The sequence below is a fragment of the Cuculus canorus genome, chromosome 1 (genome assembly GCF_017976375.1).
Source record: "Cuculus canorus isolate bCucCan1 chromosome 1, bCucCan1.pri, whole genome shotgun sequence".
Classification (NCBI taxonomy): Eukaryota; Metazoa; Chordata; class Aves; order Cuculiformes; family Cuculidae; genus Cuculus; species Cuculus canorus.
The window spans coordinates 122,146,125-122,289,687 of record NC_071401.1 but is presented as its reverse complement, the minus strand read 5'-3'; the positions used below and the strand labels follow the sequence as shown (position 1 = coordinate 122,289,687).

The window sequence follows — 143,563 nt, the reverse complement described above, 5'->3', positions numbered from 1 at the left end:
TATAGTGGCACTGTTCCTTTCTTAGGATCTGACACAATTTTCTCCTTGCCCCCTTCACATCCTGACTCCAAAATCTCCCACTTACTGCTGGATCACTCCATGCTATCCACCATAGAAGCCACCCACACAAGTGAAATGAAGTAGAGAGAGCTGCTATCCCTGCCCAGAGGAAACTCTTCCATGACCTGGTGCAACTTTGGCCCTTTAACTTTCCTGACACCAAGTCAGAAACATCTTTTGCTTCTACTTAGGCCAGCTTGTCTCCTTGCCTCCTTAGCAGCCTTGCCCTTTAGCTATTGATGAATAGCTGTGTTCACTTTTGCTCATCTATTATACCACAGATATAGATTTAACTTCTGTAATACTCGCTGTAAATTTGACCTTCTAGCCCTCTGACTGATCTCATAATTTTTCTCTAATCTCCAGTTCCAGAAATTGCCAGAAGTGCTACAAGTAAACAGTGATGTAAACTCTTGCCAGAGTCAGATTGTTCCCTATCTTTGTTAGGTGCCCAAAGCAACAAGGACCACTTCCAGTACATTTTTAAATTAAAACCTTCTGTTTAGTTGTTGCTTCTTCTCCCTAGGACCTATGCTGTTACCAGAAACATTTCACATATTTTCTATTTGCTGAGTATGTGCTTGCAATATTTAAGCCTTGGCTTTTTAAAATGAATCCCATCTGGACATTTCTTGCTGAGGTTTCCAATCTCTCTTGCTCTGTTCCTTGTTTGCTTTGGTCTTCATTATTTCATCCCCAAGGATCCAAGAAATGATTCTATACTCCTCCTTTGATGTCTATCCTTGTCTCCACTGCTTGTATGCTCTCTTTCTGCATTTAAATTCATTGAGAAGTTCCTTGCTTACCCAAGTGAGCCTTATGCTGAAATACCCAGTTTTGCTGTCCAATAAGATTATTTGTTCTTAAGCTGTCAATAATTTTACTTTAAGAATTGGTCAGTCCTCCTGGGTATCTCAGTCCCTCAGGGTGGTTTCTCAGGTGATTCTGCCTAGGAAATCTCTAGAAAAAAAAAAGCAAAGTTTGGTCTGTGAAAGTCCAGACTATTAAGTGCTGTTTACCTTCTCAGTCACCCTGTAGAACTTAAACTCAATTATTACATGGTCATTGTGGTCCAAACTACTCTCTGTGGCCACATTCACCACCATTTTTCCCTGTTTGTGAGCAGGAAGAAGAGCATTGCTTTGTCTCTATAGCATTTTTATCTTCCTAGGGAACTCCTGAATTTCCTCTTGTCCTCCCAGCAGATGTCTGGATGGTTGATAACACCTGTGAGGATGAGGGCTTGTTAGCTGTTTGTAGAAAGCTTCATTTGCTTTCTCCTCTTGGTCAGGTGATTTGTGATGGAATCCCAATGCAACATCCCTATGTTTCTTTCTCTGCTCACCTTGATTCAGAGACTGACATTTCATTTCAGTTCTGTGCAGTCAAGGAGCACTTTTACATGAGACTGAACTCCCTATCCTCTTCTCTCCTGCCTGTCCTGCCTAAACAATCTGCAACTCATCCGTGACCATGGGTCCAGTTGTAACATCCCACCATGTCTCTGTTATCCCACATGATCCTTCCTTGCTCACTGCAGTCTGAAAGACACAGAAGAAGCTGGATGCAGGCCCACCCCGTTCCTCTATGTGACTTTCCTTTGAGCAAAAATTCTCTTGTGCTCTCAGTTGGTTCCTGACTCATATTTTCATACCTTACAATTATCTGTACTGTGGTACTCTAATTCTTTTCCTGCTGCAGTCTGAAAAAGTCTGGTGTTACTGAGCAGAGTGAAGTGTTTTCTGATGCATAATGGTGAAAAAAACCTAAAACAAACCCAGAAATATAGATTTGGAGTTGTTCAAATTCAGAATAAAGATAAAAAGAATAGAGAGGCCTTAGCCATAATGCATTTTACAGCTATAACCTGATGTTCACTGTTGCCCTGTAGGACAGGTACTACATGTTATATGCTGTGACAGGGTGGTCTTGCTGAAAGCAAAATGATGTGTGATGTGAGTGAGACATTCATGGTGCATTGGAGACTATCTTGTCTTACTTGTCTGGCTGAGCTTTGTGTGAAACTGATACTCTCTGATTATCTGTGATAATATGACCTGATGGCCAGAGGGAGCTCCATTACACAGAACTACACCGGAAAATGCTCTGCAAGATTTGGTTAAACATTTCTGAGTAGGCTGAGAAACTCTGATGGAATAGAGGAGTACTTCCAGACTTTCTTTCCACACTGCCTCCCTCTCCTCCCCAATCCATTTGAATATCTTTTGATCATCACTGGATGAGTGAATTAGTAGAGAGCATGAATCAGGCCCTAAGAAGAAATGGAGACAGGTGAATGGATCTCAGGTGATTTTTGTCCTACATTTTGTTTGTCCCATGGGAAGTTGTACAGGATGCAGCAGGACCTTCTCCATTTGATGTGTTGGGTGGCTGACAGCCTCAGTCCAAAGCTTTGGACCTCAGTCCAAAGCTAAACCCCAATCATTTCCACCACAGCTTAGAGATAAAAGAGAGAAGCTTGAAGGGGAAAATCTCAGACAAAAGCAGCAAGGCACTGCTGATAAAACTAATCAGTCTGGCAATGAGGAAGAACTCTGTTGTTACTACCTGCAACAGAAGATAAAACTACTGGGAAACTGGCAAGAGCTGTTTGGGCTAAGTGGGGAAGGGGGGGATGTGAGGATTATGGGATGAAGCAGCCTGAGGAGAATCTTTGAAGTTGATTTACTATGACTCTGGTCTGAATGAAATCCCAGGAAGCTCTGAACTGTACTTCAGAAGTGGAGGAAAAAAAAAGAAAGGACCGACCTCTGTTTTTAAATTTCTGTAGGTGGAAGCATAAAGGCACGGGGGAAAAGGAAGGTATGCAGCCAACGGGACCTCTAGCATGAAGAAGTCACAGCCTTAATAGGTCTGGCAAAGTGTTTGTATGTAAACAAAGGCACACTAATGCATGGTATCAAAAAGATATGCCATCCTCAAAACCACCGGTGAAGAAAGCAAGCAGCATAAGAGTTGGTGTCCACAGCTAACAGAATCACTGCCTTTGCTGTCTGTTCATATCAATCCCTTCTTTCCAAGAACTAACTTCTGCATTGAAGCACAGCTACCCTCTGCTTCACCTAGATGATCAGCCACATGCATTACCATACTAGACCTTGCCAATGCGTATGGCTGGTTGTCCTAGGGGAAGGATGCAAATGCAAACCTGCTTTGTCACCTCTAAAAAGTCACATGTTCTGTGGGCACTGGGGTCCCCAGGTGGCCTTCCAGCATCTCATGGATTTATTTCTACAGCCCCAAGCAGAGAACACAATAACCTAGTTAGGGAACTGATTGAAGCACTGTTCAACCTCAGTGAAATGGGTTAAAAAAATAAGAAGTCAAGGTAGGGATGACTCCCAGCCTTCTTATTCTTTACCTTCCCTGCTAAACATACAATGGCTGGTTAAAAGAGTCAACACTGAAAGTGTCTGATGAGCACTGGGAAAATCAAACTCTAGTAGTTTCTGAAATTGGAGTTGTAGGGGAAGTGCAGAATTCCTAGCTCCGAAAGTCAAGACAGTTTTAGGGATAGACCGTTATTATCAGAGTCTATTTTTGAATTTTTGCTTATTACTGTGTCCCTCTGACCAATTTGCTGGAAAAAAGCCAAGATGGAAGAATGTCAATGCACCTTTGATGCAATAAAAGAAGCTCTGTGCGCAGAGCCAATGTTGATAAGGTCTGATTTTAGGAGACCATTAATAGCACAAATGTATATGACCGAAATAGGACTGGGAGCAGTAGCCAAGAGAAGGACATGAAGAAGAGTGTATTTTATATCAAGAAGAAAATGTGCCCTTGGGAGCCACAGTACAGTGCTGTAGTGAGCTGTATGGCAGTAACACAGTTCTGCAGAGCCTTCAGGTCTGTGCTTGTAGCGAGAGACTCTGGCTTGCCTAAATACACGGAGTGACAAGGAGGCACATATAGCAAGGGGCCACTCAGTATTGCAGCCCTGAGGTGAAAAAAAATGAACAAGAAACCATGGAAAAATGGTTAATCATGGGGAAGATTAAATCTGTGTATATGGGGAGCAACTGTGCATGTGCACTGCACAGACCAAGGGAGGCAGGGCTGTCTGTCTGTGCTGGCAGTGTGTTTTTACTTCCCCAAACGTGTAATGGTTCTGCTGAGGAACTGGTAGGTTAACCATGCTGGCAGGCAGCCTGACAAGAGAAAGCTAATTGCCCATCAGCTCCTATGTGGCCAGCAGTGAATGAGAGAGAGAAGGAAGTGCTAGCTCTGGGGTGGGAAAATATTTGTGTTGCTTCCATGAGGCAATTAGAAGAACCGGAAAGTTATTCTGATTTATTATTAATAAAAAGTAGATCACTACTCCTCAAGAAAATAAAGAATCCCCTGATTGTATGAAGCCAGATCTAACACCAGACTCTGCCAAACACTACACACAAACATACACCATATTACTCAACATCAACAATGACATTTTGCACACAATAGTAAGTTTAGAACCCACATCTTGCACCTAGCTATGCCACTACTATCAACACTAACACACATGCAGGAATACAAACTCAGCAAAGGGAGGTGGTTTGCCTGAAAGGGTCACGTAGTGAGTCAGCCTCAGAGTTTAATGAAAGAATGTGTGACTTTCTGGAATGGGTGTCTGACTCTACCTCCTTTCCAAACCTGTCCCCAAGCCCTAGGTGGGATTTCTTTCCTCAGCCAAGGCAATGCACTGTATATGAGCAGAGAGGGGCCACAGAGAGTCATTTTATTGACAGAACACTGCTTCACCTGAAGGATGCCAGAATTTCCCCTTTCTTGCACTGATCTTCTCCTTAATGACTCAGGAAAGAAACAACCATGGAGGAAATGTAGACTACCAGGCTAACAGCCTTGATGTAAATGTCCAAAGCAGCCAGGTCTCTGTCATTAATCCTTTCAATGAAATATTGCAGCAATAAATCTATGTAAGGAGTGGTGAGGTCTGATGTATGAAGACAGTTTAAAACAACTAAATATGTGTACTGTAGCTTGCCTGAACAATTCACACCTGCCAAGTGACACCCACACATTTTGTTGTACCTGTCAGTCTGCCCAAGCCCAGAAGGAAAAAAAAAAGAAAAAAAGTGTATTTTTTATCTTACTACTCCTGTTACTTCCCTCTAGGTGTTTGCAGGGCAAGTGACCTCCCTTCTCCTGTTGCCCCATTTGCTGAGGTAGCTCTCATGTGGAGATACTACATCCTCAAGAGAGGTGGGTGCCCTGTCAGGTGGGGTGTTTTTGGAAGGTGCCTAGATGGAGGGTAGTAAGCATGCAGTGAGGAGCCGTTGTACTACAGCTCCTTGAGGGTAGAGTAGATGACAATGATAGCTTCAAGAAGTGGTACATAGCTTCTTATAGCTCTGACCTCCTGAGACCAAAACTTCAGGCCAGAGAAATAATTTTTTTCCCAAGCCTTGTGATTCTTGTCTGATTACAAGTTCTGTAGCACTGATACTTGTCTGAAAACAAGGCATGCCAGTGGCATGAAGGGCTGATCTTTCTCAATCTTGCCAGCCTCCTGGAGCAGAAAAGGCAATGAGGGCTCCAGTGAGAGACAGGCTTTGTCTCTGCCCCGTTTCTTTCTCCCTCCCACACCACCATCTTCTCTCAGGAAAGGAGTTATTTTTCAAGGTAGGGGTAGAAGAGAGACATTCATCCACCTTCCCTCCCACCCTTCCAAGCACAGAAAAATGCAATAAGACTAAAACATGCCCAGAGCTACTCCCCTTTTTGGGCTTTGGAAGGTAAAGAGGCTATTGCTAGTGCTGGCTTGAGGTGCAAGGTTTCAGAAAGGGGAGACGAGTTCAGTAGGAGCTGCAGGAGCAGACCTGGAAAAATGAGATTGATCTGCAGCTTAAGCTTTCCAAACAATACGCAGGAAAGGCAAGTGGTGTACATACATGTTTTGTGGGTAACATGAGGAAGGCTACAAGCATTACTTGGATGAAGCTTTGAGGGGAAAGCTGGGAACTTTTCATCTTTAACAGAGGTCAAATCCCTTTGGCTTTATGCATTTTGGGAGAATGAGTGGCAGGTGTTTTCTCTTAATCTACCCTGTATATGGATGCAGAGAGAGGGTGAAATCCCTCTGTATGCGTGTGCATGTGTGTGTGTGTGAGAAAGAGAGTGAAAAAAACCACAACCATCTTCTTTGCTTGATCTAAGGTATGTTAAAAGGAATCTGACTCAGCATTTCGGGTTAATCACTCCACTAGAAAAACAAATAACTCAAGACAGAAGTTGGGAGATGGTGCAGTTTCAACAAATTTTAACCTAAGCAATATAGGGGCTTCATAAATAATATTCCCCTGGTTCTCAGATTGACAGCAGGTTGAGCTCCATCTAAAACCAGAGCAGCTCAGAGAGGTCTGGCTAGAAAACAAGAGGGGGTGGTCCGGTAGCCTGGCTTAGCACTATATCATTTAAACAGAACTCTGCATTCAGTTCTTCCCGAGAGATTTCATGCAACTGATTTAGCATCCTAAATAAGATATCAAATATTAATACAAAATATTACCTCTACCTCAGGGACTCACAAGTTGTTCTCACCATATACTCAAGGCTTTCATTAAATAGGCCGGGGCTGCAGCTGCAATATTTTTACAGGAACAGAACACTTTTTCTGTGTCAGGGCAGTACTGTTGTACAGCTATGGGAGGGAATATGAGAGAAAATAGTATGGAGCAAAAGAGGTGACGGAAAAGAAGGAGAAACAGGGAATAGAAGCTGAAAAATAGGAGTTGGGGAAAGAAAGATCAGATAAAAGAATGAAGATGTGTGATGTTGGACGGGGATAAAGAGGCAAAAGAATGGAAAAAGCTGTGGCAAAAGCAAGAGAAAGAGAAAACCTTATTTCTGATTCATAAGGCTAAGGCATAGTCCTAAGGGGACCAAGGAACTGCCGTGGAAATGCTTGGCAACCGCATATGATTAATAATTAGCTGCAAGATGGAGCTGAGGTTTTTTTCCCTTTGGCTTTTTCCATTCTTTTCTCTTCACACAGACTGAAGGGAGAAGTTAGCCAGTTTGACCTGCAGGAGCCAGCCCCTTGGCTGGCTGGCAGAGAAAGAGTACGCAAGCATTCATTCCTCAAATAGGAAGTGAGGTGCAGTATCCTCTGGCTAGTGGGCACTAGTACATGGTCTGCCAGTGGTGGAGATACCCCATAAATCTAGACAATTCTTACCCTCCTGAGGTCTGTGCAATGCAGCCACTCTTACTCAACAACTAAAACAGCCCCAAACTATTTTGGAAGCATTGTCTTGGACTGCAGTGCTGGTTTGTCCTGGGAATTAAAGATTTTTCGTGGCCCTGTGGCTGCCCTTAGCTGGTCCTGCATTGTACAAATTCTTTCCCTGCTACACTACAGTACAACACAATACCACTGAGTAATACCAAAAGGTTTTGGTTAAAGACAATCTTCCAGATGAGAGAAATGAGTTCAACACTCCACAGTGCTATGCCACAGATAATCTTGTACTCATGTTTTGCTGAATTTTAGGGACTGCTACTCAAACCTCTAAAATCACCAAGGAAGACAGATGAAGGAGCAGCATAGTGTTAGTTGTGCTTCTCCAAGCTCTCCATCTGCTTCCACGGAGGATGGTTAATAGAGGGGAATAACACATTTGCAGGTGGCAGGAGCAGACCTTCTCTGTATTTCTTGGAGATCACATTTTTACAGCATGGCTCATTTGGCCAAGTGAATGCAAATGCAATTCCTGAGCCTGCCGAGTTTCAGGCTAAAAGGAATCACAGTTTGATCAAGCAGCCTGACCTTTTGTGCACCACAGGTCTTTTGCATTCTTACTCCGTTGCCACTGTAAATGACAGGAAGAACTTGTGTTTGACGAAAACATCTCTTTTTCAGATGAGTATTTAGTTTTGATTTAAGGACAGCAGGAGATAGGACATCCATATTTTATGCCAGTGGCTGTTTCCTGGTTAACCACCCTCCGTGCTGAAATTAATCTCCAGCAGAAATTTGTCCAGCTTCAGCTTCCAGTTAGTGACTTCTACTCTGTTTTCTTTTTCTGCTAGATTAGAGACCCCTTTAGTAGCTGGCGTTTTCTCCCCATGAAAATACTTGTGCACTGCATTTCAAGTCACAACTAAACACCAATATTCCTATTGTAAGACACTTTCTACAGCCCTATAAACTTCTTTAGAGGCTATTTTCTTTAAGTTTTCAGCATCCTTTAAGGGATGGATATCACAATTGAACATATTTTAGACTTGGTCTCACTAATACTGTTATACAAACACAAAATAACCTTTCTCCACAAGATAAGCTAGGAACATTTTTTTTCTTTTGCATTCAAGGGTCTTATTAGCCCCTTTTATCATATGATTGTATAAGATGATCAGCTCTCGTCTGGCATAGCCACTGGATCCTATTTGGAGTTAAGATGCATGGAGGCACTTCTGGTAGGAATGGCTTGTGCTCTTTCTTCTTAGCTTTGCATTGAACCACATCAAAATGGATTTAGTCCATAGGCACTCGCTACTGAACACAATTCAGAGTCCATGACTGTCTCTTGTCTTGTATTTACTACTCTGCCAAACTTTATGTCTCTATTAACTTTACTGGCTGCAATTTTTTATTTACTTCCAGATCATTAGGCATCAGGCCCAGTTCTGATTGTGGACCTGTGTAAAACACCATCCCCATTTGAAGAGTTGTTCTTTCTGACAACTCTTTTTAGAGGTCTTACAGCTGTTTATTCTTAATCCATTTATGATGCGCTTTATGGATGTTGTAAAATCATCACAGGCCTGTTTTTTAATCAGAATATCATGTGCTACTAAGTGAACAGAAATCTGTGAGGTTATCTTCATCAGCTGAACTGATGTATCCAAGAAAATCACAAAAGAACAAAGACATGTTCTCTTTCAGTAAGAACATGTTGATTGGCATTAACTATATTTCTGCTCATTACTTTGTCAGCAGCTGACGTCTGCCTACCTGACCTACCATTACCTGGAAAAAGCTGCTTGCATCTTTTGTTACATTAGTATTCTTCCAGTCTTCTGAGATTTTCTCTCCATGCCAAGACTTGTTTACAGTAGGTTGCTGTCTCTAATCAACAGGTAAAACAGCAGACTGTTTAGGGCTCTTGGGTACAAGTCATTCAGATCTGGAAACATTAAAATACCTAACCTTAGCAGGTGATGTTTAACATCTTCAGATACTAATGGACTGGAAAGTATTTCTTCATCCTCTTATGATTTTTTTTTTAATACAGACCAGACAGGGTACTTAAGTCAGTCTCCCTTTTCCAATGTATGAAAAAATATCATCTCCACTAGTCACAAACTCATGCAACTGGCAGTATTTATTTAGAACCTAACACACTTAAAATTCCCCTTATTGTCCTTAGCTTTACCAGTCACTTATTTTCAACTTGTCTTTAGTTTCCTTTATCAATTTTCTATATTCAAAACTTCTAATTCATAGACTGCCATCTATTTCTTGAAACAGTATAACGATTTATCAGACATGTCTTTCTAGTTCCTGATTGCTGCTTTGACTTTGCAGCTGAATGATGATGATGAGCTCTCAGCCAAAGCATGTCTTTTGTTGATTGCAAAGCCATACTTTTCTAACAAACTCTTCTGTAAGACCTGCCAATTTTCCTTCATCTTTCATGCCTAATTTTCCCCCATTAATTTCACTTGTATTTTTCTTATACTGTTGAGAAATTAGCTCTTTGCAACTGCCCTCTGTTTGCCCACATTTAGAGTAATCATCTCATAGTCATTATCATCTGCAGTTTTAGAAACCTTTAAACCCTGTCAGCTCCAGCATATATCTTTACAATCAAAGGTCCTTAAAAAAGTGCTTTCATTTTTTCCTTCTGCAGTAGGTACGAAGGAGAGACAGGTGCTTAAGTAATAACTCACTTTATTTTCTGGGTTGATTTAGCAGTCTGGAACATCCCTGTACCAGCATGCCTCCTGGGTTTTATTAGGTTAGACATTAATTCGTATGCATTCAACATCCTTTGGTTCTGGACTATCAATAACTCTGAATAAACTAATGATGTCTTTAATGCAGACTGCCACCTCTTTTATCTACTCACTTATCCCAAAACTGATTAAACCCATGCATTTTAACATTCTGGCCATGTGAGTTGTCCCAACAAGTTTCAGCAATGCCAATTATATCAATGAGAATGTTTAATTTCTTTTGCTTGTTACAGAGCCTCTTTGCACTGCGACATGAGCAGCTGAAACATTTCTTCCCATATATTGCTGCTGCATCAGTGCAGTTTATCTGTGATGAGCTGAGTTCAATATCAGTTTTTTGCTCTTGCACACTGTGGCTAGACTCTCAGTGTGTGGAGCATGTGATCTGCTATCAGGATTGTATCAGCATCCTTGTTTTATAACAGTGCTAGAGGCTAGCTTTGAAGATGGCTCGCCTATTTTGCCCACAAGAACCACAAAAACCACTGCATTGGAACTTGGCACCTGTCAAGTCTGTCTGTCTTCAGTAAGCTCATGATATGATATTTAATGGCAAGACATACTAAATAAAGGAAGGCAAAAATGTCTTTGCTTCTCATATTTATGGCTGTAGGGACTTTTGCAGGGAGTTAGTGGAAAAGTTACTTCTTGTACTTTGGTCCAAAGATGAGGAGATAAACAGTTCAGGACACAGCTGAATCTGTGCAACCGCTCTGGAGGGCAGGGAGTCCCTTAGCTAATAGCCATAAAGCAAGTCAGATTATTTCCCTTTATGCTCCAGCTAAATGTCTTCCTTGCCTGAGTTGCTCTCCCTCTAGTTAAATATTGCAGGGTTCATTGAAATTGGGCCAGTGGTGCTGGCCATGTTGCATGCATAGTTATTTAGCAACAGACTGAGAATCAGTGACATCTCTCTATCTTCTCCAGGGTTTTCAAAGGGTGGTGTACTAAATTGTGCAGGCAGGAGCTTCCAAGGCAGATGAGCAACTGCCCATTTTAACAGGGTGGCTCCTCTGTAGCCTTCCTGCAGTGCGTGTTACAAGGACTGTTTGATGAGCAGGGAACAAACGGTTAGATGGGAGAAAAATCTTTGCAGCAGAGGACATAAAATACCAAACAATATATTAGAGATGGGAGATCTTGCAGTGCTGATAGTTGCATACATACAGATAGAGTGATAGCGTAGATTAAAATTTCGGTATAATCCCTTGAAAAATTTCTTGTTTTTATAAAGACCCAGTCCCACAGATGTTCAGTTCTCACTCCTTGGTTTCAAATCACCAGAAAAGAGAAGCTGACTCAACCGATGAGTGGTTTCCCAGTCCCATAGAAGGCTTGTTGGGTTCTCCTGGAGCAGGCTGCAGGGGGAGAGCTGACACTGGTTCCTCCTGGAACAAGACAGGCATCTATCCAATCAGCATCCTCACCTCCTCTATAAGGGAAAGATTCATTGGTTACACTGCTTAGTGTTCCTCCAGCAGTGGCTAATAAGGAACAAACCAAAGCAAAAAAAAACCTCAGATCTCCCTAGCACAACACATACCTTTATCAGAAACTTGTTCTTGGTCCATGCTTATCACCAGTTTAGTCTCTTAGCCACAATCTTTGATGCTTTTATCACTAAGTGCAACACCAGACAGAATATCAGAGATCTTGTTAGCTCATGTGCCTCAGCTTGCTCTTGTACAGCATCAACAAACAGGGAACACCCATGAGGTCAATGAGCAGTTTATCTGGGAAATGCAGTGTGTAAAACGGCAGTTATTCTAAAATCTGATTCCAGTATACATTTCCAACACAGTCTCTCTGCAAAAACACGAGATATTGTTGTCCATAATTTCCATTTGCACTTAACATAAGTCACGATAGGTACCTTATTCCTTTGCTCCAGATCGCAACTACCTGCCTATGATTCACCTCTTCCCCTGTCACATTCAATGCATTGTGAGCATCAAGTCACCAAGTACCAGCACTTATGTCACTCTGGGCTGAGGAAAAGCTCAAGTGCCTGCTCCAATGCAAATAATTGAGGAGGTGCTTGGTTACCTCTCAGGTGAGACAAGGATTTAAAAGAGAATGAATCGGAGCAAGGAGCACATGAGCTTTTTTCCTCAGCCTTTCATATTGCTGCCTATATGATAAAATGAAAGAGGAACTCAGCTCCATCTAAACAGTATTGATCATGGCTGGATTGTCAGCAGCACTACAGACAAAAAGGTTTAGAAGTAGTGTGGAGAAACATTCGTCACAAAAGCTTGGGGTTCCCCAATAGTGGCAGGTGGTTCTGGAGTGAAACCTTGGGCTGATGGGGCTATGGTGTCAGGTGGCTGTTGCCTTTCCTAGTCCTCAGAGTCATGGGGTCCTGATATCCCAGTGAAGACTACAGACAAAAAGCCCCATAAGACACTGCAGTGCAGCATGTCTCGGTGGTGCTTAAAGATCGATCTTGCAGGGAGCCACCTCAGGACATGGGCTCAAAAGTTCATACTGCCTTAAGCTCTGAGCAAAGCGTGATTTACAACCCGTGCTTCCCCGTGCAAATGTGCTGCATGCCTTCAGGACTCAAATGTCAAGATTTATTCTGCCAGACTCTGAGATAATACAACAGATTTGCATTTTCAACTAGGTCTTACAAATTCCACTACAGCATGTAACTGTACTTTGCTCCATCACTAGTGACTTCCTCTGTTTCAGCCGGATAGCTGGAGGAATAAGATATTATTAATAATGAAGAAAAGAAATAGCAGAAAACACTTAAGGAAACTAAGATGAGTAAATCGTCCTACAGGTCAGATGCTCAGTTTGTGGCAGAGAGAACCAGGAGTGTGACCAGAAGTTTAGCTTTCAACGGGGTAAAGTACTGCAGGATTTCATATAAGACACACTTTATTAATTAGAAAGTTGGAAATTTCTGCAGCTAGATGTGCAGTTATTTAGGAACATATGAATGCAAGGGTTCTCTAAGGTGACTGAATCTAGCCCTTGCTAACAAGAGCAACTGTACCTCAATGCTTCTTATAAGCTGATCAAGCCCTAAGCAGCAATGTGGTTTGCCCCTCGCCTCCTTGGACTCCCTACACCGTAAGACCGAAGACTATGAAAGACGTCAAAGCATCTGAACAAAAAGAGGCAAAACCTGCCATGCTGTCAGAGAAAGTTCAGCTTCTGAACACCAACACATCCAAATGAATTATCTCACCACCCCTAAGAATTACAGGACCTAAATTAGCTGTCCTTAATGATATGGTTATTACTGAAAACTTCTGCTTCATTGTAATGTTAGTCAAAAAGAGAGAGAGAGAGAGGGAGGGAGAAGGGTACAGCACTTCTATATATGTTATAGAAATATTTATAGAAACACGTGTTTGTGGTTGCAGGATTTTCATTCTAGGGTGGCAGAATCCAGGATGGTGAATCTGAATGCTGATTAGGTGCCTGTTGTCCTTAAGTTTGTCTATAAAGCACACAATTTTAAATGATGACGTATTAAATAGTAGTTAATAATATATAATAAATGACTTACAGAAAATATCCAGGTCGGGAATGTGCACAGTGTTTGCCTTAATGGAGAGAGTCCCAAGAAATGGTATTTCTACTTTTCCTGTTCTGTTCGCTGTTTTATATTTCCTTAACCTAACTATTCTTACTTGTCTCTTCTTTAAAATAAAGGATTGCATCCTTCTCAGTCTTTCTTTAGCAGCAGCCTCACAAGCAAATAATCACTCATGTCACTGGTCTCTGAACTTCTTCCATTTCTACTGCAGCCACTTGATGGCTAGTGACTAGGACTGAACACAATATTCCAAGTGAAAGCACACTATTGATTTATTGAATGGCTTTATATTTTCAGTAATCACTTTCACACACACTTTCTTGCTACTGATGCTAGAAGAGTAAATGGATAAAAAATGCCTCTCAAATGCACTAAAATGGAAAATCTCAAATACAATCCCTTCCTTCTCCGTGGAAAAGTAACACATCTGACACTTGCTGTGCTGCTGGAAGTCTGTGTCCATTTTGGCTTTTCAGAGAGGTGAACTTCTGACTCTCGATGAGGCTTTCAGGAAAGCTGGCATTTATTGCGTTAGTGCACATTTTCAAAGCAACTCTCTCCTATTTATAGAGTTTGGATTCAGTTAGCTGAAAATGTGAATGTTTTTTATTGGGTTGAGATACATTGAAGAAGGGGATGCTAAGAGATTTTTCTTTGCCAGTAACCATTTCTCGAGGTGGATTTTTGCATTAGGCATCCATAACTGTTTTAACAAAGGATTCTTTTTTTTCTTATAAAATATATGGATCATCCATAATATAATGTCTTAAAAATATGATGGCAAAAAAACCAATAAACCAAACCGGATTTCTGAAATCAGGCCTAGAACATGTACAGAAGCACTCCTATAAGGTATTAGAAACCTCTTTTCTTTCAGAGACTTTGTTCTGAAATTTCTGTCTGTGTAAGAATGACCCCTATGAATACACTAGCCCTGGGGACAAAACACATTAGCAGACTAAAAGGTTGTTATGCCCTAAAAAAATAATTTTAAGGGAGGGAGAAACAAACACTATATCGTGTGGAAAATAAAAAGCAAAAACTTCTAGGAAGTCAGGAGTTACTTATTCCTTTTGGCCACCTCTTGCCATACTCTTTGCCAGCTCCTGGATCCCTAAATGGTGCAGCTGGACTTTAGGAGCAGAGGGAGCAGGCTCCTTGTCCCTAAAGCAGCAGTGCAGATACCCTCACAGTCAGCTCTGGATTGAGGGCTGGCAGCCTTCCTGCTGACTCTGAGGTTTTTCTGCTCCTGTAAGGACTTAAGGATGAAGCTTCTAGACATAGAGGCACTTAGACTCTATCTATCTTGGCATATGACAGCGTAGATAAAAGCCTATATGTGCTGAAGCCGTCTGCTAGAGCCAATTGACAAAAATAAGTTACCACCAAGTGTCTTCTAGACAATGAGGATCACCCTCACTGATCAGGAGCTCAGTCTCACAGAGTGCATCATGAAACAGGCAGTAAAATGACTTTGCATCCATCATTCCATCTTTTGTCTTCTCCGGTGTCCAATACTACAGTTTCTCAGTGTACAGCTGTACTGCATGGTCCACTTATTAATTTGGGAGTTAGTTCTACTAAAAATAGGAAGCTGTTTGAAAAATGACACACTTAACATTTCTTTTTTTGGCTATTGAAAGCCACCTGAAGTTATTTGCATTGATTGAACACCAATCCAGTCCTGGAGAGTAACCCCAGCTTCAATTACAGCCATGACTACAGAAATGAACATTATGAACTTGCAGAACTTTACCATGTACTTGCAACAACACATGAGTTCGATGGGTATCCCATAAACAAAGACTTTGCTCAGGTGCCTAGAACAAACATTGAGCTATTATAGTGGACTTGCAAGTATGAAATACAAACCTTTAACAGTGAATGTATCTCTGGGATTAAGAACAGTTGTACCTCTGAATTCTAGACTGCTCACAGCACATATTTGATGTCAGCCTGCCTATCAGCAAGCAGCATGGGTGATTAACAAACATGGATCTAAAGAAGTCATGTGTAAGGAGGTTAGGACTTCATGCAAATACCTGTGGATTAAACAGCATCTTAGGGAGTTTGCTAGACATGATGCTTTTTGAAGTGACACGGAGAGCTGCTCAGGCTGTTATTTGATCTTACTTGTGTTTATCACCAAAGAATCTGAATATTTAACAGTGAATGCAAGCAAATCCTGCAGTGAGACAGCAGGGAAGTCATGGGCAGTCAGGGCAGTTATCTGTTAGAGACATTTCCTCTCTGAACAGCTCTTTTAGTGTCCCTTTCTCCTGCTATGATCAGATATATTGCTGTGGTGGGAAGATAAGCAGATAAACAGATGCATAAAATGGATGATACAGTTTGGGATAATATAGTTCAGATCATTAACTATTAGTTTGATGGGTCAAGTGCAGTCTCCATCCTCAGGGATTTTCGAGATCAGGCTGGACAAAGCCCTGAGCAACTTGGTCTGATCTCATAGCTGACCCTACTTTGAGTAGGATATTGGACCAGATCCAGATGACCTCCTGAGGTCCCTTTCAACCCGAATTGAATTAAAACGTATGATTTTTTTTTTTTTTTAAAAAAAAAAAACAAACAAGAGTAATCTGCACTACCTAAGAGCTTGCATCTCAGTAAAAGCCACCTGATAGATCCTGTTGCCAGGGTCCCAGATCAGTGCTGTGATGCCAGAACATCTTCAAAGTCTGGCATGCTTTCTTAGCTGACTGCAATCTTCCTATTAGTTTCACTTCTTGCAATCTACACTTTGAAAGCATTCTGCGTTCAATGAAGGCAAAGGTCTAGAAAAAGAATATCAACAGGGAGTATGTGGCTGTGAAATGCACAGCCAGAGGTCAAACTAAAATTGATGAACAGTAACTATAAACTCCCATCACTTTACCCAAACACATTTACCTTTCATTAGTACTAGTAAAATATGATCACTCGTTTTCCACGCATGACATCCACACACAAATACACTGCTTTCATTTTTTTCCAAAGTTTCCCCCATCCTCAACTTTGTTTCATTTAGGAATAAATACTAAATCACAATTTCTGTTTCATTTCAGGTGGACCATCCTTCTTCAGTCATATCAAGCAATTTCATCCTGTTTTGATTCTAATACAAAAATGTTTATTTTAATCCCCATTCCTCAGCATAAACAAACAAAAAAATTGAAGAAGAGTCAAATGCTTTTTTTATTCTGAAGAAGTAAAATCTCTAAGGGAACAAACATTTCTCATGAGCATACATTCCTTTGAAAATTCAGGTTTAGTCCAGGAAAAAATAAAAAAAAGAAAAGCAAGCCTTTGATGGACATATTGCTGGCTCACTCTAACCACAACAATAAATGAAACCCTCTGAAATCAAAATTAACCAAATAGCCTCTTAAAACAGATAGCTGCCTGTGAGTTTTTTTATGGACTGATGAACTTGGCACAGCAAGCTCCTACACTGCTTCCGCAACATATTCTCCCATCTCCAGCTCAGGGCTACTGTGCAACAGAAATCCCTGTGCCATGGAAGGAATCTCTCTGTGAATGGCTGCAATGCATATAGGGGCTATATATAGTCTGAAATCAGGTTAATTGTCTATAATAGTACCCTTCGCTCTCTTCGTTGAGTTTATTGTTGCTGAAAGATGTCAACCTGACAGCTGCTGAGACTGAAATTCCCCATTTTCCACGGAAGAGTGGAATAGTCTGAATGTAGGACAGGCTCCAGAAACTTTTCATCCCTTCTGATGAGACAGAGTATAAGGGAGATATTTGTGGTGACAGTTTTGTGACCTGAACAGTTCATCGAGAGCAGCAGGACAGGATCATCTAGGAGAGATAGTCACTGTTAGATGGTAGCCAAGCCATGGTTACTTTTGAGTGGAAGAGATTTGAGTTAGATTACTTATTTTGAAGTCAGAGGCTTCACGCATTTTGATATATATATGGGTTTCTCTATCTTTTCAGGTCTCTGAACTCCTGGTGCAATACTGAGAGTAGATGACAACCCCTTGGAGTATACTGTTCACGGCATTAAGCAACTCGGGGGAACAACACAAGGAAGGACGAGTGGGTAAACAAAGGTGATCACATCACCCTCACCAAACAGACACAGCCCCACAGCATCTGGCAGGGTGTTGATAGAGACAAGGTCCACTGACAGCCCCCAGGCAAGGCAAGGTGATGAGTCCCTCCAGGGAACAAGATAAGGCTTTCTACAAGGCACAGCCAGCATCTCTCTGGAAAAACAATTAATTAAGCTCAGACCTGAGCACAGGTACACTGGCAACTTAGCTCAGGAGCTTTATTTAAGCTCAGGGCTGGGCTAATGGGAGAGGGTGTATAGATAAGCCAGTCAGGGCAGCTAAGGTCCCTTAGTGACTTCAAGGCATGGCAGAGAGAAGGTTGTAAATAAAGGGGAGTGTCATTATAAAGAGAATGTGAATACAGAATCACAGGGAGTTGGCTCACAGCATTTTGTGAACAATTATCTTAAGGCTAAGTGTTAATTGATTATTCCTTTTTTTTTTTTTTTTTTTTGTAAAGGGCAGAAAGCATCTTTTTTTTATTGCACTGGACTACAAACAGTAATACATGGGCACAAGGGATACACACTGCTTATCAGGACAGCTCTGGATTCAACACAGAACAGCAAGGTATATTAGAGAGATATAAAGGGCAGGGGAAGAAGCAAAGGTTAGCCCATACAAAAGAACAGAATTTGCAGTGCTACCTAGAAGGCCAAAACAACTATGGCTGCCAGCTGTCATGTGTCAAGGTCTAAGTAAATCACTGGCAGGAAGGTACTTCTTTCCAAGGTATACCCCTGCATTTTAGAACACATCTGTCTGATGAGTTTTCAGGAGAGGGTACAGTGATAGGTGACAAACAGAGGGGCTCTGTCATGAAAACTTCTGCTATTCCTCTGGCTCCTTTTGGATATGCCAAGCCCAAGGAGATGGTGCTGGTAGAGCCCCAGAAAACAGAATGTTTTTCCTAAAACATGAGGTGTGAAGATAAGGCAGCAAGGGGGATTCTGATAATCAGAAGGATCTTTATTTCTGTCTGGAAACATCATTAGGACTTATTAACTTCCATGGGCCAGCCTCTAGAAAAATGTAGCATATCACTGCTCCCTGCGCACACTTCATGTGTTATTTGGACATAAGGAGGAGACTTAGACAGCAGATGATGCAGAAAAAAGGGCACCAGTGAATATTTATTCAAATTCTGCACAGCTGCTCATCTCCACTCCTCCCCCAACTCTCTTTCATTTTTTATTCATGCGAACTGGTGTGAATGGGGTTCTTCCTGGCATGTAATGTTTGGGACACAGCTGTGGCAGGGGTATTTTCTGCATGAGGAAGGAGAAATCTTGTAATTAAAAGCATTCTGACATGCACTTCAAGAGCAGTAAAACACAGTGCATCAGTGAGAGAGCCACTTATGCAGCCTGAACAGGAGAGTGGAGCAAGCTGCAGACACCTTCCATGGAGTGAAGTTTATTTGCATGAACCATTCATGAAATAATTACCAAGAGCAACAAAAACCAAAGTCTGTTTGCTAATGATTCATGAGCTGCATATAAAGGATTGAATTAGTTAGATAATTTATTTGTAAAAATAATCTAGCCAGCCCTAATTAGAAGGCTGGATAGAGTAATCTAGAAAGAGAAGAGAAAGCACACGACCCAGCAGCACATGACCTTCCAGACAGTATTGTTGCTTTTGAATGGAAGCATTCCCATGAGCCTGTGAATTTGCCCGGGTGCAGGGTATCTGGCGGAGGACTAGGAATCCGGATGGCTTTTTTTTTTAGTGGAAGGATCTTTCCCTTTCTTGGCTTTGGCCTGTTTGAGCAGTTGGTGCTATTCCCAGTGGCTTTTGGGTGTAGATCAAAGCGTTGCTGAAATCACTTTCAAGTCAAGCAAAGAGCATTTGGAATTAGCAAGTAGCTTCATTTTAAAAGAGTTAGAGATATTCTGTTGAGAAGAAAAGTGTTGTTTTTTAAATATAGTAGGGCATTAACTCTCCTGGAAGTCTCTCCTTACTGTTCAAGTCTTCTCCCAAACATCAGCTCTTCAGCTGCAGAGACTGAGACAGGGATGCACCTCACATGAAACACCATCTTCTGCCAACAGTGCATCTATCCTATGGTGAATATCTACAGGCCTGTGTGTGATCAATCCCAGCACTGCTCATTTAGCTTGCCAAAGAGCTGAGCTGAAACGACTCCTTGTCTGTCAGCTGACCTGACTCTGACACCAGCAGTGAAGGCTGACAGCTCTGTGTTGTCCTCAGCCTCACTGCAGGGCTATTTTCTTCTCAGCCAACAGGGAGTGTGGAGGACAAAGAACTTGGCTGAGGAACAGGAGGAGGGGAAGGGGGGCACAGGCAGGTAGGAAGCTTTTAGTGGTATCATGAAATGGGGAGATGAGGAGGTTTATTGCTTTATTGCTTTGTACAAAGCATTGCCATGTCTTCTTTACACAACCAGCATTGGCTACAAACCTTCGCATGAGCGCTCACCTCCAGCCACGTATGCACACTAACAGCCATGACAATGGTGGAACAGCCCCTTTGGATGTTATCTGCCTTGCCTGGGCCACGGAGAAGTTCCTTTCTGAGTACTCTCTCCTGTTTCAGCCTAGCAAGCTGTGTGACCTGAGGACCCTCCTCTGTCAAAGGGAAAATCCTCTGGACAGAAGACAAGCACTAGCTGACCTGAACATGAATAGTTGTGTCAAGCTCACCTCAGCTGGTCTGTAGTTTAATCATCCCTGTCTGTTTTTGTTGGCCTGCTCTGAAGCCTTTGGAACAACACTTAAAGGGGCCTTTCCTTGAAGCTGTACTGAAATGTTAAAAGGACCACTGCAGCTCTCCATTGCATGATGAAGCAACAAGAGAAGATAATATGTTAACTGTGGCACTGGCTTTCTAACAAAGGGCTCTCATAAGCGTTCTCCCTCTAAACTATGCCAAGTCCTCCCTTCCAGCAGGACAGGCGACAAAACTCTCTTTCATACTCATGGGATGCCTCAGCTCAAGCAGAGTCCTTCCTGACCTGCCCTTGCTGGAAGGAGCTGCCTTCAGCTGCCAGGGAGGGCGAAGACCCTCTTGGTGTCAGCCAAAGCAGGGTGAAAGCTTCATACAGGGGTAAAAATGACCTCACATGGAGTAGCCTGGTTTTGAACAGCTATGCAAACTGGTGCAATCATTTTAAGGGTATTGGAGATTGCTCTTCTAAGGTATATCTAGGAGCCACAGGGGATTTTTCATCTCTCCCAGGAGGAAAATCAGTAACTTTCAAAGAGAAGCAAATCCCTTATATACTGAAAAGGAACTGCTTCTTGCCAGTTATATAACAGGCCTGTATATAGGGACTTAAGAAAAGGATAGGTGAGAAGGGTTTCCACTGTGAATCATCAACATCACACTGTTGTGAAAATGTCTAAGACCATACTAAGAAGTATGGCTAAACCCCTGTTAAAACTTGGGAAGTAATCCTTCAGCCCTGGTATAGCTCAACAACTGGCATCAAACTTGAAAATACTTGTTAATCAACTGGGCAGAGTCTAGGAGGAGGGTGCCAAACAAAGTCAATAGTCAAGAAAAAACAAGATCTATGGGAAAAGACAGAAGGCACTGGGCTAGCTTAATCTAGAGAAGATTACATTGACTATGGAGGAGGATGTAATGTGCAGTTTTCAACACTTAAAAGACCACTGTAAAAAGGATGGAAGTAATTCTTTTTTCATATTTATGCTGGGAAAGGACACATAATGAACTGCAGCAGGACAAATCCAAGCCGGACATTCAAGTTTTATAGGTAAGGCTTGAAACACACTGAAGCAGATTGTCTGGGAATGGTGAATTTCCACCAACATAAACTTAGACAAATATCTGTCAGGAATGGCCCAGATATAGATAATTTCCATTTGCGCAGAAGGTGGATAAGATTAATACTTGAGGTCCCTTTTAACGCATATTTTTTGATTAGTTATTGATTGATTAGAATCAATGTGATAAAGCCTCACACTAGCCATACACAGGGGATAGAATTTTGGCACTATAGTGTGGGGAGAAAGACTGGGCATTTGTTCCAAAGGCTGCTGAGCCTTGAGAAGGGAATCAGACTTTCAAAGTCAGAATATAAGATCTGAAAGGATTAATTTCATGCATTAGTATGCCAAGCAGAACGCCGTCCACACATCATTAGGAGTCAGGGCCTTTAAAGCCTGCTCTACACTGGCACAGAAACAAAAAAAATTGTCCCAGTAGCCTGTGTTAAAAAAAAAAAATAACTCCCTAATGTCCAGCTCCAAAGCACCGACTGCTGAACGCCATTCATTTGTCACCCTCCAGCCTGGTGATGGTTGCCTTCCAGCAACGCTGCAAGTATAGCAGAAAGGTGTGCAGAATACTTCAGGATGGAAGTTTTTCCATACAGAACCATATGGCCACAAGCAGATAACGCTGTGAGCAGCATTCATTAACAATTTCCAAATCTGCAGCAGCTGGAGCGTGGGATCATTTAAAACATGACTGATTTACTTCCTGCAGCCTTGAAAAGGAGGGATCGGTTGGAACCCAAATGCACAACACATTTCTCTGGACTTATCAAACGAAGCCACATGCCTCTCATTACCATGATACACACACGCTCACTGAAGTTACCTCTTGGGAAGGGTGCTGGAGAAGCACACAGGACAGATGCTTGATGGTGCATTGGCAGGAGACCAGGTATCCCAGTTGCTGGGGTAGGTCCAGAAACTGAGCGGAATGGAGTAAGAGGAAAAAATATCTGTAATAATCCTGATGGAAACAAAGTGTTGGTCCACTAGTGTATTTTACCCACAGTAAGAACAATAAAAGCGGTCAGAAGCAAGGACCTTTCTTTCAGCAAAATTGTCCTGTGAAGTCTTGTAATGAACTGTACTCACCTAAAAATAGTATTCAACTTAACACAGTGTACCTTCATTTGTGGGATGGTGATCCATCTCTGCACCCACCAGATGTTACTGCATTAATTATTGACAACAACATAGCATTTCCATAGCACTTCTTAGTGTTAAAAGAGCTTTATAAATAGACAGATAAAAAATTAATCAATCAATTTTGTTAGACAATTAACTAGCATCTACCATTTTAGTCTGAGATGATGCCAAGATGATTATTTTTTTTTTTTTAAAGCGTGCTAGAAGGGAGAGACTGAGCTTGCCAGAAAAAAAGAGAAGTGCTTCCAACCTAAAAAATGTGGGATAATTTCTGAATGTTAAGCAGTAGGGTTAAATGCTTAAGGCCTCCAAAAATTTTGGGCACTGGGACGGAATTCATCTCCTTCAGCTTGATTGAATGCAGACGTTTGCAGCTATGCTCATCATCATGAACTCCCTTTATAGTCAGCAAAAAGAAATGAAGCGTGCCCTTCAAGTGCCTGTTCCTTTCTGTTGATCATAAAAAGAGATATTGTAGATGACAAGCTCTGACGTAGGCATCATACAGCTGGGGGAGAAGAATCCTCCCCTGACAGCTCCTCTGAAAAATCTGTCAGGAAAACATCTCAAGCTCCAGCCCTGGAGCTGCTGCAGTTTAGTTTCTTAAAGATGAGGTGAGATGGTACCTCAGAGGAAGGATTGCTGGGCACATGGTGGGCATAGGCTCTGGCCAGTGCAATAACAACACTTCCTCTGCGAAGGTGTTGCATGACGTGAGCACTCATCACAAGTCGCGGAACGGTTCTGAAGTACTGCTCCTCCTGTACCTCAGCATGGGCTTTGCCCGTGAGCTGCACTGCCTCAGAGAATAAGTATTTGAGGTCCAGTTTATGAAGAAAACTGTTCTTCAGAAAAACACAGACTAGCTTAACCTAGTTGTTTGTTTTGTGTTTAAATTGTGGTGATGTTAGAGCTCTTGCCGGGATTGCACGGGGGATGCTGGAAACACAATGGATAGTGGTCACTGACTGCTACATACCCTGCCATCCCGGTTCTGTGTTTTGCATTGCCTCTGTTGGCTCAGGGGGCTAAGCAAGTCATCACAACTGTAAGCTCACTGGGCATCGCTGATAAATAGGAAAAATATCCAGAAATGGATTGCAAAAGCCCCCGCTCTATTGTCCCTGCAAAGACATCAGAGCTGCTGATACACTGCAATACCTGCTTTTTTTCAGCATTTCTCCACTGCAAGTAAACTGTTGCATGTTTTTCTGTGCTTTTTAGGATGTAAGAGGTCAGCTGGAGAACGGGAACATAGAGAGCTGATATTGTGCAAGCAATGCAGCATGCCCTTAAGGCTAAGAGACTTGCAGTGTAAAATACCAGGATGAGGATCCCTTCTTTAGACAGCAGAAGCCAGCATTTATCTGATTATTCAGGATTTCACCTTCCCAGTTGGAAAGGATTGCAGGATCTGGCTGCTACGGGAGACATGATGGGAGGAGAAAGGGAAAAGGAGAACTTCTGTAAGCAGGGATGAGAATCCTATTTCTTCCTCCTGTGTTGAAGACCAAGACCAGGGCAATTTTCACCTTGGGGACAGCAGCATCCAGCCCCATCAATATTTTATAAATTTCACTAAAATATTTCCTTTTCATTTTGATTTAACACAATGTACAGTTGCAGCACAATGCAACAGGTATCTAAGATACCAATATTGTGAAAAGCAAGAACGGCACCGGTTATCATTATCAAGATAATACTAGCAAGACAAGAACATTTTGCTGTGACGTGTTGGAAGACAGAAGACATAGCTGTTACCTTGTAAAGGACTAACCTTTATGACTTTCTCCTGTGCAGGGTTTTTTGGGCTCATCTGAGTTGCCACTCTCAAAACGTTCAAGTGCTACTTAAAAAAATATATCCATGGAAACTTGTTAAGAGTATTCATAATGAGTTCCCATAGATTTAAATATTTTCTAAATAATGCTTTGACATGTTAGACTTCTTCTACATTTGTGCTCCTTTGCAGTAGTCCTCTGTGGGGATTTCATGGGCTGTTCCCAGGCTTAGAGATGGCTATGCAGCAACACAGGCTGATTGCAAAGATGGGACATGTAGGAGAAGGGTACAAAGTCTTTTATGAATTAATGGCCGTTTTTTTTTTTCTGTTGTTCATGCCCTAAAGAACCCTATACACTTTCACCTTGATAGTAACATCTTGATTATGAATAACCTGTCACTATTCTTGCCTGTTATTCTTCCTTTAAACCTCTATCACATCATATATATATATATACACACATGCATATATATATATATATATATATATTTGCATATTTACTACAAAATTTTCTTTCAAGATCCCTGCCAGCTAGAAAATTCTAGAGCTGCCAATGGCCAGGATGGTGATTCTTTTGCCCTGGATGTGCTGGACTTTCTCCTTTTTCTATACTAGTGCCTGGTTTCTAGTGGCAACATCACTACGTTGTTTGTCTTGTGCCTAAAATGTTTGCATCACCCTCCCAGCACATAGACAGACACAGTTCTACCCTGAAAGCTCTTGACTGCAGCTAGGTTGAAAAAACACAAAACCAACCAAACCCAAAAACCTGATGATAGAAAGAAAAAAAGTGAAATGCAAGGCTTTTAAGGAATTGCTTGTGAAGATTTTCTCTGCTCCAAGCTAGGAGGTGATGCTCCATATCTCTCCTCAGAATTAAAGATCTCACAGAATCACAGAATCACAAGGTTGGAAAGGACCCATTGGATCATCGAGTCCAACCATTCCTAACACTCCCTAAACCATGTCCCTCAGCACTTCATCCACCCGTTCCTTAAACACCTCCAGGGAAGGCGACTCGACCACCTCCCTGGGCAGCCTGTTCCAGTGCCCAATGACTCTTACTGTGAAGAATTTTTTTCTGATATCCAACCTGAACCTCCCCTGACAGAGCTTCAGGCCATTCCCTCTTGTCCTGTCCTCTGTCACTTGGGAGCAGAGGCCAGCTCCCTCCTCTCCACAACCTCCTTTCAGGTAGTTGTAGAGAGTAATAAGGTCTCCCCTCAGCCTCCTCTTCTCCAGGCTAAACAACCCCAGCTCTCTCAGCCGCTCCTCGTAAGACTTGTTCTCCAGCCCCCTCACCAGCTTTGTTGCTCTTCTCTGGACACGCTCCAGAGCCTCAACATCCTTCTTGTGGTGAGGGCTCCAGAACTGAACACAGTATTCAAGGTGCGGTCTCACCAGTGCTGAGTACAGAGGGAGAATAACCTCCCTGGACCTGCTGGTGACCCCATTTCTGATACAAGCCAAGATGCCATTGGCCTTCTTGGCCACCTGGGCACACTGCTGGCTCATGTTCAGTCGGCTGTCAACCAGCACCCCCAGGTCCTTCTCTTCTGTGCAGCTCTCCAGACATTCTTCCCCCAGTCTGTAGCGCTGCATAGGGTTGTTGTGCCCCAAGTGCAGGACCCGGCATTTGGCCTTCTTAAACCTCATCCCATTGGTCTCGGCCCAGCAGTCCAGCCTGTTAAGATCTCTTTGCAGAGCCTCCCTACCCTCCAGCAGATCGACACTTCCTCCCAGCTTAGTGTCATCTGCAAACTTGCTGAGGGTGCACTCAATGCCTTCATCCAGGTCATTGATAAAGACAGTGAACAGGGCTGGACCCAGTACTGAGCCCTGAGGAACCCCACTTGTGACTGGCCTCCAGCTGGAGTTAACTCCATTGACCACCACTCTCTGGGCCCAGCCATCCAACCAGTTTTCAACCCAGGAGAGTGTGCGCCTGTCCAGGCCAGAGGCTGACAGTTTCTGAAGCAGAATGCTGTGAGAAACTGTGTCAAAGGCTTTACTGAAGTCCAAGAAGACTACATCCACAGCCTTTCCCCCATCCAGTAATCGAGTGATTTTGTCATAGAAGGTGATCAGGTTAGTTTGGCAAGATCTGCCTTTTGTAAACCCATGTTGACTGGGCCTGATCACCCGGTTCTCTTGCATGTGCTTCATGATAGCACTCAAGATTACCTGTTCCATGACTTTCCCTGGCACTGAGGTGAGACTGACAGGCCTGTAGTTCCCCGGATCCTCTCTGCAACCCTTCTTGTATATGGGCACAACATCAGCCAGCCTCCAGTCTAGTGGAACTTCCCCAGTCAGCCAGGACCTCTGGAAGATGATGGATAGGGGTTTGGAAAGGACATCCGCCAGCTCCTTCAATACTCTTGGGTGGATCCCATCTGGCCCCATAGACTTGTGGGCGTCTAGCTGGGCAAGCAAGTCTCTAACCCCCTCCTCTTGGATCACGGGAGGCTCAATCTGCCCCTCTAACTCTTGGGTTTGTAAACAGAAGGAACAACTTTCTTTGCTATTAAAGACTGAGGTGAAGAAGGCATTAAGTACCTCAGCCTTGTCCTTATCCCCTGTCACTGTTATTCCTTCTTTATCCAATAGAGACTGGATATTCTCCCTCGTCCTCCTTTTCCTGTTAATGTACTTGTAGAAAGACTTTTTGTTGTCTTTCACAGACTTAGCGAGAGGATTTCATTTTTCAAGAGCCCCCAACCCTCGTGGGCTCCCTTGCCCTGAAGGACTGTTTCCCACGGGACTTTGCTAATCAACCTTCTGAACAGGCCAAAGTCTGCCCTCTGGAAGTACCAGCTCATTTGACTGGGGAAGCAAGCAGCTGTAAAGTGCTTAACAAGGCTGTAAACAGAATCTGAAGCCTTGACTGAGATACACTCAGACCTTCTGGCTGTTTATAATGTGTGAATGGGCCACATGTGTGAATGGGTCAATAGGAGATTTCCCTTAGCACAAACCAGCCTACTAATGCTTCCTACTCTTTTCCACCTCTTGCGCCTGGATACTTTTGCAAATTGGAGGAGAAGACCTGATTTCCACCCACCTGCCAGGGGAAACCAACCCATCCTGCCTCTTGAGCCAGCAAGGTCTTTTGCCTGACTTACTAAACAGATGAATACTTCAAAGCTAGTAGGTTGATAGAGGGCCAAATATTTTGGCCTTTCAGCTGAATATATCCATTTTTATCTGTTGGACACTCACAAATCTTGGGGTTGTTTCTGCCAGGGAAAGGCTGAAAAGGCAGTTTTCAGGTGACTAACTGAAACTGCACACTTCTACACACTCTAGAGACTGAGAAATTGCTCCCCAGGGAGCAAAAATCATTTTACTGCATCAGAGAGTGGTCTTCAAATGTGGTTTGTATGGTAGCACATAGGGTTCACAAAATGATAGTGCAGACACTGGTACTACACCCTGCCTTAATGCACACAAAAATGGATTTAATTCCCGGAGGGAGAATGGAATCATTCTACTCTGCTACATCTGGAGGACAGAGTATGTCATTTCATCAGCTCTAACCCATAATTGCTATTCTGATTTAAGCATTATTTCTTTTCTCTCTCTAAAAATAAATAGAAAGAAAACAACTGTCCCAAATGCTCCAAAATTCTTAATATAATTTCTAATTAATGTTATACTTTTTCTTTTGGCAGTTATACATAGTGGGCCAAATTAATCCCTGGTAAATTGTTACTAATCCCTGTACATCAACTTCATGTAATGTTTCCAGGCAGATAAATTATTGCCAGACCACTATCTATCTGCACAGGTTGGTAAGAAGCAGACCTTGCAAATTCACAGGATCTGCTCACGCTTGCAGTCCAAGCCAGGTTTCTTTCAGGTAAAAATGAACCAAGTGTTTTGAAAGCATACTGTGTCCCTGTGAGATTCTGAGTGTAAGCTGGGGTAAAATAATTTTTCTGAAGGGTTAACAATACTTTCCCATTCAGATTGCAGGAAATGTGGAGAAGTACAAAACTAAGGAATATTTCAATCTCTTTGTAACCTTCCAGAATCGTTAGGCTGGGCTGCATCTCACGTCACATGAATAATTTTACTCTTCCCTATGTTTTCTTTCAATAAGGATGTCACTATCTATGCATTCATTATTCAGTTCCTAGCAGCAGATCAGCTCCACATGAGTCTCCTGGTTGCAATCATAAACGGCACCAATCAAACCTGAAGATGAAATATCCCAAATTTCTTTAAACTCAGCCTCCTAGCAGAATTCAAAATTAACTATTTGGACATCTCCTGTGGCTTCACTTGGCTTAAGATCCTCCTGCTGTCACTGCATTGGCATGGTAAAAACATGCATAGCGATCCAAGAGATCATAAGCAAAGAGATCAAAACACAAATCTTAAAAGATGTTGCTTTTCTGGATAAAGCACGACCTGAACTTACCTGTCAGCTGTTTTTCTCCCTTAATCAAACGTCGCTGCAGGATAAGAAGGTGCATAACAGTAAAGTGTGTGGCTGTACATGCAGCATCGAGATGCATGCTTGGCTGACGGAGGAGGGATCCTCTCCTGATCCTTGGCTGATCCAGGACCATGACCTTTGCACTTTCTAGTGTGAGCTCTGTGATTATACCACACGTTACCACTAGATGTCAAACTGTGTCCCGAATCCCACAGATGCCTCCAGCGTCAAGCGTGGAGGGTTCTGCATGCTGCTCCTGCTGCAGCCATCTTAGCAACAGTGTCTGGGTAAACTTCAATTTTCCCTCAGAGGAAAATGATTGTCATGTTTTAAGGGCTTTAGCTACTGTAGACACAGGGATTTCTAAAGGGGTACTTTACCCAGAGAGGCAGCTTCACAGCTACTAACTGTGATCTTGTTATCTTATATCTACCTGCTGACACCATTCTAGAAAGAAGCGATTAATGTAGGTCCATAGAGAAAACGTTAACTTATCAGCAACAGAGGCTGTATTACTTCTATGTTCCCTCTTGGCAACCTGAGTTGCTTTCAAACCAAAATTAGTAAGAGAAAAAGCTGAGGAGCCTTTAGCTTAGGACTGCTGCTCTAGCAACATGGGTAGGCAAAGCACAGAAATCATTACCAGTTGATTCGAGTAGCTCTGTTTGAAAGCAGTAGAGGTCCTTCCTTTTAGAAGAGCTGAACACTGAAGCCCCTAATGAAGGGTGTTTATTAGAAGTCCTGTGTTTCCTTCCTCAGGAAAGTTCTGTGGTAGTGTTTCTATGTTACTAGGTTTGAACTCACTACCTTCTGTGTGTTTGATTTCTCAAATGTGTGCTTCTTTTCATCACCTTTGTGGTTAAATGACAGCTCTTTTGCTGCCCGGATAGGGTTGCTTCTCAGCAGAAAGTGAAGACATTTCCATCTAATTAAATGCCTCTTCCACAAAAGCTGTTACGTAAAGGCTGAAATTTTGCTTTTACTATGTGTAGGAAAACATAGTTTGTTATAGGTGTAGGCTTCTGAAAGGACACCGCTTGGGTTCTTTTTAGCCTCACCAGCATCCTTCCTGTTTCTTCCAAAAATAAGCATTCCAAAACTTTTCTTCTCTAGCATTTTTAAACTTCCTTGGCTTTGTCACAAGTTGTGTCACAGGATGTCCCACATCACCACAGCATGACACAGGCTGAGATCAGCTCAGACCTCTTGTGTGGGGAAGTGGCTGGGCTCCTCCTCCTGCAGTTCCTCCTCATCATCTCCCATTGGATCAAGCATGACCAGGTACGCTGAGTGCAGAGCCAGCACAGGCATATCCTCCCTCCACAGCAAGACTGAGAGGATTTAATCGCCTTGTTTTTACCTTTTTGTTAAGCAATGGTGCCTTACACCTCTGAAAGATGTAAAGCACCCAAGCTCTCTCCCTGCATACAGCCACAACCCTTTCCCAATCCATCTCTGTAGACACTCAGTGTGCAAAGTTTAGTCATGGCTCAAGCCCCTTATCAGTTCCTCTCCAGTTCCTTTCTCTGTGATCCTCTTCCATTACTAACAAGCTGGTAAGAAGCCTAGAGGCACAGCTCTGTAATGAGAGTGGGTCTGTCAGACATGTCAACGGAGGCTTTATCTGTAGCTGACAAAGAGCTGTGTAGGAAAGAAAGGTTGTCTTAACCTGAAGTCCTTCAGTCAGACCTGTGGCATTATCTGATGGCCACAGCAGATCCTCTTTGGCAGTCCTGCCTTTGTGTCTGAGAGGAGGGTCTCCTTAATCAAACAGGCTGCTGAATAAGCATGGATAGAAAAGCTGCTAGATCTGGTTACTCATCCCCAGAGCTATTTTATCAGCCAGAAAATTTCATCTTGACACACAAGGAGGGCCTCCTCAGCAAGTGTGATCTGTCAAAACTAAGGAAGAAAGGGCCTTGTGCCAATAAAACCAGGCCAAAACTATGTAACCAGACCTCCAGCACATTTAAAAATATCTGAGATCCTGCACATCCAAATTCTCCTGGCTCCCTTTCCGGCCTGCTTCTCAATGCAAGGAAGGACTCTGTAGCTAGCTGGGGTTTGGGATGTGGTTGCAATGCTTCTGTGGTAAAAGGGTGGAGCTCCCTTGTTTTCTTCTTTTTCCCCAAAGTATTCTGGCTCTCAGTCTGTTCAAAGAAACTATCACTATTCCTCACCATTCCCTGACTCACTGGAAAGGTAAATTAAGACGTTCAGGGATGATGGGTACCTACAGCAAACCTGCACATTCCACCAACCCTCTCATTACAGCAAGGTGGGGACAGAACACAACCCAGGAAGTCAGCCAAGATAAGCAATTCCCTTCAAAGGCTCTCCTTCATACCATACCAATGTTAGGACACCCTTTCATGGGATTTCCTTACTATGGTAACCCATAGGCACGTGGTGTTTAGAGGAAGGATGGTTTTGTTTTTGTTTTTTTTTTTCCCCTGTGTGACTACCTGATCTACTTGCCTTCAGAGTGGCCTCCTGCAACTGAACAACAGATTGGCAGGGGCTGGGATGGGGACATGGAAAACACCAGTGTACCCCAGGACAGCAATGAAATGAAGCAACTATTGGCAGCTTGACAATATAATTTCTCAGTCATCATTTCTTTCTCTGAATTTTATATCTGAGGCTATATCCTGCCCTGAATGCAATGAAAAAGTTATTCCCCTTTGTTGACATGCAGTCCTATACTTAAATGATTCTCCCTTCAGCATCCTTCCTTCATGTTCACTTTCCTTAAGTGAAAGATACAGGTGGAAAAGTTAATAGCAACTTAAAGTAATAATGAGGAACTTTTTGCAGTCAAACATTGGCATGTGACTATGCTCTCGATTTGTCTCAAGTCATTCAGTCTCACTCATCACAACATTCCTGAAACTACGACTAGTCAAATACCTCCCTCAAAGTTCACAGCCAATCCATGGTTGAGAATAAGAAACTGCAGAAAACTTGCCAGATAACATAAGATAATAAAGAATCTGAGGTGATTGCTCTGGGACACTTCAAAAATTGAAAAAGAAGTGAAATTTGCTGAATAAACAATTCATTGCAAAATTATTCACTGTGATCTACGAACCAAATAAATGGAGGGAGAGGGATCCAGAATATGTTGCAGTAATAGAGGGCATTATAGTATTGGCACAGGAGAATTATACTTCCCAGGAGCAATGACAAAGAGGATATGTCTCCTTATTGGCATTTTGAAGAAGCAGAACAAGAGGTAAGACTCTAGAAGAAAAATAGAAGCAGTTTTTGTCCACATCTCATAGATCCTGGGGCCCCAGAGCTGAGCTGTCACTTCTTATTTTTATATCCTACTCCCAGTGTGTGAGTGTTTTACCAAGATATTTTCTTTTCTCCCATTTCATACTTTCAGCAATTGCTATTGTTCTGCAGCTTACAGACTGGCTCTGGGAACCCAAGGACGACATGAAAAGCTGAAGTACGGGAAACGTTCTACCAGGAAAGGGCAGAGTAAGAGGACTGATAGGGGTGACAGAGACTCCACCTAACTATCCCTGATGCAAGAGCTGTATTCAGATGAGTGGCACTTCAAGGCATAGGCGTAGTTCAAAAAAGTTTTATAACCCTCAGGTATTGAGTGACTGTGGCTGCACAAGGCTGTAATAAGCAATAGGTAGTGTTAGATTGCAGTGAACAGAGGAAGTGTTGGTTTCTATTCTTTTATTAGGAGGCTGTTAAGCACATACTGCGTTGTGGGTCTCCACTGCAATCCACTTCTGCTCTGGCCATCGAGAATGCACGAAAACAACAAACACAGAAGAAACTGTGTTACTTATTTCAGAGGTTAACCTGAAAAGAGATGATCTGGCTAAAACTCCTTCGTCAGTAGCCCAAATAGTTTAAAAGGAAGACAACTCTGAGTTGACACGAACTGGGGTATCTTAGAAAAGCATTTGCAAAGCTTCCACATGACTTATGTTGATAATGTCTGTTCAAGATGGTGTGATTTAAAAATATCAGATCGCAAAAAAGGATGATTAGAGCAATCTATTTTAATTAGGCTTCATATTTGTAGTTATTTCCAAAACCCCATAAAAATTACCAGAAAACAAAACTCAACTAAACTAAAAAGGTTGCTTCCTGTTAGCTGGCAATTAAAGCATCCTGATTTGAAACTAAATATAGCCTTTCCACTAAATTTGGTAACTTTTTGCTATCCTGGGCTCTCTGCGCTTGTAAATAGAACAATGTAATCGCTCACATTTATTCAGATCCCTAATTTGCATTTAGTTGTGTTAGAAAATAGTGAATGGCTTTGCTTATTTACATGATAATTATTTTTTAACTTTGATTTGTGTCAAGCTATTTTTGGATGAGAATTGGAATTTAATTAAGATGCAGAAAGCCAGCATTTTAATTCTGCTTTTTATTAGATAATGAACCTACACAGTAGTTGTGCATGATATACAAGACAAGTTGATCAAAACTGATTAAGCGAGAAAAGGACATATTATTTGCAGGCAGTGAATTCAATGGGGTTTTTTTTGGTCAATATGTCTTACAAGGTTTTAGAGCTAATACATCTCAGCCTTTCAAGCCTCATTTATACTGAGACCAGAAAAGAAAACCTAGTCTTCCTTGGTTTTCAAACTTGCTATGAACTTCTTAGTGCCGATTAGAACATTAGTTATGGAATAATAATAATAATAATAATAATAAAAAAGAATAAATTTATGAAAACCTCTTACAACTTCCAATAAAGGCTGCAGTTTCCTTAAGGAAAAGAGCTATTTGACTTCAGCAAACTTCTCCTAGACTTTGCGTTTCTGACTTGCCTCACTTTGCTGGTGTGAGATTAGGCCTTTAATACACTGTGTCAAAATTTCACATAAATTTTTCAAACAGCTTCACTTTCTAAAAAGATCTATTTAATTTAAAGGTTAAAAACATAATAATAATAATAATAATAAAAATAATCATCATCATCATCGCAGCTGTGATTTCTGCCCAGCAGTCCACCCATTGCTCCTAGTCCATTACACACCTAAACAAAAGTATCTGCAAGAGACTCCTCCTACAAGAGGGCCCACCATGCAACTACCAAACACAGAGTTTTGCTGTAGGTTCCTCAGAATTAGCACCACCTCAGCAGCCATTTGCTTGCTGTCCCTCAGCTTTTCAGAGTGTCATCAATCCACCTTCTTCCTTTAATCCTCCCTGCTGGTAAGTTTTCTGTTTCCTGTTCAGTTGGAGTTCAGGACTTCCTCCACCTGACCTTGCTGCCACAACAGGTCACAAAAGGAGCCCATGTTTAAAATCTCCTCGGCTGTTCAAGCAGTCGCCCAGTGGCTTTCTTGTAGGTAAGAGGCTGCAGTGCTATGTTAGGGAAAGTCAGGAGAGGGAAGTGGCTGCAGTCCAGTCCTTCTCGCATCTCCTAAGCAACCACTAAAATAGATGAACAGTCTTTGCATAATGGCATAGTGATAAAGTGATTTGGCAAAACGAGAATATAATTTCCTGTTGACTATTAAGGCTCCACAAATGATCTTTAGTCACTGAGCACAGTGGATCTGTGTTCTGAAATAAACAGCAAGTATGCAATAATCCCCATTACTATTGCAACATAATCCAAGAGGATACCAGATTTCATGGCCAGCCTGTGTGCACCAAGTCAGAAACTGGTATATAGACAGGCTTTTGTTTTTTATCCTGCCATCCAAAATTTTCTGAGCTTTTAGGGTTTGCATCTTTAAAATTTCTCTATGTGCTACTGAAAGCTGTAGCTTTTTTTGGTACTGGTTTATACTGAAAGCTGAGATTCTTACAAGAAATCCCTTGACCCCAGGAGCCGGGACTTGAAGACTGTTGCAATGTATGACAATAGTATTACAACCCAGAAAACCCTACGCATATGAAACTGCCTTATTTCCTATGATGAGGGCCATCTCCAGTTGACTCCTTCAGTTTTGTTAGTGACATTCGAGGTATTCAAGCTGTCTTCTGTGTTATGTTGAAGTGCAACAGTGCAGAGTCCTGCTTTCTGTATCCTACAGAACCTGCTAGGGGTCAGTTTGAAATACAGCCTTTCCTTGTTGCATTAATTTGTCCCATTTACCTAATTTGCCTGCTGTAATACTTGAACTGCTCCCTGTACTCTCCACTCATCTACAAGACTGCTGTCCTACAATGCATGTGAATCAGTGCTGTGTGCCTGTGGTGTCAAAATATTATATACTTATTTGTCCTTCAGGTGCATTTTACCTGCCAGCATGCATTCTCCTAAGCTGTTCTTAAAAGTTAGTTCCATTTTAATAGAGTCATAGAATTGTTTGGTTGGAAAAGGCCTTTGAGAGCATTAAGTCCAGGCATACCTGTCCACTACTAAACCATATCCCTGAGCACTTCATCTACCTATCTTTTAAATACCTCCAGGGATGGTGACTCAACCATGTCCATGGGCAGCCCATTCCAGTGCCTGGTAACCCTTCCAGTGACAAAATTTTTCTTAATATCCAATCTGAACCTCCCCTAATGCAACCTGAGGCCATTTCCTCTCGTTCTTTCACTTTTTACCTGGGAGAAGAAACCAACACCCACCTTGCTACAAGCTCCTTTTAGGTAGTTGTAGACAGTGATAAGGTCTCCCCTCAGCATCCTTTTCTCAAGACTAAACAACCCTAGTTCCCTCAGACGCTCCTCACAAGACTTGTGCTCCAGACCCTTCACCAGCTTCATTGCCTTTCTGTGGACAAGCTCCAGGACCTCAATGTCCTTCTTGTAGTGAGGGGTCAAAAACTGAACACAGTATATGAGGTGTGGCCTCACCAGTGCTGAGTAGAGGGGAAGGATGACTTCCCTGGTCCTGTTGGCCACACTGTTTCTGATACTAAGCAGGATGCCATTGGCCTTCTTGGGCACCTGAGCACACTGCTGACTTATGTTCAGTTGGCTGCCAACCAGCACACCCAGATCCTTTTCCATTGGACGTCTTTCCAGCCACTCTACCCAAGCCTCTAGCGCTGCATGGGGTTGTTGTGTCCCAAGTGCGGGACTCAGGACTTGGCCTTGTTGAACCTCATAGCATTGGTCTCAGCCCACTGATACAGGCTGTCCAGACTGAACAAGTTGCAAATACTTGATATCATTACAGAAAAGATGCTACATAACTGTAACTCAAACCACTGGATTTGTCTCAGCATCTCTTAAATTTACCAGAGAACAGGTCACATGCAGTAATCAGTGGAATGACAGTATGATACTAGCACCGGGAGCACCACACCTGAGGCACACATGCTCCTGCTTTTCCCCAGAGGAGATTTTTCACCCCTTTTCTCAGGCAGGACCTGCAGATACTTGTGCAATTTAAGCAGATACCTTTTTAGCTGATTTTTTTCTTGCCCTAAGTTTTTGCTATTATTCTGGTAATTCTGGTACTCTGCACCTTTTTCCATTACTGGAAATATTGATTTTTTTTTTACTTTTTAAAATTTTTTAAATTTTTTTTTGCAAGCTTTGACCTCTCCAATGCTTATGGGCCTAAAGGAAAACCCAAAACAAATCCAACTGAAGGATGTTCCTGGAACCTCCCTCAGGGATATACATGTCCTTTTCTGGCGAGAGAGAGTTTGGCTCAGGAGGCTGAAAGAAGCAGCAAAGTTGGAACCTAAGGTAGAGGAATAAAATCCATTTTGGATACAAATCTGCAGTTTCCAGTCTCTCATCATTTAGGCTGCTGTGGATCAGGCAGATCCCTCTGTGTTAAAGAAATCTCTGTTCATTCTCTCCTCTCCTTGTCTGGCTTTTTTTCCCCTTCCCCTTTGTGTTTTTCCTTTGGCTCCATTTGTTTAAAACAAGCAGAAGCAATATTAACATGGTTCTTGCTCTGCTCACTATTAGGGCTGGAGCTGCTTTTTTTTTTTTCTCACTCTACAGTGCTGAGGTTGTAGAAAATGATTAGCCAGGCACCGTGAGAGCACAGAAAAGAAAGACAAGGTGAGTGAGAAGTGCATCTGACTGCACCTGTAACCCTATATGTACATGAGCAGCTCCTGCTTACAATCAGGGCAGATAGCAAAGGCTTTCCAGGAACAACCTGCTACACACACTGGCAGGAATACAGGATTAGGGGTGAGGGAGAACAGAGAGCAGATCTTTCATTGCCCCTTGCCACCCTGATTTTTTTGCCTCCAGGCATCCTCCTCCATTCCTTGTGTCTTCTGACACCTCCTCAGAGACAGTCCGTGGGGCAGGGCCACACCATGGAGCTCTCAGCATGGGGAAAAAGCCCGTGCTGGAGGTTGAAGCAAGAGGGACAATTGCCTCCCATTTCCCAGTACAGCACGTTACAAAGGGCTGTTGCAAAGCTTGGCTGCCTGACAGAGAGCACTGGCCCCTTTCCAAGTAATTCTTTCAGGTCTCATTGTTTGGTAGGAAACAAACAAGGGAACAGCACTGGGTGGGCACACCAGAAGAGGGTCTAAATATAGCAGGGCAGCATTAGGGAGCCAGGCTTCTTAGCCAAACCTTACTCTAAAGATAACAAAACCCCTCTGCTAGTCTGCAGAAAAGACACCAGTCCTGCTATAACCACCACAGTTACACAGGAGAGGGCTCCCCGAATGTCCCATCGTTGGTCAGCTACAGCTATGATAAAAGTTGAAAGTAGCCTGTTAAGCTGTGTAAGTAAATTGGAATATTATTGGTTCCAGCCTGAAGTCTTCTGACTACTTTCTGCTGTAATTTGCACCCAGTATAACTTCAGCATGAGTCAGGAAATAATCTGAACTTCAGATTTAGACAATGAGGTGTTAGAGTGAAGGCAAGCCAAGCCCTTTTGGCCTGTGATGGAAAGAAGATAACTTTGTGCCACCTTTGCTGGGAGATGTTGATATTCAGTATATTCGAACTAAATAATGTTGCTGTCAGCACTGCAGGGTTGGTGATATTTCTGAAATCAGGGGAAAACAGAAAGCAAGTGTCCCAAAGAAGTGTAAAAACACCCTCCACAACCTGGCACATCCCCACAGAAAACACTTCCTGCTAGAACAGCCAGGGTACAGGTAAGGAAATGTTAAAGGAGAAATGTGGCTTTCCCTGAGGGAGTATATGGAGAGCTTTAATATTATACATCTTGAGAGAGGGGCACTCTGGTCTCATGCAGAAGGAATCTCCCCACATATCTGAATTCCCTGTTTGGTACCTTCAGCATCTGAGACCACAGTAGAAAGACGAGGTATTTTTCCACTTAACCTAGACACATGCCTGACCATGAAGAGGGATGTGGTGCAAGGCAGGAAGAGAACGTGTAGAAGGAAGAGGTGATATGTTCAGCCTTGCAAAGAAAACAATAGGAGATCATTTGTGCAGACCCACCAGTGCTTTCCCCACAGGGATTTAACTCAGTGAGTAGAAATAAGAAACAACAAATGTGCAGCACGCTGCCACTTGCAAGAACACCTGGCCTTGCCTGCCACAGCTGCTAGCACTCTACCCATCACAGCTGACAGCCCTGTCATAGAGGTGTTTGCGAAGGGGACATGTGGCTTTTGCAAGCTTGTATTTCCTCTCTTCCCTCTCCTGTCACCAAATTATGCTTTGCCTTGCTCGAGACAGAGCGAAGAGGTGAAGTAGCAGTTTGTCTTAGTAGTTTGTCTTAGCTGGAGACCAGCATCATAGCTGACCATTCTTTACAGGAACTCTTTCTTGTGGTGCTAGACATTCAGACATAATAAAAGGAGTCTTGGTGGAAAGCTTGTGATAAAACAATACATAACTCTCTCATGGAAAAGATGATTCCTGCAAGTGATCAAGAGAAGACCCCAGAATAAAAGAAATCAAGTTTTAAGTGTCTTCTAAAAATAGCATGAAACAGGCTGGCTTTTATCCCTAAAATAGTGAGTATCCCCTGAGCTATTTGTTGTTTTTTTTTTTTTGGTCGTTATTTAAATAATAAAACAAATAAGATATTGTTACAAAACAGCCCTCATCTTCTACAGAAAGTGACCACTGCTTGACTGAATCTCTAAAGTAATTCCTTTCCTTCCTTCCACCTTGATCCTTACAACAGAGATTCTCGGTCCTGAACCTTGCATCACCACTAAAATAATGCAAGTTCAACGGACTGCAGTTTTTATGCAGTTAGGTTAACCCACAAATTCCTTCTCCCATGGCAACATGATTAGCAGAACAGATAATGAAAGAAGGACATCTGAAGGTGGTAATACAGGCAGTGAAGTGGGTGTTGATGTCAGTGACCTCTGAGTGGGAACAAGCTGGGCTAATCAGAAATGATACAGGATAGGATAGGATAGGATAGGATAGGATAGGATAGGATAGGATAGGATAGGATAGGATAGGATAGGATAGGATGGGATAGATTTATAGTATACTAACGATGCTGGTGTTTGGCAGAATTGAGAACAGAGGAGACTAAATAGTTCCTCTTTCTGCATGACAGGCCTCTGGCTCAATGGTTTTCTCTTTTCTGCTAGAGTAGTGTTTATAGATAAAGGGAGAGGGAAACTGTTCAAAACCAGTGGTGTGCAAATGTGGAGGAACAGATACTGAAAGTTTTCTAGTCTCCCTTAGCCTGTGGTAATATAGCTCCTGGACATAGGGACTAAGCAACAGGTGTCTGAAGTGATAGCTATATCTCCTCAGGATTTTCTTCCCCAGTTAAGTTTTTTCTGCTCCTAGAGATCCCAGCTGTGCTTGAGAATCTGGTTATTGCTTGTGTTCACAGGCTGGTGGGACATAAGAAGCAGTGGGCTTACGGTTAAGGCATTTCCCAAGTTCATAGGTGCTATTGATTTGGCTTTTTGCTTTGCTATAGAGTCACAACACAATTTTAAGCAAGTTGTTTAATTTCCATATGTCTCTTTGGTTACCTGATTGGGGGCGAAAAAGAGGCAAAACCATTTCCTAGTTTGGTGGGAATCCTTGTTGTTGTTACAGTGAGGCAATGTGCTGAGGAAATCATCTTTCTCTTTATGACATGCTGTCTTGCTTGTACTCAGCACAGGGCTGCCAGCTGCCTCTTCCATGTTATCCAAAAAGCTACTGGCAAGATACTCTTGAAAAGGCCTGTGTGAGTTTGGAATGGCTCCATGGTGTGAGGTTTGTGACCTTTCTGCCTCACCAAATCGGTCTTCTCATTGGGAAGATGTTTGGAGGAGGTTCAGAACATGCCTCTGAGATAAAGGAAGATTTTGCTAACAGTGTGGTTTGTCTGGTAGAGTTTTTCCTCTGAAAGTTTGTTTTATAATGCTATCATATATTATTGCGCTATCAATAAAGTTTTAGACTGGGAGACATAAAGCCTTTCTATAATGGTCTTCATGTTGTTTAAATAAAGAACAATTGGAGTCCTCAACCAAGAATTAGAGCTCCTGTGTGCTAGATGTTGTACAAATTCAGGATTAAGAAACTGTTGCTGTTCAAACAAGTTGCTGCTTTGAGTAAGGGAAGGGAAATACGTTCCTCATCTGTTTTTCTGTATGCAAGACACTTCTGAAGTGACTAAACAGTGGGAGAAGACAGTCTGGCTGAAATGTGGTCGTATGTTTTGTCATTGTGGTGTGTACAGTCAGTATCTGAATATCATGTTGTATTAGGCTATTATGTACTTTAGACTTCAGTGCATCTGGGATGATACTCAAGGAGGTTGAATAGACCTCAAGGACAAGGTTGGATGGGGCCTTGAGCAGCTTGATCTAGTGGGAAGTGTCCCTGCCCATGGCAGGGGGGATGGAAATAGATGATCTTTAACATACCTTCCAACCAGAGCCATTCTATGATTCTATGATAGAAAGGAGTATACGCCTGCTCCTAAAATGTCAGTGACTACACCTGGTGCTCTGGCTGTAGATCCTTGCCCTATGCCCTAACGAGCGAAGTGACAGAAAAGTACCTTCCTGGTATAAAGGATGTGCCATTTGTTCTCTACTGGTTGACATCACTGTGATGACATCACATCATCATGCAGGCTCCTAACTAGAAACTACTGGGCATAGGTCTTTTGTACCTCCTAGTTACACTGTTGTGTCATGGGTATGAAGGCAGCAGTAAGGAGGCTCGGTATTTTGCAAGTGTGAGATGCCTCCTTCATTTATAGCTGGGATCTGTGAAGTAGCTAACAAAAAGCTTGCATGGAGTAGACAGGCATACAGAAGAAGGTGTGTCATGACACTGGGCAAGAGGGTCCTCTCTAAGGCAGAAAGGGAGGTGAGAACTGGGGGAGACAGAGCGTGCGGCTGGGAGTAAGGTGAAATTAGGAACTGAGAGTGGTGGGTGCCCTGTGACAAGTGAAGCTGGAGGGTAGCCCCATTGTCTGCCATCTGATGTGTACTCATGGGAACAAAGGCCTCCACGTCAGGCTTTAGGTTTCACAATATGCTCCAGCATCAGCCATGGGGATAAGAGTAGACAGGAAATTGGGCTGGAGAGGGACAGGAGAGGAAAGAGAGTATGTCACGGGGTGGGGAGGGTGGGTGAACTGGCGTGTCAGGGTCTAACAATGAACTGTCTGTGTCAGGAAAACAATCATACTCAGCAGAGCTATTTTCAGGGGTTCAGATCCCCTCCTCCCAGAGTCTTCCACTCCCTTTCCCCCCTGCTCTTTTGTGCTGAGTGGCGCCTGGCAGATCAGTGGAGATTTTAAAGCCATGGATAGGAAAGAGCTCAAACACAATGAAGGAAACACAGCAGAGAGGGCAGAGATGGGTGCTCAGAAATAGCATGTGTGATGCCTCCACTGTGGCCCCCAGCTCTTAGGAGGGGAAGAAATACTTAGGCATAGTGGCCAAAGCCATTCCCCAGGCTCTCTGACTGCTTCTGGAGTCAATGATACATTGTGAGAATAGAGAGAACCGTAAAGTCATTATCAGTCCTGCTTTAATTCACACACAGACAATGGTTTTCCATATCCACTCTCAAGCCAAAAAGCGAGGTATAGCAGATGAACAGCAAAGTGCGATGGGAAGGTGCCTCACCTTCCTGCATGAGCCTGTGACACTCTCTGACAGGGAAGCCTTTGTGACTGTCTTCAAATCCTGACCTATTTTTACGGGTTCAAAGGGAAGGAATTAAAGCAAGTGTCGTGGGCAAGGACTTCCTGATTTGGGCTGTGGTATTGTGGGGCAGCTGGCCGTACTGTTGTTTGGAAGGCGGTGAGGACTAGGAAGTAATCTCTATGTAGAGACTGCTTCTGTGAGAGCTCTGGCTTGGCTTGGGATTTCTCCTATTCTGCAGACTCCATTTTTTCTTCTTCTACTATTTTTTTCAGAAGAGAGGGAAATTACCCCTTCTTTTCCAGCTGTTTCAGCTTTGAATTCTTTTTTGATTTTCATACCTCTGGCCCAAGCTCTTTTCCTCTCTGGCTTTGCCTGTTTTCATGTGTGAAAGCTTTTCCAGGCGGGACACTGGCTTACTCCTTACCCCTGCCACTCACCCGAACTATTACAGAGACCTCCCCTGCCTCCTCTGCTGTGCAAATCCAGACTTCTGATTTTTTTCCTTAGAAAAATCCCCTGGCTCAGCACTGATTTCAGGCTCTGATATGAAGCACTTTGCAAAGCCTCCCTTGTTTGGTTCCCACTCACCTTGCCTGACCTCCTCCTCCTTCCGGCCCTGGGCTCCCTGGACAATCCTGCAGCGACCTCCGCCCTGTCCTCTCACTGAACCTCATCCTGGCATAGGGAAAGCCACCCTGGTAGCCCAGCCTGTCTGGCAAGAGCTCTCCTCGAACTCCTTGCAACTTCTTTCATTCCCCATGGTGCACACCTCTTTCACCTCACTTGCCATGCCTTTTCCTTCCTCCGACTCCCTCTTCCCTCCATGGGTTACCTGGCAGCAGGGCAGAAAACTGGAATGCCCAAGAGAGACATTATGAACAAAGTCAAAATCCTCTTCCCCCCCCTCCCCTAGCTCCTCTTCCCTAGATTTGCGCTTCAAATACTGTTTTTTCGTGGCATGGGGGGATGTCAGTCTCTCCCCCACAACAGTCCTCCAGAGGCAATAGCTGATAGCTTGAAAATACCTACCAAGAAATGCCAAAAGGTGAGGGTGATGGCCTGACCTATTAGGCTGGACCACAGGCCACTGAAGCCCCTTAGAGCAGGGAAGGGGTCCCATGCTGCGTGTTGACCACATCAGGGTGCTCCCTGCTGTGCCTGAGGCTGTAGCTCCCTCACTGGTGACCTGAGGAAAGCAATATGCATGCAGGAGTTGATTTTATTTGTTTATTTATTTATTTTAAAAGAAGTCATCCTCTATTGAAGACATCCTGTTTGGGTAGGCTTGCAAAGGAAGAGGAGGGGGAAACCGTATTTCAGATGAGGAAGGGCATGGAGGTGAGGACAAGAAGGTGGTGCGGTGGGTCACTATGCAGAGGGGACAGGTGAAAGCTGGGGACACAGACCCTGTTAGTGATGCCATCTGATGAAGGGTAATGGAGGAGACCAGCACAAAGAGTCTTAATGTCCTGTTTGGTTCAGGGAGGGATGGAGGTGTCTTGCAGAGAGGGATTCAGGAGTTCGAAGAAGATAGTGTGGCTGCTTGTAGTGGTGAAGCAAATCACCCCCAATGGCTCAGCGCTGGGACTCAGCCCTACGGAATAGGGCTGGCATGTGCAAGAGGATGTTCTTCCTCCCTGAGGAGGCAAGGAGAAGGCTTTTCTTCCTACAGAAGGCAGACAGCTGCCTGGGCATTGGGAGGATGGCCTGGTGAGACATCCAGGGCTGAGCATCCTGTTGTCTCTCCAACCAGTTTGAAGCCTGCCCCTTGGCAGGCAAGCAGGATGCACTGCGGCACGCGATGGGTTTGGCAGTATGCTGGTACAGGGAGGGATCCCATGTGCTGACTTGACATCAAGGTGCTGTAAGAAGCCCAGAATAAATTCAACGATGTTTCAAGTTTCTCATGAGCTCTGAGGGTCTCCAAGAACAGCCATTGGTCTGGTGACAAGAGCTCAGTTTCCCCCTTAGCCTGGGAGCAGGAGGGTGGAAGCTGACACGCCAGACATCTCTCTGACACCCTTCTGCAAATCATCTTCCCCTCAACCTGTCAGCCAGTAAGCTGTAAAACCGGGCTAATGATGATAATTATGGTGATAAACTGCACAATAGGAGTTCTAATTGTTCAGGGTCCTTCACTAGGGCTCTTGGTATTTTTTTCTTGTATGTGAAGCGGTAACATCCAACACTGTTGAGGGGAAAAAATGTTACCATACCAACAGACAGAACCGGAGTGGCTTTTGGCAGCTGTTGGAACACAGCTTGATTTCTCTGAAAACCAGCACTGTCAAAATAAAGGGGCAGGGTGGTAAGTTTGCAGAGATCTGTAGGACGAGACAAAGTTTCTCTGAAGGTACTGACCCCAGGGCTGAGTGAGGAGTTGGGTTAAGGAAGTCCTTTGCTCTGTTTCCTCACCAGTTTTCCTCCAGATCAAAACTACTCTCCCCATCTTTGGTCTGATTTTTGGTGAAAAGCTGCAATTTTCTGTTTTTCATTTGTTTGTTTATTTTTCACCCAGGCCATACAGTTATATTTGTCGTGGAGCAAGAGGGGCAGTGAAGCCTTAGCAGAGTTAAGTTTGCTTCCCTAGGTCAAACATACGGCCCACCAGCATACCCAGCCCTGAAAAGTATGAAATTCTGGGATAAAAAGATGTGGAGTAGGTGCAAGTGACTGCTCTTACAAGCAGAGCTGTGTGTGTACTGAAGGTTACATTAGGAAGGTGTTGTAGGGAGGGGAGCAGGACTCAGAGCAGACTCATCCCATTTTCCTTCTTGTTGCTACTGGGTGATTTCTGGTCCTTATCTCTAAACCCCTTCGTTGGTCAAGGTAAGCCTTTTTTGAGAGCTGACTCAAAAGTACACAATCTTATATGCCCGGATGGCATCTGTTACTGATTGCCTGGGAGGAGGGAGCTAAACCATTCCCTCCTCCCCTCTCTTTAATTTCCCAATTTTCTGCCCTCTTCTTGCACTTCAGTAGCTCCAGCCTGCACCTCTGTAGAGGAAAGCAAATCCTGAAGTGACAAAGTCATGTTAGAAGGCGGGAAGGCGCCTTGCGATGAAGGACTTGATGAACAGAGGCAGAGTTTTACTGGAGTTTTACACCAGCCTCTCCTTGGGCCTTTCCAGAGCCGAGCGTTGGTAGCGCAGGAAGCGCCTGACCGCGCTGCGGGCTGTGGCTCAGCTCGGCTTGCAGTGATTTCCTCTCAGGCAGTCCGTTATCTGTTGACTGTCAGGACAGGCTTTCCCTCTTCCTCCCCCTCATCCCCAACCCAGTCCCCCAACTCCTCTCCCCGCCTTTCCTCAGCCTCTCGCACACACACATGCACTTTACTGCCAAAAAACCGTCCTCCGCCTCCCTTCTCAGCTAACTTCCTTTCAGCATTTTTTTGAGCTGGATAATCCTAGGATTTGTAAAACGGGGGAAAGGAGAGAGCGAGCGAGCGAGAGTCAGGACAGGAAGCTGGTTTCTCATTCCACTAACTGTCCAAAGGCAGGAGGAGGGGAAGGGGGGGAGCCAAAGAGGAGCCTTGTGTAGAGTCTTCCCCGGTCCTTTTTCATTAGTCCGTTTGAACTTCCAGTCTCCTCTGAAAGCTGAGAGAAGGACGACCAGACTGGGACGCTTTCTGCTGGAAGTGGCGACAGTGCAGCTGACAAAACCCAGAAGGTGGCTGTGGAGAGTCCTGGGACTGTGCTGAGGGAAAGACGTTCTCCCCATCATCGCCTGCCCCCAATTTGCCAGCTCTGATGTGGGCACCCGTCCACCACCCACTTCCCTCTGATGAGAACCCTTCCGGGCTCGGGCTATGATCACTGCTGCTGCTGGCTGGGGAGCCTCCTCTTGTGCTGACTTTCCTTTGCCACAGGAGCAGCCCAACATCTGGTGGGGATTAATGTTTACTTCTCCAGCTGGACGCTGTACAAGACCCCCGATGTTACTCCCTGGGAGCGGGACACGGGTGGTGGTCTGAGAAGAGCAAGATTTTTGTCACCCAGCGTGAGGCTGGGGGGAGGGGGGCAAGGTAGGAGGGGGGTAAACCTCTTTTGGGACTAACCTCATGAAGAACAAGGGAGCCAAGCAGAAACTCAAGAGGAAGGGAGCTGCGAGCGCATTCGGCTGTGACCTGACGGAATATCTGGAGAGCTCTGGGCAGGATGGTAAATGCCTCTTTATTCTCACTTTGGTAGCGGACAAGCAGAGCGCGAGTCCCCCTCTTTTCTTAGCAGTAGGACTGCAAACTGGACCTTTCCCAAGGCTGAGGGCTAGACAACCTGGAGCTGGTTTATTCCCAGGAAGTGGAGTCACTGCCCTGTTGCTCACAATGAATGAACAATCGGAAGATTGCTTTGCTGATGCATCTGCATGACTATTGCATGAGTAGAGCTGCATATGGGGAAAGGACTGTGCTAGAGCTCTCAGGCTGCCTAAGTGTGGACAGAGGTGATCAGCTGTATGTTGTGTTGCCCTCTCCCATCTGCATGGCTGTGGAAGGAGGTGGCAGGCTTATAGGGAACTAGGCTCAGAAATCAGAACTGCACTTAGTGTTGCCTCCTTCTGCACTTGGAAATCCTCCCGAAATCCACAAGACCAAAGTGTTGCAGGGCTGTAGGAAGGAACTGGGAACATCTGACCCTCCTAGGCTCCACTACAGTTCCCATATTGTCCTTTCACTACTGGATGGAGACAGGATAGAGACTGGGGTGTGGGGTGGAGTAGGGATGAGTGTGAGGGGCAGCTGAGCTAATATTTTTACTACCCTGCCTGTTACCTTTTCTCTCCTCTTCCACCTGACCTTCACGCCCCAGATATTGGATGAGGATATGGTAACTCAGGCAAGAGGTAACTACAATAAGATCAGAGAGTCCTGAGCTTGAAATGATCAGTGCTGGATGAGAATAAAGGAGCATAAAAATATTTCTAAAAGAGGGTTGGATGACAAGAGAAGCGGTTGAGAGTTTGGCATACAGAAAGACCTGCAGTTTAGCAAGAGGAAAATTAAATATGTGCCTGTTACTGTTCCTGATGTGAGCATTATGTTCCAGGTTTAGTATTATGTTCCAGTTTGAATTAACGTTTACCAGTGTCAGGCTACTCCAAGCAAAAAACTTCTAGCAGCAATGTCAGCTTTGTATGGGTAGGGCTGTACAATCAGGTCTTTCATTTGCTGATGAGCGTGGCTGATGAAGTACAGTGTAGAACTGCACTGGCAGAGGGCTGAACTACATAACTGTAGTCTTTTCCATTGCACAGTGAAGAGGGTAGTACATATATACCTAAGCCTAAATGTTTTGTATGTGCATTTATTTAGCTATGGGGGGAAAGCAGTCATTCATTTTCATTGTGAGTCATCCATAACAATTACTGTATCTTTTAACTTCCATAGCCCTTAACAGCAATTGAATTGAAATAACAAAAATAACAGACTTAATGAACTGATACCACTTTGCCAGTGCAAGGTACAGAGAGATAAATTCCATCCTGTGCTAATATGAGCTGCTGCAGTGGAGGAACAATTTACAGCTGTTTACAGGAACACTGAAAAACAACACAGGGAAGGTAGGCACAGACAGTATATTCAGTTGAAGTAGCAGTGGGGGTTTAAAGGGAGAAATGTAGTTACTGCAGTTGAAATTAGGCCAGAACAGCACAATTTATTACCTCAAATACCATATTTTTTTAAAATAGGTTTTTGGGCACAAGAAAGAAAGACATTGTCTCAAGTCTCGGTTGTGGGATGATTCACAGTTCCAGCCTACTTATTGCTCTGTACTGAGGAGCAGTGGGGGAGAATATGAAGTTCCTTTCCCTTTATGCAGTACTGCTGTATGCTGAATAGTACATCCCATTGCCCAGTGCCGTGGGATCTAGGAATGAAAGACTGAATTGTTGCAGGTTTATTGGGAAGGATGTAAGTTAGATTGGTACAATTCAATTCCTTGGGACAGAGAGAGAAGGAGTGAGAGAATTAGAGATGGTGGTTTTTTTGCTGGTAGGGCTCTCAGGATGAAGAAGAAAGTGATCAAGTATGTAAAAGTAAGGTCTTGGGAAGAAATTAGGGTTCAGATGTCACCAGGACATCACAAACTTGCAACTTGTAAATATGAAACAAAATTCGAAGAGCATTTAGGTTATGAGAGATGGTAGATTTGAGGATACTTGAATCGTCCTGCTAAGAATTACTTCCAGTGACAAGCTGACACTTCTGCAAACAGGGGCTCTGGTAGAGATGTAAAGCAAGAACTTTTTACTTTAGGTAGTACTATGTGTTTAACTGATAGGATGCAGGTTCTGGTTGGTCCCTGCTTGCAAGCCATAAGGATGCAAGGCTGTTCATATTATCTAGGAGTGATGAAGAGTGGGAGAGCACTTTGGCTGCTGTCCAGAAAATGTTTTGTGTTAAATCTTTGTGAAAGCAGGTTTTAAAGAGAAGAAGCTGTAAGACAGGCAGGACACAAGTCCAATTGGTTATGCTTTCATGCTCAGGTCTGCCTTGCACCGTCCTGCAATGCTGCTTTGTGTGACTGGTCCTGTGCACTCACACAAACGAAGGGAAACAGAGATCTGCTTTGTTGGTGCTAGGGCTGGGGCTGGCCAAGGGATCCCAAGGAATGGCCAAGGCTAGTGTGGACAATTCAATTTTTGGCTTTTTTTCCCCTCTGGATGGGTACATGACTGTTACAGTTAGGGGGTGCTATACTACCTGTGTGGTGCTTTGTTAAGGAGGTATACAACTTGAGTCCTTACATCCTTTCTGTTTTTGAAGAGCAGCTCGTGCTTTCTGCAAGGCCCTTAGTCCTGACGTTGTTGCCAAATTCCAGTGGAGAGAATTATATTCTGCTTAAGGTATCAGCATTTCCTCTCCTGTCATTTAACTGTTTAATAACTTCCTATGGTCTGCTTCAGAGCTGGTTGTGTTTCAGTGAAGGGTGAAAAGATCCTGCTGTCTCTTAGCAGACAGATATACCGAAGGCTCTGTTACAAAGAGCTTTATGAAAATACAGTAAAAGCTATGGCAGAACTACAAAGTGTTTAAGAGTGGTGTAGATGAAAAGACTTTATCAGGTACAGTGAGGTAGCTCGGTAGACTAAAAATGTCATACAAAGACATTAGTCCTAAGTTAAATCTTCAGATCTGACCCAGGTCAGTGGCGATGGAGAGATGTTGCTATCTGGTGGCTGGTTTGAAGGTCAGATGTGCTGAATTTACTGTATTTCAGCTCAGTTCCTGTCACTACCACTTTTGACCGTACTTGGCCTTTTCTTGCTGGCAGTCTTTACACAGAGACTGGAAATGCTCTTTATGGGGGCAGACTGCTATCGGTGCTCCCAAACATTTAAAATCATGACTCAGTCCACAAAAATCATGAGATAAAATAAAAATCGGTGCTGGATCCTTTTTCTGCTTTGTGTTTTTTGAAACTTTGGTGTGTATCTGGGTTATGTTTTCAAGTCTTTCTACTTGTAAGAGAGCTAGAAACTTGAGGGAGAATTAGCGTTTCTTCCTTTCCACTAAAATTCTCAAACAATGACCAGTGGATTTGAGGAAAAGCTCACATAAGGTATAAAAGAATGGTGGCTGGCAATACTAATGAGTTAAAGTGGTCTGATTTTGCATAGTCCCTCTTCTGTCGCTGCCAGCAGTGAAACTACACATAGAGGCAAACAATATTTTGGAGTATCAGAGCTTCACTAGAAAGCAGTGTCAGGCTTTGGGCATGGATAGACAGCCATTCAGGAGGAAGTTAATGCTTATTTCTTGTAGTGAAACATATCCTTGTGTCAAACTTTAATAAAGTGTAGTATGGGTGCAATGGAGCTAACAGATAATATCCCCAAAGGATTAACATTAGAGACATATTTTGGCCTCTCAATAACCAGCCTGCTTTCCAGAAGAGAAAGGCATATAGTAGCTCTACTGAAGTCAATGGGAGCTTCACGTCAGGCCCCCAGTTCCTGTAATAACACCGTTATCATTTTCTAGTTACGGATAGGCCAGCAGAGAAGATGTAACTCAAGGTTGTTCACAAACCTTAGTTGGGGCAGGATGGTCTGAACTGCCTAAGAAAAGTCACAGAGTAGTCTTTATTCTAGTTATATTGCAGAAGTATTGGAAGAGGGTGCTGAAAATGTCAAAGCTGTTAACATGAGAGAGACTAAGCTAAAATGGAGTTTAATATTTTCAGAACTTCTAACTGTGGGAGATTCTTACTAGGATTTCAGGCACACAGCCAGGTACTACTTCCATTTTTTTTTAAAATGGAAATAGACACAGCATGTATAAAAAACTGATTATGTTGGTAAAAGATAATCCATCCTTTTGCTAGGAACTGCTACTGATTCAGACCTACTTTGGATTCATTTGTTCAGAGCCAGGCAGAGCTTGGAGAAAGGCTGAATAATTTCCTTAATTTTTAGTATGGTGGCACTTAGATGTTGGGATAGAAGATGCTACCATGACTGCAAAAACTCAAATCTCAGACTAGACACCTTATTCTCAAGGTTCAGGTCAGCACTGTGTGTCTTAGCTTCCCCTGTTGCTGGAGAGCTAATTCTGCTGTTGCTGTACCCCTCTGTGGTTTCTTGCACGTGTTTCCTGCCTGATGTTGTCTGGTTGGGATGCAATGAGATCAGCTTTTTCCCTTAGCCCCCTCCCATACTCGCCACAGCTCCCTCAATGCCTCTTATCCTTACCCTGCAGCACTCCAGGCACTTTCTCTCTCTTTGTCTAATGCTGCTTACCAGCTTTGTTTGTTATTTGTTGTGGAAATAGAGCTGCTTTATTTGAAGAGCTTTGAAACTACCAACCCCCTCGTGCTCTCCACTTGAGGCTCCCTTTTGCCATGGCAGAGAGCAGGGCTGGCCAGCAGCGCTCCCTGAGGCCGGGAAGGGAAAGGGAGGTGTTGTCTGCAAACACAGCACAGGGAGACGGGCGAGGAAATCCTTACAACCACCTGGATTCTAATATACGTAAAGAGACAACACTATACGTAGCCCACATGATATTCTTCTACACTGTGCGGCTGTGCAACCACTGCTTCTGCCTTGTCACAACTACATCTGAATGAAAGAGTAAGGAAAGTTTTCATTCAACGTTAGTGGTCTCATAAAAACATGGGAGCTCTGCTTGCACTGGTTCCCCAAACAGGATCTTAACCACTTTTGAGAGCTACATTAGGTGAAGACTTTATTGCAGCATAGACAAGTAGTTCTAAGGGAAAGCAGTAACAATAATTCAGCAGTAATATGCTTTTTACAAAAGAAAGGCTCTTGTGCCGTTTTGTTACAGGTCTCTAGCATGCTACCTTCTGCCCGATTTTGATGCTATGTGTTTCATTGTGAAACTGCCTTGTCTGTGTTCAAATGGATGAGGGGACCTGTCATGCAGGAAGGAAGTAGTTTACTTCAAGACAGGCTCCCTTTGGAGCCAATCGTTAGACCTGCTACCCTGATGTGAAAGAGTTTTTCTGGGTCACGTGGCTTTCCTTCCTCACACTTACATGTACAGCTGCATGTGTTTGTGGGATAAGAGCAAGGATGTGTGTGTGACTGCATGAAAGTCTGTAAGTAAGGCGTATAGGTATGTACCACACAAAGATGTATTTGCATCCACTTGGTATGTATTTTAAGTTGCTCTTCCTGCATTGATATTTTGAAACCAATGCATGCCCATGCTTTTGTGTAGGTGCTTTTGGTTAGCTATGCATGCAGAAGGTCCTGGGAAAATTGCTGAAGAATTATTAACAGCCATGTGGAGGAAAAAGACGAGGGCTTTTTTTTTTTTTTTAAAGTCCCCATTGGAAAAATGAAAATGCCACACGCTTATTTAATCTGCTGCAGAAGAATGAAGAGCTGCATTCATCCTGCTCTTAAAATTAGAAACTGTAGCACTGGGGGTTTCTGTCTCAAGAACTGATTCAGCTGAAAAGAAACCTTTTTCTCTCTTTGTGGCCAGCTTGCTTTCAATCCAGATCTCTCCCCTGACCCCTACCTTTCTCTGAGGCTATGCAAACACTTGCCTTCCTGCAAGGAAGGAAGTAGCAGGGACCTGGAGGAGAAGGGGACAAGAACAGCCTCTTGGGCTGGCTTGAAATGCGGTACTCTGTTCTGCATTTTCACACTGCTGATATAGTAACCAGCCCCATGACCTGCACTGTGGGGTCTGTACCTGGCTGTAGTCAAGCAGCCTGTGTGGATGCTTGAGGCTGCATCCCCTCATCCTTGTGACAGGAGCAAAAAGGGTAGTTGAGCTCTGAAGTTCAGAGTCAAAAGAAAGGGGGACTGTGTTGCTGTACACTGGAGGAAATCTCTGGCAGAGTAGCCCTGAGGGCTGAGTACATGAATTGGCAGATGGAGCAACTGTGCTGGGCTTGAGGGGAAAACCAACTTCTTGGACTCTCAGAGTCTGCCAAAGCATGTCCAGCAGACAAGGGAGTGAGAAACTCTGCTTCCAAAATGGATAGTGTGGGGGAAATTATTAATAACGTAAAGGTTGCTTTTTCTCCACCTGCTCTCACAAGTGGAGCATCATGTTATGAGTCCCAGATACCAGCCTCTATGGCAACAAAGTGAGAGCAACAAGACGTTGGGTACAACAGGAACAGAAGCCATCTGTCTGCTTCTGTTACTCTGCTGTTCCTCTTTGTTTCGGATGATGTTTGTGTTACTTTCCCAATCTGTTTCTGGTTCCTGGGAGCTGGAGTTCTGTGTCTTTGTGGCAGTGTTACGGCAGTTAAACATTCATGTTGCCAGCTCAGCGTCTTGTTCTGTATTGACTTCCATTGTTAGTGCTATGCGATTAGGGCAGAGCTCTTCTATGCTGCCTCCTGCTTTACATTTCCCTTACCAAGCACCGCAGGAGGAACACGTGTTTGCATGCACTAAGCTCCACTTTGATCCTACCTTCTCCCTATCCCCTGAGAACAGCATGAATCACATGTCTTGCCGGAAGATTCTAGATTGGAAAATGTATCTTGATTTAGCAGAAGTTTTCTCTTTGTTGCTAACAGCTGATTTCATCTGGACTTGGCAAACCAAGGAGCAAGGACTTTTTTGCTTGTGGTAATACTTCTTTCAAAGATTCAAGAAAAAAACTGCAGTGGGCGAAATGCTGCCACGGCACAGGGTGGTTGTACAGTGTAGACTGATGTAGACATGGTGAACAAGTAGTCTGGAGGATCCCCAGTTTTCTTCAGTGCTTGGATCCAAAGTTTTGGTGTATGTCTGGTTCTGGTTTGGAGAGCTTGCGACACAAACAAAATGCTAGAAGGCCTGCATCTGTAACTTGAGCTTTGTGTATATGATGCTGTTCTACAGCAGCGACATTTGCTGGCAGTCAGTGTTGTGTCAAAGATTTATGTTCCAGTGCTTCTCTTTTAGGGGCAATAGGGGAAATGAAAACAGGCTGTCAGTAATGATATAACGAGTCCTGCTCTGAAGGGCCTGGAGTGGGGTGGCTTTCAAATTGACTGCCCACATCGCTGCTTCAACTACATCTCTTATCCGTTATGGATGCTGTTTCCTTAAGTGTGAAATACAAACTGGAGGGTGATTAAAGAATGGAGAGCTACCAGAATCTGCCTCAAGTCCTGAATCACAGAATTTGGGTGCCAGATGCACTTAGAATTTTGACACAGAAACCTACAGATGTCTTATTACAATAGAAAGGCTACTAACTGGCTTCTTTACTGGTTGTTTTAAGGGCAACTAGTGTTGCTAGTTGCCTACTAGCATCTACTTTCCATACATTCCCACAGCCTAAAGCCCCAGCTGTCCTTTGTTCATATGCCAGACCCTTCAGCTTCTCTGCCGATAACCTCAGTGAATGTGTTTTGAATTGTCAACAACAACAAAAAAATCTACAGCGTATTTACAATGGACAGAGAACAGTGCAACATAAATTGAATTTAATGACAAATTAGATAATGTGGGGCAATGGTGCTGACTGTATTATTAACTTTCACACTTGATTAAATAATGTAACCCTCTGTTTTCTGTGTTTATCTTTCTGGTCTTCTGCACCAGTGTGACTGCAGATATGGAAGTACTTACCATGGGCTTGAGACCTAGCTTGCTGTCAGATGCCTAGGCCCTTGCAGATAATGAAATTATAGACACCAATACTAAACTTCACCCTCAATCAAGGGCCAAATCACTGCTATTTTTATATGTGAGAGTTTAGCTCCTATCACACCAGTCTTTTCGCACACCTCACTTTAAGAGGACTGGGGAGTCCCAGTCCTCTTCTGTCTTACTCTACTGCCTTGAACGCAACTCTGTAGCTGGTTTAGATTCCTGTTTTGCCCGGTGGAGGCACTTTTGATCTTAACCGTGCACCAAAAGGGATTATAGAATCATAGAATCACTAGGTTGGAAGGGACCCACTGGGTCATCAAGTGCAACCATTCCTAACACTCCCTAAACCATGCCCCTCAGCACCTCGTCCACCCATCCCTTAAATGCCTCCAGGGTAGGTGACTCAACCACCTTCCTGGGCAGCCTGTTCTAGTGCCCAATGACCGTTTCTGTGAAAAATTTTTTCCTGATGTCCAGCTTGAACCTCCCCTGGCGGAGCTTGAGGCCATTCCCCCATGTCCTGTCCCCTGTCACTTGGGAGAAAAGGCCAGCTCCCTCCTCTCCACAACGTCCTTTCAGGTAGTTGTAGAGAGCAATAAGGTCTCCCCTCAGATAAAGCAAAACCCTTGCTTTTCGCACTTGTGTTCAGTTCCTCTGCCTCAGCTGCTGTCCACCCATTTGGGAGCAGCTGACTGACCTAGTTTCAAACCAGCCTACCTCCAGTCCTAGTGCCAGCAGCTGATGCTTTGTGTGACAGCTTCAGTTCTGAGAAACGTTGCGTTGACTGGATAGTCTATTGGACTCAGGTAGTTTAAAGTGCGTATGGGAAGAGCTACCTTGACAGCAACAGAAAATGTTACAGAATCACAGAATTATTGATATGAGCAAGGACCTCATGAGATTATCTAGACCAACTCCCTGATCAAGCAAGGCAAGCAAGAGCTGGTTGCCCAGGATTATGTACATCTGAGTTTTGAACATGTCCACAGATGGAGATTCCACAGCCTCTCTGGGCAATCCGATTCAGTTTTTGACTACTGTCACAGTAAAAAAAAAGTTGCGTTCAGATGGAATCTCAAGTTTTTTAATTTGTGCCTCTCATCATGCCAATGGACACCCCTGAGAAGATCCTGGCTCCTTTTTTCTTTTCCTTCCCGTTGGGTATTTGTACACATTGATAAGATCCCTAATGATCCATCTCTTACCGAGGATAAACAGTCCTTGCTCTCTCAGCCTCTCCCCATACAATAGGTGCTCCAATCTTTAGTTGTTGTGGCTTGGAGCTGGCTTGCTCCAGTAAGTCTATGTCGTGCTTTTACTGGGTAGCCTTGAGCTGGACACAGGATTCAACGTGTGGGCTCACCAGTGCTGAGCAGAGGGAAATGATCACATCACTTGACCTGCTAGCAATGATCTTCCTCATTCTTCTGATATTCCCAGTAATTCATACAGTTTATATCAGAAATTGGCCTTGCTCTCCCAGCCCAGGCTGGCAATATCAATCAACAACTAACATGCAATTGGGGCAGAGTTAAGGATTCTTTCTGCCCTGGTTAATGCTGAAAATAAGTTGTCTTCATAAAGGACCACAGTTCTGTAACGGTTTCTGCAGTCTTGCTGCTGGCCAGCTCAAACAAATTAATGTATGCTTTTTAGAATACGCTGATATGCTGCATTTGATGAAAGCTTTGCAGAACCTTGTCTTCATAGAAAGCCTACAAATAATGCTGTAAAGCAACACACCTTTCTTAGGTGGTGGTTGTACAGCCCCCGCAAAGGGACTGTGCACAAAACTGGGGGCTTTGACCAGAATTCTTCCTTTCACAGTGGCTGTGTTACATGACCTTCTTCACCACAGGGACTGGGCAAGGGGAGGGGAAATGTGTATCCCCATGCAGGATTCTCAGCTGTGGCTGCTGCTCTCAGAAATATGCCCTGAGCAGCTGAGCTGGGTTCATAGCCATTTATCTCCAGCTCCTCTCTCTGCCCTCTTCTACACTCAAGGCTCAGCTAAGTAAATGCCTTTGGAAATGCTATTATCTCCCGTATTCTCTGGGGTGAGGAGCAGCTTGAAGATTTATCATCTGGAACAGGAGGCTTTGTTTAGTTCTGTAAAGCACAGAACTGTTAAAGAAAGAACAAAAACTAAAGCCCAAACCAAATGCAAAGCTCTCTTTACATCTCACATCTTTTCTTTGCTTTCTCCCATCTGGGAATGTGTGTGCATTTGGTTTTGTAATGTGATTAAATGCTGTCACGTGGCAAAATGGTTAGAGGAGATATACCTGTATCTCTAAAATGGAAATTGAATATCCAAAGGGACAGGAGACATTCTTGTTTTGACCAAGTTGTGTAACTTGTTTCCTACAGAGTGTTAGACAAGAGAACAAGTCAGATGCTCCGGTACAAACTTCTTTTAAAGGATACCGCTGTGGTTTTCACCGAACACAGCAGTGTTGGTACTGCCTTTTTTTTTCTGAAAGGTGCTGACATGCTTACAAACCTTCTCTATGTGTGGAATGCAGAGATGAGAATCTAGGCTAGAGCTGTGCCTGATCTCACCATCTATATCCAGTGGCTCATAAAAAAAATGCTGATTTAGCAAACCCAGAACAGTGGAAGAAAAAGAAAAAGAGGGGTTTGTTTATCTAGATCTGAATAGTTCAGCCAGGATATTTTTAATACTGTTAAGTATTCTGTATATGCCACCTCTAGCAGTGAATATGACTGTCAGTCCTGTTGTAGACAGTCAGCTTGGCAGCACAACAGGGCCAGTCAGCCTGTGGAAAACCCTTTGCTCCATGTTCAACTAGTGCTTCTTCTTCTATTCATCTCTCATTATGGTGCTGCTGGTAGTGATGACAGTCACACCTCAGGAGGTTCAGAGGTGTGATCAGGCAGGGTGAGCCTCCTTCTGGATCCCTTGCGTCTGTGCTGCAATTTGTGTGAAATAAATAAGCTGTTGGTGGGACCGAATTTCTTTCTTTCCTTATGCTAACCCAGAGAGGGAAACAATTTCACCATTTTGCTCTTTCTCCTTTTGTCTTCCTCATATGCTCCACTTGGTATTGCATTTTCCTTACCCTTGCTCTGGTCAGGTAGTTTCAAATACATGAGGGGCTAAATAAGAACAAACTCTTGGAGTTTTATTGCATCTTCTGCTTCTAATTAAGCCAGAAAAAGAGAGCAACAGACTTCCTTCTATAATTCTGTTCTCTCCTTTCCAGCCCCAGCTGGAAACCAGAAGTACAACAAGGTAGAGGAATGCAGCAAAAAAAAAAAGTTAAAACAAATGTCCTGGAATCTCTTAAAGGAGAGTGGGGTTTGGCCTGAGGCAGTGGCTCAGGGTTACAGAAGGGGTGTGAGGGATTCTCCCTTCTCTGAAGTGTTTTCAGTTCCCCTTAGTTATTTGGGGGTTTTGTTTGTTGTTTTTTTCCCCCTTCGTCCTCCATTTCAATAACTTTATTGCCAGGATGGCAGTATGCACATGTTGCCAAAGTCAATATATCAAGCATCAGTGCCTAAGGCAGGCTTAAGAGCGGTAAATGGGAAGAGCTGGTTTTGATCTATTGAGTCCATTATTCTTCCTTCCTGGCTTGATAGCAAGTGCCAGTCACATACTGCTGCCCAAAGTTTGCTGTGTAACGCCAAAAAAAAGGGCTCTGAGTCAGGAAGTTCAGTTCCAAATCACAATTAACTTTGATTTGGAGTCCCCCGTCCTAGGCATCCTCCTGCAGTCCCATCCCTAGATGTCAGGCATAGGCAAGCTGTCCTTGGGGTGGCAGGCAGAGCGTGGCAGTGGAGGCAGCCCCTCAGCACTGCTCATGAACATGCCTCAGAGGTAGGGATGGAACCAATGAAATAAATACAAAGAAGGGCTAGGCGTTCTAATTAGTCCTCATTTCTAGTCAACTAAAATACCCATCTGTCACTTTGCTGCAATAATGAGATTTAGGAAGATTAACTGGATACTACTTAGGCTCCTAAACATGGCAGCTCAATAAGCGTGCTGCTGTTCTGCCTTAAGCCGTGCTTGCAGCAATTATGCGCTGAGCAGGTTTATGTCTGGTTTTAGCGCTTGCATGGGAGTTGCCCAAAGAAATCTGCTGAAGGAATGGGGTGAGTGAATCAGAAGATGGCAAGTGTGGTATCGGTTCAGTCAAGTTGTTGCCCTGGCATCATTTAGGGAAATATTGCCATTTGGGTGCAGTGTAAAATAAGGGCCCCAATCCTTTAAAAAAGTTCTGGTTTTTCTTTTGTTTCTAGGGGTTAGGGACTTATTTTACATATGTTAATGCTGTGCTGCGTCTTTCCCTTTCCACAAGCATTTCAGCTGGAAGTATGACTTGTTTTTTTTTCACTCAGTGTCTTAAACTGTCACGTAACGTTGCTCTGCCCAGCTCAACAGCTGCCACCTCCCAGCCTAGGGATGGGTGGAGTGAGTCTTGTTTTTGCAGTTTGTGAAATATTTCAGGATGTAAGGCGCTCGTTAAATTATTGATGTTAGCTCTTGGGCATTAAAGACAAACATGAACTGCAGCTCTGAATCCTAAGGGCTTTGGAGACTTATCCCTGCCCTAATAATGGTTCCCTACTTGGTTTTTTTTTCATACATCTCTTACTCCGGATTTGCACTCACGGCAGGATGGTGGAAGGACTTAGCAGATAGATTAAGGGTGACAGCAAGGCTTTTCTTTGCAATATGATATAAGTATGAAGGAAATTTAAGTGAGCATTGGCAGAAAAAGGGGAAAGACACATGCATATTTTCTTTGGGAGAATGGGAAAAATCAGAAAAATGTTTTCCTGCCTCTTGACAGAGAATGTTTACAGGATATGAAAAGATTTTGTAAAGCTGTGATTCAGAGGACAGTGCAGGTGCACCTGCTTAAGAAAAGCTTGTAGAGTGCCTTATTTCTATCCGTTTCCTCATTTCTACCTCCTTGAAAAGAGGCTGATAACAGTAGTGCTACTTTCTTTATCTCATGATGCATCAGTGCAGCCCTATCTGTGCAGTGCTTTCAGGTCTTTCTTTGGGCTGTGATAGTGAAAAGTGAGGTCTTGGCCAGTGCGGGGCAAGGGAGAGAGGGCAGCAAGCATAGCACTGTGTACCACTGAGATCTTTGGGTGGCTTCAGATGATGCTTGCAAGTTCAGAGGGAACCAACTGCAAACAAAAACTTGGCTATGGTGGGAAAATCCTCTCCCATGTTTGTAGAGGACTCCTGTATTTGGGTTTGAATGGGAAGTATTTAAGGATCTTCTCCCTTCCCCACCCCTTCCCTGCCAATTCTTCCCTCCCTGTGTTGAGGTGTTATGGCTGCTCACAAGCCTCCTGTTTATTATGGGGGAGAGGAAAGGTGTGAGGGCTATCTCTGATGCTCTCCTTCCCTTGGCAGTTTGCATGTTAATTAGCTTGTCCGTATGAAACAAACCCTCAGTCCAATAGAACAGTGATTCAGTGGCCAAGCAATGGCCAAACAATTATCCCGGTCTTGGAAGCAAGCGGCTAGTCCCCCAACATGTGGGCTCCACATCCCTGGCGAGATGGCTCCTTGAACTTGCTTGGATGGGCCAGTAAAGCTGCCTGGGGGATTTGACATGTGCCAATGGTTTTGGCTGAGTGCTTTTGGGAGCTACCAGCAGCACAGCTGTCTGAAATATTGGGAAGGGCTCCACACTCATACATACACTGGGCAGTGCCGTCCACACCACACCCTGTGCCCAGACCCTACTGATGGCTAACAGGGAGTATGGATGTACATGTATGAAATGCGATTTTTGCACACTCAGCTTGGCTTCCTTTATCCCGCATCTGGTTTGGTCAGCTGGCAGAGACCTAAGAAGCTTACAAGCACACTTTTTGCTTTTTTTTTATGTTCCATGACTGAAGGCTGAGTTGCTCAGATTGGAGTTTGAAGTGTGTAGAGCAAAGGAGGTAGTAGGAGTCACACCAGTGGCATGCCACAGGCTATGGCAAGGTCTACTCCTGCCATTGCTTGACGCAGTGAGAGATCTTCGGCTACTCCTGCTTTTTTCCACATCCCACTCCCCTCAGTGGTTAACTGATGCTGGTATAATCCTCTTTTTGGTACCAATTTCTGAGTATTATTATTGGTTTTATTATTGAGTGTGAAGGGTCTCAGCTGTATTCACCTAGTACTGAAAACCAGGCTCCTGTAGTGGTGGCGAGTACCCAACTGGATGACAGTGAGGGCAGAAAACGATAATGCTCGCCCAGCTTGCCTGTCTAAGGCAGGCTCAATATCAAGAGCCTCTGAGGGAGGTGTGAAGAACACCAGGGTGGCATTACAACCCTAGAGAGGAAGACTGCTAGTGTTTCCTTCTAAGTTAGTGAGGCCTCTGCCCTGATGCGTGACAATTTAGCTTTGAAGAGAATGTGGCAACCATTTACCATCTAACCTCTGGGTCTAGGAAATGGAAAAACAATGCAGCATCTATGTGGAATAACAGAAGAGATTAACCTAAACTGGAATTTGGCCAGGACGCTGTCTTTAGTTCTGCTAATCTTGAAAAAAAAAAGCAAACCAAGAAAAAAAAGTGCTACAAAGCATTTTTGCAAGACTGCAATCCTTATTTCATAATGTCTGATTTAAAGGGAGAATATACAGTAACACAGCTTTCTCTTTGCACACCATAAGACATGGTTCATTGCTGGCTCATGGAAAAGACTGCCCCTTACAAGTCACCAGCAGCAATTTTGATTGATTCTGGTTTTGGGACCAAGCCCAGCCTTAGGTTATTGACAGAAGCTAATGATAATGCATCCAAAGAAACAGCTGGGAGGGAAGAAGTGTAGCTGAGAAATCAAAAACGTGACTGGAGAGAATGTGTGGAGAAAGAGAATAGGGGCAAAGGTGGAGTAGACAAAGCATGTGAGGAAATTCCAATATGCTTCAAATGAAGGAGGGGAAGGTTGGGAAAACTAGTCTGGGAGCGAAACCAACCGTATTGGAACAACTGGTGACTGCCAATGAATGGTAGGAGAGAAAGGGCTATAAGTGGGAGCAAAATTAAAAATCTGGCATCTTTGGTAGTAGGGCTAGAGCAGATGAAGAGATACTTTTCTGGATACAGACAGAAGAAAGATAGATAGGAATAGTGTTCTTCATAAACAGGGGAGAGTAAAGTATGGTTTGACTCGATGATTTGGTGGGTCCTTTCCAACCTGGTGATTCTATGATTCTATGATTCTATGAAGGTGCTCATTGTGCCAACAACTGTTGTCGTCCAAAAATTCTCTTCCAGATCGTTACCTAAAATTGAGCCAGGGTGAGAGGTAAGGGAATTATTTCTAGCTTCTTTCAGCCCTCGAAACAAGCTTGATTTTGGAAACTGCAGGGAGATCCCATTGAGTTACTGCATTGGAAGTGATGCATTTTTTCATAAGCAGACTACATTTTTTCTTTCCCCCTTTGGTGCCTAACTAATGTTAAAATGAGCTTCGGTCTCTGATCAGTTCCAGAGTCTATGGGCGTGAGCAAGAGCAGCTTTGTCTTGCTTGGATAAGCTTTCAATACTTAACATTAAAATGTGCTCAGCTTCGTAGCCTTCACTTCACAAAGTGCCTCAGCTTCCTTTGCTTTGGAAGCTTGGGCTTCAAATCAACACTTCTCTGATTTTACAGTCACAAATAAGTCCCTGCTTTTAGTTCATGTAGTTTATCCCCCTTTGAGATAAATCTATGCAAGATTAACCTAGCCTGTCGGTTTTTTGCTTCTGAAACCCATCAGCTATGTACTAACATCAGGATACCAGTCTTGGCCTAAAGCGTGTGGCTCAGCTGTGTAGGCTGCAAAGAACTGCAAAGGCAAAGAGATGATTGACTTATATGGCAGTACTGTAGCTATCAAAATGTAAGGAAGTTTGATTAAGCATGATCTCAACGCCCTTTTCCTGCAACACCCCTTCTTGTGTTTGCAGCGTGTTTTTTAGTGTCTCAAAGCCCTCAGTACAGCAAGATCCCGAAGTCTAAAAGACAAAAGAAACACAGCCCAGAAACCCAACTGCTTGGCATTTGCCTTTGAAGAAACATAGTGCATTAAAGGATTTTTTTTTTTGTTGCTTCCTCTTTCTTTGCTTCCCCCAATCTTTGTTATTCCCAGCAACGACCATATTTACTTATTTTTATTTGCCTCTTCCCAAACCACTGGACAGACAGGGGCTTCAGCAGGGAGCGGTTTAGCAGGACTGCTGGAGTGGGCAGAACAATGGAGCATTAATCAGGACGCCTCCAGCAGCCACTGCTGGCCAGAGGTTTCTCTGAATTCCCAACATGGAACAGTTGCCTCTTTCATTAGCCTGTGGGATGAGCACAGGATTGCTACACCCAAAGCATTTTCATGCAGCAACGGCTCTCTGAAAGGAAATGCTGCTGAGGACACCACTTGCAACGCCCCAAGCTACTGGGATGTCCAGTATGAGACTCTCTTTCTTCCAGGCCTGGGCTGTGTTTGCCTTCCACATGCAATCTGTGAAAAGCTCAAGTCTGGAAAGCATTTAGGAAAGCATCTAACTTTTCTCTTAAAGGAAAAAAAAAGAATACGTCAAGCGTAATGAAATAGTTTCCAATGAGTTGATGCAGTGTGGCCAAACCATTTGTAATAATTTCCTTTAAATTCCTTTTATATAGAAAGAATTAAATATGAAATCATGAATCAGGAAGCAGTCATCCTGCCAGCCAGTGACATGTACAGAGAGATCAGAGCAAAGTGAGAGAGACACAGAACAGCAGGAGACTTGCAAAAACCTTTTTTTAGCCCTCTCTTTTTCTTCCTCTTTTTGTTTGGTGTACACATCCATGTAGTACTAACATTTCATACCCAAAAGAAGCTGCGGGAATCTCCTGCTGTGCCTCATCTCTCCAATGGCAGCCTTGAATCTTCCTGTCTTGATGTATCTCATCTCTCTGTATTTCCTGGTGAATTTTGCTGTCCCCAGATGTTTGGATACCTGATTCATCTCAAAGGAGACTGTGAAACATTAAGTATTTTTAAATAACCAGCTTTATAATTGTTTTGTTTAAATCTGCAGCATTCTGAGCTCATATAAGGCAATAATAAAAATTGCTGCTGTTTTCCTTCAAAGTATATTTCTGCTGCTGCTTCTAAATTCTCTTCTCCTCTACAAAGATTCCTGTCAGGAGTGCACAGGCTGTTGTGTAAAAGAGGACTGAGGTTACACAAGCGCTACCAAATAAAAGTTAAGAAATTTCCCCCAAAAAAATGAATTAAGAAGAAAAACACCCCATGTCTGTTGTTTATGAAAGTCTAAAGGTCTATAAAGCTGACTTGAGTTGCACCTGAGTTTTGTATATCCCAAGACCCTGCTTGGATTACATTCTGCAGTTCTGGCACTGGCCTCTGCTGTCTCCTGTTCACAGAAGGAGATGAAGGTGCTTGTCTGGAGCCCAGCTCATTTTAAATGGGTTCTTCTCAAATTGCTCTGATCGGGGCTGGATTTGAAGTACAGAACTTGAGTTCAATTTCCATTAAATCTGGGATGTTCAGCTGCTGTTTTGTATCTGAGTCTGTCTCTAGCTTGGCTACAAGGGAAGAGAGAGTAAATACTACTAGGCAGGAGACTACAGATGCAAAAAATTATAGGCTTTAAAACATCACTAGCTGAGCACAATGGATATTCTTCAGATTTTGTGATTAGCTGTGGTGTTCTGTTGGCCAATGCTGCCTTCCTGATGCAATTTATAGAGGAGTTTCAGGTTGCAGCCAGGCAAACCAGACTCAAAAGTGGATTCTCTGGGAACACCACTGTCTTTTGTAATATTTCCTTTGTTTCTTCTGAGCAGGACAAGCTGGCTGATATACAGCTGACTGTGACTCCTACTTGCTTTGCAATTTCTCCTTCCAGCCTGAGTCCAACAAAATATCATCCACCCAAATGTCTGCTTGCATACTGCAAAACCAAGGGGTTTATGAACTAGGCTGTGCCACTAAGTCCTGCAATTATGCCCAGCATTTGAGATCAAGGGTAGTTCATTACGTGCAAGATTTATACAACTGGCTCCCATCTCTACTCTGAGCCATCTTAAAACCTGACATGGCCTGAAGGCTGCATGTGAAGCCAGACTCTGTTATGCTCAGGGTGCCAGGGCGGTGGTCTGTATTCCATAACAGCTGTGTCTGCACTTCATGCATTCGTATTGATGTGTCTCCCTGCAGGCCCTTTCCTGATCTGCTCAGGTGGGCCAGAGGCACTGCTGGTCTGGCTGAATGTCCCCTGCGCAGCTGTCCTCTGGTGTATGAAGCTATGGCGTGGAAAGGGACATGCAGGGCTGTGTGGCAAAATTGGACGAAGCAAGACGGAACAAGTCAAGGGGTCCAGTTAGAAACATAATCTTTGGCTGTATGTTGCCCCCACAGAACTCCCCTAGCATGTGGCTCTTGGAACCCGCGTGTCCTTTCAAGTCCTTCAACAGACAGGGTCTCTCACAGTAGAACACAAGCAGTATAAGGGATTCACATGCAGGCACAGAAAGGGTGTCTTCATTTTGTTACTGTGGCTCTAAAAAGCTTTTCCAGCACCTTGCAGCACTCTGACACCTTACCTCCATTTCGGCTTACTGCCTTTTACCACTGAGCTCATCCAGAATGGCAGGCTGCTTGGCATCAGATCAGATTCTGACCTCTGTGACACTAGTATAAATCTGAAATGCTGCAGCCAACTGATGTGGAAGTACTTCAAATCTGCATGGACAGCAAGTGTTCCCAGCTGTAAAAGGGCTTATAATTTAGGTTGGTGAAACAGCAGAGCAAAAGCAACATCTGCTTAACTTGGGTACTTGTGAATCTCCCCTGTTAACTGCTTCCACAACATCCACGCTTTCCCTGTTACCACCAGAGTGAGCTATGAATTATCTCCAGGGAAATCAATCAAAGGAATGCACCAGAACACAACTGGTGTCAAAGTGAAAAAAAAGGAACCAAATTTTGGGTGGATTTGTCAACAGCAGGTAGCACTGTTGTAATGTACTGCAGCTGGCATTGAAGATGGTGGTAGCATCAACTCCAAGAGAAGTAGACTGTATCCGGATAAATCTCTTGAATGACAGACTGCTGAGAAAGTATTGGTGAGGTTGGATGTGTATCAGAGGAGCACTCAGGTTGAAAGCCCCAAAGACAGTGCCTGGTTGGGAGGTTCTAGAGACAAGGTATAGTCTGTTTTGAGAGTGCTTGACCATGGAATGACCTTTCCTAAATGAAGCCAAGCTGCAGACAAATATGATCTTTTTAAGACATGCCGCAAAATTTCTTTTTGGCCAGAACCCTTTTCTGTTGTAATCGGAGAAAATTAATTAATAATAAACAGTGGGAAAAACCATTGTGGCAGGAAAAGACTGACTGAAACTGTGAGGTGCAGAGCGGAGAGTGAGAAGAGACTCAGGTCATTCCTAAATATGACAAGCTCTTTAACATGATGGCTACCATGAAAGTGCAGTAGAGCAGCACTATTCAGGCTCTTCAGGCTGAAGCCAAACACGTTATTTCTGAACAGCTGAGAGGCCGTGACTGATATTTTGCAGCACATTGGCAGGCAAAACAAAGAGAGCAAGACATATGTCCTGGAAGCCCTGAGGATCCCCCTTTGTACAAATGCTTCAGGTGGGCAAAGGAGTTATGCTAAGGCAACCCTTACAGGGCAATACAGGCTAAAACCGGTCCCTGTGATGGGGCAGAGAAATATGGCCTGTGGTTTGTCGTTGATTCATAGACTGTGTTTTTCTCCATCCCTCCTGTGAAGCACCCTGTGATGCTGTGATGGCAGGCAGACACGTTTTGTGAGTAGTCCTCACCTCTCAGGCAGAGCCTGCAGGGCATAACACAAGTCAGGATGCCTGGCACTGCTGTCTGCCTCTACCTTGCAGTGCAGCCAGCGCTGACCAAGGAACAGCCAGTAGTCAGGGAGGTCCCAAGTCATCTCAGTGGTCCTGGCAGTGTGTGGGGAGGTCACAGGAGGTGTCTGGGGAAGGAGATACCTGTGTTCCCCATTAGACTTGAGAGAAACTCTCTCCACTTGGAAGTCTGCAGAGAGCTAGAACAGTGGTGAGGGCTGTGAGCTCTGACCGCCGTGCAGTCTGTTGGCTCAGGAGGCAGCAGTAATGCCTGTATTTTGAGCCTTACTCCAGACAAAGTGGGGAATGTCTGAAGGGGTGGGTACCCGTCCAAATATCCGAGCCCTGAATTCCCAGCATGGTTTCCTGTCCTCCTGGCAGCATTGGCAGCTGCTGGTTTGGAACAAACAGCCTGCATGTCCATGTGCGAGCCGGGGCAGCTGGAGGTGGATTTGTTTTCTGTTGATTTCATGGCAGTATTGCTGCTTGAGGCCACTGCCTTGGTGTGAGGAACAACAACATCCTAGAGGAGACATCCAGTGAACTGCTGACTGCTCCACAGCTACCCAATCTGCATGCCCAGCGTGGGAAGAAGTCAGACCACCCTGACAGCATCAACAAAACCATCGTGTTTGCTGACATTTCAAGGGAACAGAGAAGGGAACAAAAGCTAGGAACAAAAGTCTTTGATCCAGTTTAGAGCTGCAGTTGGAAGATACAGGCCTGAACTGTAATGCCACATCCTAGTGCCTTACTGCTAGGGAGAGATTTTAAACCTCAGTCCAGGTTTATTGGTTTATTGGTCCAAGGAAACCAATGGATAGTCAAGGAGACAGGTAATGCAAGAAGTTTGATATAACTGATCTGTGAATGGATAGGACAATTTTCCAGGGAATTTAGGCCTCCTCTCCCACCTTCCCCAACTTCACTTTCCTGAAATGACGAGAAATAAATGCAGTTTCTCCTCAGATGGCCTCTAGGTAACTTCTTGCCATTATTGTGGTATTTAGATATGAGGGAAATGTTCAAGGGGAAAAAGGAAAATAATTAGAAGTGAGACCAAGCCATGAAGCGTGGATATCCAGTTCCAAACATTCCCAGGCATAGAGGTACCAAAGTCTCATCTTTTAGTACAAGGCTAACTTTTATGACAACCAACCCAAAAAGTTGCTCCAAGAATCTGATCATCAATCTCCTTCTGAGGTTTTGGTCCATGTGTCCAGATTTTGCCTAGAAATTTGGGTAGGGAGAGTCTTTCTGGTTTGGTAGAAGACTGGGAAAAATCAAGCCTCCCTCAGGAAAAAACATCTGTGTGAGATTTTAAACTCCACTTTCTGAGCCAGTGATTCTGCTAAGCCAGTTGCAGTCTCTGTGTGCTTTACCAGTTTCTGAACTTTTGAAGATAAGTTTCTATTTACCAGGAATTCAGATACAAGAAAACTGACCGTGTGATTTAGTTACAGAGCAGGAATCAAAGCTGTACAATCTGACCTTAGCTCTTCCACTAACTCACTGCATGACTTCAGACTGCCAACTCATTTCTATTTCTCATTTTTTGCACCTATGGGATGAGAATCACACTTATGCTCTGCTAATTCATGACTCCTCGCCAAACAGTTTAGAATTTTGCTGACAGAAGTGAAGCACGTTCTGTAACATTGTGCTGGAGTTTTATCCTCACAATGGGTGATGTGAGATACAGCAAGATTTCAAATAAGAGGGTTTTTTATCTCAAGGCCTGAAAGGTGAACTCTAGGACACTTGTTTCTTTTTTCTCTCATTCATTGATCAGAAAAACACACAATATTATGGCTTTCAGCTTGCAGGGGATGGTGCTACCGTCCATAGAAGTGTAGAGAGTGGAGCAAACACTAGCCAGTCATTGATAATATCACTTGATATCCATTAGAGTTGGTTCCTGTTTTGAAGTATGCTCCATCTTCCCTTACCACAAGACTTCCTTTCATCTGGAGTCAGAATAAGAAAGCAGAAACTTCCCTTAAAACAAGATTATCCAAAAGGCTATACTACATTGAAAATAATGGCATGGAAGTGAACATATTCTACCTTCTAGAAACAATATATTTGTGTGTTTCTTTGACTGAAAAATCAAACTGAATTCCTGCGTTCCCGTGAAATATTTTGATTCTGTGAAATGCACACTTTCCTACTAGATAATCATTCTATTCAAAGAATTTCAAGTAGCTTTTCTTCCCGCATGCTTTAGTATCCAATTTAAACTCCAGCTGCTGGTTGTGGTTGTCCCTTGTAGTAGTGAGTGCTGGCACTATATGTTTTTCTTTATAATTAACACAGCAAGCACTTCCAGGCAATCTTGCTGTGGCTCAAAAGGCATTGCCCAATAAAGACATGGGAAGGTGTCAAGATTGTCTTTGTCACACTGGCCCATGGAGGAGCATTCCGTTCAGAGTAATCTCTTGCCTGATTTTAAATATCCAGGCAGAGTTGCTCCCATCCCCTCTCTTGGGAAGGCAATTCTACAATGTGATACTATGTCTTACTCTTAGGAGGTTTTTCCTACCATTCCACCAAATTTCCCCTCATAATTAAATTCAGTCACTCCTAGTCACAACGCCTTGATAATCCAGAACAAGCCCTTTCCCTTGGTGGTATTTGCTCCCTGTGCAGACCACTAGTGTGTGTGTTCATTTCTATCCTGGTAATTTGGGCCAGTTCTACCTATTTACCATCACCACCTTGTTCATCCTTGCAAGTCAGTCCCTGTAGTTCATTAGAGTTTTTGCTCCTTTTCTCCTCCTCCTCCCCATAGGCAGCATGGCATCCTGTTTTCCTTGTAACTGTAGTGATGTTACAGGGCTAAAAGATTCAAGGATTTTTCCATTAATAGTCTCCACGCCCTTTTCCTGGTCATTACATTGCTTAAGAGGGATTGAAGTAATTCATTCATGAATAGCAAGCTATACTGGAAGAGAGGGAGAGCTCAATGGTAAAATGTCAGCTCGATGGAGCCAGTCTCTCTTGTGCACTCCTTTGTCAAAGTGCGATTTTGCTCCGAGAGCAGCTTTGGAAATGAGGTCCCACCCTGCAGGGCACTCACAGGTTTTAGCTGGTTCTGCCGGCTGCTGGGCACCTTCCTGAAAAGCCACTGGCACTGTGTAGGCTAGAGCTCTCTAAAAAGTGCAGGGAAGTTTCTGCTCCCAGTCCCCTGTCCTGCTTCCATGAGTAAGCAGCGGCACAGCTCCAGCTGAGTTTAGCCATGCAGGGTGCATCTTCTGCAGCTGGGAACGCTTGCCTAAATGTCAGCGTTGCAAACTTCAGTGGCCTTCACCAGCCTCTGCTCTGAGAACACAGGTGGACTTTTTTCTTTTGCGTCTTACACCCTCACCAGCCATCAAGATTTTGCAATGTTACCTTGAGTAAGAATTTCTTCTCGTGAGGAAAACTAAGCCCCAGTTTACTCTCTTGCAAAGCTGCAGGCTCTGACAGACTTGGGGCCACATCTGCTGCTGGCTACAGTTGCAGAAAGATGGAGTAATTTTGTCAGCCTCTGTGGCAATTTACAGCCAGAAATTGGAAGTGTAACCCTTTGCTTATTTCCTACAGTGACACAGGAGGGTGACCAGGCAGTGGATAGGAAAAGGTGAAAAATCACATTATAGCAATATATTTTATTGAAATATACATGAAACTAAACCCAGAGGATTATTAGGACCAGTCCTTCAGACTCCAAAGGACAGGCCCCGTTCTAGTTACTGATAGGGACCCCTTAGTAAGCCCCCTCCCCACCCTACCTGCGTTTGGCTGTGGTAATAGACATGGTGTATAAAATGTTGGGGGACAATTTCCTCAGCCACGAGAAAGCCTTGCTTGCAGGACAACATGTCATAATGCAAGTCAGCATTTTGTCCTGTGCAGGAGGCCACAGAAGCTGTGTGGCTGAAAGCTGTGGAGGGCAGGCAGTGCTGCTGCCACGGCTGGCAGTGCTCCTTGTGCTCTGCCCTTTTCTGTGTCCCCACCATGAAAGAGCCTGTAATCACACATTCCCGGGCTGTTCCCTACACTGTGCAGCAAACTAATAACCATAACCTCCTGGAGGGATCTGGGACAAGCTCATCAGCTTCTCTAATGGGACTAATGCAAACCTTGAATGCCGTGGACTCTGTGGAGGTCTGAAATGGAGTCTGGTTAGGTTTTAACTTCTCTGTCAGTGCAGTGGCTCATGCGATGGCAGTCTGCAGAGCTGCAGTGCTTCAGCTTGGTATAAACCATGTTCTGAAATCATTGTTCAGTTCAGTTCTCCACTGTTGCTGAAACAGTGCTGGCAGTGGCAGAGATTCCTCCACTTGAAAGAATAAAAATGAAGGCAATAGTCTAGTATAAAAGTCTTGGCATCTCCCACAGCTTATGACAGCGCTGCTGGAGCATGGAGGCTGTGACTGTAGCTTTTCTTTTGTAAGCTTACATTCCTTAGCAGTGGGAAATCAGCAGCTGTGATTAGTCTCTGATGTTCTCTGCTAATAAGTGATTTTTCTGGTACTTGAAAATACTGACCAGGGATGACATAACTCTATTGTTCTGACCTCTTATCTCTTCTGTCTCTTTCTCATTGAAAAGGGCCACAGATGTTCTTCAGTACTGCTAGGAAAAAAATCCATTCACCCCTGCTCCTCCCTGTTATATCCCTGTCTACACTACCCCTCCCCTTCTTTTTTTTCCCCACCAAAGGTAAAGTGTAGGAAAATGGCTCTTTCTAGTCCTTATGGAAAAGGACACAGATGCTGGCAGGAAACCCATTTGCTTTGGAGGAAGAGGGGCCTGACATCAACAGGAAGAACTGTGCAGCAGAGCTGCTCCTGCCTCCAAGCGAGTTGGACCTTGAAAACAATGTCAGCTTGCAGTTTAGGATTTGCTGGCAGGAAACGCATGCACGCTGGTGTTTGCAGTGCAGCGGAAATGATAAGCACTACCTGACCTGACTTGGAGCAGAGATAGCGCTGTGAAAAAAAAAAAAAAAGAGAGAGGGAAAAAAAAGATTGTTTTCCTTCACGCTGGTTCGGAGCCTATCCTTCACCAAATGGAAAACAAAATAAAGAGGAAAATATGGAATATATCAAGAATCCACTGGGGGCTTGGAAACTGGAGAGCACAATTGCAAAATTACTAGGTTTACTACTTTAGTAACAGCTGGATATTACTTTTTCTTTTTTCCATTGTTAGCACTGAGAATGACCCTCAGCTTGATAACCCCTGGCACACATATTTATTGAGAGATGAAGGGAAGAAGAAGCTTGTATCCCATGTGGAACTGGGTGAATTTTCTCTGGAGGAGAAAAGTCATGGGGACAACTTCTTCCGCTGGGGGCCTTGAGAATACAAAGAATAGCATATAGATAGATACCACTCTTGGCTTGTCCATACTAGGTGAGGGGATAGAAGCCTGTTTGGGGAACAAAAAGATACCGTGATGCTGTAGTATTTAATTCAGCTTTGGGGTTTTCCCCCCTTTTGTTAGGGCCTGTATAAGCCAGATTGTGACTCCTTTCGTAACTGACCCAAACAAGTTAGTTTCTTTTTTCCCATCCCCTTACTCCTCTGGCATGCAGCTCAAGAGGTACAGTCCCTGCAGGTCAGCCTTGGAGAAACCATGCCGAATGCTCTGTGTATAGTTTGGTAGTTATGTGCCGACATCCTGGGGTGGAGGTAGACACAAACAGCACGGCAGGAAATATTTTCTTCTAAACAATTCCAACCCAGCATCAGCATCTAGAAAGCTGGGAAGCTGTGTGACACCATCTGCAAATGGTGTTCTGCTTCCTCTGCTGTCCCTGACGATTCTCACAGACTTTAGGGAGTGAGTGAGCTGCCCTGTTTGCAACATATGTGAAGTGCTGAGCTGCCACAAGGCGGGCAGATGGAGCAGTGCTGTATTCCCTGCTGTTTCTGAAAAAAGCCCTGAAGGTGCAGCACCACATCCAGATGTTGGAGCTAGGCTGTTCAGCAGCTTCTTTTAGAGCTCTTTACCCTCCCTGGTGTATGGAAAGGAAAATATGATACCTGCAATCAAGGCTGTATGGCACACTTTAGAGGACTGAAGCCTGTGGAAATAAAAAGTTGTAGACAAAATGACCCGTATCATATGGGCTACCAGTCTTAACGAAGCTACAGAGTAAAACCAATCCACTGGGACTGATTCTGGACTGGCTGATGTAGAAAACCATGCATGCTTGAGGAATCCACCCACAAACCAACGTCATTCCTTAACTGAGAGTAAGTACTTCACCCAGAAAGGCCTTCAACGCAGTAGCAACATGTAGAGCAATGCACTAGCTAAATGCACTTTGCCCAAGACAGGAGAACATGGAAAATGTTTGTGGCAATACCTTATTCTCTGGCTGTCTGACCAAGCTTCGACAAGCAAGAGCACCAGCTTGCCGTGATGTATTCCCCCAGACCTATTGCACCAGCCTAGCAAGACTGCTGCATGTTTTGACTCTGTCAATACCACCTGTAGGCGAAAGGCTTTGGTTGATGGCTTATTACAAAAAGCTATTCTTCTAAGAAGAATTTCCTAGTAATACACATGAAACTTCTTACACACACATATGCGCATACATAAATGAATATAATTTTTTATGTAAAAATACATGCATATATGTATGCATAGACATATATATTTATGTTGATATATACATAAATATAAAATTATATAGAGGTATATGTGCCTTACTAGGTGCTGCTTCTGGCAGTATTTTCTTCATGCTGCTAGGACACAGAAACTGAGCCCACAGGCTGTGGTGATTGTATAACCAGGGCATTACTTAGAATGGGTAGGAACAGCACCTTGTTTCACCAGGCAAACATCAGCAATCCGAGTCACCCACAGCTTAATCCTCTTCAAATAAAGTCTGACTTGTTTTCAGCTTCCTCTAAGCAAGGCTGGGAGGAGCATTTCTGGGTGACCTTCTGCTGCCAGCAGCAGTATGAATTCTCCACTCTGTGTTGAACATAACACCATCATTTCATGCTTCTGTAAAGCTGGTGAAAATGCTTCTATCCTTCCTATACCCCATTTGCTAGAAATTGCATGGCACGGCAAGAGGTAAGAGAGAACAGAAAAAAAAGAGTTTCTTTTTTCTTATGGAAAATGCTGCTGAATTAATTTTTTTTTTTTTGTATGAGTGGTTCTTTGGGTCAGGCCCAGATATCCTTAAGATAAAAACACTCATCCTAAATATATTCTTAGCAAATGAGCAAAGATGGAGTGGATTTTGTGCTGCTTGGCTTCAAACTGGTGTGACTGATTATTGCTAGTGCCTTCACATGTTTGTTTTCAATCAAATTGACATCATAAAGCCTTATTTACTTTTTGGAAAAGTCTGTTTTCAGTTGCCTTTCACTTCTTGTTTGCAGCCTTTATGGCTTTGTATTTAGGCTCCTCATCTGTCTGTCTGTGATATATAATGATTGTCAGCAATTTCCCTTGCTCTTTGCCCTAAGTTGTTGACTATCTGTAAAACAGCCCATTTGGAACAACCTCTGGAAATTGCTGTATCCACTCGTCACTAGGAGAGTCCTAGAGGCAAGATCAGTAAGAGGCCTGAGTGAAAGAACGTAGCAACATAATCTAGTGTCAGTCTGCATCTGTGCATCCATGTGACAGAGTGCAAAATAAAAAGAAAATTTATAAATATGTGGTGTGAGATTCAGCCATGCAATATTTCATCCACATGAGCACTTGGTCCTGGACCAGCTTCTCACTTGCTTTGTATCTTGCTATCAAACATTAACCTGGGCTCTCAGTGGGGTGATTGGCCCCTGCTCTCTCTTTCAGACACCTGAGATCATTGGCACTGCCGTTCTGCATTAGCTGGCCCAGCTGGATGTGCCCTTCAAACCAGCATGCTGTCGCTACTGAAGTGGACTAAGGATCTGTCTAACGGTGCACAGTGAGATGGCATGACAGAACAGCACAGAAGCTAGAGGCAAATTCTGTGTCCTATAGAGATTGCCACAGATTTCTGTGTATGAAGGTGGTATTTGTGAAAGGCACAATACAAAGGACTTCAAAAGTAGCTGGTGTTTTCAGATGCACATTTGGCTCTAAGCACCCAGAGTTTCTTTCTAACAGCCCCAAAAGTCTTCCTTATAAAGAGATACCTGGAATCTCTATGACCTGGCACACTAAAATCTTAGTCAAAAAGGAATAACAAACAAACTAACACTGTCAGCCAGGTAGGGAGTATATCTTGATCCCCTTGAACTGCTTTTCTCCAGGTTCTGTGATCCTAAGAATCCCATGTTAAAAGTGTCAAGGGACATGTTGTTTCTGTAGTCTTTACAGTCAAGAAATGAGTCTAACAGCTTCAAAGTCACCTCTTGAGAAATTTTGGGACTCTAAGAAACTGAGTAAACCTCTGTCAGTTAGCAAGTTCATTTAGAAGATAGGGACTGTTCACTGCCTGTTTTCTAACTTGCTGCTGAAGCCCTTGCAGATGAAAATATATAGGCCAGAATCTGTTGAGAAGAGGAAAAAACTTAAGAAGTTCATATATTTGCTTTGTTACCATCAGTTAAGTAGGTTAACATGGCTTACACTGGTGTCCATGCTTAAGAAGAGTGGAGAAAGGAAGAAAAACATGAGGGTGTGATACCTGCAGTCCATAAGCTGGTATATTGATCTTGATGAAAGACAGCAGGCACTCAACAGACTCCAAAGGGAGCCTATATCACAAGCCATCCTTCCCAATGCTTAACACTTACCTGCGCTTTTCCTTTGCACGTTGCTTCTCCTAGCTTCCTTGAGCTGCAGCATCATTATTGCCCTGCTCATTCCTGCGCTCCCTCTATGATGCAGCCTTTGGATTCAGTGGTGTTTTTAGCACGTGTAGTCAGAAATGAGGTTAATAGAAATTCTGTCTCATAGCCTGCTTATCCTCATAGCATCTAGGCATTTACCAAGATGGAGGTGAATTCATTATATGCAACTTCAATACTATTCTGATCTTTTCTATAATTATACCTAAGTCACTTTTCTGAGACAGCAAAAATTGTCTCATTACTCTTACCTCATGGATTAGTTACCCCAAGTGCTTGTGCTATAGTGAACATATCCACCCTGATTTCTGAGGTGGCTCTACCACAGAGCCATAAAAGCTAGGAGTGGAGATATCCTGTGCTGTTATCTGGTCTTTTTTTTTTGCAGGAAACCCACAGCAGGATGTTTCCCTAGCAAACCTATTGTAGTATTTAGTACAAACTCTCTTCAAAAGTGCCTGCGTGACAGAATTTGCTAGCTATGTCAAGGTACAAGTCACATTTCAGAGGGACATGGTGACCGCTGTCTTTGAAAGTCAGCATTCAATGTCTGCTTGTGCAGTGTTTTCTCTTAAACTTTCTTTGACGCGTGCTGTCGATGAGCTGGCCAGGTCTGCCACGGGCTCTTTCATTTCTGCCTGGAATGTCAGAGTTGTCAGATATGCTCTGGAAAATCAGGTGTTTCTACACATCCTATTTAGATATGTGAGATATAAGCTGGGTATAATATCAATGGCAATAAAAGCCTTGATAGTTGTGCTATCGTCTTCATTCAAACTCACGGTGGGCCTGTAGGTTGTGTTGAAATTAATTTATTTGAAATCAAAGTGTCACATCCTGAACAGTGCTCAGTGGTTCCACTTCCCACTCAGGCCATGGAGGGGAATGGCTCACAGCATATGACAGATTTGAGGTCTATTTTCCCCATGTCTTTGCCCAGAATCACAACAGCATTCAGGATGCTGCTTTCATCACAGGGACCGGCACTATTGTGCTAACCTTCGTGACATTGTAGAGACATTTCCCACAGAAGTAGAGAGGAAAAAAAAAGAAGTGTGTGACTTATATGGTGATTCAGTTGTGCTGTCTATGCGGACAGGATCACCTCGGCGCCAGCTATTCATCCTTTTAAAAATGTGTTTATGGTAGCTAAGGGGGAAGAGGCTAGGAGGGCTCTAACAAGGTGATTTGGTTTTAGGCCTCTTTGGTGTTGTTTTGCTATCTCACACTATTCAAACACAGGTGCGTGTGTGCAAGGTGGGGTTGTGAAAGCTCAGCGCTCACAGCCAAACTAAACACTGAAATTTGATGGCAAGACGGTTTATTTTTTCTTCTTCTGTAAAACGAATTTAGTGCTGGTGAAAAGCATGCATAGACATCCTGGAGTCTGAAGCCTTGTGTTTGTACTTGTAGCGGTTACGCCCAGGCAGGGCAAACTCTCCTCATCCATGGCTTTGCCATTAGGCTCCGCCTAATCTCTGAGCAGGAGTGAACCTTCACAGCAATTTTGTATTCTGCGGTCCTTTCCATCCCTGGCCACTGCTGACAAGGAGACAGTGGGAGGCAAAGGACATACCTGGGGGGCAGGGCAGAATTTATCCTTACCTAGCATGGCTTAGGGCTATGCATTGGGAATCAAGCTGGAATTGTGACTGCTGTGCTGAGCCAAGGCTCGGGTGAGCTGCAGGAAGGAGAGCACACTTTGATCTCCTCTGGAATCTGCTTCTCAGTAAATCTTATGCCTAGTGAAAATCAGGCAAGATCAGCTAAAAAAAGGAAAAAAAAAAAAAAAGGGAAATCTAGTGAATCAGCATTAAAGCTCGTGATTTAAAGTAGGAGGCATCAGGAAACGCAGAAAAATGTCACATTGAAGATACTAACTCACCAGTATGTTGCCATTTATGCAATACTGTTCCTTTCCTGTGATTAGGTGAAAAGTTTAATATATTGTTTGTTCTAAAATGTGTACTGGCTTCTTATTTTGTTTGTACAAAATAACAGCTCTTGATTAGTACAAACTGAAGCACTTATTTTTTTTTAGGAGGAAATGTTTCCTAATTTAGTCATTTGAATTGAAACAAGAGACAATATTTACCTTTATTGTCATGCTATTGACAGCATGATAGGAAGCATGCACTGCTATGGAGTGCAATGGAAGAAAATTTTAAAATAATAAATTTAGGTGCTAATACATAAAAAATCCAAAATGATGAAATAAAAATCCCCACAATTTTTTTTTTTATGGCACGGGGTTCATTTTAGGGACAAAAAAACCCCAACAAACAAACCCAAACTATTTCCTGCAAGTCAAACATCAAAACGTTGAAGTTTCAGGTGAAATGAAAGGTGTGCATTTATCATCCTGTTACTTAAACTACAATAAAAATAAAATTAAAGAGGACATGAAATGTCCCCTATGTGGTATAAACCAACCCTGAAGGAGGACCTGAGTAGCTCTGTCACTGATTTTTGTTCTTGCAAAGAGCCATCTGAGAGAACATCAGAAGGATAAGGACAAAAATGAAACCTGCTGCTATTCAGTCCAGTCGAGTAACCAGTAAGCACAATCTTACTAGACAGTATTCATACTGACTGGTTAGAGTGGCTTACTTAGCAACCTTCTCCTTAGGGTCCTTCTATAGTCCTTGGAGACTGAGAACCTCTTCTAGAAGGCCACAGGTCATTGCTTGCATCTCCTGCTGTACCAGGGCCTTTCTCACTCTTTGCTGGCTTTGGTGAGAGGACAGGAGACCATCTTCCCACTGGTCATGAGATGGGGTGACTCCCTTCCAGCTAGTGTTCCCACATACTTTGGCTGCTTGGTGATTCAGTTAGAGATGGATTTGAAGTTCTCCCCAGCTTTGATCCAAAATGCTCAGCCCTGTGTCAGATGAAATCTTTGTCAGGCTCACTGGTGGGGAGGTTTTGTGGATGGTAACACCATGACTGGGAAGGGACAGGAGATGGGAGAGCACTTCATCCATTCCAGCAATGGTGAGCAGCGAGATGCTCAGGGCCCACCGCTGGCACTGGAAGTCTGGAGAGATTGGAAGGAGAAGGAGACACGCTGCCTGACCTAGCAGGAGTAGTACACACATATAGAGGAGGAGGTGTGAGCTGTGGTCATGGAAAAGACCTTGGTGAAGCTGAATGTCTGCATACACTGAACTTGGAGGTGATATCCAGTGAGAGTGGAATGAGTTACTGTGACTGTTCTTCTGGTTTATTTTTGTCTAGGGGAAGAGAAGTATTGTCTTTTGTGTGCAGTATGTTTATAACTCAATTTCCCTTCTGACTGATGCCTTGCTCTATGCTCTCTTCTCCTCCTCCATCTGGTTTCTATTGTAGTTTTAAATGAGGACAGTTTGGCTGTCTGGCAGAACAAGCAGGGTCTGTGTGACACCAGCTGCTCTTTCTACTTCTAAGCCTCCAGCACAGTTTTAATTATAGAAGTGTCAAGATTGAACATCTCCCACCCACCTCTTTCTGTGCCTGCATGCATACATGCAGCCCCTGCTACAAATCCCCATTCGTGTCCAGTTTTCCTTCAGGAGAAACTCATCTCTCTGATTTAAGTGTGCTCTGTAAAACTAGTTGAGTCCCATTGTAAAGCACATGCTAGAATCTCTACCTCCCTCCATTCAGGGTTAATCACAGCCTTTTCTTTGGTTCATTGGGAGTCACATCTGAAATAATCAGAGCACCTGAGAGGTAACTGGAGGTGGGATGGAGCCTCTCACTGCCACTTTAATCTTGCCTCCCCCAAGTGCCCCAAAGACTCAGCTTCAGAGGAGATCAGAGCTGCCAGGGAATTTCAGAGCTGCAGATTCTGCCCCAAAAAAACATATATTCTGCTTCAGTTTTGTACAAGTGCTGCATTTAAGGACTTGCTTTGCAGGAAGCTGATGCAGTCCCTTCACTTCTGGGGATCTGAGGTCAAAGTCTGTAATTTTTGGTTTCTAGTGAAATGTGTCCTATGTGGGATTTTTTTGACATTGCAAAACTGCCATGCATTTTGATGTAACTGGCTGTTTCTCTTCATAAGAGCCGAAGACCCAGTAGCATGTGAAATCATGTACACAATGAGTAAAGAGCACTGGCAGAGGTATGTGAGAAGCCCCAGGGCTGGAAAAGCATGGGGGATTTCGGGACTGGAGTAAGGGATATCTGTAGAACTCAGTGCATATTGTCTATTTGTAGTCTATAAGATTGTCTCTACCGTGGAGTCTTCATTTACTTTTAAAAATGGGTTGAGTTTTATGTTTGCTGCAGATTATTTCCCTTAGGCCCCTTTTTTCTGCTTACCAGTCCTCAACAGATGGATCTAGCCTTTTCTGGTTTTTGCATAAGAGGTTTGCTTACCTGCCTGAGGCCTCTTGACCTAATTTATCCCAAGGAATCTTAAAACTCAGCAAAAGAAAAAAAAGTGTGATTTAAATGGTCTTAATTTCAAGAGGTCGAATTAGTCACAACAAACATCAGTATATGCACTTCTAGTTGGTGTGCTTATTTAAGTGTAACACCAAGGTTTTAAAAAGTATCTAACAAAGAGTGCTGGAGGCACAGACTCCATTTGTGTGAGAGCCAAGCACCATCATACTGAAGTTTGTCTGTATGAAAGTCTAGTTAGTTTTTTAACAAACCTTGTCATGTAGCTCTCCTGCTGAAATAGGTTTTCTGTTCAATTAATTCTTGTTTTTCGAGGTGGCATGGAACGGTTCACCCCTTCTCCCACCCAAATGGGTCTAAAGTGTACGTGGATCTGTCTCTTTCCTGCTTTTGCTGTTTACGCTAGATTTATTTCCTACCAAGAGGGAGATCTTAATATACTATGTATGCATAGCTCCTGCCACAAAGATGGTATGGCCTGACCAGATAGAAATGAAGAAGAGTCTTGAAGTACGTTGCTTTTCCATCTTGTTCGGGTTTGTTTTGTTTTTTTTCTGTTTCTAGCATACTCATCATCATATGATCTGAGATCCCTCCTGCAGTTGCAGATAATCAGGTCTTACTCAGAGATAGGAAGGTCCTCTTTCTAGATGTGTCACATGGGCTTTTCTTGGCAGGATTTTAACTTCATACTTTTCTTTTGTTCTGTCTCCTCCCACATCATTTAGTCCTCTTAGGAAGCTGGTGCTGTAGGCACTGGAAGGAATGCTTTCCATGTTCCTTCTGGAAGGTGCTGATGTGTCTTCTTCTCAAAAGTCCTTGAGAAAAAAATCCTAGAGCTCTGTGACTGCTGTGGACAAAGCTTTGACTCTGTGGACTTCACTTGTTGTCTTGGTGATTTCATGGTTTCCCATGAACATTGTTTTAGTAGGCCAGGTCCCCTGCCAGAAGCTCTACTGTTAAACTTAGCCCAACAACTTGAGGGGCTTAAAAATCAACCCAAGGGCTTTGGGGGTGACACAGCATGGCTAATGTGCCCACATTACTGGTCAATTTTTCCCTGTTGTTCTGGAGAGGCTCTGTCAACTGAGGAGAAGTAGCCTATTTGGACCATTCAGGTTTCCAAGTAATCACTGCCACTTTGTGCATTCCTGCATTTAGTTGGCCAAAAGAGAGGAGAGGTAACACACAAGAAGGACCTCTTTACCTCCCTCAGTAAGGGTCAGGAAGCAGAAGGATAGCACTTCCCAGACTGACTGGGCTTGGTAAAAGCGTGTCACTGAGGTAGGGGGCAGCTTGAGAGCCCTCCTCACTGCAGCCTGTGTCCCAGGCAGTGTGATAGGGGCAAATTCACCGATGCGTTGGCTCTGGCCTTAGTGGCACCCATGGTTACCCATACAACAATATGCCAGATGTCTTTTGTTCAAGCTGTTCTTGGAGTGCTGTCTTTCGATCCCACCTGATGAAGCATGTGCTAGTGTCATTATGGTTCTGAACTTCAAGCAGAAGTAGTCAGGGAACATCCAGCAAAAGCGTTATCTCTGTGGTGTTGCAAAGATGCAGCAATTGCTATGCCTCACTTTCCAGTCAGTGTGTGGCTTAGTCTGTTTTCTTCCACACAGCTTCCCGAATGCACAATGCAACAAAGTTAGCTTTCCAGCAGAGAGCTCTAACTTCTGCTTTTACTGACTTTTGTGCTTATGGCCATATGAAGCATTGGGTTAAATACATAGTAGTTTCTAGCACCTAATAAGGAAAAGCTCTCTTACTGTTATTGTTATAGCTAGGGTTGTTATAGTACTGGGGACTGGGAGGCTTGGTCTTACCAAGAGGATCAGGGTTTCCTATACCTATATAATGGGGAAAAAATAAACATATGCTTTGGGTCCAGGTCTGTATGTAAATGTTCTTCCTTAGGCTCCTCTCAGCTTTAAGGCTGGTTAAGTCTTTGGCTGGTTCTGTTGATGGATTTCTTTTGAAGCCAACGTCAGATTTTGTCAGTGTGCAGATCTAGTCAATATTTGAACTTCATGCCCCTTCTGTGGGAGTTTATGAGCACTAAACTGTGGGTATGTAGGCTTATATGGAAGTGCAAATGCTTCTCTGATTCTCATCCAGGCCAATCAGACCTTTTGGCATGATTCAGTGAGGCTGAAGCTCTGTCTTGGGGAGGGGGAAGGTTCCTAGGACCTCATGCTTTAGCTCATGCATTCAATTAGGATGAAATTACCTCTTTTTTTTTTTCTTTATAGAAAAGAAAAACAGTGAAATAGAGAGATGTTTCTCTTTCTCATGGTGTTTCTATGACTTCCCATGATGTTTCTATGACTTCCCATGATGTTTCTATGACTTCAGGCTTAGTCACCGTCATATGGCAATGAGCATGGCATGGCCCAACCACAGCATATCCTCACTCTGAAAATTGGCTATGGCTACTTTGTGGAGTTTACTTTTTGTTTGCCCTGAAATTCTTCTATTGCTGTACCCTTCCCTGCATCCACAGACATCCTCCGCTGTTGTTCCATGAGACTGTCTCTCCTGTGGTGATTCGTGGAAGTTCTCAGGGTGTATTCATTGGACATCTTGCTTTGCTTTCTTCTCCTAGTACCCTATGTGCTGAAGAGCTGTGCGGAATTCATTGAGACTCATGGCATTGTGGATGGGATCTACCGCCTTTCAGGAGTGACATCCAACATACAAAAGCTGAGGTAAGGGCAATCTGTCTGTGTGCCAGAGGGATCCAGTGACATTGCTCAGTACCTTTTCAGTGTTAGCCCCTAAGGCATAGATGGGGGCCAACAGACCTCTACACAGATCCGAAAGAGAAGCTGTCTCTCAAGCTGGCATTGGGGAAATACAGTCTTTCAGGGATTAGTCCATGACAAAACAAAAAGGTATCTCCCTCTGTATCTACTAATAGGAAAGTCCTGGAGAGTCTCAGGACAAGTGTTGACTTGTTCTCTCTCACTTCAAGACAAAGCAATCTCTTTATATTGGTTTGAGGTCCACTCATAGGACTATGTTATGGAAACTGGAGACTAGTTAAAACCTCGGGGCCTGATCCTGGGACACTATTGGCACCAGCCTCCAGAAGCATCTCTGTTTTCCAGTTTGGTTTTTTTTTTCCTCTAGCTGTAAAAGAATAGTTAGGGTGGAGTGCTGGGATGCTAACCGCTCTTATTCACCTACGTATTTGTGTTTCCATATTGTTTCAGACAAGAATTTGTTTCTGACCAATGCCCAGATCTGACGAGGGAAATTTACCTCCAGGACATCCACTGCGTGGGGTCGCTCTGCAAACTGTACTTCAGGGAACTGCCCAACCCTCTCCTCACTTATGAGCTCTACAAGAAATTCACGGTGAGATCCCTGGCTGTTCTTGTTCCTTTCTAGTGTGGATGTGCTGCAGGTTTCTCCATGAGAGCTCTTTGGGATTCACTCCAATATCCTGGCTTCTGGTGCATATATCTATATAAATACTTCTCCGTGCTCGTCCCTTCTTGGACTGTGCTGGCTCTTGTTCCCTGTCCTTGTTTCTTTCCCCCGTTTCATATTTATTTCTCTCAGTTTCTTTACTGTTTCTTCCCCTTCATCTTGCTCATTTTTCTTTTCGCTGCATTGCTTCCTTGCTGTTATTCTTTCTCCCCACTGTGCATCTCCTCCCAGAATTACTAATTCTGTTTCTTTTCCTCATTACTGTCCGTCACTAAGAGACTTCTGGGTCACCTGGAGCTTGTGATCATAAACAGAAGGGTGGGTTTCTTTCTCTCTGTCTCTCTGACAGTCCCTGACGCCTGCAAAAACTGACTGCTCAGCTCATGTATAAAGCACCAACTTTTCTGCATCTGCAGCATTTTTCACAGAGTTTGTCAGAGTGCATATGATGACACAGACTATGCCAGCTATGGCATATCAGGGCCATCATGACCATGTCATAAGTGCAAATGGTGGAGGAAAGTGGCAGCTGGACAAGCAGAAATCTCTAACCTTGTTTAAAGGGATTATAATTCAAAGAGTTGTAACTCAGTCTGCAAAACAACCATAGATTATACATGGATAGAGCTGGAGCCTCAGAGCAGACTGTGGGGGAGCAGGAAAATGAGACCACAAAGCCTGAATTTCTAAGAGGGTTGGGTAATTTTGATGACAGATAATATTTTATTAAAAGGTGGCACAGGGAGTTAAGCTTGTTGTTAAGGTTTCCTGCTTTTTACCACTCTAAATCCACTTGCAGTTGTTTATGACACCAACAGATTTTAATCCAGTCATTCAGGCTGAAATCTCATGTGCCAGAGGTGTGAATTTTCACCAGCTTCTTAAAACAACTGACATGGGGTGATTCCACCCTTTGTTAAGAATTTCTGTCATTCTACTCTCTCCCATGTATTGGGAGGTGGAGGGGACAGACATAGCCACAAATGTCAGAAAAGTTTTGCCAAATCACTTGCAAATGAAATGGGAAGCTTCAAGCAACCTTAGCTTCAGATGTTGCGGTCTGCATTGCCTGTGTCCTGAATGAAGCACTTCTAAGCGGTGCTGCTTAGAAGTGGCGCTGAGAGATCTGCGTGGTCCACAAAAGATGATGTTTTCCAAAGACTTCCTGTTGCTTGCTGTCAGAAGAGGCAGGGACACCTGCACCAAGGGGTTTGCTGTAGAGCAAAGACAGATGAGACCAGCCAAGCAGCCATCTTCCATAAAAAGTCAGGTAGTTGTCAGGGTCTACACCTAGGGGGAACACAAGGTGGGAATTTGTTCACTGTGCTGCCTGATAGATCTGCAACAGTGTTAGGTATGTTGCTGTTTCCATGTCAAATTTTAAGTAACGAGGTTTGTGTTTCCAGGTGATGTATAGTCAAAGCTTCAGTCCAGCTTCCCAGTAGATCTGGAAAATTGACCTATATCCTCAGGATATGAGAACCTGGGGATATAGGATAGTAACTCTAAACTAGTGACAGTCAGGATGAATAGGACTTGAAAATATAGGCTGTTATTCAGCCATTTACAGTAACTGATGAGCCTCATTCTTGTTGAAGCTGTTTGGCTGCTGTCTTCCTGGCTATCAGAACTGATTTATGAAAAAGAACTGCTCTAGAGGAAACATGAAGATTTAGATGGAAAATTTTAGGAAAGAATGTTTGCTGAAAAGTGCAGTTTTGGGATGATGACTTGCAGATTTTCATTAGATACATTTGGTAAATACTTTTATTCAAAAACAAAAGGAAAAACACTTCTGTAACTGTTGAAATGTTTCTTTTACAAATACTTTGTTAAGGAAATGTTCCAACATTAAATCAACACATTGAACTCCTCAATAAAATATCTTTCAGAAAAGGGTTATGCAGCCCCAAATTTTAATGATAATTTCTTTCACTTTTAGTTGAATATGACACTTCAGTCAACCTCAAACAATTGTATTTGTAAGACTTATGCCAGCTCCCCAAATTGTTATCGCTTTGCATTGACCTAAAAGGTGGGGGTTTTTTTATTTAATCTCCAGCTTTTTAGTTTGTCTGCTCAGCCACAAAATCCATTATCCATGTAAATCTACGCCTTAGGGATTTATAATGCTTAACCTAGCTGACAGGAAGCAGTCAGATACCTGCAGGAAAGAAAGAAAAAAAGGCCAGTTCCCCAGGGAGCTGAAAAAATGCTAGGAGCACGTGCATGCATGGGGTGTCAGGACAGGGAATGGTGGCAGCTGTGCCTCAGCAGAAGAGTTCTGGTAGGGTTAAAAGACGCATGCTAATCCCATCCTGACTCAGTCAAAGCTGTCTCTGAGATGGGATAGGCTCCACTTTGAGCCACCAGAGTGATTCAGCCATTTCTGGCTAAGGAAAGATGAATTCTTAATGGCTGGGGAGGGATTGGCCTTTTGGTCATCACTATGTTAAGTTCACGGATATAAATCCCAGTCATGACCTCACTGGCTATCAATTTTTGCAAAATGATACCCTCTCATGCTCTCCAGTTTGCCACCTTGTATTCTGGTGACGTATGCTTGTTTCACAGGACAGATAAATTGAATGCTTTGCTTGTTCTTTCCTGGGGATAGAGGGACTGAGTACTCCCTCAGAGCAAATCAGCTGTAGGAGGCCAGGTTGAACTTCTCTTTTGGACTCTATGCCACTTGTTAACCAAGGCTTGTCAGTTGTGCACTCCCAGAATCACCAGTGGATTAAACAAAATCCTAAATGACATGAATCATACCATGATTAACAGGCATGTAATAAATTGAATTATTGGTTCCTCCTTGAATTCTGTATTCTGCTGCCATAATCCTGAGTTTTGGAAAGGGCCTCACATTTCAAAGGCACAACACATATGGGTCAGAAATGTGAGTTAGAGGTGTGAATGGATTGTGTCCTCAGAGAAGCTAGTATTCACTTGCTAAGCATTGGGTGTTTGAGATCTGGAAGAAAAATACAGGAATGAAAATCAGCACTGGGGAAGAAAACAGCCTGTACAATCTAGCTGAAATATAGTGGTTTAGATGCACCGGTTAGTTTGCATTTCTCTCCTTCTTCATTTTCAGGGCCATTCAACTTGAAAGCTGGTATGAAGATCACAGAAAATTTAATTTGGGATTTCTGGGCTAATGATAATAGGTGTTTGGGGGTTTTTATTTATTTTTCTTTTTAAAGGAGTTGTAGCTATGGCTAAAACTACTACAAGGAGTTAACCTACCCTTAATTTGGGCAAAACAAGTACATCCACATCTCATGTACACCAAACTAATGAGTTCACTTGTTTTTCTTTGCCATCACACCAGTAAGATCAAACTAGAGGGCGTAGATCTCAATTCGCAGTGTTAGGGAATAAAACATGATTCATATCCATCTCTGGCCTTGAAACCGGCAATGTTAGATTTGCTGGTGGTTGTGCTTGAGAAATGGTCTGCTGGGAAAAGGACAGTGACCAGAACAGAGATAGCAGCCTCAGTGTGGGTGTTGTAGTGACTGCTACAAGAAGATGCTTCTGTAGTTGTGGCTGTTAATTTCGGGTTCATAATATTTAAGCAATGGGTGGTTTGGGACAGTTTATTTCCTTCCTTTCCTAGCAGTCCTGACATCTGACTGTAGGCAAAGCTGCTGCTGGCAGCATGTATCCCAGCCTTTCTCTTTGAACTTGCTCCAAGTTCCAGTGGCAGCAGGGTAGCCAGGAGGTTCCCAGACAGTCATGCATGGTTTGAACTTGTTGGTGGTTTGTCCTCCCCCAGCACAAATATTGACAAGAAATAGCTGAACAGATGAATACCAATGCAGTAAAACCCCTAGGAATGCAGACAGTATCTTATCATGGCTCTATAATCTCTTGGTCCACAGAGACTTGCTCAAGACCAAGACATATAAACTTGGTTCCATCTAACCTAGTCTAAACCCGAGTGTAAGAATTCATTAATCTACCTGGACAGTGATTTTGTTAAAGTTTCTCCCATAATAAAAGATGCAAATTTACACAGACTACTCCCTTTGGTTCTCTTCATATGACAGCCAAAAATATTACAAGAAACCTAACTCCTAATTGAAACTCTCAGTCCTTAAATGCCGCTCTCCCTAAAAAATTGACTACCCTGTCTCGACTTGTGGGAAGGAGGTACCGGGACATGAAATAACAAACCAGCAAATCTCTGCTGTGCTGGGAATGATACCAATAGCTCTGCAAGGTAACTAAAGAGCATTCCCTCTGAGACAGACTGTCTCATGTGACTGCCCTTATCCCTCTTCCTTTTCCCCTGAGTCCATTGCCAGGGCAGACTGTTTCCTTTTATTTCCACAGGAAGCAGTATCACGCTTTCCTGAGGATGAGCAGTTGGCAAGAATTCAAAATGTTATCCAGGAGCTCCCCCCATCGCATTACAGGTAAGAAGGTGTCCAGCAAGGTGCTGAGGAACAGTGTGGTAACCCTCACCATCAGGGAATATTGCCCGAAACAACACTGGAGTCAATACCCAGAAGTCAATTTTCAAAAGCTGACTCCAATTCTGACAACAACTTATCTAGCATTTAAATATAATTGTTGTTAGAGATCAAACAAGCTCTCGCTGCTGCAGTCTATCATCCTCCTTCCCCTGGGTATGACTCTCATACCACCCTTGATCAGCGTCCTGGGCGTGGTGGTGAGAAGGTGATTTCCTAGAGGCACTTGGGCAAGAGTTAAGCCCTCATGGCAGGCCTTTGCAGCATGCCACTCCTTCTCCCATCCATCTGCCATCTTCCTCACACTCATCACGCTAAAGATTGTTTGGATCTTGCTCCACCATTGGCCACTCCAGATCACAGTTATTCAGGTGTTCACTACCACCAGGCATTGATCACTTGATGCTTTTTTCTGTCTTTTATGAAACCATGGCAGAACACTGGAATACCTGATCAAGCACCTGACTCACCTGGCCTCCTTCAGCAATATGACCAACATGCACACCAGAAACCTGGCCTTGGTGTGGGCTCCCAATCTCCTCAGGTACAGTGGAGAACCCTCTAATCCAGAGACTAATGCTGAGCTCCAAGGGGAATGCCAGGCACCCAAACCTGCAGACCCATCCCTTAAGGGAAATGCAAAACCAGGGAAAAGCAGAGCAACTAAGGGGAACAGAAGAGCAGACCAAACAGCTTTTAGGAGGAGAAAAAGATCCTTCCAGGTTGAATAATCTGAGGTTTTACTGCCAGCATTCAAGGCAGTTTGTGGCTTTGTGTGTTTCTTATAAAAAAACACTGTTATTTGCAAGTTGAGCACATTGATTTAAAAATGAGGAGTTAGCTCATCACTGTGGAACGGAAATGACATTTCTGACAGTGCCAGTGCTTCTGCAGTGGAGTGGTGAGAGACAGTAAGGCTTAGAAGGAAGGGCAACACAGCAGTAATACTACAGGCCTGTGCCGAAATCTGCTTGAGCATAAGTGAGATAAACTTGGTGGGATTAAAATGCCAGATAGTGTCAGACCTCAAGACCACTAGGTAGTTTGTCATATTAGCTATGCCTGGCACTCTGCTCGAAAAAGGCCTGGACAAAGTGCAAGCAGAGGTTTGGCTGATATGTTGTAGAGCTAAGCAGAACAAGAAAAAATAATATCTGGAAAAAAATATTGGAATATTTTTTATCTTGTTGAAAATCCCATTACGGTCCATCCCACATCCATGTGTTGAGAAGAGTGAGCTATGCTGGGAGAAGAAGGATGGTGTCAGAGCTGGTGGGGAGAGACCTGGGCTGGCAGAGGACAGGAGGGAGGGACATTGGCTGGAAAGGTACAGGCCTGAAAAGCATTCTCTGAAGAGTTATCTCACCCTTTTAAATCACAAAACAGTCATAGCAGGTTCTGAAGATGAATCAGATGTTGACTTTCTTGAATACCACAAAGTGGACCTTTGACACAGAGACATTTTCATTCTAACTTCTGTCCTTGTCAAAAAAACTGAAGTCCGTTTCCTTTTGCAGTCTTTCATAAGTGCAAGTCCCAGGGAGAAAAATAAAGGAGCAAGTAATGCAACTGCAGTCTTCTTACAGGGTTATCCTCTTGGCAATGCCCCAAGCTATTATCTAACATACCAGTCATTAACTTTACAAAGGATCCATTGCCCAGAGATAATTTCTTCAGCAACACTTTGGCATGTCAAGATAAAGAATGTTTCTTTGCTGAGAGCAAGAGTGAGAAGGTGGAAATGCAGGGAGGCAGGGAAGAGACTACTGGAGCACACTCCAAAGCACTGAAAAAAATTGGTGGTGGGGAAGACCCAAGAAAGATTCTAAGGGATTTCACTGAGAGATAACTGAAGTATTGAGTAGGGATCTGGAAGCAGTGTTTGAAGGCTCCTGTATTGTCTTTCAAGCCCAAATTTGAAACAGCTGAAAGAGGAGCACTGAGGGAGAAGGGTGGAGTTTGAGAGTCATGGTTTTACTTCCTGCTGCTGAATGTAAAAGTGAAGTAGGGAAAATAACACAGGCAGGAAAGAAAGCAGCAGAGGTGACAGAGAAAGCAGGCAACATAAATTTTTAAGGTGTGAAAAGGCGGAGAGGATGAGGGCCTGAGAGGATAGGAGAGCAAGCAGTGCAGAAAGAGTTGGGAAAATATTCCTGTTCTAAGCCTGGAAGGAAGAAAGCTGATATGTCCTATATAGGGGCTGTGTGTGACAATGCTGGCTACCTCTTTCTTGGTGCAGGTCAAAGGAGATCGAGGCAGTTGGCTGCAATGGAGATGCAGCTTTCCTGGAGGTGCGAGTGCAGCAGCTGGTGATCGAGTTCATCCTGAATCATGTGGATCAGATCTTCAGCACAAACAGAAAAGCTAGCTGTGCAGAGAGCATTGGTAACAACTTCCCTGAACCACTCTGTGTGTCACTTGCCATGTACTTCAGCTCTAATTGTATCCCCTTCCACTAATATTTCAGGCATATCAACCCTTACTGTGCTCACAGACATCCCCAAACACACCTTGAGCCCAATCCCTCATTACTCTTGTTCTCTTCATCCCCACCTCCAACATCTTCTTTTTGAATACCAGCAAACTTTATTGTGCTCCCAGATTCCCCTATTGCTCATCTTTTGCGTGATCTCACCTGGCTTAACTCTTTTGACAAAAGGAAGTCCACCTGACTGTTTTTCAGTCCTGGGCTAAGCTTTTTATCTAAGCTCATCAGCCTCAGTCTCAATTCTTCTCTCAGGCTCCCCAGTTATAAGTCCTCATACCAATGATACCTGCCCTGCAGCCACCATATCCACCCAAGTCAGAGGCCAGTCACGCTCCCAGGATAAGCTTGTGTTCTAAACACTTATGTCTCATACTTGGGGACATTTTGTAAAAGAGACTTTTTTATCCTGGGACATCTACAGTTTTCAGAGCTCTTGATTTAGTTGTTTAGTGATGAGCTTGTTGTCAAAATGCTCTTAAGCCTGTGAAGTGAGAGGTCTTGGATCCATGCTGACCTCACATAATTTCAGAAATATGCATCTTTCTGTCTTACACACTGGGAAAACTTGTAATAGCTTCACAAGTGAGGGAGTAACCACTTTTCTGCTTTCCAGCGCTGTATCAGCATGTCCTGTCTGCCTTTCCCTTAGCATGTGGTGTTCTTTGCTGGTGTCTCCAGTGTGGTGCCCCGCTTGACCTATAGCAACTCTGCTCTGCCAGTGTGAATGCCATTCCTGTGCCCTTATTTATGCCCTGACAGAAGGCATGGAGTGAGGAACTGCTCCTATACTGCCTCAAGCATTGCAGCAAAACACTGGCTAGTAAATTCTAAGGCTTTTGGTTGTACTGCTGGTCACAGACCCCAAACTGGCCCAAGTTTGATAAGTGCCGAACACCACTGGCCTTTTAACAGCTGTATGAAGTCAAGAGAGGAACCCACTTGATGGTCTCACTTGATTTCTTAGTTGGAAAGTGCACCTTCACCCAGCCTCTCTGCACAGACAGTAGCTTGCACCCTACTTCAGCAGCAGGGCTGAGTACCGAATGGACTCCAGAGCCTGTGCTTCCTTCAAGCACCTTGAGGTGGTCTATTCAGGGCAGGGCTGTTATTGGGGTGGCACATGGGAAGCTGGCTTTGACACCACCCATGAAAACAGGAGACCTTCAGTTCCTAGGGCTGTTGGTCACACTGCTTTCTATAGCCCTGAAATGCGCTAGGAAGGTAAAGTAATGGTGTTTTTCAGAACTGTTCCTCTTCCTGGAACAAAATAAGGAGGAGAAAGATGTGGAAGTGAGAGAAAGAATTAGGTGCCAGTTTTGGATCAGGAACTGAACTGCTTGAAAATCTAGGGAGGGAGGGAAAAAGGGAAGAAGGGAGAAGGAAGGGGAATGTATGAATCTTGGTGGTTTTCTGAGATGCCTCTTTCATATCAAAGCATCTACAGCAGAGGCAGCAAGTCTGTGCAACACAGCCTTTGGCTGGCAAGCATGGCCCCTGCTGGGAATGCACTCAGATGGATAAGGTTGCTGGGGAGATGGAAGACTTATCTGACAAAAAGCCTCTGTCTCTGCACGTGCTGCTCCTTTCCCCCCTCCACAGGAGATGTTCCAGTTAAATAAAGACATGAAGCTCTTGCTCTCCTCTCTCCTCACCCCAGGCTGGAATTTATTTTCTTGCTTTTCAGAGAGTGCATCAGTTGTGAAAAGTCTGACCCTCCCCTCAGCTTCCCTGCCAATGAAACTGGTAAGCCTGGAAGAAGCGCAGGCACGGAGTCTGTCTGCCTCCCACCCTGCTCGGAAGGAGAGGAGAGAGAACAGCTTGCCTGAAATTGTACCTGTAACTGGGTCCCTCTTTCACACAGTTGTTGACCTCCCTGACAGCAAGTAAGTGCCAAGAGGAGTTTAAAGCTCAAACAAAAAAAGTGCAGGTTCCCCAGCATGAATGTGAATGAGACATTTTTTTAGACTGATACCCACACACCTGCACACCTGAATTTACAGCCACCACTGAGGAAAAATTCTGTGCCCACCTCAAACGAGGCAGAGCTTCTCCTGAAAAGCATTGCAGTTTCTGTGTTCACAGCCCCACTAATCCTCCTATGTCATAGTTTAACTCCAGCCAGCAACTAAGCACCGCACAGTCACTTATTCAGTGAGATGAATACCCTGAGTGAGATGGGGGAGACGATCAGAAGGGTAAAAGTGAGAAAACTCCTGGGTTGAGACAAAGATGGTTTAATAAGTAAAGTGAAAGCTGTGCATGCAAGCAAAGCAAAACCAGGAATTCATTCAATACTTCCCATTGGCAGGGAGGTGTTCAGCCATCTTCAGGAAAGCAGGGCTCCATCACGCATAATGGTTACTTGGGAAGAAAAAACACTATAAATCTGAATGTCTCCCCCCGGTTTCTTCTTCCTACAGCTTTATAAGATGAGTATGGCAACATATAGTGTGTAAAATCCCTTCGGTCAGTTGGGGTCAGCTGTCCCTGCTGTGCCCCAGCCTACTCACTGTTGCGGTGGTATAAGGAGCAGAAAAGGCCTTAACTCTGTCTAAGCACTGCACAGCAATAACTCAAACATCCCTGTATTATCAACACTTTTTACCAGCACAAATCTTAAACATAGTCCCATACTAGCTACTATGGATAAAACTAACTCTATCCCAGCCAAAATCAGCAGATCATCCCTCCTCTGGGGGCAGAACCTCACAGACCTCCTGCAGGAGAAATTCATTGTCTTTGCATCCTTGTGTCAGCTCAGGATTTGGCTAAACATGGGCTGAGCGTGGAGCAGGTCCAGACACAGCTCTCCTATGAGTTCTTACTGCTGGCAGCTGCTCCATGGCATGTCTGGTGGCATTGATCTGCTCAGCTTCATCATTCTCCGAGCTCCTTTGCACTCATAGCAAAGAAGTAAGGCAAATTTTCACTCCTAAGACACAGAGAAGTTTACATAGTGGCTCCTATGCCATCTGTGCCTATGCCAAGAGAAGAGTCCAATTTCAGCTGAGGTTACTGCAGTTGTTGGCTCTGCTGCTCAGCATAAGTATTTGTCTATTGGTCTATCTATCTGCTAATATATGGCCACTCTACTGTCTGGTTCTGAGAGGTTACAGCCTCTGCAGCAGGAGGCTCATTAATCTACTGACCCATAAAACACCACAGCAAATTTACTTTGCACTTGATATATTAAAGCAAAAAGGAGCCATCTAGCAGAATACTGGCCAGAGGAGAACCAGCTTAAGAAAAAAGGGTGTATTGCCCCTCTAGAGTTCCTTTTCCTTTCTTATTCAAAGAGAAGAGTCCTATCCCCAAGATATAATCCTCTTTGTAGGGCTGATTTGTGCGCTTCTGGGTACTGATCTGAAAGAAAAGCAGAACTATGGGGGCAGAAAGCCCACTAGGGAGAGCAAGACAAGGAGATAAGAGGGTTCTTGTTCTGGAGAAGAGGAGACTGAAGGAGCAGTCATAATGGGTATTTAAAGCAACTGAAGCAGAGCTTCATATGGTAATAGGCAAAGAATAAAATTGGCTTCAGGAGTAGCAGCTTCTTTCTGTTTAAAGCTGGAATTTCCAAAAAGACATAGGAAACTTGTGTCCCAGTTCCTCTGAGAGTTGTGAGAAATTGATTTAATCCCCTTAAGCCTCCTCGATTCTGGTTAGTACATTATACTTGCATATGATCCTGTAACGCCTATAATTAAATTAATGTTGGCCTGAAAAACATTAATAGCTAGTTTGTATTAAAGGATCCTTTTATTTCTGCAAATTCATTAAAAACATAGGATGTGTACTTTAAAGAATAACTTCTTTCACCAAACAATAGTACCAGTTCTATCAGTTCTCTGGAATTTATCTTCCATTCTGTCATTAAAGCCTGTTAAAAAGGCATTTTTTCTTTACTGTATTTCAAGATAGTTCTAGCCTCAGAAACCTCTCCTTTCTGGAGACAGGCATGGTTGATCACTCAATCAATTACAGCTGTGCTAGCATGATGCCAGAGCCAACTCCCTGAAAAGTCAGCTTAGCTGTCTTTACATCTATCCATGACGTGGTTAAGTCAGCAATACAGATAAATCACTTCCAGGGAAGCAAGAGTTTGTTGTGTAGCATGTTTTGCATGCCTCAGAATTAAAAGAAGTGTGAGAAGAAAAGAGGGACAGTGTTGAGGAGAGAGAGCTCAGAAGCTTCTGCGGGATATTAAAAACACGAAAGTCTAGGGTTTGATAACCTTCTAAGCCTTTTTTCCTTCCAGGAGAAAATTGTCTACCAAGTCCAAGAAATGGAAGTCAATATTTAACTTGGGCCGTTCTGGCTCAGAATCAAAGTCTAAACTGAGTCGAAATGGAAGTGTCTTTGTAAGGGCACAGAAGCTCTCTGGTAAGAACACACTTTTCCGTAAAGTATTTCTCTCTGCAGCTTTCTCCTGCAGTATTGATAGCATGGGGCAACCTGTATCCACATGACACTAATATTGTTGAACATGAGATAATCTATAGGGGTCATGTTTGTTGATTGTTTCATGGACATCTCATTTTCATGTGTGGTGAGAAGCACCTTTTCAGGAGGATATGCCAGGCAGCTACAGTAAATATTCTGTTTTGGTACACAATAAACAGGCTCCTGTTATCCATCTGTCAAGCTTGGAGACTAGAAAATGCTTTGTAGGTTTGGATGAGTCCACTCTTCTGGCCCAGTCAGCCTCTGGCTCCTAATGTTCTTGACACAGCACTGACTGAGTGGTTGTCCTTCCACTAAAGGGCATTAAAGAACCAACTGTGTTCAATGTCTGTGAAAAACAAAGTGCCAGGAGTTCCTATGGCTCCTTGCTCTCAGCACTTCGAAGGAAGCTATTATTTTTGCAGGATTTATAAGAGGGTTGTCTTTTCTGCTGGCTGTAATCCCAAATTCCAGCCTCTCCTGAGCTGCAATCTCTTAAACTCTCTCTTTCCTAGAAAATCACATGGCAGTGCCAATTCCCAGTGTTCACAAATGATGACTCAAGTTCTAAAAATCATGAAGTTGACTTAAAAGTAGACAGAGTTTTTAGAAGAAAGCATACCTTTTTTTTTACCTGAGTTCATAAAGAAGTGTTTTGGGTTTATATGTTCTTGGGTTTTTAGTATCTCTAAGACAAGAAATTTCATTTTTAAAAAGAAGACGAAGGTGTGATTTTTTCAGATAATCTTATGACTCCAGGAGTTGGTGTCTTTGGAGGAGCACTACCAAACACTACCAAGTATTACAAGACATAATAAAATAGTTAATGTCGGCAACATTGCCAACACATGTGAGAGAGGCTGTATTCGGATCAGAAATGAGTGTGAAGCCAAATGCTGGATCCAGCTCTTTTTGGACTGCTGCCTTTCCCCATGTACAGATGGCCTCGCAAAGGGTGCCCATGGCAGACCTCAAAATAGCTCTCCATCCTGTTTTGGAATCACCTCACTTTGATAAGGATTACTCTGTCCCAAAATAGTGCTAACCCAAGGATGCCCAGGAATGACTGGAGCCCAGTGACGGTGGGGGCTGAGGTTTGTTCCAGGCACGGTACCGAGTAACAGGAGGCTGTACATTTTCACCAGCAGGACACACAAATGCACAATGATGTGCAGAGATTTAGGCACCAAAGTAGTGCTGTAGAGAAGCTGCCATGAACTTGCTGTTGAAACTCAGCGCATAGTTTTAACACCGATTGTGTCCATGCACACAAGTATGCAAGTCACATAAAATGTGATCTCCACAGCTTAAATTCTGTTCCTCTGGGAAAGTGGAGCCACTGCTCAAGACATCATGGCATTTGAATGTAAAAGGTAGCCAGGACTCCATGTAAATGCAAAAGCTTGCTGGAATTTCTTCCATGCTGATGTGAAAGTCAGACCCAGTGCCTTAACTAGATAAACAGATGAAGTTCAACAGGCCCGCTCACTTTCATACCTACTTTGTGCAACATTTTAAACAGCAAATTTAGCACCCAGACATTTTCCAGAGCTTCCTGGACCGTTTTGGGGCTGCCAGAGACTAACTTGTCTTCTTTGCCAGCTACATTCCACCCATTTCCCCTTTTCAGAGCAGTAACAGCTACAAACCTCCAAAACCTCTCAGGAACAGACCTGTAGAGTGTCTGGTGACTAAAAGCAGCTTGTTTCTGGATGAGTGAGTCCAGAGAAGATGACCAGGAAAATAGGTTGCTTATTAGCCTGATAAATTACCTGGAGTGCTTGCTAGAGGCAAGGTATGCTCGTGCCAGCAAAAAAGCCTGAGAGTGCAATGTAAAAATCACCTAGCTTTTCCTGTCTGGAATGACAGGTGAGAAGGCATTTATGTCAGTTTAGTTGTAAAGCCCCCACAACCAATAGCCTGACTTGATCAGGGAGAGCAATGGCACATAACAGGTTTGGGGATGTTTAGCTGCTTCACAGTGGAGAAAGGGTTGACTGGCTGGGTTAAGTATAGCTCTCCACATGTCCAGCAGGTGCAAAGCTGTTGTTAGTGCTAACAGATCACCAGCTGTGTGGACAAGTGTTGTGGATAATAAACTACATGGTGTGGTTACAGAAGGGGAATGCCTGGAAATGGAAAATAACTTTGATGTCTGCCTTTGGTCTTTATGGGCTGAAACCTGCAAAGCTGCAGGATCTGAAGCCTGCTTCTAAAACTTCTTTTCCACAGAAAAAGCAACTATTCGGCCTGCGAAGAGCATGGACTCGCTGTGTTCTCTGCCGGTGGAAGGTGAGACATCAGTAACCTATATTGTAAGGGTGAAGGATTACACCTCTGCAATCTCAGCTTTCCGCTGTGCTTCCATGGATGCAGTGGTCTGTTTCTTTGCCTATCTCATGGTGATGTGCACCTTTGTACGCTTATGTCATGACTGCTGACATGTGTCCACATCTTTGTGTGCATGTATTTTTAACCTTTTTCTGTGTCTTTAATATTGGTGCAAGCACCTGAGAGTTACCACTGTGTCTACTGCATCTTTATTAGCAGTGGGATTGCTTCAATTTCCTTCTTGGTTATTCTGGGCACAAAATTCCCATTCATAAGTGAAAAGTGCTTGCAATAAGCCAACAAAGCCTAGCGCTATGATCTTCGTGGAACGCATGCTAGCCCTAGACTTGGCTGCATCTCCTTAAAAGGGGCCTCTAATAATAGTCTTAGGTGGCTTATAGTGACCTTGCAGTACCTGAAGGGGGACTAAAAGAAAACTGGAGAGGGTCTTTTTACAAAGGCATGTAGTGATAGGTTGAGGGGGAAAGGCTATAAATTGTAGAGGGGTAAATTTACACTAGACATAAGGAGGAGTTTCTTCACAGTGAGGGTGGTGAGGCACTGGAATAGGTTGCCCAGGGAAGTTGTGGATGCCCCATCCCTGGAGGTGTTTAAGGCCAGGTTGGAATTGGCCTTGGGCAGCTTGATCTAATGGGAGGTGTCCCAGCCCATTGCAAGAGGTTTGGAAATAAACGATCTTGAAGGTCCTTTCCAACCCAAACCGTTCTATGATTCTATGAGTCTATGATTTCCACTGAAGAGTATCCTATCCAGACCTGCCTGCCTAGTTTGTAGGAGGCCCCAGGGCTGGAGCCTGGAAGGTCTTCAGGGACTGCTGTCTCCACCTGTCTGGGGAAATGTGGGTGTTCACCAGGGCAGGACTAATCCCTGGAGGGACTGAAGCAGGCTGCTCATAGAGGAAGATTGTTTGCTAGTCTTTTGCTTCCCCCTGGCTTCCTCCTATCTTCCCATTTCTAGGGGATGATGAAAAGAGCAGATTCAAGAGGACAGTGACTACTGGAGGGTTTTTTGTTCCGATGATGAAGATGCGGACAGGAGGCACAGGCAGCTCATATGACCTCAGCAAGGAGAATGAGTGGGAGCAGGAAGGATCCGCCATGGGGGCCAAAGGAAGCTCAGACCTGAGTGGAGAGAAAGGTCCTCCCCGGACACCTCAGGCAAAGTCACCCCCTGAGCAGCTGAAAGTCTTCCGGGCAGCAGAGGACGCTGAAACTGAGCAGACTTCCTCCAAAGGTGGCCGCATGTTCTACACCTCCGAAACAGCCTCCAAGTCTGGCTTCCCAAGCAGCCTCTTTCCCTTGGAGGCATCCCCTCGTCACCAGAGGAAAGCCCTGAACATCTCAGAGCCTTTTGCCGTCTCTGTCCCTCTGCGGGTATCTGCGGTCATCAGCACCAACAGCACTCCCTGCCGTGTCCCTGCCAAGGAGAAGCTTTCCCTCTCCAGCCTGGAGGAATTGTCTTCCTTGGTGGCCGAGGGCGCAAGCCCCTCTTCCCTGGAAGCGGGGACCCACACAAGGACAGAGCAGGTGCTGGAGCAGAAGGAGAAACAGCTGGAGTCCACCCTACCAGCAGCAACATCCAGAGGTAAAAGTGTGTTATGGCGGGCTATATGGAGCCTCTGTTGGGCTACTGGAGTTGCCCTGCAGCTCAGTGTTGTGGAGGTCACTTCAGACTCTTCTTGTGGCAGAGAAGAGACCAAGCTGTAGCAGGGTGGTAGCTGATGGTAGCAGGTTAGGCTGGTTCTTGTTGCAATAATGAGACTAGGGAGGTAGGTGGCCTCCCAGAAATGTCCGCTTTCTTTCAGAGGGAACTCTTCAGCTTTGTTAATTGGCATTGGGTTGAAGCAGCATTGTTTTTTCTTAGGGCACGTGTTTTCAGTCAGAAGTAGTTACATCATTCATTTGTGTTTCTGATCCAGGCTCTCACCCTGAGGAGTCGTTGACAAGCAGGAAGACTGAGCCCTTAGAAACTCCACAGCCAGCAGCAGAAAATCAGGAGATGTTATGTGGGCAAAGCAACTGCACAAGCAGCACCAGCAGCACCCAGCAGTCCTCAGAGAAGAGTCCCACCTTGGAACAAACACCATCCTCAGAGGTTCATATGGGGCCACTCCCTGCAGACAAAGCAGAGCAAGGACAACTCAAGACGAAGGATGTCTCCTCAGAAGGCAGCTGTGCCCAGCAGGAGTGTGACACGGCTAAGACAGAAGAAAGGTCACGCTTAAGAGATGTGGTAAGAAAGAAGGCAAGAGAAAGTAGATGAGGGACAATGTCATGATAGTGATTGAGAATTTGTTTAAAGTTTCAATGAGTGTCTGTAGTTATGAAAACTCAGTCTATGACCTAGGCTAAGCAGTCAAACGTTGACCATGTACTGATGTTACTTCTGTCTGCATCATCAATTGGTGATTTACCTTTACATAGCTACCTTCTGTCCCCTTTACATCTTCTTTTCCTGTAACTATACTATTGCAGTCAGTAGAATCTGTCTGCACTGAGGCACTCCAAATGTGAGACTGCCTGGATGTCTGAGCATTTTGACCCATGGTCTCTAAATATCCCATCTCTTTTTACTGCCCCATTTGTCCTGTACAGCCCTAACAATCCTTTTATGTCCATTATCTACACCCTATTATTTTAATTATTATTATTTTAGCTAGTCTGTATCTCTAGCAGATCTTTTTCACTAAGTTTCTTACAGCAATACTCATCTTTGGACAGCTATTTAAAGATCTGTTGGCATAGCTCCTTGAATAGATTACTCATTCCAGTGTGTGTGTGCGATTTGGGAATGCAGATCCTCTGGCAAGGCCAAGAGAGCCTGAATGGGAAGAGCTGAGAAACTGGCTGAGACATTCCAACTACTCATTCATCTCACTCTTTCAGTACATCTGTCCAGGCCTCATTTTGGCTGCATCTCAGATCTTTTCCTCCATAAACCCACTTGTTTATAGATGTATTTCCTTCCTTGGACTGGTAGCAGCACGTGTGTCTGTGTTTCTGTACCTATGACTGTGCTCATCCAGGAACCTGTCTATTCTAAGAGGGCTGTTTGAGAAAAATGGAGGGGTGTTCACTAGTAAGTTGTGAGCTGCCAGGTCATGGCGTCTCTTCTGTTTTTCAGACTGAGAATCCTGCGAATGCCCTTCTAGAACCGCTGTGGCCAGAGATACAGCAGGAACTGAAAATTATTGAACCTGAAGAGGAGCTTCTGCTCTTACCAGCAGCTGTCCCCAAGAGGGGCCTAATTTCTGAACCTTCTTCTTCAGTACAAACAGATAGTTCTTCCTCAGGGAAGAGTCCAATTCTGTCTGAGCAGAAATCTGAAAGTAGAACACCACAGATAAAAACTCAGGTGACATTATTTGGTGCCACTAGCACGGAACAACAAGACAGCCTCCACAACTGCCAGTCTGATGTAGTTGCACAGCAGAGCTGTGCTTCAGCCCTACTCAAACTGGGTACTCTTCCAACCAGCGCAGCCCCTCCAAAGAACCACCACCCAGTGGTGGACAGTAGGAATGAATGTCTCACTCGTCCCCTGGACTGGAAGCTTAATAGTCAATCAGAATTTAATGAGGTTGCCTCAAATGATGAATTTTCTTGTTCCAAAGGAGGACATCCAGAGTCAGGGAGAGAAAAACATAGCATTTGCCAGCTGCAGAGGGAAAAGGATGGTCTTACTAGAGTCCAGACTCAGAGGGAGAAGTCTGAGATAATGATTGCTGATGAAAGGGACACTTTGTCCTCCAAGGCACTGAGTGGAGCTGGAATCCAGGAGCTGAAGGAGGGTAGTGCAGTTAGCAGAATCCATGATGCTGGTGACCAGGATGATGAGGATACCTGGACAGATAATGTGCAAAGCTTAGAACTTGTGGAGCCATGGGAGGATCACCAGTGGGTTACAAGCCCACTACATTCCCCCACCTTTAAGGACATTCAGGAGGTACAGGAGTTTCAGCCACAGAGCCAGAGAACAGGGACAGGCCTTTCTCTGAGACCACGATTCAGTCGCAGCCTCTCCCTGGACAGTAAAGACACAGTGATGAGTCTGTGGACGATCCCGTTCTCTTTCATAGATGCCACTGACCAGGAACAACCGTGCAGTGACATTTTGCCAGTGACTCGTGAGCTGCCCAAAACACAGCTCATCTCTTCCTCTACTCTGAGCAAAGCTCAGCGGGATGGAAGTGACACAAGTCCTCCAGAAGAACCTTCAAAACCTGAGGAGCTGAGGTACCCTGCTAGCAGGGATGAAGCACTGACTGAGAAAGAAGGATCCTCTAAAATCCCGCTTTCAGGGCCAGAAGAAAAGAAAGTGGATGTGAGCAAAGAAAACCCTTGGACCTCAAAGCCTGAGCTGTCTTTACCATACCAAAATAGCCCAAGCGGTTCTTCACAGGCAAAGAACACAGAGAAGGAGTTACCTATGTCTCAGGACACTGCTCTGGGAGAAGAGACTATTACCAAAGCATTGTGCTCTCCCACTGAGTCACAGAGGAGTAATAAAGGTGAAGAAACACCTCGCAAAGTGAAGACTAGGCCGTCATCCCTCAACTTGGATTCACTTCTTTCAGCCCCAGATTTCTTCACATTTGAGAGCCTTTCCATGCCTTCTGCCCCTGGGAACCTCCTATGTGGTCAGAAGGAAGTAAAAAGCAGTGATTCTGTTCCATCTTTGCCCACCACCTGCCCTGCTGTCAGTAAAGGCATTCCCTGGGGGTCTCATTTCAACGCCCATGTGGATCTAGACTTGGATTACCTGGCAGTAGCCCATGCCACCACTGGCCGTCGTAATTCTGCCCCTGTCAGTGTCTCGGCAGTCAGGACCTCCTTCATGATTAAGATGTGCCAGGCTAGAGCAGTGCCCGTGATACCACCTAAGATTCAGTACACCCAGATCCCTCAGCCCCTGCAGGCTCAGAATGCCACTCTGTCAGCTGAGAAAAAGGAAGCAGAAGCCAAGCAGACCATCAGGCAGACTCAACAGGTGGCATGGAGCCGTCTGGAGGACCCCAAGAGCCCACTGACAGAGAAGAAAGCCAAAGCAGAGAAAGAAAACAGTGATCCAGCTCAAAAGGACTCAACCTGTCCTTGGCACAACAGCCTTGGCTCTCCACTGGAGCCATCACAGTCCAGTCATCACCCTGCTCTGGATGCTCCTGTTCTGCGCCGAAAGCGCACCTCTGAGGGAGAGGCATCTGGAGATAACCCACAGTCCTCAAAGATGGAGAGGCCATCAGGGTTCTCTAAGCCTTCCTACAGATCTAGGCCCGGAAGGCCCCAGAGTCTGATTCTCTTCAGTCCTCCTTTCCCCATTATGGACCATCCCTCCTCTTCAGCAGACTCCAGGGTCTTGTTATCACCCATAAGGAGCCCCACTCAGACCACATCTTCAAGCCCCATTTGTGGTGATATGTCTGAGACTTCATGGACAACGCCTGAGGGGGTGACGCTGCGGAACAAAATGACCATCCCCAAGAATGGCCAGAGACTGGAGACCTCTACCAGTTGCTTTTACCAGCCCCAGAGGCGCTCTGTGATTCTGGATGGACGAAGTGGGAGGCAGATTGAATAACACCTGCTTCTCTTATTCTTTTTCTGTAGTGGATGAGATGAGAGTGTCCAAGACCAACTTTGTTGCCATTTTGTTGTTGTTATGACTATTTTGTGCAAGATGGACCCAAACCCTTTACAGTTTCCTGCAAAGCGTTTTACCAGAGGGTCATAGTCTTTTTGTCATGCTTTTCCTTCCCTTTCTTTCCCCTGCCTAATCCCTCACTGTCTGCTTTTTTTTTTTTTTGTAAGCCAGTCTCAAGGAACTTGCATTTCCTCATACTTATTGTCTTATAAGCCCTGTGAAAGTCTCATCCTCCCTATGGAAAAAAAGGAAAAATAAATCTTGGTATAATTAGAAAATAGGGCTGGGAGGAAATACTGTTCCAAAGCACTACAACCCAGAGTGCAGGGGCACAACATCTGCTGAAGTGGTTAGTCCAGATGTTTGGGACCTCCTTCCATTGTTTCCCAGCTACCAGTGAAGGACCATACCTATCAGTCCCTGTTGTCTGAATTGGTGTAAATAAACAGTGCAGCAGACTGGGGATAGCTGAAGAGAAAGGTGAAGCTGGAGTAAGCAAGTCACGCAGGATGTGAGACATCCAAGGAGGTTTCAGTGACAACATACAACCTGAAGGCACTGCCTCCAGCTCTGTCCTTACATCAAAGATGTGCTCTTTCCAGCATGTGCAAGGGCTGGAATGAAAGTAGTTGGACAGGAGACACCTAAATGTTCTTTTAGTCTTCAAGTCCTGCTCATGAGTTTTGTTGTGCTCAGCCATGCCTTCCTTGGGCAGACAAGATCTGTGTAACTGGGGAATAAGTGTGTAACTGGCTGTTGAGTGGCAGAGCTTTCTCAGGCTGCTATCAATGAGAGCAAAGATACGGTCATAGCAAAGGCCAGTATCAACTCTTTTCATAATTTCTTACAGCAGATGATACCTCTACAACTATCTTCAGCTGTGCTCTACACTGCCAACAGCAGAGAAAAGAAGAGGATTTTCTGATCTGCATGTCCTTGCAGCCTTGCAGTCTTGCAGCCTGGCTGACATATATTTGACTTCTGGTCTTTCATTGCCACTGTGTGGCATATCCCCAGGTGCTTCTTCCTCCTTTAAACTTACTCTCCTTGTGATTTTATACTGTTTCTTTGAGAGCATAGCTGTTTGTCCCCTCCCTGCCCCTCGGTGCCTTCAAATTGATTAAAAGTATGGTAAAGAGGATGATTTGTGGAACTGCCCAACGGATCATGAACAATATCCTGAGAGGGGGATTTGAAGCGAATTAAATTCTCTCCTGAAAGGCTGTTATTGTTACAGGCAAATACACATTCATATAAGCAACAGCTGCCACAGGAATAGAATTAAATCTTCCTTTATAAATCCTCTAACTCTATGTTAACCGCAGGCTCATCTATTGTCTAGAATGTCACTGTGGGCGACTGCAAAGTCAGGTACAGCTCGTGCTGTTTCTGCAATTTAAATGTCACTTGTGACTACGGAGGAGACAGAAACACAGGTGCTGCTGCCAGCCCTGAGATTGTCCCTGTAATGGTGCTTGCAGGGGCCATCAGTCACAGAGATGTCTGATTCTGCAGGCCCTCAGATGGGTGTTAGAGGCTAATAGTTTAAACAGTAACTGAGCATCTAGTAGGAAGTGGTATAGCCACCACAATGAGTGTAGGTCAGAATCTCCCAGTGGATGCATGTTTAGGCTTTGTTAGCAAATTCAACCCATGAGTTCTTTGTACTCAATGTGTAAATTAGTGTCATTGTTGCTGGAGGGCCCAGAGTCTGTACAGTGCCTTTTCTGGTCTCTTTGATTGCTAAAGGGGAGGGAGTACTTTTGAGAAGTTTTGGACACAAATGCAGCAGAATTTTCTCCTGACATATCCAAAGGGAGTATGAAAGAACATGAGGGCTTTTCCTTGTTACCAGTTGCAGTTTTTGATCCTTCCCATTGTACTTCTCACTTGTGCACAACACCATACAAAAGTGAACAGAGCAGAGAACTAAGTCCGTGCTGTTGCCTTTTTTGAGGGAGAATATTAAACCAGACTAGAGCTCAGAATTCTTGTTCAGGTCTACGGTCTCTCAGAGATGTCAGACGATGTTTTACCTGGACAAGTCATAGAGAGAAGGTCCAGAATAAGCAGCTTTATGACAACTGTATTGTTCTTCTCCCAGACCACAAGATGCCTGTACAGATTCTCATTAGAACTATGAGATTGCCAGTCCTCCATGCTCCTCATAGTTACCACAGATCTGCACTGCATTTACATGACACCTGAATGTGCTTTTTACTGCCTCATGGGAAAGCTCTTTACCAGCATAGATGGGGTAATGACAAATGACTCGGAAAGGTGTGACACAAGTTATTGTAATAAGGCTTTACAGAAAGCGAAAGTCATGAAAATGATGCCCAGGGCTTTTTGGCATCATCAAAACAGTTTACTTTGGGCAGGGATTTATATTCTCTCAGTTACTAGAAGTTTTGACTGCCCAGACATCTGGAACAGAGCCAGTGAAGCTCATGAAGAAATGTATCAGAAGAAAAAGAAAATGTGATTAAACATTGGCACCTTAAAACTGTTCTTTCCCCTCCTCCTCCTTTTCCTCATATAAGCTGATCTATGAACAAGAAATGAGGTCTGGCAATTTGTATATAATACACTGTTTCAACTCTCAACAGTGCTCCAGTAAGTGATAGTGCTTTTGGCATAAGTGATTAAACTCCTGCAAGAGAAAATTATTAGAAATCTTTACTTAATATTAAAGATCAGCCTCAGCTAAAATCTGTATCCAGACTATACTTTTTAAAGTTGTTTCATAATTTGAACTCAGATTCGGGTCCTGGACTGTAATTAAGCAGAGATTCTGTAATGACATGTCTATTTTCAAGCTCAATCCCAACTCTACCTACAATTTCACCTTCATCCTTCGACTGACGTATCAAACGTCCAAGAGCCTAGCCAATTGGGCTTAATGCAAGCACATCACCATAGCTCTATGGTCACAACTGGACTTGTATCAAGAGTGCTGAGATAAAGCCCCATATCCCACATACCTGAGAGTACTTGCTTAGTTCCAAGGTGCACCATTGCACAGGTGTCACCATTCCCAGCTCCAGATTTGGACTTCTGCAAGGTTTGTAAAGCTTGATGATGAATCCACGTTGACTGATATCAGCTTCAAGGACCAGAATTTGATAGTTGGGCAGTGTCAGAAGACAGAAGTCATCTCCCGTTGAATGATGCCAACTGTGTGATTGGAGCTTCCTGAAATCCAGCTTTACTAAGCCATCCCTGATGTCAGCCTCAGGATCAGACCTGATGTGATCTTTCTTCCAGAGCCCTTAGGTTGTCCTCTGCCACCCTGCAGGTAACAGACTGAACCTGACACTGGAAGCTCTTCCGAAGTTCAGGGTTTTGCAGTGGTATCTTTTGGGTACCAAACTCCTGCTTTCCAGCACTACCCTGAATACTAGAGATTTTAAGACAGGATTTTGGCTTTTTGCTTAGTTTTGTGTTTGATTTTTTTTTTTTCTTCTGTAAAGCATTATGGAAAGGGATAAATCATGTTTGTGGAAGATGGGTCTGGCCCACAGTGTGAAGTTTTTTGTACGAGAGAGCTAGGTCAGTTGTTCTTGGCATTATGGAAAAGACCTTCATGAATAGACTGACACATCATTTGCGGCTCTACAAGAATCATTTCAGGAACCCTGCAGTACATTTCAGTTTTCCTGAGACTAGAGTGTGAAAGCTGTTCCAAGTTTGCAGATGGCCCCAGTCGTGACATGGTATCACTAGCACGTGTTGCTTGTGAACTTCTGTCAGTGGGAGACAAGTGAATAAATGTCACTTCTTCTTCCCATGTAGTTCAGGGGTTTGTGCAGGTCCTGGTAAGTGAAAATGTAAGAATGCTCAGAGTGAAATGGTTGGGCTGGCAAAGATGAGAATTCCCTAATGGAATGTTAGCTTATGTGGGAGCTGCCTTACTGGTGGGAGAGTAAACAGAAATGAGGATTGTATTTTACCTTATAAACCACATTCCTCTGAGTTGTCCATCCTGTACTATCACGTCAGAAAGACTGAAGAACTTCTTTTTTTCACCTTTAGGAGTTCAGAGGAACTTTGGTCTGTGTTAGAGAGAATCTGTAAGCCCTGCAACATTTTCCCTTATTCAGAGTCCAAATGGTGCAATCGAAGTCTTTTTTTTTTTTCTTTCTTTATGAATTCTGAAATGCCTGTAGTGGTGAATATTGTTTTAAATTTATATATATATAAATAAAAGAACATTCTATATAAATATATAAAAATGGAAGGTAATTAAAATGAAAGAATTGCCTAAACAGATTCCTGCACATCTGTAAAACTTGGGCTGATGCATGGAACCATTTTCTGCTGCAACTTTGGTAGCACTGAGGGTGTGAGATCAACTGGCTTTTTGCTCATAGAGGAGAGGTTAATTAGTTCTAGCTAATCTGTGGTGTGCAGAAGACCTGAATGTGCCTTCCTGAGCAGAACCCTGTCCTGTCAGAAGAGGGATGAGATTAGGGGATACCAGAGACTAATGTAGCTTTCCACCACAAGCTTCTCCTCAGTGCTTGAAAATGCAAACAATATACTGGAGCATATATTACTTTCAGGCCTGCCCAAGTTTTGCGGTTGTCCCTTTTGCTCCTCTTCATCTCTAGGAAAAAATAATCTCTAGGGTTGGGGAAGGAGCTGTAGCTGATCCTTATTTGGTTTAGCTTTTGCTTGCTCCTAATTGATGTAAAGGCTTGGTGCTAGCTAATTCTGCTCCAAGCAAGGAATGGAAATCTTGCCACTGAGTTCCCCTGGAGTTGGAGCAAGACTTTTAACAGTCTTGTAAAGAAAGGATGGCAGGGCACAAAAGCTTCTTGAGGGCTCCATGCAGCAGCCCAGACTTTAGATCTTGTTCTTGCAGGCACTAGTCCCCTTTGAAATATTATTTGCTGCCAGGTCAAGGGAAGGGCTGGAAGTCGGACACTGTGAAAAGGACTGTCCTCATCCCACTGGCCCTCGTTTGTGATTATTTCTCCTGCAAGCTCTGATGGATTGCATTTTTGTTAAGCTTTGTTCTTTGTGTGCACTTGCCTGCCTTTGTGCCTTATTGCTTTTAAAAAAGGAAGAAAAACAAATGCCACAAAAGAAAGATGTTTTGCCAGGTCTCAGCCATGAGATTAAACTGGATTTTTTATAAAAACAGACCTGTGCCTTAGTGATGTTTTGGAACTTTCTTTTTCCTGGATTTGGTTTATGAATGCAGTGCAAATGCACTTCTTCTTCTGACATGGAGTTTGAGCCCTCATTTTGTTGTGTGAGTGCCAGGTTGTTAAGCTGTGCTTGTCTGTATTTTGACTGTGGGGATGAAGGTTAGAGCATGATTACGCACTTTTCTGATTGGAGGTTATGAGGGCTGCAGCTGCTCTAAAGATCTGAAAATGCAGATCTTTAGAGGCATTGGAGATTTCTGTAGAATTACTATTATCTAAAATGCTTTAAAATTTCCAAGGGTAGAATTAATCTTTTTTCTTACCATTTCTAGTTCTACCAGGCTGAAGTTTCAGTGATGCTCAATCATGTCCCCCCATTTAGCACATCCTGTAGAATTCTACCTTGCCTGTGATCGTGTAGAGCAAGTCAGAGCAGAATATGGAAATACTTTGGGATCCCAGTGCTTGTAGAGGGGAAGACAAGCTGGAACAAGAGAAATTACTAGGAAGCCTCTGGTGTATCATGTATGCACTTCTGTTGATTTGGTCAAGTAAGAACTTCAAGAAGTTACGAATGAAGTTCCCCGGTTCTCTGGATTCTTGCAGTGCCATCATTGATCCAATCTCTGAGCTGCAGCATGCAAGTGAATATTATTAGTATCTGCCCATTATTCTACTCTGGGAACAAATAAAAAAAGAGAGAGGTTCTTGTGGTTTTGGCCTCAGCGGACATAACTTTTGTTCTCCCTAAAAAAACATATGAATCATTAGGTTAAATAAAATACTTTTTTTTTTTCCTACTCGGCAGCTGAACTTAGGGCTTGACTCCCTTTCCTACCTCTTTCATGACTTCAGTTTCCCTTTAGGAAAATGCCTGCGTTATTCTTCCTGCTTACCATGGCAACTGGCACACAAAATGAGAGAGAAAACCATGTCTGCTGAACTCTGGAATTGTTGTTAGCTGTAGTCAATTGTTAGTTCTGTACGAGAAACAGTATTTTTGTATTCTTTGTGCCACAGGGTCTTGCAAAGACTTGGCCATAAGACAAGAGAATAATCTCAAACTGCTCCCTCACTGCCCACATTTGCATGGTTATGAAAATCAAACAAAAGGCACACTGCAGACCTGCTCGTGCTCCACTCAGCACTGTGCCCTAAACCAAAGTTTTAAATACACGGTAGTGCTTGAACACAATTTCAGCCAATTCCTTTTGCCTGTTTTCCCAACACCATGAATTCAAAAGTCTAATTCTAAGTCATCTGTGTAAGTTGCACTGGAAGCAACATCTATAACATCTTGGATACTTTCAGCTAAGCCAAAAGGAGGACGAAGGAAGTTCCCAAACTGGCAGTTGACCAGGAAACAATCTAACCCAGTGCCAAAAAGTATTTGATACTAGTGTCTCATGCATCCTCATTGCAACACAGGAATCCAGCAGCTATGGGCAACAGGACATCATGCTGGTATCCCACTGGATGGAGCTAAAGATCAGCTGGCAGCAAAGGGAAGGCAGGCAGAACAGGGAAGGAAATTTAGCCCAGTAAAGGTGACTTAGGCCGAGCTGGTACAAGGCATCAACAAGAGCAAAAAGAATAGGATCATAATGGCCAAGTCAGTGAGATCTCTGAGTTCATTTTCTGTCTAAGCAGGATAAACATTTTGAAGAACTTCTCTCACCACAAGGGTAATCATTTTCAGAGTTAATGATTAGAAATGAATGGGAGCTGAAGAGCTAAGACCTGGCAAGTCCCGATGCCCTCAAAAGATGGATACAGTATGAGTGTTAAAACAAGAATGTTTAGTTCACTTCATAAGAAAAAGGGTAGCTATTTTCTTGTGTATTATTTGCAGACTTTGGTGTAAGATGAACCATGTTTTGCAAACCCAGAAAATACATAGGAATTATTGTGCCCTTTGGGTCCAGATCCATCTTGAAACTGGACCTGTTTTCTTCCATAGCACTTCTGCTACAAGGAGCACATATCTCTCTATCATTTAAATCCATTTTCTGAAAAGACTAGGAAATATTTTATATCAGTGAGAGGAAATGACTTCAAAGAAAACTTAGCAGCTGCTTAAGAATGAACCACAAGGAACAGGAACATGGGAACAACCAGAGCTGGAGAAAGAAGAACACTCATGATGATTATTAAACAGGGAGAGTTTCCCAACAAGTAAAACCAGAAAAGGAAAAAAAAAAACCCAAAATCTACCTGTAAGGTAGACTTAAACCAGTCTGAAAAACATCAGGTAACAACTTCTTTCCGTCCTCCTTCATTAGAGTCAGGAAGAAGTTTATATCAGAAAAAAATAGGTGCTCACAAACTGCTTTCCTCACCTTTTTATTTTTTATTGTATTGTGAGTTAATTTGCTTTAAACATCAGCATTCTGACAGCTGAGGTGGAAAAGAGACGTAAAAAGACTTGGCTGGTTGTTTGCAGGGATTGTTTGAAGCGGCTTGGCTTTACCTTCCCCAGCTTCTGTGCCAGCCACAGTGCTCTGTTAAAGGTGAGAATTCTTTGGAAAAATATAGAGAGGGAAGGTTTTCAGTCCTACATTCACTCATAGTCAGTAACAGCCTGGGTAATCAGAGCAGCTCACTGCTTATCACTCTTCCAGAGTTTATATCAATTAGTGAACATGCAAGAACTGTGGATGACCTTGCCCATGGCAGAATTTCACCCTGCGTGCAAGCTAATACAGACAGAAACACCTTCACCTTTTTTTCTTGTTGAGAATAAACCCTCATCAGTCATCCTCAACTCCTCATGCAGCCGGATCTCCTAAAGATAAATGCTTGAGATTACAGGGAGAGTCCTTGCAGGAGGTTCCCAGCATACCGCACGTTGCACAGGCTTTCCCCAGTTGCCAAAGAGGGCGAGGCTGACCAGGGGTAGGAGAAGGCAGCTTCATTTATGAGCTAGTTTTAGGTCATACTTGGTCCCAAGAAGCATTTGCTTGGCATGAGTCCCTGTTGTAAGGAATGTGAAAAACTAAGATGCCAGGGCAGTGAGCAGAACGGGGAATGATTCATCTGAGTCAGAAGACAGCAAGCACCACTGACGGTCTGGTGCCAATTTTCACAATGATGTGGGAAGCCAGATGCAAGCATGTCACATAGTGGGCATTGTATGTCATAGATGAACCAGGAAGGAAAGGAGAAACAGGGACTGAGAGGGTTTCTGCAAAGACATCTCATGCAGAAAAAGAAGTGAGGGTAAAGGAAGATGATGATGTAGGAAATCCTACCAGGAAAACCAGGAGCAAGGCACAAAAGACACAAAGGCAGCCACACATTGCCCTGTTTCCTGAAGGATCAGAAGCCTTCAGTACTGCCAGCCACAAAATTTCATTAATAGGAAAGGCATCAGGTTTTGTTTGTGTGTGTGCGGTAGGGGAGCAGCTGGGGTTTGGGATTCTTGTTGGCTTGGAGGCAGCGATGCTCTGTCAAGTATGAACAGAAGATGTTTCTTGGTGAGACTGACTTCTCAGAGCTGAGAATATCACAATAAATTAATAATCTAAAAATACATTTGATAACTCTGTGAGAGAATTGAAACGTGCTGGTTCTGCCAGAACAGAACTGTGAATATTCACACCTACAGAGAAGAAATACAGAGCAAATCTGCAAACAAATCACACAGCTTCCATCTGGTGATTTTTTTCTTCTTCATCCTGTCTCAGTCCAGCAGTTTTCATGCATATGTGCATATTGCCTGCACTGAAGACCACATACACCCATACCTTCAGGCAGCAATGTAAACAGCTGGGAATGGATTTCTTTACAAGCCTCAGCCAACACATGAACCCATTCACCACCATTCCTGTCACGGAGTCCATCCCTCTCTCACCCTCCCCTGGCATCCCAGGCAGGGAACCTGCAGAGATAGCAATCAACCTTCAGGAGCTGAAAAAAATAGAAAAAGCTGTGCAGGATTTTTTCATGAGCCTGCTCAACATCATTGTGCAGATGGCACAACCTTCTTCCTCCTTAGTGGAAGGTGGATATCCTGAAGGTGGATAAAGCTGGGGGGTTTCTGGTTGCATTGTGTCATGCTTGGCACTTCTGCATAGATCTACCATTGCCCAGGTAATTTCTTCAGCACTGCTTTTATTTTCGGAAAATATAAATCATAACATGACATGGGAGGGAAAGACTCAGGAAGCAGAAGGCAAATTAGAAGAACCCAGACTTCATTGGCTTAAACTGCCACTTATGCAATAGGTCATCAGTATCATTTTCAACTGGTTTGAACGGTTAAGACTGCAATAGACTATTCAAAGTAGTCTCAGCAGCATTTTTCCTATATTGAGTACAGTGCTATAATCATACCACATTCAGCAGGAAGGAAGAGACCTCTGGGTCCAAAGCAAAAAATCAGAAAAGGAAGATAATATTTGAAATTATCCACTTCTGCTGTCCTTAAGTTTTCCATAGGCCATGTCTCCAGACACGTCTGTATGCAGAAGGCCTTACTAGTCTCTAGAAAGTCCCATAGCCAGTTGTTTCACCCATCTGCAGAGCTACTTGGGTTTCAGAAATAACTAGAGCAAGACACCTTTATGGAGGTGTGCAGCTACCCACAAAGGCTGCCATGACCTGAGGAGAGATTGTAGGGGTTTGGCCAAACAAGGACAGAGGCTATGTGCCTGCACTGTCCCTCCTCCCCAATTTCTCTCCTCTCTGCTGTTGCAGTCGCCAGGGATTTGTAGTTCATGGTAAGTAGCACAGAATGGAGTTTTTATTATTTCTGCCTAATTTAGGCAGGCATTGATTCTCTTCAGATTTCTTTAGATTTATGTGTTACTGTAGCTTTCAGCAACATACACACACAAAAATAATTAAAAACCAAACCCAGACCACTTCCATACACAGTCCTCATGATCCATCCATGTCTTCGCGTCTTACAAGAAAGTGCTGAAGATTAAATTCCTTATGGAAATTACTGATAGTTCATGCTCTCCAAGACAGACACAACCCCACTGACCAAGCGGAGTGGCTGATCTACATGGATTTTCCTTTCCAAAGGCATACACATTCAGCAAAACTGCTCCGTGTTGGAAGGAGCTGTTTCTTCTTCAAGCTGTTCGCTCTCATAGCTGCCTCTTTCTCTCCCACAGTACCCTAGCAAGAGACTATTCAGCTACAGAGCTTTTGTAGCATGGTGCTTTGCACTCCGATCTTGAGGATGGGTCACAGGACTGTGTAACCTGCCTTGGCAATGCCCCAGATGTACCAGATCCAGACCTTTATGATTTCCCCTTCCCAAACACAAAATCTTGAACAAAAAAAAATTCACTTGAATTCTTTTTAATTGGTATTTTGGTGAATATACAAAAACGAAAGAATCAAGGCAGCTGGCAAGTGTCAGGACCTGAACCAGTAAACCTTAGGAAAAGACTTCACCTTAACATGTTCTATACAGGGAGCATATTTCACATAACACCTGTAACTGCTGAATTGTTCACTAGGAAAGACACCAGAAAAGTCTGGGCCAAAGTAAACAGCCTTTGTTTAACTGAGTGAGAATTGTAACTGCAGATTCAATGACTAGATTTGGTTCAGTTAGCTTCTCGCTCGCATTTTTCACAAGAGTTACTCATTGCCATTATTTGCTGTTTGTTCTGCCTGATCTGGAGATTAGGAAGGGAAGTACATAGGGAACGTAACCATATACATGCAGGTAGCTGAAGCAAGAAGCATAGTAACCTAGGGATATGGGACAGCCACATTCACAAAGTGAACTACAGCACATGGCCACTTGTATTCTGCACAAGTTCCAGCCTGTAGATGTATGAAAACTTGTGTGAAGAACATGACAGCTTTTTGAAGGAGTCGCTTGTTAGTAAGAGGAGCTTTTTCTGGACTGGCACTTCTGAAGATAGGAGCGCACACAGTAGTTTCATCAGTGACAGGAGATAGGCTTGAATATAGGCAGCATATTGCTGAGGAGTGAGCTAGCCTTTTATTGGGCTTGACTGGCAACAGGCTTTATATCTGTGACATGTCTTTACAGCAGACACACTTAAACTCTTGGAGAATCTGCCTTATCCTAAGGCAAGCGGTTTCAGAGACCAGGAACAGAAGTTGAACAATAAAACGCATTAGAGAGGTCTGTAGTCTTCTCCCTTGCAGCATCGTCTTTATTGGTCATGGGAGGTTGAAGTTTTGCTCATGTAGCTCTTGCCGGAGCCTTTGTCATTATGATTTACATTCAACCTAGCTTTAGAAAAACATTTTTCTGGAGCAAGCGTATATGGACCTTTTCCTTTCTGATGCCATAAGAGAACAAATCAGATCACTTCTTATCATTTGCTCCAAGGATTTCTTGCACAGTGAAGGAAGGATTGTGCCTCAGCCAGGAGGCATTAAGGCTGCAGAACAAGGGACAAAGAAGAGATAAGAAGATTCTCTCTTGCAGTCATCAGCTCTGTGTGTCAAATTTTTGCAGGGGCAAAAGTATATATGGGAGAGGTAGTGGGAAAACTTCAAATCCTCCATGACACAGGACTATGAAGCAGGAGACAGATGAATGCAGTTTCACACAGTGCTTCAGGACAGTGCTGAGGACACTGGGCCTTCAGTATCCAATTCTGCTCCAGTAGAACATGGTACCAAGGAGGACACAGAACTGAAACGAGAAGATAACTAAGTTTCTATGCTCCCCATTTCCTTTTGCCCACCTCTCCCCCAGCCCCATTTAGTCCAACTGTCAGGAGAGAGCAACAGAAACTCTTGATTTGTCTGTTCAGACAGGGGAAGCTTACAGCTTTTTGTCTGCACAGAAGCCTCATAGTGAAGAAAGAAGATACGTGCAGCCTAACCATTAGCAACAGTTATAACAGCAATAAGTATTTTACTAGATCACTGGGCTCGCTGGGGATCATCTGTCACAAAGCTGCTGAACCCTGAATACTTAAAACACTCATACAAAGTCTTCGAACTAGAAACCGAATCATCTGTAGTGATTATTGTTTCCAATATTGTGATCCAATACCCTTCATAAACAAGTATCTGCAAGCTGTGTTTACTGTGTTATATTGCTGAGATGGCAGCAGGCCAGAGCAGCTGGAAGGCCATCTATCTCCTCACCTGTGGAAGGCAGAATGGAGGGGAACTCGTAAATGTAGCCCTGTTAGTGGAACAGGCTTCAGGGAGACTGGTGACAAATGGATAACTATAATGTACAGAAATTTTAAATGCGTCAGTCCTGTTGTCTGCCTCCACCCAACAGGATGTGGAATAGCAAGAAAAGAGAAGAGGAAATAAAGGAAAATATTAAGTACTCACAGTCCAGCAGAGAATGGCAAAACCAAACCAGGCAACACCCCAGGCATGTGTGTTCAGTGGCCCAGAAATAGCATCATAACAACCCTGTAAGACAACCATGAATGAAACAACACCAACTTTGAACTTGTACTACAAGTTGACAAGCTTATCCACGTTTGAGAGAGACTGAGGTGGCATGCTCCTTTCATATTGCAATTTGGGTATTTCACAGGATCTCAAGAAGACAAACCAGAACTACACAGCTTTTTGATGGCTTTCGGTTAGCCTACCTGTTTCAAGCTCCAAATACAAAGTAGACTCTTCACCGACACTTCAAGAACAACCTCCTGTGCCATCCACTTGCCAAGTATACTTATATGAGTATAACAACACAAAGCCAACAGAGAGCTGACCTCCAGAATCAAGAAGCTGCAGGCAAATTTCAAAGCTTGAATGACTTCTAGAAAAGCTTTCTAGTGTAGAAGTTGATGCTCGTGACCCAGCGATCTGTTTGAATAGGACAAGCTGGTCTACTGAAAAGGGGAAGATAACTGCTGACTGGCTCACTCATATTTGGGCTGTTTGATTTAGCAACTGCCCATCTACATGTTGGAGATGTCACTTCTGACTGGTGTCATTGGAAGACTCTCCTCAATAGTTCTCACACCATCAGGAAAGCTTTTATTGCAACCTATTTTATATTCAGCAACGTGGCGAGGACCCTACAAGCATTTCTCCTTCAGAAAGCTTTCAAACACCTGTAGCCTACAGTGGAGGAGGAAGTCTATTCACTGTTTTCTTCCTTTCCAGTCAGGCATTTTTGACCAACATATATTAACTGGAAAAAGCAGACATGATCTTACGTTGCTGTTATAGTAACCAGGGACTCCAAGCTTGCAGCCATCAAGATTGACAGGAGAACCTCGGGCATCCAACACACAGCAATTGCGTGGCCAAGGGAAGTCAGCATCGCTGTGCGTGACACGGAAGGCAGACGTATACTCTTGCCAGTCGGAGGGGCCCTGCACACCGCAGCACTGGTTCTGCAGGACAAGAGAAAGGAGAAGTCTTTACGGGCCCAGGTCACAGCCCTGCACATGGCTGGACCCTGCACAAGGATGGTTAGGCATTAACCACAGATTTATGGGAGAGATTTTTGAAATGCCTGCCTTTGACAGTCTGCCATCTGATAAACAATCAAAACAGGGAGCGTGCAGGACTTTCGCTAAGGTTCAAGGCAGATGCCGTCCTCTTTATTACTGAGCTGCCCAAAGGAGGACTTGAAATTCCAAGGCTGCAAAGCATTTAGTAATTAATGAGAGTTTTCAGTGTTGTTATTACCTGAAGCATGAGTTTATTCCATGTCTTTGTGACCCCTTCAGACATCCATTTGTCATTGTTATTGTCTGTCTCTGACTTCTGATACCTCTCCAGCATTTGCTTCAGGAAGAGATTTGGAGTGAGCTACAGAAAAAAAAGCAGACAAGAATGCAGGAACTATGTAAATAACTAGCTATGTAAAGCAAACATGGGGTTATTTGGGGCAGGTTTATTTGCTTGTTTCAGCATTCTGCTGGAGATCAGGAATGCTGTTTCTCTCCCAGTTTTACAGTGAGAAGAGTAAAGAGTAGGATTTGAGGAGAAGGAACAACAAAGACATAGATCTTTTCTTAGGCAGCTCTACCAGATCTCAGATCACAGAAGGTGTGCAGAAGTTATAAGTTACATTTGATATGTTGCTTGGAATTGAAGCACCTCAAGTAATTTCCCTCCCTGCCAGTATCTCAAATAACTTGTGTAATCTTTCCCTTACTAGTAATACTGCCTAGGGTAATGCTGAAGATTATCTTCTGTATGTGTGATAGATTAATCAGTCTGTAGCTGAAAGACTAAACACTGTATTGATGATTTGGCTAACCCACACTATTATTTCCTTAACTACAAGGTCATTTTAAATTGTGAAAAAGAACAAAACTATGTGAAAAAGAACAAAGATATTTCATTGATTAGAATAATAATGTTGGAAACTTTCCTCGTGGGGTCTTCGAACTCACCAGCAGTCCTTTGAGTTTGCACTGTACAACCAAAAAGGGTGTTTACTACACTGAATAGGACCACGGCATTCCCTAGAACTGCTACATTTCCCAGCATGGTTGCAAGGATATATGAAGAAAGAAATACTCACGAAGTCTCGGTGGGTTGCTGCTGTGATGCAGGAAGCCATTTCAAAGGCATAAGTGATCAGCATCAGAATAATATACTGCGGGAGACAGACAGCAGAATTAGCTCTTGGAGAAAGAGTTAAGCAGTTTTTTTCAAGACTAAGACTGAAAATCCACTCAAAGGCTATCCTAGTCTCCTCAATATCCCTCATACCCATGGACATTTATGTGGCCCTTTCCTGTGCTTGTTTCCATTCACGCTCTGCTTTCTTGAAGGTGTATGACTGGAATTGTTCTCCATCTCATAGACAAGATTTCATCAGAACCTCATGGCATTAATACCACCCTACCTCCATGGAAACTACCTTACTTGATATGTTCTAGAATAACATTTGTCCTTTTAATTGTTGCATCTTGTTGGCAACTTATGCTTGAGCCAGGTCTCCTCCTCCCACTTCCACTTGCCAGCTATAAGCTTCTCAGCAAGAAGCTGCTCACTCCTAGCAGGAGAACCTATACGGTGGGGAAGGAGAAGGTGCAGTTTAGGGTGTTGTTCAGATCCTCCTGATTTTGCACCATCAGATTTCCTCAGCACTCCTACTTTTTTAGCAAAGTTCCTTCATGATAACTGACGCTGACCTCTCATAGTGCATTTCATTGTTTCTCTTCACTTATCAGCACAGTCCCTTTAAGCTTTCCCATATTCCTTCAGAATTCTTGTGCCTCTATTTGTCCTTCCACATTTTATAATGTTCTTCTCAGATTCAAGGCATTTGTTCCCTTCTTACTCCAGCTGCTGCCCTTTGTACCCTCTTTTATCTCCTATACCACAGCCTTGGGTTTCAGCCAAGACACCGAAATTCAGAGCTAAGGGAATTCTCTTCCCTCAGCTGTTTGCTGGCAAATTTCCTGGCACAAGAGTTCAGATCTCTAAGTGTCTCTTGTTTAAAACAGGCACTCTACCATTCCACAGTAATCCGAGAGAGACGATCCCAGAGTTTTCAGCCCTACCCTTCATTAATGAAAGCACCAATTAATTTTTGTCACTGCCAACATAAAGGATTAAGTAAGAAACTGTACAGAGATTTGTTCACATCTTAACATTGTCCTCGGCTTACCCAAAGCTCTCTGTCCCCACCCCTGTAATTTATGCCTGCCTGCTGATGTCTAATGTTCTCAATTGCACCCATGTTTGGTATACTAACACATACAAATGCCTTGTACATTACTTATCAGCCTCCAAACTGAATGGTATATGACAGCTGAAAGGCTGTAAGGGGTGGGGAGAAACAAGGATCTAAGCCACATCCCAGTTACATCTGATTGCACAAGTGCCTCTGCATTGCTTCAGGGCAAGGTTAGGGTCAAGCCAATCAGCTGAAACTTTCATTGTGGCTATCACCATTAACTCCCTTAACCTGGTTCAGGAGCTTCTCATATATGTGTCCTCACAGGATTCACCTCGTGGAACACCACATCCATGATCAAGAATAATATTTGGCTCTTAAGCACCAATAATAGCTGTCTTTGCTCAGTGAGTGTTTACAAAGATGAGCAGGGAAGCTAAGGTGATATTTTTTCAGTCTGGCAGCAGTAGGCAGGCAAATTGGCTACACTTACCACCAGCAGTAAGGTCCTGCTGGATTTGATGACTCCAATGATACCAAGGATAGACAGAGCAAAGAGTGCAAAACCAACAAAGATTCCAATCCACGCAGCAGCATAGATGTCATCGTTTTCTGTGGCTTCCAGCAGGGGGTAGAGACCATGCGGATCAGACACAAAGAAGATGCACTCTGCTGTCAGGGCAATGCCACACATCTGAGAAGCATAAGTTTGAGAAATCCATTAGATCAAGATTCCTCAAAGAAAAAGCAGGGACATAAAATGATGGAGACTGCTTTCCTTTCATTAAACTTCCTGCCAAACAGGAGCTACTCAACTCCTCCTCTGCCCAACTCTACAATCTCTTGTATTGTGCCTTCTGCCTTCACAGAAGAACTGCAGGCAAAAATCACTCAGTCTAGACCTGAGAGGTCAGACCTAAGACTTGAGGAAGTTAAGAAAGAGTTAACAGAATCTTTCCCATCACTGTCTTGAGGGAGATTGCTGGAAAGATGTTGGTCAGCACCTAGAGCTCTTCCCCTAGAACTCATGTTGGTCTTGCAGATCAGTGCCTGCTGTCCCTTGCTGCCCCTCCCCATCCAGCTAGCACAGCTCTCCTTTAGTGCTCATTTTGCTTTACTGGTCTTTTGATGTGTAGACTTCACATGTGAAGAGGGATTTCATGGCTGGGAACTGTTGTTTTAAAAAGTGTCATACTGGAAGGAAGCTTTCACCCATATTTGTCCCACCTTACTTACCCCAATGATCACATTTCCAAAGACTAATAGACCCTGCAAGATGCGCATGCCATCATCACTTTTTGCCATCTTTATGCAACCTGGGGAAAAACAAATACAGTCTTCAGTTAGACCAGTACAATCAGTTTCATCAGAAATAAAAAAATAACTCTTTGGAGAACAATAGACAGAATCTGTCTGTATGCCTCCCATCCCTTGCTTCACAGTAGTTTCAGAGGAGTAACTTCCACAGGTGTGAACCTGGTAACTCAAACTCTTCCTGATATTTGAGATGCAGAAGATTTGAACCACCCTGGGGCAGCCAGTGTCTTTGGGTAGGGTTTTCATCATCACAACAACATCTATGCAATCCTCAGCCTATGGTGTTACTTTTCAGCCTGACTGGAAACATCAGCTACAGCTGCATGGACAGGGGACAAATTCAGAGCCTTCACCTTGTTTCTCTTGCAAAGGAGCTGGCTTTACCCCAGGGTATGCTATCCAGCTCTTTCATTTTGGCCAGCACTACCACAGGACCAAACTGGTAACCATGGTGCTTTAGCTGTATCCCCACACACACCTACAGGGCACAGCTTGGCAGCACCTTGCTAAGGGTAGCCACATCTCCCACACGTGCTGGGAACCAGAGCTGCCCCCTCTGCTCCTGATCAGGTGGGAGCGGAGGAGGGAGAAGCTCAGGCTGCAGCTGGCTCATGGGAGCTGGGCCAAGTAGCATTCCCACTAAATTCCTAAGAGCACTATATCCTGCAGCCTGGGGCCAGGCATCCCCCATTGAATTCATCCCCTTCCAAAGAGAGAAGCATAAAGGCACTAGTCAGAGGTGTGAGACCTTTTGGAGAAGCAAGCCCAGATGCCAGTGCCGACGAAGCCATTCTGTCAAAGGAATAGAAAGCATGTGTTCATGAAAAGGGGAAAAAAACCCAACTGAGACAGCTGCCTTTGCTAGGTGGTTAGGAAAATATAAGCCACAAAAGAAAAGCTGAATTGGGCCCAACTTTCGCAGACAAAGAAGTCGTTGGAAAGTAAGAGCAAATACAGCTGTCAAGGAAGGGGATTTTCTTGAGGAAAAGGTCATTGTGGACGCTTTCTGAAAATGCCACTTTTAGCCTCCTCCTCAGCAGCCCTTTCAGGGTAGGCAGGACTTCCAACAGGGACAGAAGGAGAATTATAATTTCCTACCACCCTTTCTGCCGTGGTTTGAAGGTTAGGCATGGAAAGATCTCTGTTAGTCTCACCGTTATACCAGCAGTACAGCACATAAGTATTTTCACATGACAGCGTGAGTGAGAATGGCCATTATTTCCAAGGTAAGGTGCCATTTTTATTCTCAGCCAGGTGGTTGGAAGCCAGCTCAATAAACCTGAAGCTGTACAGCTCTGTACTTGAAAATGGAAGGCTCTTGAGGTCAACCTCAAGCTCTGTCTCTACCAAACTTGTTGAACAACCAGGATGTCCAGGGACCATATAAGACTGCAGGTCAGGTCTGGGTCTGAGCAATCTTTGGCCACATATGGCCTGCAATACAACACTGCAGAATCTGCCAAACTTGAGACAGGCACTGGTCCCTTACTCATCTGAAAGCTGTAGAGACCAGTGCCTGGCTCAAGGATCTTCATGCTGCAAATTCCAGAGATTTAGAAAAGCATTTAATTATTGCCAGCTAAGAGACATCACAAATTGGAGAGCAGTCCAAAACAAAAGGAAAGCTCCCCTGATCAAACGCAGGCACACAAACTCTGAGTTTTACATGGAAAAGCAGGTCTGCTCCAGCTGCCATGTAAGTAGCAGCGTTGAGTGTGTAACGTAGCTAGCACTGTAGGTCACACCAAGAATAATTAACAAAGCCACAACCCTCTCCTTAATATTGGGGGTAGTACTTTCTTCCTCTCTTTCTTTCCCACAGACCTTCCTGCAATGTAATGACAGCACTCACACCTTGTATGTGGGCTGTCCACCCAGCACATGTGCTTGCCTCCCTACCAGCTGTCTTCTCCTCCCTGGCAGGCAGGACTTGGCTCACTTTTGCCTCTCCTTGGTCAGGCGCCGCTGCAGTCATGCCCAACACAGGAAGTAAGCATCTTCTCCTGGGGCAAGCCCATCTCCTGGGCTGCAGTAGCTGGAAGGAAAGCTGGACATGGTCACCAGCGCACAGATATTAGCTGGAGAGTGGCAAGCTTCTAGCCAACTAAGGGTCTCTGGTACCTTACCTAAGTTCAATGGGATTGCAGGGCAGGGGGAAGCATAGAGACTGGGAAGAGGAAAAGGGAAGGAAGAGCCTTTATTGTAGACCTAAAAATAAACATTGTAATGATGTAACCATATTAGAATGAATTCCCTCTCTGTATCCAAGTGATTGGCACCAAAGAAGTCCATTTCTCTGTCTCCACTTCGTTCCCCTGGGTCATATATGGCAGTCCCTTGTCTGACCCCTTCTCCATTATAGAGGGTCTACTATCAGAATGAGAGATGAGAGACTGATGCTTCGAGGCTGTGACAACAGCTAGGAAGCTGGAGAGTTGACCAGCCAACAGGGTCTAGAGGAGAAGCCATAGGAGACCTGGGGCTTTCTACCTGCTGCCTGCTCTTCACCTCTTGGAAGTAAGCTGCATTAAGCAAGAGCAGCTTGCACAGCACTTGGCACAGGTACATGACTACAGAGGCATGAAGCAAACGTTGGCTGGCTTGCCCGGGGCAAGCTGCATCCAGGTATGACTCACAGCCACCCATGGGGTGTGACATTGGTAGGCAGTCCTCCTCCCAGCCTTCATAGAGACAGGTGCCAACAGCTCCTGCCTGTGGACACAAATCAGTTTGGAGGTAGAGGATCCTTCTTCACAAACTGGTTAAAATCCATTTTAGGACCCAAACACAGTTTCCTGGGTCTTCAGGGAAACACTCAAGGAAACTAGTGATTCAGCTGCAACCATTATCCAAAATCTCTTCTTGATAAGGCATCCACATCCTGGTATATCAGCGTTGAGCTTGCATGAACCTGATGTTCCTCAGTGCATCCCAGGCACCTTGCAATTTAGCCATGACCTGTCTAGGTCGGCCCCAGGTATTCAATTATCACTACCACAGACTTTGTTCCATGCTCCAAGAAGCTTCAGAAAGGTGTCTGTTGCTCCTATTGTACCACAAAACCCTACATCCCTTCTGAAGAACATCTTTCTTCCTCTTCCTTACACCCTAGTCACAACTCAGACTACAGCTTCTCCCCTATCCTCTCCCCTCACACCCCAAAACACTTCTCATGGGCATCCAGCTGAGCCTCTCAGAGCCCAGTATCAGCGGTACCCCTGTCTCCCCCTGTTCCCCCACAAGTTGCAGATGGATCTGGATTTCTATGCCTTTGAAGCTTTCTTGACCTCTCAGAATCACAGAATCACAAAATTGTTTAGGTTGGAAAAGACCTTTTAAGATCATTGAGTCCAGCTGTAAACCTAACACAGCCAAGCCCACCACTAAACCATGCCCATAAGGGCCACATCTACACATCCTTCAAATACCTCCAAGGACAGTGACTCCACTACTTCCCTGAGTAGCCTGTTTCAGTGCCTGATAACCCTTTCAGTGAAGACATTTTTCCTAACATCCAGTCCAAACCTCCCTGGAGCAACTTGTGGCCATTTCCTCCATATTCTGTCACTTATTACCTGGGAGAAGAGACCAACATCCTGCTCACTACAACCTCCTTTCAGGTAGTTGTAAAGAACAAAAAGATCTGCCCTCAGCCTCCTTTTCTCTCCTCCTTTTCACTACTTACAGTGGCTCTGTGAGACATGCAGCATGACTGTGGGAGCTAAAAATGAAGCCCCTTTCTGTCCTTGTATTTAGGGTGACAACCCTATGCAGGCTTTCAAAAGAAGCCCTGCTCGCGACAGTTTCTGGTTTCAAGCAGGATTCAGTTTCTGTTACGCATCCCTCACACACATTGTGCCGGTTTATCTTTCGAAGCCTTCAAATCCTCTTTCTATAGATAGGGACAGTATTTCAGTAGCCCTACAGATGAATGATGCTCTGCTTAGCCTAGTCCTACTCTGTCTCTAGCCTAAAAAGCCAATGGGTAAGAACCGTTTTGGCATTGGCCCATGCAGAAATGGGGTGTACCTTGATCACCTTGTATTTTGTGTCAGTTGTCACAGTGGAGTCACAGCACTGTGACCAAGGTATGTCCAAAAAACCCTCTGTGATCATCATTTCTTTCTACATCCTGCTCTTGGAGGTCTCTCAGCACGGGTTTGGGGCTTACGAGGACTTCACCTCACCCCTTGCTATCCCATTTTGCTTCAGTGTCCCTGTGCAGGGCATTGCATTCTCATCCCCTGGTGCAAGGAGGCAGAGATAAGGGACGCATTTATTTTATTACTCACAGGCTCCACACACCTTTGCTGAAGGGCTCAGAACCACTCAAGTGCAACTAAACAAACCCAGACACTCAACGGCAGAAACTCAGTCCTTGCCTATATCTTTCGGTGCAGAAGCTTGGGCACCACACCTCCTGCCCCTCATGCTCACTCAGCCCTGGCTGGAGAGCATGTCTCTACAGGCAGCCAGCAGGGTGGAATCACTGCTGGAGGTGCCATACTCCTGCCACTGCTGTGGGAAGCCTCTAGTAGTCAAAGATCTGCCGTAGGCTCTGATACATTGAAGCCTGAGGAGCCAGACAGCAATAAACCTGCTTCTTTTTATTTATTTTTTTTTTCAATTTATTTAGTGGAAAATTTAGCCCTTAAGGTGCTTAAAAAGAAGGTAGTTTCCAAGCACTTGGAACATCCTCAGAGTTACACAGTTTTTAAGCAGATGCAATTAAAAAAAGTTATTGATAAATACTTGGATTCTGCTGTAAGAAACCAAACATTTTACAAGTGTCAATTCAAGATCCGTTTACTTATTTTAAATCAAACACCTCCAGCACACACAAAACCACACACTCCTCCTTCCCTGCTGGACTTTCCTTATTGCTCCACCCGTCCTGAAATGCAGCCACCTCTGATGGATAACAGCTTGTACACCAGGAATCAACCACACTCAGAAAGGGAAGAGCCAGCTAGTTAATTTGTGTTGTCAAAAGAGAAAAAATAGAGCAAAAAAAAAAAAAACCAAAAAAGCTCAGCATCAAGCAGGGGTCAGAGACTAATTAAGTTTCCTTTCAAGAGAAACTGTGATGAAATGAAGCCTGTGTGAACAGTGGAGTGGCTGGTAAGTCATCATCAGGCATAATTGCTTCGGAAATAGAGCTGGGAGGTAGGTTTTTCGTCTCTCCCTCATTAGTTCAGCACAGCCAAAACAAGAGGATTTGTGGGGGTTTTGGCCTTCCTATTTTCACAAGTGAAAGGGAATTACAGGATTCATCTTTTTCTGCAACAATTTTTCTTTTTTTTTTTCCAGTTCGATGTATTTGCAACAGATTTAATTTTCCCGTTCACTTCTCCCCAGTCTTTAAGAGAAAAAAAATGAAACAAATTAAGACAGCCATAGAGAAGACACAGCCAGAGGGAAGGAAAATGAAATACTTAATAATCTTCTGCAGTTAACCTTATCCAGGTACCAGACTCCCACATACTAAACGCAGCCCAGGGGACCAAAATAAAAACATTAAACATAAAAGCCTACTTTACTCCTATCAGACACTTAATAGTTCACATGCCTCATTAAGAGGAAGACGATGGTCGAAGTAAGGCACTCACCCCTCCCTTCTCGTGATGCTTCCCAGCAGAAATCCTGACCCACCTGAAGACCTGAAAAAGCCTCTTTCGCCTACCTCTGCTGGGCTTTAAAGAGCCCAGGTTCCTCGAAGAGAATGCTGTGTGATTGGTAGGGTGCCCATCACATGGGGAAAACTTTTTTTCTAGTCAAACCTGTTCCTCAGTCCTCCTGGGACCAGAGGGTGTCTCTGTGATCTTAGATCGTATCGGAATGCGGTTGTGCTGAAAACGTAAAGCTTTAAAGAATTTCTATTTTTATAATCTAAAAAGGGTGGACAAATGACTCACTTGTAGGAGATACTTGAACTTTAAAAAGGATGAGCAAGTTGGAAGGACATAAATATAAATATTAGGATTGCTGGACTTCTATATGAACATGGGCATAAGAAGAATGTACTGACTAGAAAAAGAGAGTAAGTGAATTTGAATGCTTTCATTTAATTACATTGCATGGGGAAAATCCAGTGGTTTGGGTTGGATCCATTTTCGTTTTATTTAGCTTGGGATTTTTTGGGAAACAGAACTGTAGGTGTTGGCTAATCTGTAAGACACTGTGGATCATACAAGAAGTGGGGATACCATTACATTTCTTTGAGTGCTCTGAGCTTGTAACACATTCAGTCTTATTAAGACTGAGCAAAATCAAGCCCATATGCATTAATTGGCCTGTCATTAACTGAGAGGGACTGAGGCTGAGGATCATAGAAGAAAAGGAATTCTTTCACCTTCCTCTCCCTCATTCATTCCAATACAAGCCTGCCAAAAGTCATGATTCTCATTACTGGAGCCTTGAGCAAGTCTCTGGCAAAATCTCAAGTGCTTATGCTTGGTGTTCTTCATCTGCTGGTGCAAAAATCAGCCAAATGAATAATGAATTTGGAGAGGGTGATGGGAGCTTCCTGTTTTTAGAGCCCTTCACAAGACAAAAGCAAACCTTGAATGAATATGTGTCTTGGTTAGGCATACTTGCATACCCCTTGTGGGAAACCAAAACTACAACAGCTCTAACATTTTGTGGATCCCCTTGGTATCTGGAGACAGTTGAAGAGAGATCAGGCTATTCTGTGAGATCCCCATGAGAATTCATCCCAAGAAAAGGACGGTGCTTTTGGCATTTCCAGCTCCATGGGCTATTACAGCAATAAGCAGAAGACTACCCAGCCATTGCAGCCAGCCTGATCGAGTAGACAAGGACAAGACATTTGTTACGTCAGTGCTCAAAAGTATGGACATAGATTTGTCTAGACCTAAATAACGTAGACCTTCTTGCCCATTATTTGTCGTGCCTACAACATGTGAAGTCTATTTTGGTGTAGTCACCACCCCATCTTTCAGTAGTTCTGAGGACTGTGCTTTTCTCATCAGCTGGTGTGCCAGGGTCTGTGAAGGCAGGCTCCCGTCATCACTGTTAGAAACTGAGAGCAGCTAGCCGGGGGATAAACAGCACTTCTCCTGAATATCACAGCCTGGCAGGTCATAAGGCAGCGATTATGCGCAAGCCCTGCTGTGGTAAGACACCCCATCACATTTCAACCAGGGAGAGAGAAGAGGTGGCAAGCATGAAAGTGCTAATCTGGAAAAAGAAGATGAAGAAGGAGGAGAGAGGGGAGGGGAAGCTGACACTGAGGTCGATGGTCTTACCAGTTACCAGCACTGACAATGGGTTTTGGGAGAGGGCCCTGCTGCAGCTGAGCTCTTGCTGCTCTGTAGCCCCATCCAGGAAGCTGCAAACAGGCTATAGTGCGAATACTCATTTGGCCTGGAAGAGTAGGTAAGGCTGTGGAGGGTGGTTTTCAGTCCCAAACTGCCATCACCATTTGGCTCCTAAATGCTTGTTTTAAATCTGGTTTACTGGGTAAGAATATATTTTGGTGATATCCAGAGAGCAATTTGGTATTGGGAAGGAAAGAGTTAGGACAGGGTTTTCCTTTCTTGTTTGAACTTCTTCTGGTGCGTCTTATTATGGGTAGACAATGAGTTTGCATGAGTTTTTGTGCAGAGCAGAGGGTCAGAGAGAGACCTTGCCTGAGCAAGGGAGTGCAGTGGGGCTGACAAACCACGGGGTGGGAAGCCCCGGTGCCACCATTAGTACTTCCAGTGGGTTACCCGCAGCTGCTTTAGTCTCCTCTGCAGGTCTGCATCTGCGCTGATGTACTTCAGATGGGAACTTGCCAACACTGCTACACAGGCAGACCTATACATTTGTGCAAGCTCTTACATTTGTGAGAGCTACAGACTTAGGAGTGCATACCTCTCCTGACAGAGCCATGCATACACATGTATGTGTACGCACATGTACAAATCCACACATGCATGTGCTTTTCTCACATATATTCAGACACAACTCCACAACAACCTTATACAGTGCTACAGAGTAGGAGAAGTCTGGCTAGAAAGCTGCCTAGAGGAGAAGGACCTGGGGATGTTGGTTGACAGCTGACTTAACATGAGCCAGCAGTGTGCCCAGGTGGCCAAGAAGGCCAACGGCATCTTGGCTTGTATCAGAAACGGTGTGACCAGCAGGTCCAGGGAGGTTATTCTCCCTCTGTACTTGGCACTGGTGAGACCGCACCTCGAATACTGTGTTCAGTTCTGGGCCCCTCACCACAAGAAGGATGTTGAGGCTCTGGAGTGTGTCCAGAGAAAAGCAACGAAACTGGTGAGGGGGCTGGAGAACAAGTCTTACGGAGCGGCTGAGAGAGCTGGGGTTGTTTAGCCTGGAGAAGAGGTGGCTGAGGGGAGACCTTATTACTCTCTACAACTACCTGAAAGGAGGTTGTGGAGAGGAGGTAGCTGGCCTCTTCTCCAAGTGACTGAGGACAGGACAAGGGGAATGGCCTCAAGCTCTGCCAGGGGAGGTTCAGGCTGGACATCAGGAAAAAATTTTTCACGGAAAGGGTCATTGGGCACTGGAACAGGCTGCCCAGGGAGGTGGTCGAGTCACCTTCCCTTGAGGTGTTTGTGGGACGGGTGGATGAGGCACTGAGGGGCATGGTTTAGGGACTGTTAGGAATGGTTGGACTTGATGATCCAATGGGTCCTTTCCAACCTAGTGATTCTCTGATTCTATATGTGCACACCTCTGTTGCAAAGTGGTGGCTTGAGAGCAACAACATACTGCTATGTGGGGTTTCAGATGGAGGGATGGTCAGGTGCTGAGGCCACAGCCTGGCCCATTTTCAGATGGAGGCAGAAAACGATATTTCTCAGGAGATCTATCTCTTGACTACAGCAAAGCGCTCTATGGGTGACAGGACAAAGGGAGAACACACCTGTCACTCAGTATGCTGTTTTTTCCTTCAAAATTGGCACAGGATAGATGCTGGAGGTTAACCCAACGTGAGAACAAAGGTCCTGTAAAGGTCTGATTAGATGCAGTGGGTAATTCCAATTGGCTGGCCAGACTCCTAACCTCTGAGAATACTTATTCACCTTCCTGCATCGTTTGAATTTTTTTTCTTCATACCATGGAAATAATGACATAAGAATGAGAGAATGTGAGAGGGAGGAATTAGGGAGGGAGAGAACACACAAGAGGAAAAGGATTGTATGGTCAAAGCGGCAGAGTCCCACTAGTAATTTCTGTGCTTGGCTCACACCAGAATCATGGAGGAACAACTGCCATCCATGAACAGAAGGCTCCTAACTGCATTTGTGATGATGCATGGGAAAAGCAGATCTCATGGCTAAGAGAGAGAGGCTAGAGAGCAGTCAGAAAATCTGACACCCCTAGCAGTGTGGCAGTGGTGTTGGCCAAGCCCGTGCATCTGTGCACGCCAGCACTGCTGGGGGTGAGGCTGAGCCCTCCTGCCACAGCATGCTGCACAGGTGCTGCCCATGAGTGCAGGAGCTGTGGAGGGGTTTTCCTGGCAGTCTCCGACTTCAACGGTTGGATCAGTGACCTCTACCTGAGGGCACCACTGCCAGTGGCCCCACCCCAATTCCTGCCAACCTGCTTTGCTTCTGCATCCGTGGGAGGGCTGTAAACAGCTTCTTCCCAGTCCAGCATTTGACCTTCCTTCCCTCTGCCAGATTTGGGTTTGAGGCTCGTGCCTGCCACCCAAAACCCTTCACCTCCTCACTTGTCTTGGTGAATGAGGGGCGAGGATGAGGGCCATAGCAGACAGATGTCTGCTATATCCATCAGGTCTTCAGCTGGGCTGGCCTCAGGCCAGCCTTGCCTCCTGCCCCCTCAGAAGGGTCGTGGCTTTTGCTACAGCTGCCTTCTGCTTTCTGCAATGTTTTCACCCTTTGTTTGCCACTTTTATAATTCTCAGCCTCAAGAAAGAGGAATAAATGTGGGCTGTGGAAAATAAATAAGTGAACACCACCTAGGGAGATCAGGGGAGAGCAACTCTGTCCCTGAAACTGTTTACTAAACAGTGCTGAGTGTGGGGAGACAAATGGCATACCATTAGCAACAATCATGGGCTAATTATAGTGGGCTAGGGTAAACCGCTAGGTCGCTGGGCTGGCCACTCCAGCTAAGCCTGCAAACATATAGAATGAAAAGCAGAACTGTATGTATATATTTAGTATAACGTGGAATGCAGTAAGTAACATCTTTCTAAAACCTCAGATGCCTTGGAGAAGAGCAGTGCAGAAAACCCAGATACAGGCATCTTTGTGACACCAGTAAACCTCACCTTTTGCATTTGGCGATGCATAATCCACCCATGAATATGGCACTCTTCATTCCTAAAATGTGCTGTAAAGCACACTCTCAAGTATTGGAGTCTCTTAACATTTTGGGGAAGGAGAGGGATACGCTTTATTTTTCTAATTTGGTAGGGTAGTTTTATTCATGAGCTTATAACCATGGCTGCATTTTGATGATCTTAAGACTTACAGTTTTGAGTATTTGCATAAAGCCCAAGCTACTGTGATTTCATGAAAATCTGGACTTTCAACTCTTCAGAAGAAACTGCTGCTTCTCCTTCTGAGAAGTGTGCAAGCAGAAAGGACAAACAACTTGGAGGAAGTTGCTTGGTCTGGTACAAGAACTGGATTTAAGCTAGGAACTGCTTCTCCAGGGAGATTTGGGCTGGTCATGATGGTGTAAATCTCGGTACCACACTGCTAACAACTAGGCCAGCTGCTGTGGCTCCCTTCCTTGGTGGCCTTGACCCAAAGGCTTAGAAAAATAGTGGACAGAAGTAGAAATTTATTTATTACAAATTAAAGGCTAATCGCCATGGGCTTCTACTACTGTTTATAAAGAAGACCCTTAAGGTGTCCTCTTGCACACTCGGAGAGAGATTCGGGCCCCAAATCTCCCCCTAAGGACACCTCTTTTACCCTCCTGACTTGGAAGCTAGCAGGAGAACCGCATCACAGGCCTGAGGCTAATTTCTGCAAAAGAAAACCCAGACCAAAATATCTGCATCATAGAGCTGCTGATTTCACCCAGGTCTTTCAGCAACCTACAGGTAACATTTTGTATATGCAGGAAAAAAAAGAAGCCTGGGGTAGCCTCGAGGTCAAGCTCTGCCCTGGCTCCTCTCCCACTGGCAGAAGGTTGTCCTGGTGGGGATGGGAAGCCAAGCCCTGCAAGAGTAATGCTCCCCAACCAACACCCTTGATGGCGTAAAAGAGTCAGAAAATGGGATGTGGCTTCCTCTTGAATCACATCTTCAGAAGAGGGCAGGGTAACTCATTCTGAAGAGGAGCCTGACCACAGGGAGGTTAGAAATCTCCTTGCGCCTGGGCAAAGGATTACCTGCGATCTTGCAAAATACATAGCAGGAAAAGAAACTTTTGAGAAGACAGAAATTTTCTTCTTGTGTTTTAGAGAATTCCCTTAAAAGGCTGACAATGTCCAAGGAAGGTCTGCTAGAAAGTGTCTCTATATTGCCCCTGATTGTGAATTTAAAATCTTTCTAGACTCTGAAAGAGACTGCAGATGTCAGTGTCATTATATCTACTAGTATGTGGTCCCAGCTCCTCATTGGCCTTGGCTCTGTGACGGTCCTTTGGTGCTGATGGTTCTGTAGAGTTTCATCTAACAAACTGGGAACAAGCTGTTCTGTCTGGAACCTGTAACTGCATTGCTTTTCCTGATAGTTAAAAATCTCCACCCCCAAATCTGATGTGTCAGTTGCAAGCCACAAAATCGTAGAAAGAAGGTCTTGTTTGCAGACCTTTACTGCTTGTTTGAAAGGGGCTGAAGAAATTAGTTTGCATTAATTGTTACAGCTCATTATTTAAGGGTGTTTGCAGGCACCTCATTGCTCCCAAATCCATCCTGTTTGCCTCGTCTGCATTAGCTGTTTCTGATCTGGGAGGCCGTAATGGGCTAGCAGTGGAGCACTGCCATCTACATACGGTTGCCTGTCACTATCGAGTTTCCAACATGCTTGCTGTAAGCCAAGTGCTGCAAGCATACGTGTGATTTATCTCAGCATCTCCACTATCCACCTTGCAAGAGCGCTGAAAGAGGGAGGACAGTCAAGTCAAGGTTGCATGGTAAGAGCCTCAGCAGAAGGAGGAAAGGGAAATACCAGAGGGGTGTTGGCTGGTGTGGTGCTTAGGAGCACTGGGATGGAAATAAATAGCATGCATGCCTGGGGCTAGTTTATAGCGCTCTTGGGGGTGACAGCCTCTGCATTGGTAAGGGTGTGGTTGATGTCTCACACCGACTCATTGCTATCACAGAACTGTAGGCACTGTTGAATATTCTTCCTCTGAAACTCTTTTATAAGGTTTCAGTAACTTATCAGAAACCTTCCTGAGAAGACTGTGAGACTCAGACCCTATCACGCACTGAGGTTTGACCTCGTCAGCCCCATACCCTGCTGTACCTAGGTTTTAGGGTGATAGATGGAGCTGGGCTTTTGGCCATCCAGCCCTTTTACGTTGACATTTTGCCCTCTACTTGTTGCTGCTCCACGACCGGATACAGCTCTTGGTTCAGTCTCTCTGCCTCTTAATAGCCTTCAACGAAGGCTTAGCTGGTCTGTGCTGCCCTCTCATGGGCACACGTAGGAAAGGTTAAGTTTTACTCCATCTTCAAGATGCTTTTTGACCTACTACTCAAGCGCCAGATTTCAACACACGATTTTTTAATAAGCCAGGAAGGTTTATGAACAATTTCTTGGAGGTCTATGAAGGGTAACTAGGAAAAGTAGTTCTATCTATAGTTGTGCTGGCCTTTGCACAGCTCTTACCTTTCTAAAGAGCTTCATTTTGAAGGACCTAGATATCTAATAGGGCAAAAAGCAGGGACCTGTTGCTCTGGAAAACAGGATGAGTTTCTCCCATATGCACTCCCATTCACTATCTCAAACGCATTATCAGCATCATATTATTATGTCCTGGTCAAAGAGTCTCTCAAGAAAGCTCTCTTATCCTACTAAGCATTCAAACAACAGGTCCAAAAGCTGAATTCTTCAACAGGCAGTACTTGCTTTCAGTACTGTGAGTTTTCAGCAAACTGGAAACACTTTTCTTCCCTGAGCCTCCTTGCAAAGAGGCAGGATATTATGCTAGACCCAAGGGGTTGCTAAAACAGTAGCGGAATAGAGTACACATCAGGCTGCTCTTCAAAGGGATTCCTGTGGTGTTCATGGTGTTTATGCAACTTTGAATCATTGTTAAAAATCTTTGGCTCTCTGACCACTTACCTGCATTTTAACATAGCCTCCTCCCTAATGACTACTCATCTGTCCAAACACCAAAATCACCTCTAAGCAGGAGCTGTTTTTCTTCAAGGGCTGGTATGACCTGCATTTTTCCCATTAACAAACAGTTGTGCTATTCCACGTCTTTATTCACCTCTGTTTCCTATTTTATACTGAGACATAAGCTGAAGTGTGGAAGGAGGAAGGACAGAGCTCACATCTTGTTCTTCCTAACTCCCTAACGCTAATATAGTTCCTGGCTCCTAGTTCATAACAAGAATTTTAGTGTTGGACCAGGTGATTCCAAGTAAGATGGTTATCTTAAAGGCTTGTAAGTTTATGGTGACGTTTTCACAGCCAGTGTAAGCTGTGTGTTGCACTCCCTTACATTGCCTACCTTTTAAATTTGCGACTGCACTGCATGTCTGTGTATCTTCCTAAATCCAGCCCTGTGTAGCCCCATGTTCCTCCATCTCTTGCCACTTTGGGAGTGACGATGAACAGGAGGCTAGTTTTAGCCTCAAAGTAACAACACAAAAAGCAAGTGAGTCCATCTCATAGTTTGTTTCTTCTCTGGTATTATTTCACTGCAGTTTATGAAATGACACCAGCAGTTTCTCCCATTTTCTGCAGGTGAAATGTTTACTTCAGACTCTGATGAATATCCCACCAACATGGCTTGAAGCCAGCAAGGTCTGTGACAAAGGAGGGTGAGCTCTTCTCACCTGTCAGAGGGGTTGCATAGGGAATTGAGATGATCGCCTTGGGGGAGAAAGGGTCACTCTTTTTAATACCAAGCATTTCTAATACAAAACAACTACTGTAGTGTCTGCAATCAGTTTCCCATCTTGAATTATGTGTATAGAAATCTCTCGGGATTGCTTTGCCTAACTTCAACTTTTCTGCAGTGACATTCCAGCCCACCACCTTTCCCCAGAAGAAGATGACAAGAGACTGTTTATCCAACCCATGTCACCTCAATGGCTCATAGTTCCCCTTTTAATTTGTGTATGTTGAGGTATGGTCATGAACTTTTGATGCTGCTGCTATGTCAATGTTGTCCATGCAGGCAGTCCCGTTCCTCCCACTCCTCAAAAAAAAAAAAAAAAAAAAAAAAAAAAAAAAAAAAAAAGCATGCAAAAATATTGCAAAAATATTGACCTTAATGGAAAGTTTCTTCTTTTTCTTCTGCATTTCACCTGGCTGAAAAACAGGTCAAGAGAACCTTTCCCTTGAATACAACAAGAAGGCACATCAGACAGGGTTTTATCAATTTGTCCTGGTATATTCCCTTTCTAAGCACTTCTACATGATCTAGTCTTCAGCTTGAGATCTCTCTTGAGGTAAGCTCTTTGTTTGGCTTTCCCTGGACATTAATTGCTTCCATTTAAAACATGCAAATCCTGAATAGCTACTGCTGTGTACTTTAAGTTTCACACGATTGTGAAACTTTGAAATCAATGGCTTTAAACTAGCTTAAAATTGGTGTTACGTAGTAATGATTAATACCCAGTGAGTCACAATGAAATGTTCTCATGCTATAAGTACCTGGCCATTGAAAAGTGATCACGCTTGCACCCTCCACCTCACTAAGAAGCAGAGCAGTCTCTGTGTGAACTTTTCCAAGGATCTTTAATCAGCAGTTACGACATTATTTGTTTGTTGTTTCTTTTTAAGAGTTAAAGGCAGAACCCAGGCAACTTTAGTATTTGTTGGGGCATCTGAGTAATTTTAACTTCCGTACAAAGGTGGCAGAAAAAGAAATTGATATTTTGATCCGAGTCACTTATTTCACAATGAGTACACTTCCCTGGTTGGCTCCTCCACATTCTGCTTCTGGAGGAGTACAAGGTTCATGCAACAGAAATGGCCTGTACACGATAAGTTCATGCTATTTGGCAGCTGAACTGGATGTCATGCTTCTGTGCCAGTCCATGAATCAACCAAAAATCTTGTCTGTGAAAATACTTTGCTTTCTCTGTGCCCAGCTCAAACCACAGAGGAAACACCCTTGGGAACTGCAAACTACCTTCAAGCTCCCCACCTTCTACTCCATGACTTATCCTTATCTGTTAAAAGCACACAGCAATACACAGGTGTGGGTAACAAAAACAAAACACCCTCTTAAAAAGAATGCACTTCAGTGCACAGACATCTCCCTCATGGAGAGAAGAAAGAACAAACAACAGATGTTAGTCACGTTGCTTAGCACACTACTGGAGGGTGTTCAAATATACTGTGACAAGCATGCTATAAGGACTTATATGGAATAGTTTTGGTTACACACAATGAACTGTTAATTCCTACAGAGCACCCAAGGCAAGAAATTTAATGACAGTTTAATGTCATGTTGATAAATGCCCACTTATGAAGAAGAAACATGGATCTAATAGTTTGGGAAAAAAATATGGAAAAAGGACGGTCACTCTGGAATCAAGACTGAAATAAATACTTCCATTTTAAGTCTAACTTTTCTCCCTTTCTTCACCACAGAAAAGCCTTCCTACACAGAAACAGCAGTGGTGCATTAGTGCCTTAATGTGTGGTAGAATTTTTCTAGAGCTGTGTATCTTTCAGCAAAACTCTGAAGAAAATATAAAAGGACAGCTGTGTGTCACTAGCTTAAACAAAATAATCTGCACACCTTCTGGAGGATGTTATTTTGTTTTCATAAAACTAATAACCTGGGTATTTTTCTTTTAAAAAAAATGCAGTTCAAAACATAATCTAATAATCTGAGAGGCCTGAGGAGAAAGAAGTGAAATTTCTCCTCATCTCATGATGAGTTCCCCAAGATTTCTTCTCAAAGCCCTTGCTCAGAGCTGGTCTACTGACCACTAGTATTGTGAAAGCTGAATAATCATCCTTAGCCTATTGCAGACTCTTGCTACCTACACATGCCAACTCCAGGTCCACACTGCTGTCCTGAATACAGCCTCATTCAGTTCTGTACAACTGCTGCTCCTCAAAGGAGAGGGCCCTCAGTCCTGAGAAATAGAAAAGACAGCTGCTCCCTTCTACGTGCACTGGAGAGAACTTCTTGCTACCACAAAGCAATTTCATTATCATAAGACAAGGTGGACAGGTCACCAAAAGAAAATTTTGACCCTGAGATTGCCAAGGAACACAGGTTAGGGCCTCTTTTGTAAAACTTCTGTCATCTGTAAGACTACTTTCTAGCTCACCTCAACTTATCTGAAAGAGGAATCAAGGACTTTTCTTTGCATAACTCCCTAAATGCTGACAAGAAATTGGGGGCACACACCTTTAGTCCAAGAACATATTATAAGCCAGAAGTTTTTCATAAATAAAAGAGAACAACAAAATACAATACACAAATGTCAGAAGCAGGAAATTCACAGTTAAGGCTGTACCCCAAAGCACCCTAGTCCTGTCTTACAACAAAATTCAAAGACATGCCAACTTCTCCATCTTTTGGGAAAGCATGCTGACAAGTGACTATTATAGAGATGAAAAGGCTTCAGCCACTATCTTCATCTTCCATGCAGTTCCTGTTTTACAGAGGTGTGTTAGCACTTCCCTTACATTCACAGGACACATATGCACAGGGCTGTTTATAAATTCTTGACCAAAAACACATCGGGCTGAAAAACAATCAGTCTCTCTGTTTCATTAGGTGTCCAGTTCTTCCAGTTGCTGAAGATAAGTAGGGCTTTCAAAAGCACCTCACTGCTTCAGTGGGACCTAGATGCCTATGTCTACATCAAATCTCCTATAAAACCCATGAAGATTTTATCTGAATCTTGAGCCATCTTTTGAATCAAAATGACCTTGAAAACTTTCCTGCCCTATGAATGACAGGGCTGCTTACCTGCCTTTAACCTGGAAACACATGAGTTAACTGGTCCTTTTTAAAGACCTTAGCTAGAAAGGCAACTCTTCTCAAACACAGAATTAGTATGCCAAATACTTGCCTCTGTTATTCCCAGACTTTTTGGGCCCAAGCTCTGCTGTACATTACCACGCAACCTTATCATCAGACTTTTAGCTGAAAATAGATAGATGAAAGATAAGTTTCTATGGTCCTCTCTTCACAGGCACAGAAACAGTCATTTGGGAATACACTACCACCGGTCATGAAATTAGAGCACTTGCCTAAAAAAGAGAAAATCTGTAGTGACAAAAAAAACTTTCTGGCATCTACTGAACATACATGTTAAATGAAGCCAAAAAAACAGTACGCTCTGTTGCACATTTTCAATAATCTTCAGGCAAGAGACCAAAAAAAAAAAAAAAACAAAAAAAACAAAAAAACCCACAAAGTTTCGTTACAGGGTGGAAACAGACATTTGGATAGAACAAAAATGAGGATTGTAAGAAGTGTTTTGAGAATCAAAAGCAGTTCAAATGATGTGTTTGCAAAGTGGAACTTGACTCTGAATTCCCTGGGCTACCCATGCTCGGGTTTGGTTAGTTTTATTCATCTCCCACATTCCTGAGCGCCAAAGTCTTCTGAAGCAACAGTGGGCGCATGCAATTGTTGCTTTACTGTTCTGTTTATCAAAATATACACTGCAGTTGCAATGATACTAGCAGGTCAACCCCAAAAAACAGAGTGATTGGAATCCAGCAGGGATGGTTATGGGTGAGACAGATGTGCTCGGTGTGTGGAAGAGGCAGAGAGGCTGCTTCTTGCATCAAAGAGGCCCTGGGTGCAGCAGGAAAGCCACAGATCCAGCCTCTCAAATTATTAGATAGGCATTGGTGATGCTGCATTGCTGGAGATAATAAGCTGTAAATACAGCGTGAAACAAAGAGAGGACTGTGGGTTGTCCAGGGCTGCTTTTTAATTCTACTTGCTTTTGTGCTTGCATTGTCTGAGATGTGAGGTTTCTCTGCGCAGGAAAGCAGAGTCTAGGCGTGGTCTAAATGTGGGATTTATGCATTTGTGTGAAGAGGCTGCATAGAAGTTAAGCATATCTTCCTCTTCAAGATGTGCCACGTGCATGCAGGTCCATGTACCCTTTAAGATTTGAGTTTGTGCTTCAAACCAATACTTGGCCACAGGATTTAAACCCAAGGGGAAGTACAAGCATTCAGAACAGAAAAATACAGGAAATGGAGATACAGGCAAACCTATTCCGAGTTACTTCCAATCATTACAAAAGCATGGTGCTGTGGAGTCTCCATTTAATACCACAATTTCAAGGTGCGTAGGGGACAAAAGGAGTGCTTGGGACCTCTTTCAGAAACACCTCTGTGTCTTCATTCTCCTGTAATATTCCCTCCATTTTTGCCTGCCTGGCATTTATCATAGACTGCACCTGGGCAAAAGAAAAAGGAAAAGGGTCATTTGGCAGCCTATTCCCTTGGTACTGGTGCCCAGAACTGACCTTGCCATTCCTCTGCAGGTTCTGCATTCATATGGCATGAGCCCAGCAGCAAATCACAAAATAGCAAATCTAGCCCCCTGGCTAGAGGGCAGTGAAGGGAAAGACTCTCTTTTTCTCTGTCTTCTCTCCTTTCTCTAACCTCCTTTCCTCAAGAAGCTCCGCACACTTCTTCTGACTCACTCACAAACTATCACCTCATTCCATGAACTTTGAATTTCCTTTTTTAATACCCTGCAGGATCAGCAGACAGATTTGAGTAGAGGTGTGTGGGCAGGAAAAGTGTTCCCTCCCGCTGTGGGACAGAGGGAGCTGAAGAGAGTTCAGAGGGTCATAGAGCGGCCCTACCTCCGTCCCTAAGCTTCCCTCACCTCTCAGATAACAGTCCTACGAGTTACATCTACCCTATCCACCCCTTACACCTGTCTCTTCCACACACCCACTCTTCCATACTTCTTCTCCCTCTCCTTTTAGGGCACACGTGGTTCCTTGCACCTCAGGGCACTCTGCTCATGCCCTGTGCTTCTCTGCCTCCCAAGTGAGCAGACATACAATGAAAGAAACAGTTGATCACGTTTCTCGTGTGCTCAGCAAAGCCAATTTTCTTCTGTGGCCCTAAGAGATAGTCCTTGCTAAGCCCCAGCAAGTCACCTTACCTGCAGCAATATGAACTGCAAGGGGTCATCAGGCTTCTGGTACACCAATTTTTCTGTGATCTCCTGAATTAGAGACAGATAGAAGGAAAAAAGTATTGATCCTGGGGTAGATGGGTGGCTGTACTTTCTGTTCCAACACTAGCTGCATTTTAAAAAGCAAGTATCTCTTTCAATCCCCAAAGATGATTAAGGGTCCTTTTCAATTCTTTTTCCTATGTTTACCCTTAAGAAAGCAGAAGAGGTCAGTGAAGGAATAATTTGGTCCAAGCTAACTTTAGGCCCAAGCTCCCAAGCAAGCCTCTGGAGGGAGAAGGGAAATATATACTTCACCTGAAAAATTTGCAGAATATTATGTTTCTCCATGTAATTAATGGAGACTTCAAAGGGGTCTTCATATACCATTGGCTGCTCCGATGTTTCACATGTAGCCTCTGTTGGCTTGGCTACAGTTGCTGACGACCCAGCCTCAGGTATTTTATCACCAGCCTGCGTGGAATCAGATGTGTACATCTTGACTTTGAAATCTGGCGGTTCACCCACAAGTAATCCTATCTTACGTGAGTTTTTCCTGGATGCAGGAAACTTAACAACAGGTATCTGGTCCTCAGAACTCGATGGTTCTCAACAATCAGCTGGGCTGCAGACACTGGCAATTCCACTACAGATGGCTGGGTAGCAGATGCTGGTGTTTCAATTCCAGGTGGGTCATCCAGTGATGGTGGGGATTCAACTGTAGGTGTTGGGTCCTCAGACAGTTCACCAGCTGGTGGTATGCTAGATCCCTTCACTTCAGATACTGAATGATCACTAGGCTCTTGCTAAAATATTTAACAAAGAAAGAACAAAGAATGTTTAACATGTAGCCTTGCAGACCAGATGCATGACATCATTGTATCCTTCCGCAAACATGTTTCAGTCACCCTTACAGCCAGCACTAATTAGAATCATAGAATCATAGAACAACAGAATGGTTTGGGTTGGAAGGAACCTTAAAGACCATCCAGTTCCAATCTCTCTGCCACGGGCAGGGACACCTCCTAACCAGACCAGGCTGCCCAAGGCCCCATCCAACCTGGCCCTGAACATTACCAGGGAGGGGGCAGCCACAACTTCCCTGGGCATCTTTGCTCCAATTTCTGTGACAGGTTCCACCCACACCCTCTGCCCATGAGCCCAGGGACTCCATCTAAGCCCAGGCCCAAGCCTTCACACCTGTTCTGAGCAATGCAGTCTCTGCACCTGTGTTCAGTCCTTGCTTATTGACTCTTGGTGGATTTTAAGTGTGACTCCTTAGAGCAGAGGAGGCAGGAGCCACGTCAGCCCCTTGCTGCTTTTGGGATTCCTGGTTGCAGCTGCATTGCCTGAAGCAGGGTGGGCAGGGGGGAGGCTGGCTGGGGGTACATGAGCCTTGATACAAGAAGTAGTTACTATTACAAAAAGTGAAATATTTTTTATTTAAGCTAAGGTAGAGTTAGGTTTCATCTAAGTAATTGTAGTTTTTGAAAGTTAGACAGAATGATTCTCTGATAGCACACTTCCTTTCTCTGAGTGCATGTTTTCTTTTCAGACAGCGTTCTTCCAGCTATTGTTCATTCTTTGGAGATTATACCATCTTGTGTTCAGTATGATCTGTGCTGAACAGATGTTTCTTCTTTTGTAATTACCTCTGTTTGGAGTCTTTCCCTCTCTCAAAGGCAAGGTCAAGCAAAGAGCTGGAGCCAGCTCCAAATCAACAAGAGTTTTGACTATTGTGAAGTTAAATAATATTAAGATTAATCCTTTAACAGTAATAGAACATGCATAATTTTTCTGGGAATATTTATACACATACATGTAAGTGGGAAATCTATTCCATCCCCAGCTCCTGTCTGGTTGCACGCAATTGACATAGATCACTGCCTTGTGTTGCGTGGGCCTGATTAAAGGATGCTTGCTTTCTAACACTTCAAAACGAGTCTTAGAAAGTTTATTTGCAGGCATTCTCAGTATCACCCTCACCCTTCGCTGCAATTGGGAAGGTGGCTGCTGGGGACAGTGCTGTTTAAAATCTTCATCAATTATATAGACAGTGAGATTGAGTGCATCCTCAGCAAATTTGTGGATGACACCAAGCTAAGTGGTGCAGCTGTCACACCAGAAAGACAGGATGTCATCCAGAGGGACCTGGACAGACTGGAGAAGTGGGCCTGTGAGAACATCAAGAGGTTTAACAAGTGCAAGGTGAGGGCAATCCCTGATTTCAGTACACGATGGGGGATGATGTGATTGAGAGCAGCCCTGCAGAGAAGGACTTAGGGGTGCTGGTCAATGAGAAGCTCAACATGAGCCGGCAATGTGCGCTCGCAGCCCAGAAGGGCAAACGTGTCCTGAGCTGCATCAAAAGAAGCACGGCCAGCAGGGCAAGGGAGGGGATTCTGCCCCTCTATTCCTCTCTTGTGAGACCTCATCTGGAGTACTGTGTCCAGTTCTGGAATCCTCAACATAAGGAGGATATGGAACTGTTGGAACAGGTCCAGAGGAAGGCTACAAAGATGATCGGAGGGCTGGAGCACCTTCCATACAAGGACAGGCTGAGAGAGTTGGGCTTGTTCAGCCTGGAGAAGAGAAGGTTCCAGGGACATCTTATAGCGACCATCCAGTACCTTAAGGGGCTACAGGAAAGCTGGGGAGGGACTGTTTACAAAGGCTTGTAGTGATAGGGCAAGGGGCAATGGGTATAAACTGGAGAGGGGCATATTTAGACTGCTCATAAGGAGGAATTTCTTCACGCTGAGGTTGGTGAGGCACTGGCACGGGTTGCCCAGGGAAACTGTGGCTGCCCCATCCCTGGAGGTGTTCAAGGCCAGGTTGCATGGGGCCTTGGGCAGCCTGATCTAGTGGGATGTCCCTGCCCGTGGCAGGGGGGTTGGAACTGGATGATCTTTAGGGTCCCTTCCAACCCAAACCGTTCTATGATTCTATGAAAGGGAAGCAGGGACTACGGGGCAGGGGAGGCAGCAAGAGGAGCGCAGGCGACCGCAGCCGGAGAAGGTGTAGGGGCGCCCCCCGCGATAAAAGGGGCCGCTTGCCCTCACCAGGTGTCCACGGCAGGGCAGACCCCGGCTTCGCCTTCCCCCGACGCGCCGTCGTGTGCCGCTCACCCCTCGCCGTTGAGCGGGGAGGAAGGCGGAAGACGCCGCAGCGGTTGCCGCGGAAACCGTCCCCACCCTCCTCGGTGGGCGGGGCTGCTGGTGTCACGTGGGCAGGGAGGCCCGCGCGGGCGGGCTGTCACGTGGGCGGGTCAGGGCGGAAGTGCCGCGCGGAGGCGCAGGTCGCGGCCGCGAGCTTGTCCCTGGTCCTGGTCCGGGTCCTGAAGCTGGCTCTCGCCGAGTCCTGGCGCTGGTCCTGCTCCTGCTTGTGACCCTCGTCCCGGTCCTGGCTCTGGCACTGCACTGGTCTTGCCTATGACTGATGCCGTGAAAAAGGCCAAACTCAATAATCAATGACAATTTGATTATTAAGCAGGTGTTGCTTTAATACATAATACGATGTCAGACACGCAGGGAATCATTTCACCTAATGTGTGTGACCATTGAGGATTGTTACAGGACATTTATACTAGTTACACATTCATATAGATTCCAAGAAACACTGGTTATGTATTCAGGAAATATTGGTTAAACATCCATAGAAACTCATTATCACCCATTCTTGAATGCACATCAAGGCTCCTTTGTGTCTTCAGAATCCTCTGATGGTCTTCTCATTGTGTCCTCTTGGCAGCTCAGGTCTGTCCTTTGTTTCTACTGGGGGACTTCCCTTGTTTCAACTAGTAAACAGGCTAGGCTCCTGTTACAATCACATTCTTTCTTACTGCAAGCTGGTCAAGATTTGATTCTTATTATTATTCGTAATGACTTCTTCCTTCCTTCATGACCCTGGCCCTGGATTTGGTCCTGGTCCTGATCCTGGCCATGGCCCTGACACTTGTCCTGGCCCTGACTCTGACCTTGGTCTTGGCCCTGGTGCTGGTCCTGATTCTGACTCTGACCCTGGCTTTGGATTTGATCCTGGTCCTTGTCCTGTTCTTGACCCTTGTCCTGGCTCTGATTCTGTGCCTGCGCCTGGCCCTGCCCCTGCTCCCAGCCCTGTTCCTGGTGTTGCCTCTAGCCCTGGCTCTGGCTTTGACCCCTGATCTTGGCACTGGCCCTGACCCCGACTCTAATTCTGGTACTGACACGGGTCCTAACCCTCACTCTGGTCCTGACACTGACTCTGAGCCTGGCAGTAGCCTCCTTGCCAGCATTATTCCCCCCCCACGCCCCACTCAGCCATTTGCTCTTCTTGGCCCTCTTAAATAAGTACCATGATAGTGAGGAGGTTGGGAGAAGAAGAGCAGAGCCAAGCTGTATAGAGAAGGTCAGATGGGAGAGAACATGTCGAATAGCTTGTAAAGAGAAGTAAGGAAGCTAGAGGCAAGGTAGTGGAGTGCTGGGAGAAATACTTACATGTGCATTCATGCAAAGGGTATTTTCTCAGTTTTACACAGACTCCGACAGTTGGTGTGCTGTGTGATGAACTTAATCAGAAAAAGCAAATAAACAGATTGCCAGTTTCCCCCAAAGAGGAGATAAAAGGAGTAAAGATAAAAGCTGTGCTGGGTTACCACAGTAACTAGCTTATGAAATACTCTGGTTCATGCTCCAGTGTGACAAGAGCTAGGATTGAAACATGAGTGGCTTAAACTGCTAAGGGGGTTGATGAGAGAGTGAAGGAGATAGAAGACTTCAAAACCTGTGCTGAACTAACAGATGCCATTTCAATTCAGAGCAGCTCAGTTTGTGTGTTTTCTAGGTTGCACTGTTGACCTTTTAAAAGACACAACTCCCCCCACCATTACAAAGCCTCTTTACAATGTTGTCCATATCCTCAGCCACACTGACCACTCAGACCATCTTGGATCACCGAAGCACTGCTGTCCGCACTCATGAAATGCCAGGTCATTTTACAACTCCTTTGAGTCTGTCTCACCACTTTCACTTTCCTGTGGTGGTCCCGGACAGCATGGAACTGCTGGCTTTTAGAATGTGGGGTATTTTTTGGTCTATGTTCACTGGGGAAGATCTTGAAAAGATACTGGGTGAAGTCTAAAATTGTTGAAAGGTCTTAGGCAGCTGGTTGGATGGACTCTCAAGGAGATTTCAGGATCTGACTTCCTCATCCTCCACTGATTATCCTCACATGATGAGAGAGGGTACAGTACACTGTCTGGTGCTTGGGATTGCCAGTCTTTGGTTTGTGGACCCTGACAGATTTTCTCCAGGAGCTGTGGACCAATGGAGCAGGCTTAAATTTGTAAGCAGAATATTCACTGGTTTGTCTAGTGCACCCCTTAGAAATAATCTGTTCTGCAGAGATCTGTGCATGTTTAAGCTCACATTTAGAACCCCTGTAGAAGTGAAGAAGTTTTTGCTTGATGAGATTTTGCTGCCATTCAGTCTGGAAACTAAGACAGCAACTTCCAGAAACAG

At 44.1% G+C, this 143,563-nt stretch overlaps 2 protein-coding genes and 1 long non-coding RNA gene across 7 annotated transcripts; 1 reads left to right on the top strand and 2 right to left on the bottom strand.

Moving 5' to 3' along the window:
• Nucleotides 1–45,153: 45,153 nt before the first annotated feature.
• Nucleotides 45,154–110,310, top strand: ARHGAP31 (Rho GTPase activating protein 31). The gene is made up of 12 exons (XM_009556982.2): nucleotides 45,154–45,962; nucleotides 81,536–81,638; nucleotides 82,146–82,290; nucleotides 86,707–86,789; nucleotides 87,283–87,390; nucleotides 89,086–89,231; nucleotides 91,019–91,217; nucleotides 93,590–93,714; nucleotides 96,007–96,066; nucleotides 97,084–97,710; nucleotides 98,045–98,358; nucleotides 99,250–110,310. Exons 1-12 carry the CDS (start codon nucleotides 45,863–45,865, stop codon nucleotides 101,701–101,703), a joined length of 4,464 nt encoding a protein of 1,487 aa, XP_009555277.2. The 5' UTR covers nucleotides 45,154–45,862; the 3' UTR covers nucleotides 101,704–110,310.
• Nucleotides 110,311–111,229: 919 nt separating this feature from the next.
• On the bottom strand, nucleotides 111,230–124,547 carry UPK1B (uroplakin 1B). 5 transcript variants are annotated; one of them, XM_054079405.1, is made up of 8 exons: nucleotides 124,410–124,547; nucleotides 118,720–118,799; nucleotides 117,977–118,177; nucleotides 116,380–116,454; nucleotides 115,536–115,658; nucleotides 115,058–115,237; nucleotides 114,216–114,299; nucleotides 111,230–113,556 (listed from the first exon to the last, which is right to left on the bottom strand). In XM_054079405.1, the coding sequence occupies exons 2-8, from the start codon at nucleotides 118,786–118,788 to the stop codon at nucleotides 113,506–113,508; spliced, it is 783 nt and encodes a 260-aa protein (XP_053935380.1). In that variant the 5' UTR covers nucleotides 118,789–118,799; nucleotides 124,410–124,547; the 3' UTR covers nucleotides 111,230–113,505. The 5 variants fall into 5 exon arrangements, with proteins under 5 accessions (XP_053935380.1, XP_053935387.1, XP_053935395.1 ...); XM_054079412.1 differs by having other exon boundaries at nucleotides 124,484–124,502; XM_054079420.1 differs by having other exon boundaries at nucleotides 124,453–124,473.
• Nucleotides 124,548–133,435: 8,888 nt separating this feature from the next.
• Nucleotides 133,436–141,474, bottom strand: LOC128853475 (uncharacterized). The gene is made up of 4 exons (XR_008452017.1): nucleotides 141,128–141,474; nucleotides 138,384–138,871; nucleotides 138,054–138,116; nucleotides 133,436–137,331 (listed from the first exon to the last, which is right to left on the bottom strand). It is a non-coding gene; the product is annotated as an uncharacterized LOC128853475 (long non-coding RNA).
• Nucleotides 141,475–143,563: the final 2,089 nt, after the last annotated feature.

Excerpts from the sequence above, each read along its gene's own strand:
- ARHGAP31 (XM_009556982.2), top strand. The coding sequence starts at position 45,863 with ATGAAGAACAAGGGAGCCAAGCAGAAACTCAAGAGGAAGGGAGCTGCG. Across the intron at positions 91,218-93,589 it reads GTTGACCTCCCTGACAGCAA|GAGAAAATTGTCTACCAAGT; the intron begins GTAAGTGCCAAG and ends TTTTCCTTCCAG. Across the intron at positions 93,715-96,006 it reads AAGGGCACAGAAGCTCTCTG|AAAAAGCAACTATTCGGCCT; the intron begins GTAAGAACACAC and ends TCTTTTCCACAG.
- UPK1B (XM_054079388.1), bottom strand. The coding sequence starts at position 120,775 with ATGACTGCAGCGGCGCCTGACCAAGGAGAGGCAAAAGTGAGCCAAGTC. Across the intron at positions 116,455-117,976 it reads GCAGGACCTTACTGCTGGTG|TATATTATTCTGATGCTGAT; the intron begins GTAAGTGTAGCC and ends TGTCTCCCGCAG. Across the intron at positions 114,300-115,057 it reads CTGGTTACTATAACAGCAAC|GGTTGTTATGATGCTATTTC; the intron begins GTAAGATCATGT and ends GTTGTCTTACAG.